At 37.0% G+C, this 143,294-nt stretch overlaps 1 protein-coding gene across 2 annotated transcripts; it reads left to right on the top strand.

Moving 5' to 3' along the window:
* Window positions 1-81,963: 81,963 nt before the first annotated feature.
* LOC585491 (T-box transcription factor TBX1) lies at window positions 81,964-129,735 on the top strand. Of its 2 annotated transcripts, none has more exons than XM_011664532.2 (9): window positions 81,964-82,819; window positions 96,334-96,712; window positions 117,540-117,621; window positions 118,362-118,553; window positions 119,287-119,442; window positions 123,577-123,644; window positions 124,396-124,455; window positions 126,238-126,368; window positions 127,199-129,735. In XM_011664532.2, the coding sequence occupies exons 1-9, from the start codon at window positions 82,585-82,587 to the stop codon at window positions 127,630-127,632; spliced, it is 1,737 nt and encodes a 578-aa protein (XP_011662834.1). In that variant the 5' UTR covers window positions 81,964-82,584; the 3' UTR covers window positions 127,633-129,735. The 2 variants fall into 2 exon arrangements, with proteins under 2 accessions (XP_011662834.1, XP_011662833.1); XM_011664531.2 differs by having other exon boundaries at window positions 127,196-129,735.
* The last annotated feature ends 13,559 nt before the right edge of the window (window positions 129,736-143,294 follow it).

Here is a 143,294-nt window from a genome sequence, read left to right as displayed (position 1 = left end):
ATTGATATTGATTTCGAATGTTGTGTTGTCATTAAAATAATTTGTGGTCGACATCTCATTGCATGATAACAGAATATATAGGAGTGATCTCCAAGTTCGCATACAATCATGTACGTTCTCTTACTTTGCAGTAATAGTGAACCCCTTTAACTTTCGTGTCAAACTAAAATTAACAAAAAGGAGAGAAGAAAAAGAAAAACTTTCGGCTTTGGCAGAGACCTTAAGTTGCCCTCTGTTATTTGATATCGCATATCATATTCTCCCTAGCCCTCGGGCGATGATTTCGTCACATTTCCGATGCAATTTCTCGCCTAAAACTCGCGGGATTTTTCAACTCCCCTACACCCCTCCTGTATCCGGTCTTACTCAACATTTCAGGTGCATGATTATTATCGGTATCTTCGGAAAGTATTCATGTTTTCATGAAATTTCATCTGTAATATATTAACTGACATTTCTAAAAATGAAATCAAATGGAAAAATAGTACCCGAAACATATAAAATGATAATTATTGTATATCAGCACAGCACATGATATGACACTTTACGTTCTATAATCACTTTTAACATTGGAATGATTGCAGATTCCTATTTGCTTTCTACAGTTAGGCTTGCTCGTAGTATTAAAACAAATGAAATCAATTTCATTTTCTTTCGGTCTTTCCTGCTGTTTTCCTTTCTTTTTTTTTTTTTTTTTTTATTTCTTTCTTACTTTTTCCCCTTTTACTATGTCGAATTGCAAGAATTTATTTTTATATACATTCGATTTTGGACGAAAATTTAATGAGGCTTACTGTTTTCTTGTTTAAATATGGATCGTCAACTATATATTATCACAAATGTTGGTATAGAAGCCTGTTTATGTCTAGCCGCGATTTGGTATCAGCTTTCACTGAGAAAGATCCACAGAATAAATCTCTTCTCCTCTTACCAATCCATAATTTATCACTTACCTCTGTTTTTGATTATGTATATCATACGACCATTATACGACATCCGACGTTCCTCAGCCGAGATCTCCGGCGTGAGCTCGCTTCGTCTTCCCGCACAATCGTCAAAGCAGCTCTAATTGAGCGAAGTTCCACCGCCGAAAGACGGCAGGAAATTTCAAACCTCCTCTTCTCTGCTCGTGCATTATATCATGTTTATGCTTTCATTGTCTGTCTTCCATGGGATGTTGGAACATCTCAAGCAAATGCAACAACGCTTTTTTGTAGATCCGTATGCATGTGATGATCGAATATGAACAAAAAGATAGTTGGAGGGTGAAAGATGAGAGCTGTGGTGAAGATTAATAAGAAGCTAAACTGGATTGGGCAACATTAAATTAGTTAGAGGTACAGAACAAAATGAAAATATAGATGGATAGACCGTAGTCAAAGACGGGTAATGCATCTATGAAATGAGTAGAGTGTAATATTATGTAGGCCTACATAAATCGGTTAATCTGGAAATATCAGGCTGAGTTTCTTTTTAAAATTTGATTTGATTTGATGTTTATTTATTTCATATACATCGACATATAAACATTTACAATCTTATAACTTTAGATAATGACATATACAGAAAATGGGTCATCTTGTCTTGTGTCTTCCGCCTGAATAGCAAAATACAGACAGATACAGATGAAGGATGGGAAAATAAATGTCTCCTAAAAAGGGAAATAATTAAGAACTTTAAAAAGGAGAGAAAGTACAAAAATTCATAAAAAAGAGAGAGGGTGAGAGAGAGAGAGAGAGAGAGAGAGAGAGAGAGAGAGAGAGAGAGAGGGAGATTGATTATATTAAATAAGAGGGTATATCAAGGATATAGACATTAACAAAATGCATGAGCCGTAGGTACATATTGAAGTCAGTGAAATACAGAGCCACAAATAAATAAATTAATAAATGAATGGATGGATAAATGAATAAACGAACGAACGAATGAATGAATGGTTGAATAAATGACTGAATAATTAATGAAAAATGGATTTTAATAATCATGATAACTGTCTGAATCACATCCTTTGATTCAATATGATTTCATTCCATTTGTACTTTTAAAGCATGAGAAGAATTATACCTTGACAAGATAACATGATAAGCTATGGAATTCAGCTGATTATTGTTTGCATAATCATATAGGCCATGTCTTAAGAATATGGTTTGACATGAAAGATTATAGACAGATAGATTAGCTGATTTGAATACTGGACGTAAACAAAATTACTCGCCTCCAGCAAAGTAGAAATTATAGGATATGTACTTAAAAGATGTAGAAGAAGAAAAAAAAAATCTTTTCAATTATTGGATTCTGAGATTCTGTATAAGAAATTTGGATTGGAGTATTCGCTTTGTTAGTCATGTTAGTATTCCTTTCCAACCGTCAGTCAATATATTAAATCACATAAATTCACAAAATGTATTCTAATATCTTTCCACTCCGTTTATCGGCAAATGATCTGCAGGACTTTTGTCCTCCCCTAGGACAACATTATCATTCCCGGCGCGATGACGAATCGGATGTTGAATTGTTCCACCTGTATGACGTCATCTAGAAATTAACCACAGAACATCTCCAACATGATCATGAACATGAAGATTAATTTGTCGCAGATGAGAGCGCCTTCTGTTCCTTTCTCTTCTCGTTTCCTCCCCATCAATCAAATTTATGTTTTGGAAGGATTTGTCTTTTGTGTGTCGCTTGTCTATTCCCGTCCCGCCAGTACTCCCCCATCTCCTCCTGATTTGTTACCATGTTTACCCCTCCCCTTGCTTGTTATTTCTTACCCCCCCCCCCTCTCTCTCTCTCTCTCTCTCTCTCTCTCTGTCCCATTCGTTCTCCCCCTCCTCCCCCTCTTTATAGCGTTCATTATTTTCTCGATACTGAAGACATTTTATGACTCATTAAAATATGGCAGAGCGATTCATAAAACTGCATGTGCAGGGGAAGGATAAAGACAATCGATGACGTCATTTCTAAAATCTCCGTATTTCTCTCACAATAATAATTGCTGATATGGTTATTATAAGAACAACGGAATTAGTGTATATTTTCCACTTCAGTTTAGATTTAAGACAAAATGATGTTCACCTTATATTCTTCAAGAATGATAACATTGTCTATACGTATAATGACCACAAAACTTGAAGTTGATATAGTTGTCAATACAGTTAATATGTTGGAATGGACTGGTAGATATATGCAGCTCCAATAAAGCAAAAAGTGGCATCTACAACATGACTGTACAAGTATAAGGCCTATACAAAAAATGTTGTATTGCCCATTGCGACCGGCGACCCCAAAATCTTAAAATCTTGAAACTACGGTCGGCTTTTTTTAAAACCGTTTTTTAGAAGAAAAAAATGTATTAAAGCATTCAAAACTGAAAAATATTAGCCCAAAGAGGGAATAAAAAAAAAAACTTAAAAAAAGAAAGAAAAGATTTCCGACGACCGACCCATGTTTTGGCACCTAAAGGGCAATACAACATCTTCTTTTTTTTTAGGCCTATTACCCCGGTCTTTCTCCCTGACGCATCTCCCTTCCCATCCCATGAAGACTTGCTTAGAGAAGCAAGCTGTCAGCTCCTCCTTCACCTCTTCCTCTCCTCCTCCTCCTCCGCCTCCATCGCCTCTATCCCCTCTCTCGACTCCTTTTCTGCTCTCACCTCGCATTTGCTTGAGTGGTGAGACCAGCTAGGCCCAGCGATCCTCACTAGATAACTCGCATCAGTTGCCGCCGTCTCCGTCCGGCTGGGGCTTGGCCATCCGGCCGTTAGGTGAGATGGAGGTGAAAGTGAGCACAGTTGCCAAGAGTTTGATAATAAAAAAAGTCCTGAATAATGTTTTTTTTTTTAAATATATAGAAAATAAAATATGAAATATCCCCGAGGGGGGGGGGGGGGGGGTTCTAGAAACAAACATAATATGAGCGTTGGGCAAAAGATAGCATCATTAGTTCAACATCATTATCATCAAAATTTCTATACAAAACAAATCATTCGATCTGCCTATATGTTAGGATGAAAATCATCCTCTATATATATTATTCATATCGAATTATGACTGTAATAATGAAAATCCTCACAATTATTGATCGGTGCTAATTCACAAACATTTAAATGTTTATTAATTAAAAGGGGAAATAAATAACATTGCTGATGACAATTCTGGGGAGAGGACAAAAAAGGTAATAGATAATGTTGATAGAAAATAAAACAGAAAAGAAAAAGGAAAAATAGAAAGGCATAAAGTAAAATACTCTTCATCTTTGGCTAGAAAGCTGAGCGTCGACGCGGTAAATAACAATCTATTATCCTGCTTATTCCGCTGCATGCTGCGATGGATCCTAAGCTCTTGTTTTGGGCCTAATGTCTGCCCAGATTCTTTGCTCCGATGGACAAAATCATTCCTACCCTGGAACGTGATGATCTAGAAAACATCAATTAGATTCTCACCTTGCAAAGCGCTATATTAAAGGCATTATCACATGTCATATTCATTTTCAAATTTTGATTTCATTTCGAGAAAACAATATATTTGTACTCTTTAGACACAAAATAAGTGTCATACATTCGCTGTAAAATAGTTAATAATTATTGATTGATTCAGTTGATTGAAAAGTTTTATTGACCAAAAAAATCTACATTATTTTTAGTGATTTCGGCAACAATAATTGTAACGTCCACCGTAGACTATGGATGGGGGATCCTCAGGCAAATACTTTATAGTGAATTCATTTTAGCTATTTCGTCTTTGATATTATTCAACATTTTGCTGTTGTTACTGTATCAAAATAAATTCACAATTCATTTAAATTTTCAGATAGGCGGAAGGAGGATTTGAAAAAGTAGAAGCCAATATAAAACAACAATAATCACTCAAGACAATACTTTATTAAGATGTAAACAATGTATTTTCATTGCAATTCATCATTGATCACTAGTCATTTAGACATGGTCATATTGTTTGAATTAAAAAACAGCAATTTTCTAATCTAATGTAGTCCTATAGTAAATACTTCTGAAAATAGATAACGCTAATTATTTGAACTGTCCAATGTACTATGCAAATGGACCACACAAATATTTTATCAAAGTCTTAAGTAGTTTGATTGCATCAATAATTCTGATAATATTCATATAATAATCTTCTTAGAAGAATGTGATAAACTTTATTTGACATCATCAACATTTCCACTGATTAAAAAAGCCATAATGACAATTGAAAGTTTAGGTTGGGGGCTCACACGACCTCCAACGCTTTCCCTTATGAAAAATTAATGCGATCAGGGTCCTAATTCGCCATAATTATGTCCTCTTTTTTTCCTCTTGCGTCCCATGTTCATAACTCTCCAGGGTCACCATGGTATTACAATTATGACGAAACGGATGTGAGCGCAGTAATTGGAACAAGCGAACTCTTCCGCACCACAGCTTTTATTGCGTATGGGACTACGAGGCGGATAATTGTCAGTTCATTAACGCAAGCGGTGATAACATCTGCCCAAGTTGAAGGGAAGTAATTGTTTTAAATAAATTAGTCGGAATTGTGACCGGGTTGTGTCTGGGTGAACAGCGGTCACGGGGTGACGAGGCGGTGATCCGACACCATTTTTTACCCCGGCCAAAATATTGCTCTGGGCTTTAATTTCATCTAAGGTATATCAGGGTTAGAAATTGGGTTTTGAATTAGGTTTAGAGTTAAAGTTTGGGTTAAGGTTAAGGTTAGTTTTTGTGATGGATCCAGGGTGGCATTGGGAATCCGGTAAACGTAAGGAAATTAACATAAATAAGTATCGTCGCAGGAGCAAGTCGTACAACGAGGCAGTCGTTTTGGACCTTAGCATGATGGGTGTCGACTGAGCGAGAGCGAGAACGAGAGCGAAGATGAGGACTCAAGGTCGTCGGAACGTCAACCCTGAAAATGTTGATTTGATTTCAAATTTGATTTGTGACAATTTGTTGTTGTTGGAATGAAGGGTTACTTCTGTTTACCACTATAAAATTGAAGTTGATATTTTTTTTTGCAATATTGAAATAGAATATGAATGGAATCGACGAGTTTTGTAATAATAAATTATGTCATTGTTGAGATGACGACAAATTATTATAAATGGATATTGTCAACTTTGTTGACGAAAAAATTCAATTGTCAATTTCAAGTTTTTGTTCTATCTACTGTGCAAACATGGTAAAATGAGAAAAACGAACAATGGTGTCGAATACACTTAACACAGCTGTCAAGTCCTTTTAAAGTGAAAGAAAATGTTTGTGCTATTGTTTAAATGGATTACGCTCCTGTATACTGGTGACGAAGATAATGGTTGTTGAGATCGATATGATAGGCCTAATAAGAAAAAGAAAATGTAAACATTTACTATTTAAAAAAAAAGAAGATCAGAAAAAGAAAAGAAGAGGAGAGAGTGTAGTTAGATTCGGGATGGTCAGCAACAATACCCGATTTTTTCTTCTTTTCGACTTCCCGATTTATTTTTTGTCGACGTCTCATAGAAAATAAAAAATATAATCAAGGCTTGAACTTAAAAAAAAAACACTGACACATACGTAATCACATATGAAACTACGAAGTAAACGAATTTCGATCCTTAATGAATGACAAGTTGTCTTTAGCGTTCACGTTTTTCAGAGATCAGCGTATTACAATGTAATATCAAATAGCAACGTTATCCTTATGGATCTAGAGATCCTAAAGATATTACTACTTCATCAACCCAATCTCCTAAACTTCATGATCGCTCTCAATATAAATCCAGACACCATTTTTCTCCAATCAAATCACGAAAACCTGATCGCAAAGTCCTCTCAATCCACAAAATGAAAACCAGAGCGATTCGAAATCCAGCCTCGAAACCCAATTTCGTCCACGACGACGCGCTTTATCGGGAGACCCTTGACGAGAAACGTCGGAGAATCACTGGGGCAGTGATCGGAGTGGCGGGGGCATACCACTCGCATCAAGCTTATCCCCGTATCACATCGGGCTAAGGGCTCTGCTTCTTGCCGACATTCCCCGGGATTATTTTATCCCTTGGGAAACCATCTCATTCAAATCATAACTCGGTTGATAATTCGCCGACAAGTATCCCTTTCTTATGTGAATCAAATATATATATTTTGTTGTTCAGTGGTTGATAGCGATGAAAATGACCACAATCGACGGTACTTATATATTTATTGTTGGGCCTCTCTGTATTTTGATACTTGGTTCTTTGGGGGATTATCAGGCATTGATTACAGGCGAATCTGGAGTTAATTTGACCGATGAAAAATGACGGAGAAATTATAATTTTTTTTCGTTTGCATATTTATTCTTTAAGAGATGTTATCGCAAGGAATAGTAAAACTTTATTGCGATAACAAGAATAAGATAGAAGAGCCGATTTGGATATTTCCTTTCACATCCTGATTTAACATTTTATGTTACGAAATTAAAAACAATCGATTCATTAAATTTTTGCGTCGATATTATTATGGAAGAAGAGACTCGTTCTGAATTCGGAAATAACTAAAAGTTCTGATTTGTAATTTCGATGTCAAGTTGTTTTATTCATAACACTCTTGAGGTTGTTCACATAGAATTTGAAGGAAAAAAAAATCATACAAAAAGCACAATGTCAAAACGAAAATATATATGCATCAAGAAGCTATAGTAGTTACTGTCACTTTAGTCTTTAAAATACACCAGATATTTGTTATACACAAAATTAACTTCACGAAATATGTATTTGATTCAACTAATAATGTAACACTGATTTATCATCAAGATATGTAATACATCGATATTTTATGAGTGATGTGGACAATATCTCCTGCAGGAAGAAATCACAATATTACAAACCCCCTGAACATAAAGGAGAATGTAATTACAACCATAACCAATTATATTTTGGTGCAAAATTGATAGGTAGTTTAAGATTGACAAGATTTATTGTTTTGGGTAGAGTTGTATTTGGGGGAAATGAAAACATTGAAAAAAGCAACGACAACACCAAACGTATTTCGTTAAATCACAGAAATAGACATTTGGTACTATTATATAAATTACAGCTATCTACAAATAGAATGAATCAACATGCATGCCAAAAAATTCAGGAGAAAATTAACGTATCACTTTATTTTTTAGATGTGCCTTACGATTTATATTTCAATGCTTATCTTCAAATCATGTCATGTTTACAAGCAATATGCACAAATACATAAAATACATTTAAAAACGAAGAAGTCTTTAGTTTCGGCCCCAATAGGTGTACATGAGAAATAAAAACTTCAATAAGCAGAAAGAAAAAAGAAACAACAAACTATAGTTTTATATCTCGTTATCCTACATACAGTTGGCATAACAAATTCTGCGCTGTGACCATGTCTATCATTAAACGTCAGACGCTATTGACTGCAGGTTTTCAAATTTGCAAATATGTTTTGAAATGGCAGTAAACACACATTTATTGTTTGTTTTCCTTCAGTCGTAATTTGTTGCATGAACGTCACTGCATGGTTCGCCCCAGAGGAGTGTTAGCACCAATGAATGCAAGGGGGAGGGAGATAGATGTAGCATGAGAAAGGAAAGAAATGAGGATGAGAGAAAGAGGGAGAGAGAGAGAGAGAGAGAGAGAGAGAGAGGGGGGGGGGGGGGGGGGCTGACGACCTGGTTTTACGCTTCATGGCAAATTAAAAATGTGAGGAAATTTCTCTCCCCCTTTCTTTCTTCTTTCTTGTTTGTTGGAAACTTTCACCTATATAGTTAATGAGTTTAGTCCGACAGCCCCTCCCCACTCAAAAAGGTCAGGTGACATCAATGTAAAAGAGGGATAGACAAACAGAGTATTGAGAAATGGAGTAAAATATAGAGAGAGAATGAAATTGAGAGAGAGAGAGAGAGAGAGAGAGAGAGAGAGAGGGGGGGGGGAGATGGTATAGAGATAAATAAGTGGGGATGAGGGCGGTTTGATCTGCCGTCTTGGGCCCTAGGTAGGACGCGCGCCTGTCATCCTAGTCTTAATTTGACGTCTGTCAGCACGTTCTCCACTTTCCTCGTCACAAATAACATTTGCGCCTATAACCTTCACACGGGCGCGACCCCCATTCATGGCCCAAGTTCGCTGCTCCAGTTTTGCCCCTTCTCCCCTTTCAGATCTGGGGCTTTAGTCCTTCTTGAACTTGAAAGCATGCCGCCCCTCTCCCTCTCGACGTCTAAGCGGCTGGAGAATTACAAGGGAAAGAACCAACGCGGCAGACCTGCAGGGGCCCTCAAACGAAATCGTGGCGCCGCGCTCGCTTCGCCTCAGCAACACACACACCTCCTAAGTTTATGTCTGGGACTACACGAATCGTTTGCAGCCTTCTGCACCCACTTGCGATCGTGCATAACCAAACTTGCGCATGGCATCTAAAAGAAAAATGCCTTTTAAAAGATGTTTAACTTTGTAAGCCTTTTGGATCCTACGTAAATAAACGTGGATGAGCCCCAAAATGAACGCAGGGAAGAGCGACGAGAAAAGATAGAATAATCAGTCTGGTGGCCGCTGGAAGGTGAGAGGGGAGGGGGCTGATCACGAAATACCTTGAGCCCGGCTCGGTCACGTTTCGGGGCGTTTCAACGACTATAGCACTGATGTGAAAAACATTCATCAGACAGAGTTATTTTCAGTTGAACAGATGATTAACAGACAATACTTTATATAATGGAAAGAAAATACTTTGGCAACTTAAATGCGCGAGTGTCCTGAAACTAAGTATGGAAAACTAATTTGGTTGAAGAAAAGTGAGGAACGGGTAAACATACGTATTTATGTTTCTCTTTTCTGAGGGTAAACAAATCTAAACTTTCTCATCATAAAGTGAAGGTCAGTTGACCAAAAAATACAAATGTTTGTCACTTTTCTCTGTACTTTCTACTATCACTTTGCAACAATACGTTTTTTCTGATCATACACAAATCAATCGCCTCTTGATTGGTAGCGTTCTCATACCGTCAGGTATCTCGTCAGGATGTAATCAGATATCCAGTATTTAAAGCAGATCGTAAAAGGGACAAATGCATATAAACGAGCAAAACAATGATAGAGAAATGGGGAATTGTAATCGTTGAAACACCCTTTTTTTCTTTCTTTTTTTTGTTTGTTGTTAAATTCATTCCCGTTACAAGAAGAAAGGTAGAAACAAAATGTCACGGATCAATAACCAATCTCGATCAAGGTAGAAACAGTGAAGCCAAGGAAAGAATGAAATAAAAGAGAGAATTAGATAAAATTATAAAGAATCGACCAAACGATATATGATACAATAAATGAAAAAAGGTCAAAGTAAACTTAAATTAAGGTTAACAGCTTTATCGTAGAGGCTGACCGACATCTACACATATTTGGACCCCTTTCCCTGCAAAAACAGGAGAACATCAACAACAACAACACAAAGTATAAACTAGAATATTGCAATCGTCGACCAGCCCTGATGCAACTTAATCCCTACTCCCGTTGCCATGGGAACGAGCTCATAATTGGTATTTCCTAGTTTCCGATGGCTGAGCGAAGAACTCGATGAAAGTTTTAATCCCTGTCTTCCCCTCAAAATACGATAGCCGCGGTCAGCTTGCCGACATCAGGTGAGCGAATCTCAAGGTCGTGATCCGAACTCGAGAACGAGATTGACGACGTGACAACTAACACGTTCCATCGTTAACTACACATCAAACCAAGCACCATGTTAGTCCACAGTGGTTTGATATTTGTGATTTATCCCCTAGGTCTACACACGGAGCAGTAGGTCCATCGTCATGTCGTTAGAAAACGCAATTACGAAGTCAAAATAATGTGTAAATAGGTTATAAATTGATCAATGAATGGCAATGATGTAGACCTAACATTTTCACGAAGAGACTTGTCTATGCATCACCGAATTCATTAATGATTTAAAAGTGAAGACAATAGTACATGTAAATTGATTATGTGGTTTTGATCAACTATTTTAAAAACGAAAATGTTTATTACAGGAATGATTCACTTTAAAGATAATCATGGTTTTATTATATTTTAATTCTCTTCGTCGGACACTAAACGTCCCGTCAAAGTGTCGAATTAAAGCTGGATGATTCAATCTAAGAAATGTCTATAGTCATGACATAACATAAAACCTGGATTACGATGAATCGTTATCGAACGAACACTAGTAACAATTTGCCGGACAGTACTTTACAAACAACTTATACAATACAATCATTACTTGGTGACCCATCGTTTGAACAGGGTTTACTTCCTCAAATATACGGTTTAGGGGCAGGGTTGCGACTGGGTTTAATGTTAGCTTTAAATTAAGATTTATGGTTAGGAGGTTAGAAAGGTAATTATTATGGTTGAAATTTGAAATTCAACTAAGGTATAGGATATTGACCGCGGAGCAATTGCCCTTAAGGTTTGCATCGTAGAGCCCATTACTTCGAAAATGCCATCAATAAAGAGGGAGGCAGACAGAAGAGGTTCTTTTATCATTAGCCGCCATCTTTCATCCGTAACACCACGCCTTTCTGCTAGGCCAGGTGTATGCTGCACGTGACAGATTCATTTTCACTCTATTTGGAAGCCATCTTGTTTGTCTTTACCATCCCAACTTTATTCCTCAATTCGATTTTCTCTCTTCCTTTTAAACTTCTTTATATTTGTTTCTCTTTCTTATTTTGTCTTTCTTGCATTACTCATGTTAATACGTTCCTTTCATTTAAATTGTTACTATACGAAGCATAAATCGTTAGTTTTTTTGCGCATAAAGACGTTACTCACAAGGTGATGAGAGTAACCTAAAATTCAAGACTTTTGTTAAAATACAATTTATCCTCCGAAAAAAGAACGAAGAAAAAACCCCAAACATAATCTTTTTAGGTATTACTGAAGTTAAACCTCAGAGTATCATGGTCGATATCAATAACCTTTCTTGTATCCATTGTCCTTTGTGTAAACATTCATTATCCGGTTGGAATCCCCCATGTCCATGGTCAGAGTAAAGCTGAGGACGAGATCCTATACTCCCCAATATAAACAACGAGATTGAAGTAATTCAAAACGCGCGAAGATGACACCCTGCCATGTCTGTCCAGTCCGGGATGGCCGCCGCCAAGTCGCCTACGAGACGCTACCATCACTCCGCACAAGAAGAACATAGGATCGCATCAAGAATTTCTCACCCTCCAAACAAGATGATAATAAAGAAGTTTTAAGTTCCAATCTATCTTGGCGCATTGTTTCTGTTTCAAGTATACTGATGCATTTTTTTTTTTGGGGGGGGGGGGGGTAAGGCGGGGGGGGGGGGAGGGGTGGAGCGAGATTTGGGTGGATAGAGGGAACATGCAATTATGACCCGGTCGGGCAGTTTAATATCTTCTATAGATTGTGTTTTTGTAAAGTTAAGTACTTTGATGAAGAAGGTAGAAAGGGAGGGGGCTTGAAGTCAAGTAAAGATTTGAGCACAATGCTGTAAATAAAAATGCACTTGAAGTCGTAATTACGTCATTTATTGCAATCATTTCAAATGCTATAGAATAGTAATATAATCCATATGATCTAAAAGCCTTTTTCGTGTCTTAGACTGCGAAACCTTTTTTTAGAATGAGGTATTTTCACTCTTAAAAATCAATCACAATATAATGTTCTTGACTAAACCACTGAAGTTGGTTTTGGTAAGGCCTATTATTGTGTGTTAATGGTTCTCTAAATGATAAAGGCCTTAGTAGACAGGTTTGACTGTTCGATCGTGTTGCCGCTATCATTCTGCGTCTCGTGAACTCCCACGTTTGCTCCAGCGACGATATTTCGTCAAAGTTTAGCGTTGGGATTAGGATTGCAATTAGGTTTTTGAGATAATAAGTTTATGTTTATGGTTAGGGTTACGGTATATAGTGTTTGGTCGAGGGCTGCAGTTACGAATTCCGTTTGTGTAGGAAATAACTGGGGAGCAATAGTAGCTGGAGCAAGACAAATGCCGTTCAGACGCGTCTCAGTGGGCTAGCTATAAAGCAAAGTCTGTTGGTGGGGGAGGGTGGGATGAATGGTGTTGATGATGAAGATTTTAACACGTGGGGGCACTGGCGATGAAATGTCGGCAAAGCCCCGCTGGGCCCGGCAGCCTGCACTTTAGAGACACGGCCCGTGGAAGAATTAGGGGGCAGCTATCCCCTTAATCTGGTGGCATTCAAAGACTTAAGCGAACAATGTCAAGGCGTTGGGATGCGGACAAACATGGCGGAGTCCGTGTCGACGGGTTGGGCTTTGAAAGCCGATGAAATGTCTGCATCGCGGCAGCGAACAGGAGCAAGGGCGTTGTTAAAAAGAAGGAACAGTGGCAAGGGGCTTAACACTCCCTTCATACTTTCTCTCTGCAAGTTGGGACTTTTCTAAAGCAAGCAATTTAAGACTTCTTTCCCTCATCCCTCCTCTGTCTTTGTTCATATCCTATTTAACGTTATTACTTGGGGGGGGGGGGGGGGGGCTTCCTTTAAATTTCTTCGTTGCATTGTCGGCAAATTCGAGGGATGGGGCGTGGGGCCACGTCAAGAGTAAAACAGTTTCTGAAAGCAGAATTTCTATTTATTTCTAGTCTTTTGGCAAATAAAGAAAAGTTTTGACCCTTTCCCTTACCTTACTTTTGGAAGGGATGATGTTTTGATTTTTATACCTATCTGGTCGACAACTTCCGATGCCATGCCCATCATTCGGAAGGTCTAGTTACACCCCTGAACAGGAGGGGGTAATGTAGAGTTCGTTTTCCCTTCCCTGAAAGCTTACTAGTGACTGGCTTTCGTCACCCTCGTGCCGACATGATGGTATTGCGATGAGGAAGCATCGCTCGCTCTCTCTCTCCCCGTGAGATCCGCCTTCATGGATTGGGTCCTCCTGCAAGCCGTGGCACTCGAGCGGAACGGCTGGCGGTAAAGAATCTTCACGGGGTTTGAATCTCGAGAACAGCGTCCACACTCAGTCTCACCCGCTAACATCCGAGGAGATAACTTCACGAAATATATCTTCCAGAAGCTGCACTTGTCTGATGATATCACCCCGAATTTTCTGAAAAGAGGAAACATATACTGCCTTATCCTGATAATAATGATTACTTTATCATGATTTATCCATATTTGGTAGCAAGTATACTTCGCCTGTATGGTTAATAAAAGTGATATCAAATAATGATTGGTCTAATAAAGAATTTTCTAATGAATGTACAAAGCGTTTAATATTGTTAATACACTGGCCTAAGTCGATCTTCCACAAAGCGCTCAAACATCTAAGGAACTTCTCCCTACCTAGTATCCTGTTAACTTAACTGGGTCTAGAGTGGCAAAGAAGCAACACATGTATTGTGCCAGTGGGCCTATCTCCTGCTGAAAGCAAGAGGGACGTTAGCTCGTTAAATTTAAAAGGAGGTAAAGTCCTTCTGCCTCTCAATAGACGATATGATGTTTTAATCACTATTTATTCATTTGTTAACTCTACGAATAGAAACGTTATCTTTCGTTCGTGGAGAAAACATTTTCGCGAACATTTAGAAAAATCCTAAGTGTTAACAGCGCTCTTTAGAATCCGGAGAGGCAGGAAAACCCAACAACTCATCAACTCCCTCTTGTTTGGTTTAGCAGACCTCTGGAACTCTTGTTCTTCACGCCCGTGCCCCGCCATGCCCAAGGCGAGACGAGGGCTCTCCTATAGCTAGAGAAGGGAGAGGATCGAGCTAGATTGCCGCCGGCTGATGAACGCTCGTTGAGTAACAAGAGGGCTGTACAGGAGACAGCTGGGCAGATTTTAGACAAACCTTACTCATCCGACCAAACACCAAGTGGAAATTATTTCTCCTCCAAACACACACAAGAGAGCAACCAAATATTGACAGTTTGGTTCCCCTTCTGAACTTGAAGAGCGAGAACCCCTCTCTACAGTAGTAGAAAATTACCTGATTTTTTTTAATTCCAACTCAAATTTTAACAAATGGGCAGGTCCAAACTATTTTTGTCACTTACGTTGTCATCTACATTTCAGTTTGTAGACCATCTGATGAATGTATATAAATTTACACACTCCACTGTATGATATCAGATTATGCTCCTAAAACCATACCTTTTTCACGTTAAAGGTAAAATGTCCCATTTGCAGGCCAACAGAATGAAAAGGTTAAATTCCAACGACATTTGAAAGATAATACTAATTTAGAACTTCCCTCAAAACAAAAGGGCTTGAAAATGTCTTTTTGTGGACAAATAACGATCGCTAGTTGTCGAATCGACTTCAGCGAGCGCACTCGTTTAATTAAATAGTCTGATTTTCAGACCATTGTACTGAATGGTCGTACGTTTTGTGCTGCGCAAAGATTCAATCAGTTTATTTTTAGCCATTACAAGAAGTAGGTTATTGATGTAGACAAATGCTGAAGTACCTAATATTTCCCCAAATATATACTATAGATATGGGCCCACATAACACATACATTATTCGATCCGAGTCAGCTACCTTGATTTGTCACTGATAATATAAGGTGAAGAAGCCCATTTAAAGAAAGGTTTAAGGAACTTCATGTACTTCTATTTCTTTTAAACTTTACAGCTAAGAATATTTACCAGGGTGATATATTAAGACTTTTTTCTTTGGCGATAAACTTACACGGGATATTAACGCCACCTTTGAATTCTTTGTGATTTATAAATTTATATATTATAGTTAAAGTTAATTTTGCTTAACATGTTATGACATATATGAAACATCAGTCCAAACTTAATATAATATCAAAACACAACAACAGATAAAACATGTAAATATAAAATTTCGTTAAAACAGATTGGATGAATACTAAATGATGCATAACATAACGCACTTGCGACCTGAAACTTTCCAATACCTTTTTCAAGCATATTTCATATGTTGTTTTACTAAGACTTATTTCAAATAAAAGACTTCGTCAAATACCAGGTTATGATGGGTCCTCTAAAGCCTAATTAATGACAGGACGTAATACAGGTATGATTCTTACACCATAATGATAATGATACAAATACAATATAAATATATGAGAATGTTAGATTTTATGTATGTGTGACACATATTCATAAAAAGGATTTATAGACCCCCCCCTCACATGCCCTCTTTCCTAGTCAGTTTTGCCCAATTATTTCTACGAAACCTTTGACCTTTCTTTCCTACCTTTTCTTCAAGGCGATTCGAACGTGACCGCTTCCATTTCTATAAATCCTTTTAAACTTTTAACTTCAAGGAACCCCCACTTTCCCATTTTGGGATTTGTTCTCACCAGAGCGATGTTCAATGACAATCTGCCCACTGCGACACTGCAATAAATATCCAAGTAAGTGGAGTTTGCACCTTGATTGAATGCATTGCGTGATAGTGTGCGCATTTCCTTGCAGGGATGGAGAGACTTGTCCGGATTGGCATTCGCATGGTACCGAGCTTTCTGGGGGATTTTGGGGTGTGACCACAAGACACGGTCCGAGGCGCCACGTTAATGCGTTTTAAAGAGGTCACCGAATCTGGTTACCATTATGAACTGGGAGCAAAAAAAAGAAAGAAAATCGTTTATGGTTTGGATTTAGCTAATTTTTGGACTGTCCTCTCTTCGTTTCCCCCATTTTTGCTGGTTAGATGCATGTTCCTTGTGCAATACGTTTACGGACAATATAAAACGCACTAAAGAAGAAGAAGAGAGGAAGCTCGAGCCACAGCGGAGAAAGAGAGGGGTAAGACCGTCGGACTGTCGATGATGGAGACAAAAATAAAAGTAACAAACATAAAAACAGAAACAACAAAATGAATGGCAAAGATACATTTCGTATATTTGATTACTTTTAGATAACCTATAATGAGAAATCATCTCCACATTTCTAACTCGTCATAAATCCAATTTCTCCAAATAATTACGCTTATTCTATCAATAAACCAATCAACGACCTATCCTTCTTACAAATGAAGAAACGGATAGAAAAAAAAGGAGTAACGATCTTAGAGAAGAAAAGGAACATATTATCAGTTGAATAGGTGGCCATCTGTCTGAATTCCCTCAGTCCCTCACATAATTTATCACGCCGGTTTGGTGTAGCTTCAGTTCGGCAGACCTTGACACGAGGTACACCCACCTCTCACCACCTCCCTCCCGCTTCAATTCACCGCCGACGATATTACCTTCGCTTGCCTTTCACGGTCAACTTTATCAGGTTCACTCACCCCAATCATGTAGCATTTCGCCATCGCAATTCCATGTAAATCAATTTCATCTTATCACGTCGAAGCTCCGATATACCTCTTTTAAGTTTTATCTCTTATGATTTTTCCACCCTCACCCTCCACCCGCTCACCAGAACTAATCTAGTCAGTGATTATTGCATTATGTTTCATCCAATAAGCCAAGTTTCAATTATGGATGACGATTTTATGACTCCATGCAAAGCTCTATTTAGAAGAGTCCAAATTGCCTAACGGGCTTCCATAGGAATGTTGGGGCAATTGATCTGTACGGTGTCATTTCGGACTTTTCTTATTTATGAATGTTATATCAGCCGGTGCATTTATTGGAGTAAACAACTAATATTCCTATACATGTATAGCTTGCAAGTTGGTGACGTACATTGTAACTTCTTAGACATAAAGCAATACAAATTGATAAACACAAAACGAAGCCATCAGGTTTTATCATATACGTCATATTGACGTAATGCATTGACGAGTTGATTTTAATGCCATCAACTCGCACAAGACTAGTACGAAATGACTCGGTGCTTGTTCAACGAATTACAACTTACATATATCTAGTTTATTCTGATATTAGGATTATTGTAAAACAGCAATCTGTTTCCACCCGTGGTGACGTCGTACATATGAAAATGTTATTTTATTAGGTTTGGTGAAATATGACAATAGTTGAAATGTACTCTCCGCTTACGCATTACTTAAACAAGGAACAGATAATAATAATAATAATAATAATAATAATAGCCTAATAGTCCACTCCAAATTTTATTAAACCGAAACGGAAATTCTTTTTGCCCAATTGATCGTGAGCCCGGCAGCCACTGAGCAGCGCCAGAACGTTGCTCTATCCCTTATTGTTGAACGCCAAACAAGGTCTATTGGTATGACGCGGCCGGGGTTCGAACCCACGACCTCCCGGTTGTGAGACGGACGCTCTACTGACTGAGCCAACACTCCGGTATAGTAATAGTAATAGTAATAATAATACAAATATAGACATTTATATAGCGCAGCTACTATATGAGTATCCTATTATTACATTCAAGGAATTTCTTCCTACCGGGTACCCGTTTACCTGGGTCGAGAAGGGCAAATTATGACAAACCCCATTGTTTTAGAATTCAGTCAAACAAAATCGTACAACCTCCACAACTTAAGCTGAAATGACTCGAACACTTGAAATAGGAATATATAGAAAGTGAATAGATAGAAGGATATATATATATATATAGAGAGAGAGAGAGAGAGAGAGAGAGAGAGAGGGAGAGAGAGAGAGAGAGAGAGAGACGCATCAAATTATTTATGCAGACCCTCAACATCACTCAGAATCATCTCAGCAATTATTAAAGTCGTTACTATTACTTGATTTCATATATTTTCGACACTGAGATCAGCTAGAAATATTCAAAGATCACACAATTTACATCGCAGTTCCATCATATCGTTCACCATAATCATCAAGATTTTAAAAATTTCCCTATCATAACCACATCACTGGAAAGTGCCGACACTGGCAACCAGAATCGTCACCACGGAACCAGACTCTCAAGCAGCTGGACATGTTCACGGAAAGGACCGATCGCCCCCTTCTCTTTCTCATTCGCATCATTGCCATCTTGACCATGTTTACAATCAATGTCCCTGTAGCCATCATCATTATCATCATCGTCGTCATTATCATCGTCTCCGTCACCACTTTTGCCACAATTACCATCACCATCGTCATCACCACCACCACTATCATCATTCCTTATTATCACCATCAACACCATCAGCAACGTCATGGTCCATATCATTATCATCACTATTGCCAACATCATCATCATCCCCTTCCTCGTCGTCTCCATTACCAATCAACATCGCAATCGCCATAACCTTTTTCATCATCATCATCATCATCATCGTCGTCGTCCTCGTCCTCGTCACCACCACCAGCATTAATATCCATCACCAGAGCCAACGTCATTAATAATTTATCGTCACTTTCGTCATCATCGTCACCACCCTTACTCTATCTTCGTCACCAATATACCGCGATCATCCCCATCGTTATAACTGACACAATAGCAACCATTTTCATCATCGTCATCATCATCGACACCAATATCTACATCACCACCATTGTGATTTTCGTCATCCCTATCAACATCAATTACACCATCACCCAGAGAGAGAGAGAGAGAGAGAGAGAGAGAGAGAGAGAGGGGGTGGGGCAGGTGATGAAGAGGGTGACGATGAGGGTGAGATGGAAAGAGAACTGATCAATGGAATATTAATAATAAAGAGAAGGAACAAATCAGTCGATACAAACTAAGAGAGGGAGAGAGATAAAGAAAGAAAGAAAGACAGAAAGAGAGAAAGAGAGAAAGAGAGAAAGAGAAAGAGAGAGAGAGAGAGAGGCTTGTGAAAAGAAAGAAAAAGGGAGAGTGGTGAAAGGAACTTGGATCCTGAAGAAGTGCAAGGGCTTTCGCTGTGTCTCGACGCGTGGAGTCGAGAGCGTGGAGTCGAGACGCGAAAGTGCAAATATCTGGGCAACTCATCAAAAAGTTGGAGGGACGGATGCGTATTATGGGTAACCTTGTTCACCTCCGTCTTCGTGAAAACGTGAGGAGAGTGTCTTTCTTCTTGCCCCCCTTCCCCCTGCCACGATCCTGTGATTGGCGTGATCTTTTACGCTTGATTGACATTTGCTGTTAACCATAATCACCCCGTCTGGACTTTGAAAAGCAGTAATAATCGAGAAATTGAATAACAATTTGTGCGTACGTGCTGGAAATTAAGACATCTGGTGGGAGGGGTAGGGGTAGGGGGTGGTAGGGGATGGGTAGGGGAAAGGGGAGGGAGGGGGTTCAATGATGACCAGGCCAGCTTGAATGGGAGCTAGAATTTGAATATAAAGCCTATGCTGGTCACCTTCATGAATCTCATTGTAGATCTCGTCTATGAATTCATATCCATAATATATAATTGTCGATGACAATACAGTTATGTCTGGATTGATTTTTGTTCTATTATGGGTCTCCTACAAGCTCTATTCCAAAGGTTTGTGGTTAGGTCCATGGTTTCATATACGAATTTTACCCCCTCTGCTAATTGTAATCTAGTGGGTGTCCTTGACATATTTCATAAAAATTATTTGAAAAAAAGGACATTACAAGAATTAAACACGGTAATGGATATCATCCTAGAGATATGAAACAGCACGATATTGCCGTTCGTTAAATTTGCACTCCTTTGGTAAACAAATAATACATTTAAACATAATCATCTAAAATGGGAAAATTTGTATTCATTTTAGGAACAGAGACAATATAATAATATAATATAATAATCCATCGTCATTATCATCACTATTATCATCCGGATTATCATAAACATCACATGTCATATGAGCTTTATCACGCTCTGCTTCACTTAGTTATCTAAAATACCCCCCCCCCCTCTCCCATCGCGCCCCTCGTGTTCACTCACCCATATACGTTGATCATTTCTGGTATATGATACCTATTATAGGGAGTGGATACGTGAATATGATAAGTGCATTGGCACTGCTCGCACCTTGAACGCGGGGAGTCTGGGGGTTAAACCTTGTCATCTCTACTTAACGTTCCCCCTCCTACTCATCATCATTATCACCATGACGACCTTGGGAGGCATTCATCATCATCCTCCCCATCACGGTATCCCGATTGACAGGTGACCACGCCCACGTCGTCAGACCAGTCACACATCGGGACGGCAGAGTGGGAGATGGGGAGGGATGATGGGTGCATAGGTTTCGAGATAATGTAGAACAGAGAGAAATATATGAGCATGAAGAAGAAATAAAAAAGGGGTAGGTGACAGGTAGAGTTGAATGGCAGACACATGAACAGAGAAGAAACAATAGAGTTGTAGAGAAATTGTGAGAAAATGAAATAGAGAGAGAGAGAGATGGTGGGGTGGAATAGAAAGGGATAGAGAATATATTAACGGAGGGTGCATTGTTTACAAATATGTATTATGTTATTTTTCTATGAATGATGGTAATAACTAAGTTCAGTATGTGATCATTATTATCAGAAAAATTTAGTGATTTCAGATCATTATTCTCCTTCTTTGCTTACTGTTTTGTGAGTAATTTATTTTGAAAAGAAGATTTGTAAATGTATGGTATTATGTACATTGATTTTTTATGTAAAGATTTATTTTGAATGAAATCTCTAATTTTTAAAAAAAAATGAGAGTATAGTGAACGAGTGAGTGAGTGTGTGTTTGTGTGTGAGTGGTTGTGAAAGACCGAAATATTACGAGAGAGATAAAGAGAGAGAGAGAGAGAGAGAGAGAAAGAGATATTGGGGAGGGGGAGCACTTTAATTAACATGATGTACATATAACTTTGTTTGATAATGACAATAGAACATCTTTTATATCTTATTTTCCTTAGAAATTTAGAAACCCTTTCATATTCCTATCTTGTCCAATACTCCGTATCCCTTTGTAGGTATCCTTCTGTCATTCTTTTATTTTCTTCTTCTTCTTCTTCTTCTTCTTTTTCTTCTTCTTCTTCTTCCTCTCTCTCTCTCTCTCTCTCTCTCTGTCTCTGTATCTTTCTCCTGTTTGACCCAACCTTTTCCCGCTTTTCTTGGTCTATTTTTTCATCTATCCCAGGGATGGATCCAGGGGGTAAGGGAGCGCACTCCCCCTTTTTCCTTCCGAAAAAAAGCTAAGAAATATTTACATAAAATGTTCAGTTTACGTATTCACGAATGTCTCAGAATTTACCATAGGGCATCTCAAGGTTAAACATTGTTGGGGCCCTTGAGCAGGCCCCGGGCCCACGCCGTAAAAGCTTCGCGCTTGCAATTTCGTACATTTCACGCCTCTTCCCCTTTTGAAAAATCCTGGATCCGCCCCTGTATCTATGGCCAATGTTACCACTCGCCTCGTCGCCAGCTCGTCGCATCAACGTCAGCTCATGCAGCTCAGGTAGACTCTTCTTGGGTTAGACTCTGAGAAATGCCTTTGAAGTGGCCGGCAACCTTTCGGCAAACAGAGAGCACCTATGTTACACGATAGGTAGGACTTTGATCCACCGAGTATCCCCTGGCATCCCTGCCTGGACTCAAAGCCTCGCAGGTAGAGACACGAACGATCAGTGTCTGGTGAGGACTAGAAGGGCATTGATTGACTTCATGATGCGCAGAGTTGACGACGTTATTGCTCTAAGAAGAAGTTGTACTACCGAAAGAATAAATAGAAAATCGGACATGGTGGAAAAGACCAATGAGCTTTGGTGTATCGTGATTCCAGCCATTGAGCGGATGCTGGTTTTAGGGGTCGGGGGGGGGGGGCGGCTTCAGGGATGGATGAAATGAGAGAGAACAACTCCATCAAATAAGGATAGGGCGTGAGTGACTGATGAGAGAGAAAAAGCTGGAAGAGCGGCCGGAGAAATGAAAAATTGAGAAGCGAAGAAATAAACCTGAGGGATAAGATATGAAGAAAAAAAACGAAAAGGAAAGCGAAGGAGAAGGAACAAAATAATAGTGAAGGGGGAGGGAGGGAGTGTGAGTGTATGAAGTAAAAGCATAGAACACAGTTGTTATAGATGTGGGTTTCTCATAATTTTTAGCCCATGCAGTACTGCCCCTGTACTACCAGCAGAATGACTGAAAATGACCGAAAACGTAAAGCGAAAAACGAAATCTTGCAAACTAGGAAAGTCTTCAAAGGAATAGCACATCTTCAAAATTCTATTCATTTGCCTTTTTTTATTATTCATGCACTTCCTGTGAACATTTTCATTTCAAACCAGTAAATTGATTTGCAATATCACCAATCAACTACTTTTCGCAATTACACAGCATTTATAATTGTAATCAAAGTATTGAAATAAAATTATGTTACCTTCGTTGAAGAACAAGCATTTGTTATAGGCCTATCATGATTAGAATTAGCAAAAGACACAGTTTTTTTCTTCATTTAGAAATTTGACCGCGTGAAACTTTGTAAACAAGCTCGCTCGAATCGAAAGGACAGAATTTTTCTGATATATTCATTATCCTAAAAATAGTTATTTTTCCCCAAAATGATAAATCGATTTGGTAAAGAATCAGACATCTGTCTCCAAGCGACAGATGTTCTTAAAGCTATTGTTTTAGCAGAGATCTTTATAAAAGTAATTTCTATTTCGTGTGACATTTCTAAACTCTGATGAAACCCTGCAAACAATTCAAACGGGGGCGTTGTGCACCAATCGAATCATACCATTTGGGGGAAGAGTGTCGTTTGACCGAACTGGGCTTGCGATGATGAGTTACGCTGAGTTTTTTTTGTCCCTATAATTGAAATCAGGGCAACTATCCCCCGGACTAATGCCCTCGGACAATTATCTTCGGATAACTCCCTTCAAACTTAAACATACACACAGGCAACAATATTGGGAGGAAATCAAACGAAGGATAGTTGTCCGGGGTTATTTGCCATAGGTATAGTTCTCCTAGAGGTTAGTTGTCGTAGTTGTCCAGGATAATTTTTTTCAATTTGATATTGATGCTTCCAATGCGGTTTCACACTCATGGTTCGTCAAGTCGTCGACTAAATAAGGTCAATTTAAATCCTCTTTTTCATACTTTGATGACGATCATTATTCTGAAACCACACAAAATGGAATATCTCGTCACAAAATGAAGAACATCGAATCAAATTGTTCATCGACAAGTGTAAATCAATTGAAATATATTAATCCTGACCGCATTCTTTCTATCACGTGTTTAATATCAACCATTCATAGATCGTTTAACTTTGTGTCTTTCCAATCGGAAACAGAACATCGAATTAATCCATAACACGTGTGCGTACAATGAACGTTCCGACCGCATGGCCGAATATCATAAGTCACGTGGTTTAATCGACCAATCACAGGCCGGTGTCTCTCAACAAGTCCAAGGTGTGAATCTAATAATCGGGTAAGTTGTGGTATCTCTTCGAATCATTAACTACAACTTGAAATGTAGTTGTGCATTCACAAGTCATGAAAACATGCGTCATTATTTTTTCATTTGCTCTGATATTATGAGGAGCGTCAAAAATGGCACTGTGAACTTTACTTGAACCATTCGTCAGCGTCACGATATACATAAATGAGCAACTTGCAAAATAATCCTTCTTTTTTTAAAAATTATACATGAATAACGGTCTCTTGAAGTGAGCATTATAAACACAAATTACAATCTTTGAATTAGATCCAAACTTTTTTTAATGTAGAAATCAAATATTCAAAGTTTTTAATTATTAGTACGATTTCTTGCACGTCTTTTTAAAAGGATGTTGTTGTTATATTGTTAGCATCTGCTTGAGTACCTTTGTGCACTTATATGTAAATGTGAAAATTTCAAACCTCGTCTTTATTATACTAGTAATTTATGCATTACGAATTTATCTGTAGTAAAGCCTCAGGTTATATTAATTAAATGTTACGATGCCGCTTGCTGATTATACTTCATGCTTAGGTCTGCATACTTATTATACTATCTGTAAAAATACGAAATAACAACGAAATAACTTAATGCTTATTAATAAAGACCTTTTCTTGCTAGACATTCCAATAATTTATTTGTCGAAATAAATGGTGGTGGTGAAAGTGCTTATGTGTGTGTGTGGGGGGGGGGGGGGGCGGGGAGGGGGCGTCCTCGGTGTCTGGTTGATAAATAGTATCACTCCTTGGGTGGTCATTCAATGTCTTGTGACAACATAATGTTCCATCATCAATGGGAAAATGATTCACCTCTCTCCAGTTTCCTTTGATTATCTTCACTATGTTCTCTTTAAATTTACGATAGTATCAATTCCAACAACAGCTGACTGGAACTACTCGATCTAAACATAATGTTTTAAAGAATTCTATAGCTTTGACACTCCGACAACTTCCCCGGACAAATAACCCGCGGACAGCTACACCTGGACAAATGTCACCCAAATAAGTCCATACAATCTGCTCCTGGATAATTACCCAATGACAACTATTCCTCGGACAACTATTCCCAGACAAGCAACACACGGACTGCATCACCCGGAAAAAATAAAAATCCAGGGACGTCATCCTGTTACACTTTTCTTTTAAGTATATAGTTCATAAAAAGATCATTATTAGGAAAACTTGTATCGCTGATTAATTAGCAAAAGATAAGAAAAAAACAAAACAAAAACGAAACAATAACAAAAAACAACAACAACCCATGCACATGTATTTGCGTTATGTTTATGTTGTGATGAAGCAGTAGTTTATTTTATTCCAATTATTGACCGGAATTTACAGAATGACATCTGGACAATGTTAATATTTTGTTTTCTTTCATTGCAAATTTTTAACGAAACAGAATACACTGTTTGTATATACTGAAAGCGTCGGCGTCAAGCGGACCTAATAAAATGCGGACAAATACATTGGGTTGGAATGATCTTTCACATTTGAAAGATAATTATGTGGAGCGAATTTCAAATCCGAGAAGAAAGATGACGATCCGCTTGGACTGAATACAATTCAAAGACATGATGTTCTTCGAAACAGGTTTTTAAGATATATTATGTGGAGGTGTCGTGGTATAGTGGTTCATTGACTCTCAATCTAAGGGTTTGAGTGTTCGAAGCCTAACGTGCTTTGGCAAGACATTAATCCACATTTGCCACTCTCTACCCGGGTGAAAATGGGTACCCGAGAGCGCTATATATTTGGCTGCCTGCTATATGACCGGGGTAAATAACGTTGGAGCGGCAGGATCGAGCGTCATGATGTGACGGATATGTGCGCTATAGAAGAAGCCACAATTTCTACTTATTTATTATTATTATTTATTATATAGATATCATTCTTCAACAAGGAACAAGGATGATGGTATTACGTTTCACTGTTTCATTTCATTTTTTTTTTGTCGTTTCAATTAAAATGAAAATGAAAATACATTTTAAAGGGTATACTTTATTTTAATTACACACCTATACACGTGACAAAAATACATATAAACAACCATAACTTTCTTGAATAGTTTATTCCTATAATGCATTCAGGTTCATCCGAGTTTGCTTAGCTATTTATTTTTTACACTGACCTGTTATTGTATTTCAATGTAAAATATCATATTTTTGAAGTCAGATTGCAGTTTGCATACATTTGCTGTTGCTAGATCGGGCTTGTCTGACTTAATGATGCCATCTACATTCTGCCTTTTGATACTATCTGTCTAATTCATATATGTCCCATGGCATGGGGCCGTTGGGCGAGACAATGAAATGGACATTGAGACACAAGTTCTCTATAACTTTCTGTCTTCATAGTAGGCGAAAAGTGGTACATTACGCATTTAAAGATGTAAAAAGAAGGTGTAGAACTACCTGCAGTAAAGCAGTAGTTTATAGATATAGGTAGTTATATATTAGGGGCAGTTTGGAGAAACGATTTAATGAGCAGCAGCAGTATCAACACTTATAATGTCTTCTATGAACTTAACTTGCCAATGTGAGTGATACGAATGTCTCCTTAAAACTCTATATTGGCAATATTAACTTGGTATGAACAGGGCTTGGGGATGTCAGGCCCCTGTGTGGTGTAAACATGTCGAACAAGCTCCTCTTTCACACCTTGTTCGATATGGTTCTTTCTTTACTTCGCCACCAGTCTCCCGTACCCTAAACCATCTTGTTAGCCATTCTTCACCGCCCCTCTAAATAAACTTCTCCGTCACCAAACCCAATTTAAGCCGCCAAATTTCAACACCTCGCTGCATAACCTACATGTATTTAAGACAATCGGGGATATGAGGGAGAGAGGAAGGGTGATGCGAGCGGGGTTGGATGAAAATATATTATTTTCGGAAATGTGAAAAATTTGGTATAGTTTACGTTCTGGTGGTGGTATTGATGTTGTGTAAAGTGCTAAGTTAATCTCAGTTATTCCATTCCCAGACACAGTGTCTCATCCGCGATCCCCACAAAGTGTAACACAGGGCAGGTTGATCGAGATTCTACAACCCTCCCCCCTTCACTCCCGACCAGATTGATTGTTTTCGGCGACAATTTGGGATTAGGACCCAACTTGAATTGGCCTTTAGATTAGGTTTAGGGTTATTTGTAATGTTAGGTAGGAGATCTCATTTTATAAGATGATGACGTGGATCCTAATCAAATGATTGGTTGAAAGCGTACACGTGAACAGGCATTTATTTTGCCAAACGCGTAATCGCGCTTAATTTGGATAATGTCCGGTCATTATCCAATGGTAATGACCGGTCATTATCAAAATCATGTTAGAAAACATCATTTTATAAAACAAATAATACACATCATTTTGTTCGGGCATTAATAAAAAAATTACCCACTCTTGGTACCTTCAAAACAGTCCAAACGCCCTCGGCTTTCGCCTCGGGCGTTTGAGACTGTTCCAAAGGTACCTCGTGTGAGTAATTCTTACTAATGCCCTCGCTGATGTGTATTATTTGTATACTATATTTCCCGAAAGGTAATAAAGAGCCATTTTTTAATCCATTACGATTGCCCCCTCTCTACCCCCACCCCAACACACTCACTATTTCTCCCGATACTGTCAAGACGCCAATGTGTTACGTAAAGCGCATTGAGGATGAATCAAGAAACTTAAGTTAGTGGTTCAGATTAGTGATTGTACATGATTATATGTGTTTCAAGACAAAAATCGAAAAAGCACACTTCTAGGGGTGGGAGGATAGAACAAGAATCATCTATTTATTTTAATTTTAGCGACTTGTAAAATGTCATTTGTTACATTTATTCGGATAAACAGTATTATGTGAACAACAGGAGATAACTGTTTTGTACTTTTTTTTTCTGCAAAATAAAATATATGTAACCTTAGCACAATGATTACAATTCAAAGTAGTGCTTCATTATCATACTTGGCACATTGGCATATCACAGATAAATGAATATACCATTCGAATTTCTTGATTAGTTATACCCAATTATTCAGCTGGAATTCCAAAAGAGGAGACAGACCTATCATTGTGTTATCTGGCTTTTATAACGGGTCATCGGAAACTAGGACAGTGAGTTAGGTTTTAACATTCTGCGTCTTTCGGTTTCAAACGACTACTCTTAATTTAACGCTATTGCCTGATGATCAAGAACACAATTATTTTTGCTGAAAATGAAACTTATAATGATTTCATTTAACAATTTATACGTAAAAGGAGATCAATACTTGTAATTTCTGCCAATTTATGTAAAAATTTTCGACTGAAAAGGAAAAAGTAAAACAATCATACATCTTGTTTGATTAATCTATGTTCTCTTGACGTTGCAAATGTTTTGAAAATATCTTGTATTACTGAAATTATTTAGTCCAAATCTATTTGAAATCAAGCACATCCCAAATACAGTCATAGTTTATATCATATAATGTCCCATTTATATGAACCTCTAACAATCTTTTTCCTTAACATGTATGTACGATGATGATGTACGCACAGATTTGTATATGAATGAAGAAAGGAATTGAAATCAAAACATTAAAAAATTACCCTGATTACTAATACAATCATGTACTATGAAGACTTCGCACACAGTTGACATTTTTTGAAATCACAAACTCACTTTTCCTCACGCTTCTATGAGAACGGTGTCTGTGACGAATAAATTGAAAAAGAAAATACCTGCCTCTGGTGAAGTCACATTTCATTATAATGAATTTGTGTTTGGTGTCAAGTTTGATTAACTCTCGTCAGGAGGATAATGAACCCAGTCATATCTCTACCAGCTCATACGAGTTCCAATTTGCTATCCAAATTATTCCTACTAATAATCTGCTGCCGCCAGCAGTCTACGTTTCTGATTTTTTTTTTACTTTTGTATTCTTTTAAATTCTTTCACTGAACCAAAACTCAGTTTACAAAGTTATGATTTAATTTGGTTATGTGAACGTTTTATTTATTTAGCTTTGGATATCAAGTTTCACGGCGATTTATTGGAGAACTGTGTGAGTGGGAATAATGCTGAAAATCCTGACATAATGTAGTTCGAAAAATTAGATTCCATGCAAACAACAGTAAATGTCTTTATAATATAAAGTTGGTGTTTCATGAGCTTTTAAACACCGTATACTTACCATGTTGACTAGTTTTTTTAACGATGAATTTTGTAAGAAAAAGGTTAATTAACAGACAATTACTGAAAATCAATCGAAACAAGAAAAACAATTATTAGTGACTCGCCACTGACATTCTATTTCGAGAATATTCGGAATTACTTGAGTTTATAAGAATTCAATTTTTCTTTGATTAAAGCAGTAATAACAGGTTTAAAGAACAAAATGGGAGAATCAAAATTGTCAGAATTTAGATTTTGATGAATCACCAAACAAAATAGGCTAAAAAATGTTTTGAAGACGTTTCTAAATCGTTGAAGTGGATTATAAGGTTTATCATTGTTTATAGGTAAATTTAATATATCCTTTAAATCAAAAGATTATATTTCTTGAAGAATATCCCTCTGTGACTTTTTAAATATATGTTGACTCTTGTAAAGATTTTTACGTTAAGAATAATCTACACCTCACATCAGATGTAACAAGACATTTTCAAGCGGCGTGGTGCATAAAATAATAATTTGTCCATTTCGTCGGCGGTTTGTGATTGAGCCCCTCATACATTAATTAATTGTTTCCCTTCTTACTTCTCACCCCTTTGCCCAAATTTCTAAGACACCCTTCTCTTTCCTTCCAGGCGATACAGTATCTTAGATCACCTCAAGATCCTGAAACAGAAGAAAATAGTGGAGGTAACATCAAAAGGCAAAAGGAGCTCTGCAGCGATGAGCTGTCCCCTGTTTTTCCGGCGCAGCGGGTCCTTGACCGTCGGGTAAGCGGAGAAGGTGGCGAAGGGCCGTGTTTCCTGCACCGATAGGTAAGCAGCTCCTTCAGCTCAGCTAGCCTGGGAAACGGGGAGATTGGCCGGGAACGGAAGAGATGAATTCGCTGTGACTCAACCTCTTTACTCAGGTATGTAATTCTTCTTTTTATTTTGGTCTTCTTCTTATTTTTCTTATTAATCATCTTCTTTTTCTTCAATCATTCATTAATTTTTTTTCTTCTTCTTCTTCTACGACTTCTTCTTCTTCTTCTTCTTCTTCTTCTTCTTCCTCTTCTTCCTTTTCTTCTTCTCTTCCGTTTTCTACTTCTTCTCCTTCTTCTTCTTCTTCTCCTTCTTCTTCTTCTTCTTCTTCTACGACTTCTTCTTCTTCTACTTCTTCTACGACTTCTACTGCTGCTGCTGCTGCCGGTTCTCCTTCATCGGCTTTATCTCCTCCCCCTTTTTCTTTCCCTCCTTCTCCTTGTACTACTGGGTCGACCAATGCAGCTTTTGTACCTGAATTAAAACAAGAACAAGAACGAGAACAAGAAACAGAACACGCACCACCCACACGCACACACCACAGTATCGCTCATGAAAGCCGACAATTAGCTAAGATAACAAACACACACATACATCCATGCACACGCACACGCACGCACATACACACACAACAACATCGACAACAACAACAACAAACATACAGAGAAACAACAACAACATCGACGACAACAATAAGCATACAAAGAAACAACAAAACAAAAAAACACATAGCAACACAAAAGTCTTAACAAACAACATCATTGATCAAAACGGGAATTCAGTAAAAAGAAGAGATAGGGAATTTGGATCATTACAAAATTTAGAAAGATTTTTGCACATATAATTTCACTCAGTTCCATAAAGAGAAGAAATTGTATGCTTTCTTTTATTACATAATTCAATCAAAGTTGATAGAACTGCTTTGTAACTGCTCAAACATAAAGAAATAATGACGAACAATTTCTCTGTGTTGGAATTTGGAATAAAACTGTAAATCTCCATTATTCTCTGATGAATTTTCAATATCATGCATTTAAATAGATAACAAATGAAAACAAAACAAAAATAATTATTAGATAGACAAAGAAAGCAGTAAAGTTCATAATCAAATACTGGTAACAGTGTATCAATATAGAAAAAATATAATAAAGTCATTGCAAATGATTTATATGTTGCTTTATCATGCACAAGACGAATAAGATACACATCTTTAGGGATAATGAATCAAATTAAAGGAAGCAGGTCACGTACGAATCATAGACAGTATTTTGTGTTTAGGCTGCGTTAAGACGTATAAAAAAATGTAGAGTATGCTCTTTACTTACTCTTCACTCGAATAAAATGAAATCGTACAATTTTACATTAATGACAGTTAACATAACTAGCACCGAGCCCAGACATGAATCTCAATGAATATGCACTTTTAGCCCGTCTCCTTTCATCTTATTCCTCTCATTTATTTCGTTGCCTAAAGAAACTGCTAATTTATCTTGGAGTATGAGTTATTTTTTCCCTCTCTAAGCTAACCACAAACTTGGGATGACTGTTCGACTTTGTTAGCGTGGTAGTGATGATAGAGATTTATGCTAGTACGTTGCAATACTTTTTTCTTAATGGCAATGGGTTTGATTTCAAACTTTCAAAGGAAAAAAATATTAAAATGAATATTACTACGCATCAGCAGGAGGAGTGATATTACTATGTCAGTGATTTTCTCTAGATTTACATTTCCCCTCACTTTGTGCGTTATGAGACACAACACAATATTTTACACAAGACATGTTATCTATCCCCATCCTGTTCATATAAAAGGAATTCAATTACAAATTTCGTCTTAATCTTATCAGAAGTTTATGACAACTTATGCTAAAAACAATATTGATAGTAACGTTTATTATTAAAGTTTACCTGTTTCGTTCATCGAAGTCAACACCAATTATTCATCATTAGAAAACCCTCATTTACATGCTTCATTAGTCTAGCTACAGGTTGTATATTATCTAAAAAAAACATGATACTATTTTGGATTAAACGAAAAACAATGAAAAACTTACTGAAAACACCCCGACTAGAAAATTCAACAAATGGATAGTCGTTCATTTGCGATTTATGAAGGGGAAATCTCACACTAAAATAATTTTTGAAAAACAAGATAGATAATTGACTTGAATTTTATAAAATTCATACAAACATTAAACAATTAAAAAAATCTTACGAGCTTTCCCATTTTAAGTTGAATGTGTAAATATATTTTGCTGAAGCCTAAATGTAGGGGGAGATATGGGTTCCCAAATCTTATGAAAACCCTACACCCCGTAAGATTTATAAAAAAAATTACCCCTAATTTTTTTCCCTGGCCCCGTCTTATACACAGTTGCGATAAATCGTAATTTGTTTGCAATTAATATCAATCGCAACTATGTACATACGAGATAGGAGACTGCAAACTTGCGATCTAATGAATGACTTGCGATTGATTCGGATCAATCGCAACTGTTTATAAGAAAGGGCCCTGATATTTACTTACCCCTTTACTTTACCTACCCCTTGAACAATACTTTGATTACTTACCCCCTCAACATTAATATTACCCCCTCAACATGAATATTACCCCCTTCACATTACCCCTGTCTACTCCCAAACATTGGTGCGTTCTACATTGATGTAATGTGACACCGTATCACTCGACACCGATGACATGACAATGTTGAAACACCAAGGTTTTCCCCCTCTCTCTGACCTCTACCGAAAGTTCAATGGACCGAAGAATCTTGGTTCAAGTTGAACTAATCTCATTAACTGTGACTTGTCCATGACAACATACATAGATTGAAAAGCCAGGTAAAGTTTCGCGATCTGTCTGATGTGTAACAGCGAGCAGGCGTGCCCTTTTTTTGTATTATTTCAGATGAGACAGGGTTGAAATATAGTTAAAGAAGGCTTGTGGTGGCATAGACTTATAAGCCATTGAATTAATCACCATTTACTTAATTAAAAAGTATGTGACTATATACATTGTTTTCTGCAAACATCATCTTTTATATATCTAAACGAAAATGAATAAAAATATTCCTCATATTGACAAGGATATTCTTAGAATCAAGAAATACTAAGCAGTTGAATGATTATACATGTCTATATATTAAACAACGTTTAACTAATAGCTATACTAAAACTATACAAATATTTATATTTTGAGGGCTTAGGGGCATTCTAGTTTAATTATATTTCACTTGAAGCCCCATGTGGGCGGGGGAATCGAGGCTGGATATTCTAAAGCCGTATTCATATACTTATTCTGCTTCAAAAATTACATCGATTGACATGATAGGAACCCTTTAAGTGAAGATAAATCGATTACTTTATATCACTATAGGCCTTACTTCCTCGAACAGAAAAGCTTATCGCAAACTGCAACACAGCATTCCAAATAAACGAGGTATGCTGCCCATTATGTTCTGGTCACTTAACTATTTTAAGTTTTTGGGAGCATTTATTATAATGTTATAATGTTATGGAAAATATTGCTTTCGTGAGCTCTAACAAGTTTTAGTGATTAAAACAATTCTTTAAATGCTACTCTGTGGCTATCAAGCATTTTGTATCCGTCCAATACATTACGTTTTATGTTTTAAATTCAGATCACGATGATGAGCTGAGCATAAGAATCCACCGAGCTTTCCTATTTATGAGTAGCACATCTACATGAATCCATAAAAAGGTTAAATTCGATACCTTTATTTGATAACTTTAACAATCGCGAAGAAGACATATCAACACAGTTTGGCGTTAAATTCGAGTTTTCATCAGCTCCGCTTGACAGCGATCGACGTGAGGGGGGGGGGGGGGGGGGGGGTGTGGGGTGCGAGGGAGAGAGAGAGGGATGATTTCTCGTTTGTTTATGTACACAGAATGTCGAAGAATCGAATTCTGTCCATATTGTACCGGCTCAGGGCGGGATGACGAGTGTAAACATGAAAATAGCCCTCCAGCTAGATTCCTCGCCTCCTTTCAGTTGCAGTATAGCGCATGGTGGCGTCAAGCAGACGACATCGGAAGACAGGGAGCAAAATTTCCCGCGAGTTTGAAATATGTTTCAGGCTCGACGGGTGTCAGATTTGTTGGCGCGAAACTCGAGCCTATGTTTGAGCTGGAAAAAGGAAAAACGAAATCGGGGAATGGTTAAATAGAATGAATGAACTAAAACAAACAGAGAAGGAGAATCCGTCATTGCGTAAGTCACTGTAGACTCACTGTCCCATGAAAACAAATTAGTCTATTAATGCTGGTATACTCTTGATTAAAATCGGGATGGAGAAGTTTACCTAAAATCGGACATTTTATCTGGGTCAAGTAATTTGGGTTTTTAGATGGCTAGAACTTAGAAGTATAAAAGCGAGAAGAAATAGCTTGTTTTCAATTGAAGATCATATGACCGTGGTGAAGAATAAGTTGACTGCTGGTAATGCCATTGCAACTTGTGAATTGTGAAAGAAACTGTCTAGAAGTTATTCTGAATGATTGATTATGAATCAGGAACATCCGTGTAGCAGAAGTCTGGGGATTATTATAAAGACAAGAAATCTTGCTGAAAATTAAAAAGAAACTGATGAAAACTCATGGGAATAGAAATGAATACATAGGTAAAAACAAACAAACATGTAGTATCAAAATATGGTCCGAAGTTTGTTTCTTCATGCTTACTTCGCTGTAGCCCTCCTATATCATTTTGATCTTATTAAATTATGCATTAGGCATATCCATTGTAAAGCGTCTAACTAAAATATCTTACCATTTCTATATAATTCCACGTAATGCATTGAACAAAAATTATCAAATAGGCCTATAAAAGTCCCATTAATGCAAATAAATAAGTATGTTTGAAAAGATGATAATGATAATATAGAGAGAAATAAATCATGTATCAAATTATTTGCATTGGAGGGCACTTCAAGAGCTATCATTTTCATAATACACGTACAGTGCCTATTGACCAAAATTTAACAAGCTTTTTAAAGAGGTGTAATACCACTTTAATTGTAAACATTTTCGTATGTCAAGTAAATGTTTGACAAAACGAAATGTTGAGTTTGAATAAGTTTACCTTGATGATTATGCAAATTAAAGTTTTTGTATGTAAAAGGATAGATTTTCAAAATTCATTTCGAAATGAATCTGATAAAACATACACACAATTTATACACCTTCATAGTTTGCATATTTGTGAGAAAGCAGCAACCACTTTGGTATACTTGTCTCAACGGCAAACAGATAATGCAGAAAAGTGGGGAATAATGGGACCATATGGTTTGGTAATTTCACGTTTTAAAAGGCTTTGGGAATCCTCCCTTTTCGGCAAATCTGAAGGAGATTGTCGCCCGAAGTGGTTGAGGGGTTTAGCGGGATTACATCGGCCCGAGAGTTCAAGGCGTAGGGCGATGGAGCGACTCGCCTCACGTACAAATCCACGCGGACTCAAGGACAAGCGGTCGCGGTAGAAAAAGTGTGCGCGGTTAGAGTGTGGGTGAACATGTGGGGTTCCTCCACAGAGCTCCCTAGATTGTCCGACGCATGCTCCTGTGATAATTGTTTTACTTGAAAAGTTATACCATAAATCGCAAAATTTCTAACTTCAACCCTGGGTCCAACTCTACACCTTAATTCAAACTAACCCTAAACCCACACCCAATCAGTGTGTGTGTTCTTAACTTCAACGAAAAATAAAACCCGAAGTAAATGTTGCCAGAGAAAGAAAATTGTGATCATCCATTTGAACCAATACCACTGCTGATTCATTGAAGAGTTTCCATTTTCTGTATTTTGTACAATGTGATAAAGATATGAATTGTTATCTATAATCAAATGGCTCATTAACATCAGACGGAAATTTTAATCAGATATATATGAAAAGGAAAAACGACCATTTGAAGATTTTTGAAATTTTGTGTAGCATGTCATTCTATGATAAATATTATAAAGTTCTAGCAAACGTCACCTCCCTTTTAACGTACCAAAAGGAAAATATATTTCATTTCCTTCGAGCTTTTCAATTGTCTTAAATTGTAGTGGATTGTCTTTGCACATTTTCACTCGGCTGGAATGGATAAACGTGGCTTTCTGTTATGATTTCCCAGAATTAATTGAAGTTAGTGGCGTAGGATATGGCGTTTAGTGCCCTCATTAGATTGAAATATCCTCCAATACCCTCCCCTATTCAGTGTTTTCCTCGTAATGTATTCACATTGTATCATTGATGCCCCCTTTTTAAAAAAGAAAGAAAAGAAAACCTCTAGATTTTTTGCTTCAGTAAATGAAATGTCACTGTGTTGATATCGGCAGATCGTGGTTGTAGTTTAAGTGCGATGATCATAAATGATTACTTGAACCTTAAATAAAACTGCAGAGCATTTTTTATTTTCCTTGTAAAAATAACAGTATTTACGCCAAATTTAGTTTTTCATGACATTCAGTACTTAATTTATAATGAAATCATTTTATTTTCAAACTATTCATCATTAACAATTCTTACATAATTGCTTGTTTTTCGGATTTTATTTAAAAGACGGCTGCGAAGAAAACTAATTCGAAATGAAATTCCATAACACCTCGACATTTTGTCAAGTCGGGTTTGATATATCATCGGCAAAATGTAATTTATACGGGGTTGCTTTATAGTTTCTACAGGAGAGTCCCTTTCAACGATTTCATAAAAATGTCACAAAGCCGGAGCATCTATTCCGTAAAAAGGCGGATCTCAGAAATGATTTGCGGTGTTCTTTTAACGGTTGGTTGCAAATGAGAGCCTCGGTTATTGTAGATCATCGCGAGGACTGGAATTTTCTACTTTCTGGCATGCTGATAGATATACGTTAAGGTTAGCCGGTATATATGAGCTATTTAGCCATGATTGTGACATTTCCGTGACGATTTATAGGTTTAGATTAAGATTTAGAGCTCAGTTCAACCTTAGGCCTACTTAAACGAACAAAAGTTGATTAATTTGTAATCCCATTATGTACGAGATACAATTCATGATAAACATGTTAAAAACATTTCAATCTCATCTAATATATTTTAAAGATCTCATTGCTATATAATTTCCATGAACTGTGCGCCTACATAGATTCCTGCGCTATATTTTACATTTTAGATATCGGTATTTAGTACCACAACAAGTTACCTGTGCTCCGTAACGAAAAAGGTTTGCGATCAATTGCAAACTCAAAACGACGATTCTGATTGGTTAACGGTCAGCCCTTTTAACACTATCACTATGAATATGACTGACAAAGAAAGCGGACAAAATATACAGTTCCTCAGGTAGATAAAGGGACATCCCTTCCCTGCTATTATGTACAAATGTGTAGAACAGGTGTCACATGCATATTCACCTTTTAACATAATAGCAGGGAAGGGATGTTCCTTTGTCTACCTGAGGAAGTTAGGAACTGTATATTTTGTCCGCTTTCTTTGTCAGTCATGTTCATAGTGTATGTGCATGCAACGATGATCTTGACTGGCCTTTGTAACTTTGCAATTGTTTGCAAACCTTTGTGTTTCGGGGCCCTGGAAAATCTATCACCCGGAGAGCTAACTCCTAACTAAGTACCCCCGAATAGTTCTCCGAATAGAATAATCGTAATATCTTTGGGGGTATTTGTCCAGCAGTGCCTGTCCTGGTGGGTAGTTGTCCAGGGTGTCCGGGTGGTGGGGGGGGGGGGGGGGGGGGGGGAGGGATAATAATGGTCTAGTCACCCATCCTGACCCAGCCTACTTTTTAATTTATATGTCGGAATTATATATGTATAAAAGAACCTTGGCTTCAGATCTTGTATTAACTGTATTCTTACAAATAAGATATAATAAATGCACCCAAGTCATGATTATAATCATGAAATAACTGCTTGAAGCTTTTCAACATCTTCAAACGGTGACATCCTCAATAGTTTTCCATACCATCTAGAGTGCATAATTCTACGGAATTTTTGTGTAAATTTATTTATTCAGCTGGTTTATTTTCATTCTAATTCTTGTCAATTTCATCTCGTTCTTAAAATTCTCATCCCATCACTGGAATCCTCTTTGTATACATCCCATCCAAACCGGCGCCAGACTCACCTGTCAACGGGCCTTCACTGATCTGTATATAGCTCGCCATGCACTAACCATGAAGGCACACCTTTCAATAGGAGACCACGGCAGAGACGTTCCGGGGCCCGGGACTAGACCCAGATGCTTCTCAGGACCAACTGACATCTCAACTAAAAATGTCCCCGGTCCTTCCGTGTTGAGGTGATAATGAGAATGAACTTTACGTATTTAGGAGGTTGTGATGAAGGCAGCTAGAGGAAACAAGGGGGAGCTTTGATGGTGAACTTGGGGAAAAAATAGGTCCAGACATCTTTTTGTGGATCGAGGAAGGTGTCTGTAATTGTCACCTTGGTGGATGTATTATTAGACTCTACTTTATTTGTTTCAGATTCATCTGTTTTTACAGGAAACGAAACTGAGAATGAGAATGCCCTTTTTGTTTAATGAGGAATTAGAAATTGAAAATTCACATGTATAGTTTTAGCATAGCATAGATCAGGGAGACGGGAGGGGTTCATCTCTCACGTTCTTACTGTTACAGGAGGGGAAGGAGTGTACATGTCCCCTGGTTTCTCCATTGTTTTAATTAAACACTTTACTTAAAATGTATATTAATTACGATCCTAACTATAATGGAATAACCATTTTTTATTTTCTTGTTGTCTATTCAAATACATGTGAAGTTTTTTTTCTTCTCTTTAACAATTTCCATTTATCATATTGACAAAACGATGATGTCAACATATGATGCAACTTTACATTTACTTCGATCATGGACCCTACTACTAGTAGGGTCCATGCTTCGATCATCTAAATATTTGCCAAGCAACAAAGATTTCAATGTTTTGGTTTTATAAGTAACCGAAAATATGCAACCGTACAATCGAGTATTAAAAGTGACTCGGTAACATTGTTGAAGGTTGATGACAAAACTGTAATTTTTGGATGAAATGTTACTTATTATATTCCTTCTATTGTACTTACCCTCTAGCAGGCACAACATTCTGAGAAGATTCTCAAACCAAAAAGCTATTCATGGTTTTCTTTGAAGGCGTCACTGTGCAACACCCTCTAACAATGATTAACAGTAAATTCTCCCAACCCTTTTTGAATTTTCCCAACCGTTTTTCCTTGAAAATAAGACATAAGACAGGCTTTTGAAAATCTTTCTACGCTTAAATGTCTGAAATGGTATATAAAGCCAATTCATTCAGTGACGATTTGCATTTACCTAAAATATAATTAAATTGCTATAGTATAGTTGGGAGAAGTAAGGAATCGATTAGCTTTTCCCAATTGTTATCATTTATAATCGTTCGTTACTTCGTTTTCACTCAAACTTCCAGATTATCTTTAATTGTACATATAGCATTTAAGTCATTACCTTAGCACCATTATCTCTTATCTGAACAATGTTACCAAGTCCCTTTAATTAAAACGTGTTTAGATAAGTACACCGTTAAGATATAGTTGAAATCCACTAATTTTAGGATTCGAATTAGCGATGACTGCGTTTGAAGTTGAATTAATTTTAAAATATGGTGGAATCCACTCTTCAAACGAGCTTATCCCTAATATTACTCCCCAAATTTCGATTTCCGCACCTATACATTTAGAGAGATCGAACTGGATTTATATTTTTATAAACAAATACATTTTGAATATACTTTAAATATATTTGTTTTTTACACGTATATCAATTTATGCTTTAATATACAGGATATTTCTGTAAAAGAAATATATATGTATGACATTATTCAGCCCTTATATTTTACTTTTACGTTGTATTAAAACCAATATCTACATGTCTATTCGAATATTTATTAAATCATAGGTGGACAAGCCTAAGGCTATTTCAAATAGTAAAGATATTTATTTTTATACCATCTTAATGTTACTCTTTGACGTATTTCAAAGATAGCTAAAGTGACAACTTTCCTCAGAATGAGCAGCAGCAGCAGCAACAACAACAAAAACAAAGCGCATAAGGCAGTCGCTAGAAGGGGGGGGGGGGGAAGATTTAATTTCTATCCTCTTCACGCTAATTCCAGACTTGTTGATTAGTTTAAAAATCTTTTTTTTTGCCGTGTTGGAAGGAAAGACCCGTTTAAAGGGCCTTGGAAACATTGTTCAGATGAGAGAAAATGGTGCTAATGTAGTGAGTTCATTGCTTACTGTACACTTAAAGATAATTTGAGAGTTTGAGTGAAAACAGACCAATGGGAAAAACTGATCTGGTCGATTACTGAATTCTCCGAATTATATTATTGTATTTTAATTAAATTTTAGGTGAATGTAAATCGTCACAAAGTAATGAATTGGGTCTATGTACTATTCCAAACATTTAAGTGCTGAAATATTTTTAAAAGCCTGTTTTATGACTTATTTTCATGGAAAATCGGTTGTGAGAATTTAGTGTTAAAGGGTGTCGCACAGTGACGCCTTCGAAGAAAACCATCAATATCTTTTTGGTTTTGAGAATTTTTTCAGTATTGTTTGCATATTAGAGGGTAAGTACAGTAGATAATAAGTCACATTTCATACAAAAAAAAAACGCATCTTTTTAACAACCTTCATCCTTCAATAGTGTTACCGGTTCACTTTAATAATCGTCTTTATGATTTGAAAATCTCAAAGAATTATTACCTATTACCTATTATCTTGATTATTGGAAAGCTTTGGCTTACCTATCGGCAATTACAGTCCCTAGTCTGATAAACTAAAGAATAATCTAATTACTCACAATATGTGTATCCTATTTGTAAACTGGCTAGTGCCTATGTTATCACAAACCTCAAACACAAAATTTCAAACTAAAATTTCAAAGCAGTTCCTTACGAGAACACTGTTTCAAATTGGATCCACTTTGAAGATGAAACAGAGTAAATGCAATTCTGCCCGCTATCGACGAGCGATGTGAAACTGAGACTGGATTTATTATATTGGGTCACGTGGTAACCAGGGGTCACCGACGGAAAAAGGGTTGACCCCTTGTAAATGTCCAATACTAAAGGAAGGAATTTCTGCACCAGGAAAGGTGTTTATTTGTCGTCTTGTTTGGTGATTTTAGAGAAGGCACAAGTACCTAGTTGTTTGAGAAGTAGTGGTATGTTAGGCTATGTGAAAAAACGACAAATTGTGGGCGTACATTTCCTAAAATGTCTGCATAAAAGTAATTGTTTTATAATAAATTTGTGCTCTTCTTCATACAATAAATTTAACTTTACCAGCTCTTCACTTGTACGCGGTTTAAATTGAAGAAAAGTTTCCCTTTGTAACAATACAGAGCAGCTAAAAAGGAATATCTGCCGTGTTCGTATCTTCAACGTATTTAAATCATTGTGTTATGGTGTAAACCTTGACCGATGACGTCATGAAATGACAATAATAACAAACAATTGTTGGACAGCATGAAAATGCGTTTAGCATGGTTTTAAGATATACTTGTTGGTTGGTTGGTTTGCTTAACCTGAATGCTAACAAAAACATGTGCTTGTAATTAAGCAACCATTACTGTTCACGATGGTTAATTCCGCCGGTGATTTACATACAAATATGATCAGTCATAACGTATGAGGTAAGTAAAAACTTATGAGGTAAGTAAAAACTATATACCACATTGTGATGAGGATAATAAATAGTCGCCAATTTTAATAATCATTAATTTTCAATTCCTCTAAAAAGAAAATGCTGCAAAGTCGACGACACATGTGTTAAATCTTAATTGTCAGCGTAATTTTAAAGTACACTTATAATGAATGTTATTTATTTTATGTTTTGCATATGTGTAAATAAATACATGTTGATGATTGAGGCCCATACTACGAATGTTTCTGCATCGTTCGTGCATTATTCAATGAATAATTAGTAACATAATATAAATGTCTGATTGACGTGATCAACTTTTAAAGACATGTGTTTTTGTATCCATTTAAATACATGTGTAGGAACATTTAAATCTATACTGAAATAAATACAACGTTTAAGAAATATAAATTTGTATGTAAAATGAAGACCGTAATAAATATGTTCCATGTAAAACTACAGGAGATAGATCATCGGCAACATCATAAGAATAAAAAGACATAAACTACATTTCGACTCGTTAAAGTGTTAAAAATGAAGACAATGTGAATGCATTTTTAAATTATTCAATGATTTATTGAAAAAGTTTCAACTATATGACAATAAGTTTTCCCAATAAGTGATATAACAGAAAGACATAACACATGTGAGATAGTGAGATCAACAAAGAGAAGAGAGAGAGAGAGAGAGAGATACATGTAGATAGAGGTGGGGGAGAGGGAGATATAGTTTAAGAGAAAGAGAGAGAGAAAAAAAAGATAGCGAAACTTTGTGGTAATTACAGTTTCTTCGAGAAGTAAAGATCAGAGCAAACAATTATTTGCTGTCGAACTTTAAAAAGAAAACAGCAAATAATTGAAGAAAGGAATGAAACAGGTCGATGACTCCTGAGTGTGAAGCGTGAAGGGCATTGGTCAGTGAGCTACACAGCTGCTTTGACTCGTTTTTATTGGCGTGAGAAAGGGCACTTTGATTGGCACTTAACCTTGCCTCGAAGATTCGTAAGAAAATAAGAGGCGACATTTCGTGCTTTCTGCAATGGCGTATATATAGAGCTATGTACCTTCACCATTGTTACCATAAAGTTCTATGGAGCATCAATATGGTGGCACAATGTATATACAGTAATACTATATCACAGCAGATACACATGGAAGCAAACGCAATTTTAGTCATGCGTGGGGGTGAGGCCCAAGTTCAATATCCCATTACACAACTGAAAATTAATGATATGAAATAAACTATACAATTGGGGAAGGATGACAAAGGCCTGCGTATTTGCAAATATATATTTATCTATATGTCTCATTACGCAAGACTAAAATGGGTTTCTAAGAGAAAAGGATTCTATAGGTCTGAATGTATAAAAAAGTTTTCATATAAACCTCTCTGTTTCATGCCGTCTTCAAGCCTAGTGAAACCTACGGATAGGAAATGTGAAAGAAGGCCAGGAAGACCTTACATGTCGGTTTCTTGGACCGTCGCTCTCATGAATTGTCATGATTTTTTTCAAAAGGCCCAAGTGATCGCTTATGTCAGTCTTAAAGGTTGTAGCCCATCCCCACCCCTAAAGGCCTACATTCAAACGACGCACTCATATAATAAAGCATCTGCTTGCGATTTCAATCAGTAGGGTTCGTAAACACTTTCATGACTATCATTCACATAACCATTCAAAAAATAAAGTGTCAAGAAAATCATTCATATGGACTATTTAAAACAGATACGACTCTGTTGAATTATATGAAAAACCTTGCCCCTCTCCATGGACTCCCCAACAACGCCCGGACGACTCAATTTTGATGAAGGTGTGGAACCTTGTAAGGCACATGGAACGAAGTGGTGACGCAAAAATGTTCCCCAAAAGACAATTATTGAAAATTGATGAATTGGACTTCACCTCTGGGTCACGACACCGACAATAGACTCACTTATTTCAATTTTATGAGGTTTCTTACTGATTTTTATAGTTGTTGGATTTTATTGATGTCTACATCAAAAGAATATTACGCGAAATCAAGAGGAGATATTGACATATTTATTGAGGAGTAACAAGTGATAATTCTACCAACATGCAGTGCTAATAAGAATTTAAGATGACGAGCATAATTTCAGGGTTATACGCAAACACGCGCATACACAATATCTTTACAAGATAAAACGCATAATAATATGAATTCAAGAATTATAGTTAGGCCTAAATTAAACAATGACATGACATAGAGACACACATAGTTTGATTTAAAGCTGATCATACAATTATAATATTCAATAGGTGTACATATCGCAACTGACCAAGTGATAACAACAGCATAAATACGTGTCATTGAAGAATAAATCTAATTGTTAAATCGTCAGACTGTCACCGATTTAAATCATGGGCCTACTACATGTTTAAATCATCTGCCCGGACAAACTACGTCTGGGTATACAGTTGTCCTAACTGATATACACTAATTAAAGAACGCCACTAAAATATCCTCCCAACAAAAATTACTTATTAATAAAGAGAACATTAATTTAGTAAAAGACAATTTACATTGCACATTCAATCGACGTAGATATATCGTCAACATTTGTCGTTATTCAATCAACGCTACACATCCCCGCCTATTCCATCCCACATACGCACACAAATACTGTCAACAAATCGGTGCGTCTTAAAAACGCCGTGTGACTGCTTCTCATTTCTTATTGACAGGCTATAAACTTTAGACAAAACATTTGTTTTCTTTACATATCTTATTTTGTACACACCAGATGATTGCTCTTGTCTATTCAGACATATTAACAATAATACATGTAATAATGAAATAATGAAATATATTTGTAAAGCTTATAAAATAGAAATGTCTTATTTACGCTTCGAAATAAAAATATTCATTCCAACGAATGAAAAACCTTTTCTCTGGAAATGTTTATTCTTCTGAATTCTGATATACATTTATTTACATAAATGACGATACTAGTAATAATCCCTATATTATCTTTTACCTAGCTGGGGTGGTATTCTGAAAACGATTTTAGCGTCTTAAGTATGTTAGCTAACATAATCGGTATTCCTAAAACCATGTTAATAGAGTTTTTGGCGGTTAGATGCAGCGTGCATACGCACAACCTTATGCAAAGCATCATGTTTCACAGACAACATGATAGTTAACATAATAAATAAACTGGTTAAGAGGTCTTTAAAGAATTGTATATCGGTCTATTTGTACGTAAAATGCATTAGATATTTGATGTAACCTAAACAAAGAGATATCCTACCCGAACATGGTTTTCAGAACACCGATTTTGGCGTATGTTAAGGGTATATAACTCTGGGACATAAAAGTTAACAAGAAGTTAACATAGTTTTCGGAATACCGCCCTGGACGTTTACCACTGACCAAAATAATTATGTAAATTATTATGTGCAAGAACAAAAAAAGAAAGAAAGATGTTTTGAGGAACAATTTCCGGTATTGCAAAAAGAGATGGATACCTTGAAACAAATATCATGCGGATTGGACAGGTGAAAATTAACTTGATATATTATAGTACCTTGCTTTTTCAGGAATAATTTAAAGCGCTCACCTTCATAGTTTATAAATCTTATTCATCTTACTTATCTTAACAAACATGTCCTTACGGATTTTGAAAGGACGAACTAAAGGCGAACTTGTACCCAGTGACATTCAAGCTCAGAAACGAAAAAAAAAAAATAAGCAGAAGTACAAACAAAAGCATAAATTATGTCCAAGTCTATATCTATCAATATCGATATTTCTCTGTGGTGTACGAGGTCTCTATGAAGCTGTGTTATAAAAGGCGCGGTCGATCTGGTCCTAAGGGACCCATTAGGGGAGCTTAGGGCACCCCCAACTTCCCCCGATGTACACCTGTCGAAAACCCGCCTTGATTTGTTGTGGCATCACCTCACGCCGACAGCGACAAACAAGATGGCGTACCTAGTATGAGAGAGGCGAAAATATGAAGAGTAAAAACAAAGGAAAACTTGCGCCAGAATTTAGGTTTGAATGGTATTCTATATAGAAATTAGAAGTTGAAAACCAAATTACTTATGAGTGTGTGCGTTTGTGTGTATAAAAGCACCGCACACCCACACAAATATAACCTCACACACCCACTTCGTTTATCAGGCTGACACATTGGGAACAGTAACTGAGTCCACCCAAAGTTTTTGTTTAAGGTGATTGTTCGTTTTTATTTTAAACAATATCATATTTTTTAATATCCACATACTTCTTCTGAGGAGAGATGGAGAGAAATAGAGGAGGTGGGAGGGAGTAAGCATATAACAGGGAAGCAACACACAAACCTGAACAGTATAATGAAATTGAAGATGAAAAGGGAAAAAATAGTATCATGACAAAAGATCGGATCTTTTCACAGACACTTGTTGGATGCTTAACAAATATCATCACCAGATTGTCATATCGAACGATCACTCAGAACCTTTTCTCTTTTGACAACCAGCAATTGGAGAACATCTTCTACTTTCTTGATGTAACTTTAATGGTCTTTTCTGTGTCTTATCACTTAGGAGGTGAAAACAGAGGTCCGCAACGTGACAAATTGGAGTTGGTTGGTCCACCCTGTAGCACTTTGCGTTGCTGACAGATATAGTGCACTTATGAGGTCTGTCAGGGTAGCTCAACATGGTGAAATGGAATCGGTCTTGTGCCGAAAAGGCACTAGAAGTGGACACCACTTTCCACACTGTAGGAAGTTTAGGCCCACTCCCTTAAGTTTCAACTTCAATTTATTTGTGTTTCCAACAAAACATTACAAATCAATTATAAACATTTACAACAAATGTAGAAGACTAGCAGTACATATTGGAAACAAAGGGGTCTACATAAAAAGCAATGGTTTCCAAAATTACTACTTCAAAACCTCACATTTATACCTCGTGATATTCATGAAGCAAAATTATATAATATATACTTTTATAATATGTATACATATATATAATGTAAACTGCATAAAGTTATAGTGATATCTTAACCTTTGCAAACATATCCTTATTAATGGAATAAAATATCTCAAAGAAAGAATGCACACTTAGACCACCGACAATTAAGTCAATCTTAAGCAATAGTATGAGATAAAGACTGCACATAAAGACAAACAAACCTTAACCGTAGCTAATAAATGGGAAAATATGAGAGAAACCGGGGAAAAAGGGCGTGAATATACTAAGACACAGGACTGCGAGAGGTAAAACAAAATGTAATTTGTTATATTTAATAGTTAAGTCAATTTTACGAAAATGTAAGTGGTAAACACAACAAATTATAGAAAATATCTTAATTTTAACCATCACTGACCTATCCTTCTTTTGAATGAGATAACAAGTCAACAAGTGTGAATTTGTAACAAAAACAATTGCAAGACAGGAGATGATGATATTAATAATAAAAACAATATTTGTTTCTTCCATATACAGTCATGTTCAAAATGTAATGCGCTTTACAACTATGTTGTTAACAGATGAGGCGAGTATTGAGATATTTTTTGTACAGGTATTGAGAAATTGCTGGTAGCAAATAAGAATAAGAAGATAGTGTTTCATATATACCTTCAGTAATCATAAGTAAGTGAATTGAAGTGAAAGCATGGGGTAAAGAAAGCAAGTGATAGAGATATCTCGACTGACCTATCGTCCTTATGAATGAGATAAAATGTCAGAAAGCCTAAATGTAACAAAAACAATCCGATGAAAGTGGAAAATTGTTCCCTGAGTGTTGTTGTCAAGATTTCTGCTTGAATTCCACCATTATCACTCTCAGAGGGATAAATGTCAAGTCTTGATAACGAGCCTAGTCGAGACAGAAGACATTTGGAAACTCTGGCGGATACATGGACAAATCTTGCCCTTCATGGGCCACCACCTCGTAGACTTAGAATGTGCCAATGGCGGTATAGAGATATAGATAAGCTATGAAAAGCACAATCATAAAGACTTACGAAGAATCAACTGAAGAGCAATTTTGATACGCTGTTGTATTGCCTGTAGAGATGATGATCAGATTCTGAAATAATGTAAATGTAATGTGTGTGTGTGTGTGTGTGTCAGGGGTGACGGAGTGTTGATCTTGACTGTAGGACTGTAAGATATTTAGAAAGATCAAAATTTGATTTAAGAAGATTGACTGTATCAATTATGCAAAACCTGGATGATGCCTTTATATCAGAACAATCAATATAAAAGATAGCAGCTCTGGACAGATATGTTAGACCAATAACTCCTTGGTTAGACAGGATGGACGGGTCCTGCATTTGATTGACCACCTATATAGAAGATCAATGGAGTAGAAACACAGTAAAAGATCCGGACTTAAAGAACTGTGAGATATTTAGAAAGATGGAGGTAGGATCATCATGATCATGGCTACGTCAACTCTTGGCCCGGTTTCATAAAACTAAATAATTTTGGAAGCTACTCTGTTCGTATCAATTCAACTGATTATAGGATTAACAAACAAAAACACAGTAGTCTTGCACATAATACAAAAGACAGTTGGAACTATGGTGATTAGACCAGGTTGACCCTTACTCGACAATTAAGAAGTCCTTGAGATGAAAATGAAGGTATAAGAGGTGGAGCCCTAAATGTAGAACCTTCAGAAATTCAGAAAGACGATGGATGGTATAATCATGTATGAGGCAAGTTCAGGCAACTATTAAAACAAGGTGGAATAAATATGGGGGCTCCAACGGCCTCTTATGCCTGTCATAACCCCAGTATGGCAGAGGCTACCTTACGTACTAAAATGTGCAACCTAATTGTCTTCTTGAGCCTGCTTACAATTTTGCAAAAGTTTACAAGGAATTAAGCGTAAAAACCATCTTCTTATTGCCTTGTCAGCTATGTCTTGGATAAAATTTGAGCTTAGTGCACACCTTCCTTTTTTAATTACGAATTTGGGCTCCCTAATTTGAACCCTCCCCTTCTAGTTTAAAGTTAACATGAAAACGTAAGAAACCCCGTCTTCTTATTTACTTGAGTAAATTTGTGCTCCGTGTACTTTTTAATATATATTTTTGAAAGTGTGCCCCCTCTTGTGAAGAATCCTGGATCCGCCTTATGAGGTCTTGCTTCTAACTTCACATATCATGACCATGATGCTGTCGTATTACTTTACAAACGATGGAAGTTAATGTTATCAAGAACTGTAGGGCTGCATAATATCACCAAAATGTCTAGTTATTTATAGAATGGAAACCTTTCCACTGCTCATTAATCACATCAAATAGATAAGCATTTTGCTAGTTTCTGTTTATAAATGGTTTCTTTCTTACATAGTTACAGTCGAGCTCGATGCTATTACAAGGCATGACACGTTTTCTTTTATTTTATCCTTCATCTTTTCTAAAGATATGGGCATCATTTCACGGTTATGCAACAAATTAATGGAAGGGAAAGAATTGAAAGGAAATAAATTTTCTTTTGATAACATTCAAGAAATATTTATTTCGCTATAAAAAGCATCGCAAAAATAATTCAAATAAATAGTAAGGAGATGACAATTCTATAATTTGTCACATCTCCTACGAAAGTACGTCGTCAAATGGAAGATAATCCCCACTAAACAACATTATCACCATGCATTTTCAATTTAAGGGTGACTTCATTTAAGGTCACGGAGATTCTAAACTCTCCACACTCCACCTCGTATTTCATCTTTTCCCTCTTCTTTGAACATTCACATCCATCACCATGCCAACGAGGGGGTGTGAAAATGCATCCCGAATTAAGAGTGGAATAAAATCGACCATAAAGCTGCCAATAAAAGGCATTTTATCTCCTGTTTTGTTTACAGGTCTCCCAAACATACATGCCTGTCAACATCATATAAGATTGTGTCTTTGTGTGTACGTCTTGTATCGTTTCTACTTTATAGTATATTATAGTATAGTCATGATAACGTAGACGAATATGTGTGCGAACTCGTTTTTAACGCAGGGACACGAAAGCAGTATCATCATATGGATTATGTACGTTGATGACTGTTCTTGAAATACACTTAAATGTACACGCATCTGAAATACATATCTCCGTGTGTATACATTATATACTACTTATGAGAATACAATGCAATTCCACGTATCTGAAAATACATCGCATCTATATCCCCATTATGTACACTGCTTTGTGGGATGTGGCGCCGCCGTTCATGTACACAGTAATGCTATATCATCGTATCCAGACTACACAAGCAAACAAATACATACATTTGGATGCATATTTTATTAATGTATACTCTTTGATTTATATATTTAATTGACTTAACATGAATAGATTCACTTGTTAGATGCCCTGCTTACCGAGCAGTTGCAAGCGTGGAATAAACACAATTCGCTGTAATTTTAATGTATTCTCGAAGGGCGAATCCGTGATACAGAGCTAGCATTTATCAATCCCAAAATCGCACGTCGAACAGAAGAAAGCATCTACGGGGGGACCTTTCTGATCTGCTCTAAAAGTAATAAGCTGGTGCTGACATAGTCACTTCGTCGCCTTTCAACGATCCTATTTGTCATGGCGGTTTGCAGCAAAAATCCAACTTTAGAAATAGAGAGGAGTCCACTCACGATACCGTTTCAGTTTCTTTCATCTTCCAATCGCTTACTAATCATGAATTCCATAAAATATCAACTCCGATGATCATAATCTAGAATCAATTCAATGTGATGATGTAAGCTAAAAGAGAAAAGGGAGACAGACAGAGACAGAAAACATAAAATACGTGCGTTTCAAAACAAGGTCTTGCAAAATTATTATAGATTCCGAGGGGCCTTTTGGGAATCAAACGGTTATTTTCAATGAAGTCTTGGTGAAAACAAGTCGGTTTATCTGATTAAATTCTAAACAGAAGCCGCTGTTAAAAATATGATAGGAGTGTTTACGTTTTAACAGCATATCCAGCTCCCTCCCTCAATCTTTTCAAATGTTATGGGTTTACAGAGGAATGCGTCAAAAACAGTTAAAACTGTGACATATTTTGTCGTCAATACCTAGGTCGATTTGACAAGAAGTACCAAAATGCTAGACGCTAAGACGCATCATTTTAGTAATAGAAAAAATGTATAGTGTTTAAAATGCTGCGTTTTACAAAACCATCTTTTCGTTAAAGTCGTATTAACATTCTCCTTTGCAAGGTCTTCTCAAAAGGCGGAATACCAAATGATAGACAGATCATAATGTGTGTTTATTGGCCAAACCAACCAACCACCAACATCACCAACGATCTCAGCCTGTAAAAAAGGGGCGCCATTTTGAACAAAGACACCTTCTTGACCTTTCAGTTTACTGTTAGGAATAAAAACCTAATGGACTTCGTAGTCAAATAATTGAACCATGCTCGTATATTTCATTATAGCTTGAACAAATGCTTCTAAATCAACGTGAAAATGGTGTTTTTTAAAACACTACGCAGAATTCAACTGTTGAAACAGATACGGGTGGTCTATGCAGGCACAGTTTGACAATAACCATTGTCATTGACAACCTCAAGATAATGTAATTTAATAGAGCAAATGTAATCACACTGAACAAAAGTTCACCCTAATATCACATTGATTTTGTTTCAAAGCAGAAGAAAAAGAAACAAAGTTGAAAAATTCGTTGAAGATTATCAATTCATGTCTTTTTATGTTTTTTGTTGTTATAACGCTAAGGAGATCAAAAGGCTACGCTTTTTGGAAACTCTATAATATCTCTTACAAGAAACTTAACGATAATTCAAGAAAGTTTTTCACTTTGTTCTCCATCAAAAAAAGTATAATGAATGGAGTAATAGTAAAAGTAAATAGCAGGGCCCGGCAGTAGCCTACACTATACTTTTACTATAACAACGGTTTCGAAGTTTTTCTCTCATTTTCGTGCAACTTTGAAAACAAAATACCCCTAGGTATGTTCACGTTAGAGAAAAACGGATGGATTAAGGACCATTTTCCATTACAGACCATCGGGAACTATTAACAAATCCATGGGTTTGGAGTAGTGCTTAACTGGCAGCAACAGCAGATCAAATATTGCCTAGGGTAGATTAGACGGTGCCGTTTTACGAAGAGAAAACATGAAAGGAAATTACGAGTAAATAGTCTTTTGTGTGATTTGTACAAGTTTGGTGACTTGTTGAGATGTAAGTATGGTCGCTATTAATACGGGGATAGAGAAAAAAAGTTTAAGTCGGAGAGGGGCACTACTTTTAAGAGAACAACTGTGATAGCAATTTGTATTTGTATTTGTCGATCTTAGCCCGCATTTTCGAGGCGTGCACGAAGTTTGAAGATGGTGGCGTGGCACATTTTGTCTCGGAAATGAACAAGTGGTTTTTCGAGAATAATGGGGGTAATAGCGATAAAACCTCATCTGCACCAACTCTACATACACACTCACTTTCATTCGATGCTCTCAGATCATGGAGTAAAGAGAATGGTATAACACAATTGATCTGTGGTCGAATAAATAACTCTCCTTTATATACCATTCAAAATAATTATGTTCACCCTTAAACCCTATCATAATCGTTTTCGAGAGAGGTTAAATGTGTGTGGGAGAAGACGGTGTAATTGCACTGTGTTGGAAAAGAGAGGGGGCAACAGAGATGGGGGGGGGGGGGGGAGAGATATATTCGTCTGTAGCATGGGTTGTAAAAGTACACGGGAGAAGTAGGAGGAGATTAGGGGCAAAATATTCGTCCCCTTCATATAGGGCAGCCGGATATTACCTCTCCACAGTTTTCATCATGGCACTTCATTTTAATGCTGTCAGAACGAGAACAGCGGGGCAGAAACGTGATCTCTGACTGAATAATATTACTCATGTATATACCCAGTCTGTCTCCCGTGATATATGCTCTCTGTGACATACGAACATATTCATAACAATATCACATTTCTTATAATAACACGTTACCAGGAAATACATGCCAAGCAAGCAGGTTGACATCGTAGAGCAGATGCCATCATGTACGCTCACTTACCCCTCGGTGCATGGTTTGTCACTAATATGCAACCGGAGGTGAACCTTATACCCCTTCCTCGTTATTACTTTGACGCAGGGCGCAATAAGGAAGAAGAAAATAACGCAAGAGCAAAAGTATCCATGTATTACCTGTAGGACATGATGCGCCATTTTTCGACGTAGCATTGCGTCAGCGACTGTCGACCGGAGTGGTCTCTGACACGGCATACGAGAGTGACATGTATAAAAAGTGATCTACAAAGTGACCAGTACAAACCATGCCCTTTAACTTTTGCCTCATGCAATTACTTAACAGGTTGGATCTATAAAACTGTATAGCGCAGGTAATAATGTCATTTAAATGGCACTTCAAATGCAACGGGTGTAACATGTCTATTATGATTGCTTTTGCGCTATATAAAGCAAATGACTTTGTCTCATACATTTAATCAAGGATAAACGAGGCGGCCTTTCAAAACAATCATCCCCAAAAGTATCAATATTGTTCTATGAAATAAGGTACGTGCTCGTTTTATAATCCAGACAGGCATAATTATTATTCATTAGTTATGTTAGCTTTAAAAATGCAAGCAAAGAACAATCTTATTTATATACATGTACAATGCTACATTTTGGGGGAGATCAAATTTGGCACCATCCTGTTACACTCTAAATATCTCAGGTTTTATAAAAAAAACAACACTTTATTCTATTGTCAAAACGACATTAACAACATATTTTTAAGTGGTGCATGGAAGGTGCGGGACAGCTGACCCGTGCCCCCTTTTAACCAAAAGCAGCATGTGTCTTTTATAAGTGTCCCCTTATATTATGGTGTTGTGATTCTTTCAAATTTCTACCCATAGGGATGAAAAGGCACCTAATAATGGTGATAACTGTTTTTGTTGTTGTCCCGTTTGTTAAATAAAAAGTCCAATGTACCCCTGTAACATCAAATTCGTCCATGTCTTTGAGAAGCTACCAATGGCCACACCCTGACAGGTCGGATACGTCAAGAAGACATCAATGTCACCCCGTTACTCTCCAATCTCTCACGAGTATGTTATTCCAGCGGAGTTTACCTCGCAGTTAATTTTATCACCATAGCACATGCAGGGTTTTCTGTCCCACGATCAAGGCCGAGATTTATACCTCCAGATATGAACGGGCGTCGTAATTTTTACTTGTTTGTCAACTTGCCTTTTACATATAACTCATGAATCATCATTCTTCGGACCCCTGGATGAGGACGATGATGGGGGATGGATGTTGCGTAGGGGTGGACGGAGTTCGTGGGTCGTACGGCGGGGATGTCGTCGTTTCGTCACTCGTTACCCTGTCATGATACTGTTCGCCATCTTTCACTTGATGCTAATCCGTTGGTAGATTCTGGTCCGTTGGTAGATTCTACGTATAGGGCGATGATGTCCTAAATGGAACCAAACAAAAAGAGGTTTGAAACGTCAAGGAATTCGAGTCTGTCAGTCCAGCAACATGTAGTCTTCATGGAAATTTATTGTCTTTTTGTCAAGGTCGTCAAGTTTCATTCTTCATGTTTACACCCAGTGCATTCTTTTATACAGGCAAAACCGGTACAAACTAACTCAGAGTTTAAAAAGGCAAGTTTCTTTCATATTGCAATTCAATGACACAATAACGCGAGGCTGCATTTGACTAAATCGTTGGACCAAAATGTTTGTGAAACATATACAATCAAAAGTAGTTGTTTGCAATCTGGTAAATAAGTTTTCTCACGAAGAGTTCGCACTGGCTCCGTAAACACCGCTTCCTATTAACGCTTTTAACGGATAAAAACATTTTATGAATTCATTTTAAAATGGTCGGGTCCTTTATCGAGGTGAATTAGGTTAACTCAATTCACTAAGGAAACAAAAGAAAAACTATTATATCTCAAAGTGTGAGGCTGGCGTATTTGTCTTTGGCGGCATGTGAAAGTGTTATTGCAACTGACTCGGGACTATTAAAACAGATGAATTTTCAACTACGAAAACACTTTCACTACAGCCGCGGTTTAAAACCAAAGTGAGAGTGTGAGCTTATGAGTATTCAATTGGTCTTTGATCGAGCACAACACCAAAAATACCCAGATACAAAAACACATTTCGATGATACATCACTACTGCATTTCCCAGTGGTCATTCAAGAGATTAGATATGAGAAAATAACTTGTTGTCTCTGTCTATGTTTGAACTCTCATCAACATGATTTTTCAATTCCTCAATGCATATATTTAGGGACAACAACACGTTTTCAAAGAACTAGAGCTCGTTAAGAGTAGCGGTTGCCCAATAATTCCGGCCCACTCACTGATGTGGGAGTATAGTCTACTATTATATTAAATAATAATAACAATTATAATAATACAAACGGTGCTTATAAAGCGCTTACCACCGAAGTCTCTAAAAAACGAGAGGAATACCCTTGTTTTCTTTAATATAGGTTTAGCTACGATAATACATTTGTTCAAAATGCAAAACTTTGAAGACAAAATGTCGCAAAAAGACACACAAAACCATTGCCGCCCATCTAAGGTCATATTGTATGGTAAAGTCATTGATCCTGCATTGAATCTATAGCAATGCTGCTCAATTCTTACTCCATGTCTTCTGTCGGTACACTTCACAAACATGGCATCTGGAAAAATTGCTTGTCCAGGCCCCTTAATGGAACCAGCATGTCAGGGAATTTTCAAACTATTGTTGCAATGTTATATCATTAAAGTCTAAGCGAGTGATAATATACTTCTTCCTTTTGGTTATATGTACAGGAATTTACAGCATGTGAGTGATTGAGACAGCGTATGGTAACTAGAAAGTCAACAACTATTTATTTTCAATAAATGGTGATAACATTGGTTCTTTATGAGAGCAGGATTTGTAAATGAGATAACATATCCGCATAACTCTTCGTATTTTCGCTGGCTAAAATGGCATGGTAACGGATCATGCAAATGAGATCCATTGGTGTCTGTTATCCGTTTCTGGACCATCAAGATAGAACAAATGGTATAAAAATGAAACAGATATTAGAGTAAAGACTGTTCAACAATATAGAAATCGATGTGACTTCCCTATGTAACACTTAAAACAAAGGTAAATATTAAAAAGACATGCGAGCGGATACTAATCATATTTTTCAATGAACGAAACTTATTGAAATCATGATATACGTCCCAGCAATAAGGGAATGTGCTCCCTTTGACAGGTATTTTCCCTAGGAGACGAAACGACACGGATACCTTGAGAAGGGACAAGTGTCTCCTTTGATACCTTTAACATTTCCATTCTCCTCGTCTCGTCTTGGTGAACTTCAAGAACATGTCATGTCATGGATTGCCTGTCAAAGGCGATCAGAGGAATAGAGATGGTACCAACAAGTGGGCGGGCATCCAACATATCTAGCGAAACATCATCAGAAGAAATACCGTTGCCATATGGAATGCACGAAGCTACTCAACATTAGGGACTTTTAGATTTGCACAACGACAACGTGGATTGCTACGATCGACGTCCTTTTAATGCACTGCCTTGAATGGACGTCACACGTATCAGTCCACGCAAATCTAAAAGTCCTTGTTATTATGTGGGGCTCGTCCCCAGCTTTCTTATCTGTACACTGGAAGGATGCATATTAGCGATCCTCATTTAGAAATTGGAAAATGCTTATACCAAAATATCGTTTGCCATCCTTTGAGATTGAAAGGAAAGAAAATATACGCCTGTGCCTACATTAAGAGCATCTTTTTGTAATTCCTCTATGCGTGATTTGCAAATGTCTGGACACTATAACATATGCCAACATTACCTACTTGTGAAAACGGAATTGACTATTTTTATAATGAGATACAACATTACTGTGGGGTTTTGAGTTATGAACCAGTCTGAAGTGAAAGTCCATTGTCGAGGTATACTATAGTTCTTTTCGTGCATTTTCTGATGCTAGAATTCTATAATTGCTTTAATCGAGTTTGTCTGGTAAATTTCACCTTGTAACCCACTCTTGCTTTGGTGGTCGGCAATTCTAAATGTGATGAAAGCACCCGAACAGCCCAGTTGATTTCACTGAATGAAAAACCTCATGGCGTCCCAACATCTGTAAGAACCGACCCTTGTCCTATCTCACGCCCCTCTCCTTCTCTAGCACTGTACCTACATCAAGTCTTAAAGATAAGTATATCACTTTATAAATCGACCTTTTATAAAATCAATTCGAGTTCACATTGACTTTATTTTCCTTTATTCTTTTTTCCGTCTTCTTTTCTTATACTATCTTATTGTTTCACAGTACTTATATGTGATGACATAATTATTACTGTCTTTGATTTTTTGGTATAAAGGAATTACTTGACTTACAACACGGTCGAAAGGATTTTTTCAAATGCTCAACATGAGGCGATTTAACAGCATTCTCCATCACCTATTTAAAGGGATCGTTTAACAATGTTAAATCTGAGATACACGGCCCTACGCGTTATCAGTGTCTGTGATATGGTGTAATATTGAAGCCCTAAAAAAATTGCGCTTCAAAATGATCAAGAAGTGCCTCAAAAAAGTAAAAACTTTTGAGTGACCGGTTTTACCATACTCGTTTTCCCCAATAGACTGAAGTGTTATGAAAACCGTCAGGCGAACGGTTTTCAAAATTTGTAATTCCATCATAAATATCTTGATAATCAGACAGGCGATCGGCTTGTAAAAGTCATGGGGTTCCTGACTGACCTAAAGGTTTATAATTATCATTGCATCATGAGCTAAATCCAGAATTTTGTTTCAGAATCTGAGACAAAGTTACCGGATCCCTTTAAATATGAGAACGTATCAATGTCGTATATAACGTAATCCAAACATGATTTCTATGGCATATACTATGAAGCACAGGTATATATATTTAAATGAAAACAAATAGTTTATTGAAGTATATATCGACCGTTGTAAAATGTTTACTCCTCCTGAACATGCATAAGTATCAAGATATGCGCCTCAAATCTATTTCAAATGAAAGAATGATTTCAAAGTATACTGGCTAAGATAATTGTAACCCAATTTAGGAAAACAAAAGAAATTTGTTTAAAATCATTAGAAGCGTTTCGAGGCATCGGCGTAGATTATGATTTTAAAAGTTAATTGTGCACGTTTTTGTGGACATAAATTGTTCTGATGTACTCTGACAATAATCCAATTGATGTATAAATGAATCTCCGGGATTCGGGTCGTAACAAAAGGCAGCAGTGGATTTCTTATCGCGATCATCTTGAGCAAGATTGATGGATGGATTAAAATGGTGAAATACCACAATCTACCCATTCCCAGTAGCCGACGAGTCTTCAGCTATTCCATAATGGAAAACTCCTCCATGATGGCCTCCTCGAAGTAGACCCCTCGAAGGAGAACCCTAGATGACAAGCTCGGGTTAGGGTCATGTGTGTTCCCTGGACTACGGGGGAACACCTTGACCCGAGAGGGTCCATAAAAAGAGAGAAGGTAAAGCTAGAAAGAGTGGTTTGTACACCCAGAGAAATATGGCACGTCTCTGGTACATCTATACATGTACCTCCTTTAAGCATTGGCTTTGTGGTGAATGCATGGAGTTACCGGACGATGAGGAACAAAGTTGAAGCCTGATGGGCAGGAATACATGAACAGACAGAAAGACCTATCAAAGCCAACTTGAAAGGAAGGGTGAGACCAGGGGCGTACGCAGGGGGGGGGGTGTTTTTGGGGGTTCAAACCCCCCCCTTTGGTATTTTAATGTATGTAAACCCCCCTAAAAAAAACCTAAAACCCCCCCTTTGGCTTTTTTTTTTTTTTTTTTTTTTTTTTTATTTAAAAAAAAAAAAAAAAAAAAAAAAAAAAAAATATACCCACGGCTAACCTAAATAAGGTGACCTTCCCTCCCCCCATACGTAAAAAAATGTCAAATTTTGAAATTTTGAGACCAAAAAAAAAAAAAAAAGTGTCCGCTTACCCCCCCCCCCCCCCCCCCCCCCCCCCCCCCCCCCCCCCCCCCACTGAGCGACTTTTCTGCCGGCTGAGTCGTTGCGATTTTTTTTGGCCTCCAAAAAAAAAAAAAAAAAGTGTCCGCTTACCCCCCCCCCCCCCCCCACTGAGCGACTTTTCTGCCGACTGAGTCGTTGCGATTTTTTTTTGGCCTCCAAAAAAAAAAAAAAAAGTGTCCGCTTACATTTTAGAACAAAATCCTTGAGAGACTATTGAACAAAATGAAGATTTGAGAAAACACTTAGCTATACTGGCAGTAAAAAGAACAGACTAATGAAATCATAAATGCGCTAATGATGATTGGGAGAATTTATAAATTGAAAATGATAAAGTCCGTATAAAAGATAACGGATCGTGTGTAAAAGGTAACGGATCGTACAGAAAGAATAACATGCGAAAGAAAGATGAACACGCATAAATTGAATTGTTTAACAGAAGCTCTTCTGGAGTTTTCACCGAAAAACAAACTTGGTACGAGAAACATAAGAATAGACAGGGTAAGGGGACAGGGAGAATGATATATATGTGGAAGCAAAACATTTGAAGGAGGAATATGAAGGATGGTTTCTCATAAATCATGCCCTCTGGTACTGCTGTCTAAATGCATATTCTTGGTATCGAGTTCTTTCGACCAGGTTGACCCGACAGATTTCGCGGGCCAGTTCGCGCAGCTCTTCATCCGTGAAATCCATAGTAGATAGCAGGCTAGTCTGGCCAACAGCTAGTCACCTGAGATGATTTCGAAAGTTGGGCAATGCATAACTTCAAGACACAGTCGCACATAACTTCGACCAAGAAACTATAATAATCTTCACATGATAAACAAATCAATGAACATTTAAAAGTGTTCCCCCAATTGTGTCTAGCTTTTCCCTCACTCACATGCACATCCAAATAACACACACGCCCTTACGCACACCCACACTCCGCCTTCACCCACACTCGGCTATCACCCACGCAAGATGCAAAGCAGATATGAAACCAACAATAAATACATCGTGACTCATTTTTAAGCAGAAATCCGCAACAAACCACAACAATTGCGATCTGTTAGCTCCCACTTTCCATTTGTTTTAGTTATAACCAAGCAGACACCAAGACTTTGGAGATGGAGCATAGCGGGCAGAATAAACAGCGGCGGACTTTTTCTCCTGCTTGTGGCTTGACTGACAACAGCAGTTGCGTCTTTTCTTAGCTCAGTGATGGGAAACCCAGATACATAAATATGACGGCTTTACTTCCAGCAGTTATCCCTCTTCTCCATTCATCATCTTTATCCGAGGGCAATGACCCCCATTATATTTTTTCACGAGGACTCTGACATCATAGCTGTATAATGTATGAATCAGTTTGTATAATCGAAGATAATGTTTTTGAAATAGGGTTTCTTTGGAAATGATTGATATTACAATAATCTAGTTCTTTTCCAAGTGTATCTACCAAGTGTCTTGTTATCAACATTAATGGCTGAAAGTTTAAAAAGCGAAAAATATGTTTGAAATATGTACACATCATAACTGAACGTATAGATTTATATTGACAGGATTATGGACGACGGCCGGATCGCCAAAGCAAACTTACCTTTGAACATGTTGAACAGAATTATGCCTTACAAAAACATAGCCAGACCCATTTTGAACGGTCAAAATTTTCAATTTTGCATTCGAATTTTAGGGACTTGTTGATAAAATGTATTTTCAACAAGTCCCTAAAATTCGAATGCAAAATTGAAAACTTGGAGAGTGGATGTGTGAACGCGATTGAACTGTTGGAGATGGAAACTGAGATTGTTTACTGTACAATGGCTGACGGCATTTGATCCACTTACCACGCTTACCATATTGACTTGCCTCTCCTTCCTTTCTCGCTTGCTTCTCAGGGTGTTGGTTGCCTACGTGAGCGCGGAGCAAGAACATCACACCCCTTCAGTTTTCATGCAAGCTTTGTCCAATGATGCCAAGACCACGAAGGTCCTCTAACTTGTTCATAACAAGTTGCTACTTCTCAATGCTTACAGCTAAAAAACCACCTAAATAACTTAACAAAGTTATGCAGTATACACTCTATATTATGGAAGTTCCACAAAAATTTGAAAACTTTGGAAACATGATTTTTTTTATGTTTCCAAATAAAGCTATAGCATGTATTTAACTACAATGTGAGCTGAATTTCATAATTTTAATAATACCTTCTCTGTTGTCACGTTGTGTACTCGGAACTTCGAAGAATTTACTTGTGTTGTACTCACATTAATAAGGAGATACTTTAATCCTCCCTGTTTTCAATACAGTATTTGAAGTGTACATCATGGCCACGTTAGTTTGTTTATACGCTATCTAAGAAATGTAGATGTTCAACCATCAATTTAACTTGTGTGAAAGGGCAACTTATATTGAAAAAACAAACAAATTTCTTCATATTTTCCCGATTTAAAAAAGTCGAAAAGCAATAAAAATCTATGTGCTCCGACCCTTTCATCCTTAAAGAGAAAGTTGAGTTCTGGGAAGAGATGAAAAATAATTTGTGAGCATTACTCATTCGTATTATGCAAGTGTGGAAGAACATCAGTTAAGACATGTTCCTTGAAAAGATTGGCTCTTCAAATGCCTTCATATTCTAAATATGCATGTAACATCGTAAAAATCGGGGGCCGGTTTTTTACGCCACGTGTTCGTGTAGTCCCATATACATCTTTCTGTGCAAGTGTTTGTAACTTTACCAAGACTTGGCCACATTTCTTATCATTTTGATGATTCCAGAACCTTGCAATACACACAAATTCGTATATGCTAGATGATCAACCTTTTCTGGTCGGTTCCACACCGTTTCTTTCACAATGCAATCGCATGACCAGAACTCAACTTCATCTTTAACTAAACGAAAGCCAATCAAATTTTATAATCCATAGGTTTGAATTTTTGGTAATATTTCTTCTTTTACCGTAATGCAAGACTTGGTGACTGAAACATGTACATTCCATTAGCTTCAAGTTCAAGTCATGAACAAAATTCGAGTTCTCAAACTAGACTTGAGACTCTTGACCAGATCAGACGTTGACTCTGAAATCGGCCTTGTTCTCTCTAAAACTCAAAGAAACCGCTCAATTTAGAGTCCAATAAGCATCCCAATAAGCAAATGGCCGTAGGGGATGGTTAGTTACAAGTACGGTTGTTGAGAATTTACCCTCGAGGTATCACCGTCATTTTGGAGGGTGAAATGTCGGACTTAATGAGGGGAATCAATTCATTGAGATTAAGGCTACGGGCCAACATGACGAATTATGTCGAAGAGTGAAAGTTATGCCGCTGCATGGCCTCAAAGTTTTCGCAATGCAGATCAAACCCTACGCACCCCATTTGAAACTGTCCCGTCATTTCTGGTATTTGGTCTCATTTTCCCCGAAAACTGCGAAATACCTGAGAAATATTTTAATCATGAGTCATGTAGTTTTAGGACGACCTTGGGGTTATTGATAGATGACCTCTGGTATAAAATGACCCATGACGGGATCTTTGCTTTTTATAGAATAACAATCAGCCAAACTGGATCAAAACAGACTTCTAAGATTTACTTTGAGGAAATTAACACATATGATACAATCTAATATCAATCCAATTACGCATATGTGAGATCAGAACAGTCCTAACGACCTGTCTAATGTAAATTTAACAATACATTTGAAAACCACACCAACTAACGAAAGATCAGAACAATTCAAAGTTTCATGAAATGCGCAATAACACATTTGACCTCTAACTAAGATAAGGAGGACTGTCCTTAATTGAAAGGCAAGCGCCGTGATTCCACCAACAAAGGCGCTTACTTCAAAATAGGAAATCTGAGTTTCTCTAAAATCCTGTAATTATGAAAGATTAAGTGTCAAGTTTTTATTGATCATAACGATAGAATCAACGAACGTATGTAATGGATGGTAGGATAATGATACCCTGTAGGATTTGTCAAGCGGAACAAATTATCAATATCATTAGTAGATGTAAACTTAGCGTACATGATTGTAACTGGCTAGATAAATTTAACGAGGATCTCTGTAAGCGAGTTGCTTTATAAGTCTGTAATTTCTACACTGATATGATTTGTTTAATAATCTTATTTTATTTATGGCTGATAGCCACACAAATCTTCTGATTTGTAAATACTTGTACCTTGCATTCCATGAATCATGTTTTAAACAACACATGCTGAATGTTCAACCCCTCCCCTTCCAACAAACGACCAACGACATTACTGTTTTTATTCATTTTCCTTTATTGAGCGGTACATTTTTGACCGAACAATTCAAAACACTTCATGAAGTTCATGCAGAATATTTTAGCGGATCCCTTTCCCTATGTAGGTAAATAACAGCTGTATTTTACATTTCCCTTTTCAATTTCTTATTCTTGAATGACTTCCAGACCTAAACATCGGAAGTAATCTACGCAACTGATCGCCTTTCTCTCGGGAACTTGATGGTCACAGGCATTCAACTCTCGCTTTTTTGTTCTCTCTCTCTCTCTCTCTCTCCTTATCACACCTCTTTTCACCTCTCTCTCTGTCTCTCTATCTCACTCTCCATGAAGCCATATTTAATTAATATAACATATTCACATGTTTTCCAGATTAGTACAGAGTAAAGGTAAACAGTCGTGTGTGGCAGTCGGAAAAAATCATTCGCCATTCAAAATTTGTGCCTTGAACGCTCACTTCGTCACCCTACAAAATGATGACGCAGGTCGTGACGCAGGGCGTCCTGGGTAATATGGGAAAAATATATCCATAATGCCACTTAATCTGCCTGCTTGTAAGAAAAGGCACAAAATAACATTACTAATTAAGTTAAAAGGAGATCAACAACACTACAATGTTAATACCCAAACTATTTTTTTCTTCCAAATGCACACATCTATGACATCTATGACATAAAAATGCATATAATAACCATCAAAATGGACATCTCTTTTAGGGATTGAATTTTACATGGAAACAGTTTTCATCCGCCTTCTCCCCGTGTCTTCGATAGTGATTGACATTCCATTTGGTAAACAAAATATGAAAATGCAAAAGTTGCTTAATCCTTTGTTTGGAGAAATACGAAACAAATATGTGTGAGGTGGGGTGTGTGTGTGTGGAAGGGTGTGACACGTGATCATCTTTTACTTAGCGAGTGCTCTACTATCCAATATTAAAATACAAAATAATAAAGAAAATTGCTTTGTAAAAAAGAATTACCTTCAAATAAATGCCCAAATAAAATTAATTGCTATAATAATCGAAGGTTTTCAGCTGTGATCTCCACATTTTCTCTAATGTGGTGATGGAGCTTGGTGAGGTCAGGGGATTATTTCTTTCTCTGAAATCGCATTTCGTTTTGACGTCGATTTCAAGGTGCATGAAGCAACCAATAAATTACAATCTTCTGTAAACTTGCTCTTCAGACCAGCCACACTCGATCGCAGAAATTCCGCCCCAGAGTTTGAGGTTGCCGAATGTAAATCAAATAGAGCTAATGGACGCAAAATGCTCCCTACTTAATAAATTAATTCCAAACAGTTAGTCCAGGTTCGTTCAGAGAGCGGTCTTTATCCGCCCCTCCCATAATTCATACTGGTATAACTTACACTGAAAGGCTTAATCTATAAAGACTTTGCATTTTGTATCATTTTGGGTAGGTAAATGGCGCAATATTATTGGAACTAAACGGGAACATAATATGAAGAAAATAAAAGGAGTAGAATCGTCAAAGTTTAATATACGATATTTTAGGTACTCTTCAAAGAATAACAAGAGACAAAGTGGATGTCAAAGTATTTAAGTAGGCTACTAGGGTATACCAACTTGCATCAAAGCTCATAAAAGAAGAGCACAATCTGAACATAAGAAAAAGTGCGATATCCTTTGTGCATTTTTTAATAATACGTATTTTAGTTAACTGATAGGGAGTAGCGTTCCAGTTTAAAATACCAAGTACTGAGACTTGATTCTTTTATTAATCCCTAAACTTGTCAGTAATGCACGATTTCTTTTTGGAGGAGCTAATATGCCTTTAACTGCATCCTTTCTTATCGTACTATTATCACACTAATAGACCAACATCAAAATATCAGGCCAAAACATTTATACGAGAACTATCAAACAAACCCGTCGGTGAATTAGAGGAAGTTTACACTGAGCAACGAGTTTTAGTGCATTTGACAGGCGACATTTTGTTCCCCTGATGGGTATCATACACAGGACTGTGTCATTCTCAAGTGGGTGATTGGCTTCTTGGACGCATGCTTAGAAGATAAGCTTGGAATTCCTCGGATGCTTCACAAAGAGGGTACTAACTATGTCTGATTATACTCACGTTGGCCCAGTAATCGAACAAATTGCGCCTTTAGTGGGCCATCGCTATATATAACACCAGTTTCTTCGTCCGGTGTCGTCCGTAGATAAATGCGTTTCCAGTACCAACACAAATTCAAACGAATGGGACAAGGTTGTTGGTGATTTACGTGATGCGTTTGTGTCGGCTCCATATCGTCTGCGAGGAGAAGTTTCGACAACATGGCCGATGTCATTTTATGGTGGCTGCAAAGGGATTCGGGTCGCGAAAAAAGCGAGGTTGCGGGATGAATCAAAAGACTGATGTCTTCAATATGCGCTTTATATTATAAGAAACGCTACCATTTATCTTCGATATATACATGCCAAAATAAAAAAAATGGCGTCTGGTAGATTGTAAATTAACTTGACTATGACTGAGACGCATTAATCATGCAGCAAATCGATTTTGTTTTCATGACATGTTCATTGACATCACTGAAATGAAAATTGACATGGGATGTAACGACTGTACTCCAGGAAAAGAGCTCGCGCAAAATGTGCGGTGAATTCGTGACTTCAACACATCTTGCAAAACAATTAACACATTCAAATGAAGTGTCCCATTATGTTTTCTCGCAATAGTTCTTTGCACGGAATTATATTCCATATGCCAATCACTGGGTGGCTCCATCTTCAATGATTACCCAACCAAACCCCACTACTTTGCACATTGCAATTTTGGTCTAGCAAACGCATTTCCCTCTTCAAGCAAAGGTCGTACACAAATACTACAAACTATGTTGATCTCAGAGCAAAAAAGAAAATTATCTCCCTTATCGTTTCTAGAAAGTTACATCAGAATTTTACAAGAAAGGAACGGCTTATTAGTGACCGAATCTTTCATTCAAGTGAAGAGACGAATATCGACAATAATACCATAACACCAATAATAAGCACATTAAAACTTATTTATCTAAATTGAAGTTCAAACTACTTTCAATTGCAATTACATCTACTTCCTTTAGAGTTCACAAACTGTTTTACAAACTACTAATCTATCTGTTTAAAGCTCTTAAAAAGCATTCTCCATAACAATGAGAGAAACAATGTTTTGAACAAGAATATCCTTACCGTTTCCAACTTACAAACATATAAACCAGCTAAAATGTACAGGCCCCTGTATAAACAGAGCAAAACAGAGAGGAAATAAAAGGAATTATAAGTGTAACTAAGGCTAGACAATAGGTAACTACAATTGTTTTGCTTTCTTCAGGCAATTGCAGAATATCTAAACCTCCCTGACTTTCAAACATACCCTTGTCGTTTTTTAAACAGTTTTTGCAAACAGTTTGTAATCATCTGGTCACATAATTTAAATTGATATAAAAATACCATATTTCGATCACCATTTCTCCCCAGTGCTACCGAATTCAGATATATGAAGATGGAGGTTGAACGGGGTCGAATGTCAAGTAGCCTTTCTGGTCTACCGCTGCAGACTCATAAGGTTCTAGAGTCTCAGATCTTACAGTTACACCAACTTTGTCAATTAAAGATAAACTTTAGTACTGGTAATGCGATTGCATTGTGAAAGAAAAGGTGTGGAAAGGATCAGAAACAGTTGATCATGTAGCATGTAAGTATTGGGGTGCACTGCAAGGTACTGGAGTCATCAAAATCACAATAAATTTGACCGAGTCTTGGTAAAGTAACGAGCACAGCTATATATGGGACAACACACATGGTGTCGGGGCTAGTACTACCTTGATTTCCTTGTCTTTCTATGCTCATTACTCAGCCAGTATACATTTTCTTCCAAAATTATTTGGCACATGTCATTTATTTGTAATCTTGAACATTCAGTGTAAGTTTCGTTTGATTCTGTAAGAATTAATTTTTTTTTTACCAGAACTGGAGTTTATCTTTAACATGTACAACAATCATTGGTAAGCTCCTTGGTTTCACTTCATTGTATTATCAATATTTTGACATTAATCGAAATAAGAATAAAGATTGATTAAAGAAAGACAAAATAGCATATCAGAATACAAATATGAACTTATTCGTTCATATGGGAGGGTTTAAAACCACCTGTCACAGAGTTCAGGAATCGAAGCCTACATATTATAAATTAGATTCATAACAAATAAGTTCTCGTATTTCTTGATGTTCACAAAAAGATACGAACAAAAATAGATTTAAAGTTCAGTATGGCTTAGTATATAACATACGGACTTCTTGAATATGTGTTGATATTTGATAAGCGTTCGTTTAAATTCAAGTTTTCGTTTCCACAATATGCTTGTGTTGTTCGGGAAATCTAATCAAACATATTTAGTAATATACGATAAAGGTAAAAACAACTTAACCAAATAGATATCACAGAGCGTTTTTAGTAGACTACCCATAATAAACAATAACATAATTTTGAGAGTGAAAACGTGTGCGTGGGAGCGCATTCACGTTGGCCTTTGAGGTCAAAGGTCATAGCAAGTCTCATGTATAGAAACCTGAGCGTTGAGCGGAGGTAGTGTTTACGGGGATGAGTTCAAAACCTAGTTGTTTTTACAACACATTTTGCCAGCAATTTCGAATATCTACATCTTCATATCTGAATTTATATTAAAGTCTGATATCAAATGAATGATTTGAGACCATAAATGGTCGAATTCGTGACTTATTTTCGGAGATTTCGTTAAAACGGTAAGGGCATGGTTGGACAAGGGTAAACGATAATCAGTGGGACTATGTCACGAAGTATTAGCCGCCACTATAACATGGACCATGATTTTTTTTTTGTCCAACACGAATGGTTGTATTTACATGAATGTTGTTTATGTTCCGTGACGATAACGACTTTGAGGGAATCATTAGAAAATACAATGTTTACATGTGAGTTACAAAGTTTCTGAATTCGTTCAATTCAGATTATGTGACCAAGCAAAATGTGATCCACCAAAAATTATAGGCCCATTCAACTAAAACAAATCGAACGAATAAAAAGTAAAGAGTTATTAGCTCTAACACAGAACAATCAAATGTTAATATTCACATGGAAAACAAGTAGCCTCTATAAAATATAACAACCCATCCCTCGGAAGAAAAACAAAGTATTGATGTTCATGAATCTACAACACCCAGAAATGCAATATTAGTTTCGCATGTTTTTGATTGAGGGATGGCATCAACGCTATTCACACAATAGATGACGTAGCATTGTCCTGAATGCTCATCATTTATTCATACGAAAGAATATTATAACGCGATTGGTCACCATTTCTTCAAGAGAAGAAGCAAGAATTAAAACAAATTCAAAGACAATATTTTGTAATTAATATAGGCCTAAACTGTATTTTGATCATACCTATTTAGGATATATTCACTTGTTGGTAAAATTATACATTTCTTGTATCACATTTTATAGGTAAGCATGATTATATCACAAAAAATTGTACACAACTTCTAAATTAAACGTGTCAGATTTCAAACCGCCATCAGAAATGTGGAATCATAAGTTAAAACGAGCTACAATTACATTACATTAATATTACAAGCAGTACACAATATAGCTGAAATCTGTTGGTTGACAATAAAAAGCAATAGTATGCACTTTTCGAAAACCTAAGTTCAGAAATAGAACTAGTCCAGTTCAAAGTACTCTGATATTCTCCTCTCCATTATTACTTCTTGTACACCATAATCAATTATCATTTCGTCACTCCCAGATGCGACTGCAAGCAGGACGTGATATAATCATTAAATCGTACTTTTCAGGAGGGAAAATGCATTTATTTTGGAAGGAAGAAATCTCAGATGGAGATTGGAGGAATATTGACAGCTATGACAGTTGTCACTCAAACTGGTTGCTTTTGTTTGCGGAGTGGATGATGAGTTCAACATCCAGACCAAATGAGGGTAAGCGAGTATAATGACAATATCACACGTCCAACCAACATCACAGTCAACAACGGGTGGACGTCTCGAGGAGAGTGGGTCAGAGGAGGAAGATGGAGAGAGAGAGAGAGAGAGAGAGAGAGAGAGAGAAGTATGTAGAGAGGGAGATAGAGAAAGAGGGGGGGGGGTGGTGACGAGCTCGTGTGAAAAACAAAGGGAAAAGGGAAAATCAAGAAAGAAAGAGAAAGTGTTTACTATATTGGAGAGATTAGAGAGAGTATACATTATGGATTAGGAAGGGTAAGGAGGATAACAAAGAGGGTCAAAAACAGGATGGTGAAAAAGAGTGAAGGGGAGATAAAGAGATAGAGAAACTGAGAGAGAGAGAGAGAAAGAGATAGAGAGTGAGAGAGAAAGAAAAAGAAAACAGAGAGAGAGAGAGAGAGAGATAGAGAGAGGGAGAGAGATAGAGAGATAGAGAGAGAAAGAGAGAGAGAGAGAGAGAGAGAGAGAGAGGGGGGGGGGGTAGAGAGAGATGGGGGAGGGGGGGGGGGGAGGTGATGAAGAGGGTGACGGTGACGGTGAGATGGAAAGAGAGCTGACCAATGGAATATTTGGAGTTTTGGTAAATGGCGGGGGGGGGGGGGTGAAAAGGATGTGAAAATAAAAAAAAAAGAGCATGCGTCGAAATAGAAAGTAGGGAAGGATAGAATGCAGAGACAAATGGAATCAGACATGTAGGCACTCCCCAAAAAAGCATAAAAATATAAATTTATCATTTATCAATGAAGGACGAACAAAAATGAAAATACAGAACAAAAGAAGCAGAATTATTTACGGCAACATCACGTCGAGTGTTTATAACATAATACAGATGGGACTCATTCTAAAATCAGTCAATTGCAAAGTCATCAGTTTCTTTTGGAGGACGCACTGGAACGATCATTAAAAATGACAAAACCATGGACGATTTCGTTCCATTATATTTATCGAAAGCCATCATCCCCACGTTCGTCAGTCACGTTTGATGGCAGACACGGGCAAGATAGGTATATGGTGGCGGGGTATCCAAATATGTGTGCACAATGATGGGCCAGACGAAAATTATTAGATCACGTAAAATATGGAGAGCCAGATAGAGCGATTGAAACGAGGAGAGAATGAGAGAAAGAGTGACGTGGAGTAATAGAAAGAAGAAGAAAGAGAGAGAGAGAGAGAGAGAGAGAGAGAGAGAGAGAGAGAGAGCGAGGAAGAGGGGAGAGAGATATACTCAGACAATGTGAGATAGTGGGAGAGAAAAGAAAGAAAGAAAGCAGGAGAACGGGAGAGGTCAGGAATAAACAGTTGTATCAGGGAGATAGGGGAGGGGGGGGGGGGAGAATTAGAGAAAAGTTAAGACAAAGGGGGTAGTTATGATGGAGAAATATTCCCCATTCCCCTCAAATGCAAATAAATGTCTAAAAACACAATAAAATATGAAAAATTGAGAAATTTGTTTTATAAGGAAACTATAAGGCATTAAATATATCCTAACCCTTTCAACATTCTACGGAAAATTGATCAAATAAAAGATAAGGTTGAACAGCTGCTGGTGTTGAAACATGCAATGACATTTTTCTCTCCATCATACTGGAATTTTATCACCTCCATTTTGAATAATGCTTAAATTTTTCATCAGTGATTGTTTCTCGGGTCGTATAAAGTGAAATTCGAGAAGGACACTTACATCGTTTCGGCTTTTATAGAGGTCAAGCAACCAACGGCAAGGGTCATGCCATGCAGAGCCCTCATCCATTACTGTACCCATGCTGTACCCCTCCGAACTAAACTCTAGGCTTCATCCAGAGAGTATATAATTTTGTAAACTAAATTTGTTTCATTTCACCGATATTTGAATAAAATATGAATAAAATGATACAATGATAACACAATTGATAAAATAAATTCTTTTCAAGAATGGAGTCAATAAACGTAACATTAGGTATTTCAGATGAGGAGTTTTCATTATAGCAAAGGTCGGCTGGTTATTCAACGAAAAATATCGCGAACGATATCTCTTACAAGCACAAACTTTTGTGACAACCAATGTTTTGATTGAATTATTTAACATTTTTGCCATTAGTTGAACAAAAAAAAATCAACAACCAATAACCTGGCGCTGCTCAACGAATGCTCTTGCATATGGTTCAAAACTTACATGTGCAATACACACGTGCTGACATAAAGGCTATACACGGGTCACGCTAATACATGTAGTTATGAGCCTACAATTTCTAAGTTCAAGTATCCGGATAGGCCTAAATCGGACAATGATGCTACGTTTTCAGATTATTATTTGATTGATATAATAACGCGGGGATTTTTTTCTATTCACATTTTCTTAGAACTGACGATGCAACACCAAAGTAACTAGTGATAATAGTTTGACAGAAATATGAAAATTCGTTCAGAAAAGAGAACGATGAATAATGCATGATGAAGAACAAGCAAATAAAAGTTTCAATTTTTATAGTAATTTATTAGTTCAAGGTTAAGCCTAGTACAAACTTGTCCTTTTTATATTGACAAATGAAGGCGCACATTTTTTTCTTCATTTCCGTTATCAAACGAATTAAACCAATAGACCTTTTAATTTCATGTTTTTCCTTTTCCATTTTTGTATGATGTCGATTGAACAAACACGCCGGTCTATTAATCTGATTTCGATTAAAAAGACACATTTCAAAAACTTATTTGTATTTATTTAACTGGTAGGCCTAATTGCTAATGTATGTCCACTCAATTGCATTCAGACAGGCCCAACAAATTTAATAGAAACATCACCCACTTCATTGATTTTTGAATGAGATCGAGAGGGCATAAACAGACAGACGACTTCAGTGCTAAAGTTGAACAATCTCTGAAGATATATCACAACATATTCAAAACAAATTACGAAATTCATCACTTTTTAAACGACCTTTAATTGTATTCCCATCCAAGTTTATATTTATAGGTTGTTTTTTCACCCACAGGTATACATTGTTGCTATGTCAGGTAACCTCAGAGTCACAGACAAATGTGTCATTAGTCAGTTAACGTGGAACTACAGAGGGGCAAGCATGAACTTTCAACAATACAATCGTGAACTGTAGCATCATCATCATGAGCGTGTCTTCACAGTTGTCTGCTTCGAGTTTACTGTCTAACATGTGTTTCTCATTTCAGGGGGTATACATCTGCACATTCACTCCTCCGAGTCCACCCCACTCTCCTCCCCTCCCACGCCAAACAATCGAGTCATCCAAAACAAGAGTGAGCGAGAAAAAACAAAGAAATGGTGGATATTTTCATAACCGTGATTCAGCTTATGAATTTGAACGGATGTGTCCCTCTCCAATCCTTACATATCCGAAACAAAAAAGAGCTGGAGTTTTTCAAAATGAGAAACTGGGTAGTCTTGGCAAATTGCTGTCCACTTTATGAGAAAAAAACTAGGACAAAATAAAGAGAAAAGGAAAAGAAAAGGGTGTTATTCTTCTTAGGGAAAGAAATTGTGAAATAGCCTGTTTTCATGGCTAGCAAATTTATGGTATTCTAGAAAACATGTTCATTTGAGGTCTGTAAATAATCGTTTTCGTAATTATGATAGCAAAATTTCAGGTACTATAATGACGGAAATAAGGACAATGATAACATATTAACCCCATTTGATCGTCACAATTAAACTAAATAGATTAATCCATTCCATACATACATCAAAAAACCGTGTATGGCCAGTCCCTATGTTCATAAACATAAAATATTAACTAGTACAGACATGCAGATATGTGATGACTACATTTCAACCACACGACCGTCTCCGAAAACAGACTATCCTCAAAGTCAAACTCCTATATTTTTTTTACCCTCCCAATTTGTAGCAACATAACAAGAAAATATATTTGAGTGCACGTTGTTCCAATCTGCGGGGGTCTCCCTGACTCAGCGCTGCCCCGGCCGTTACCCCGTGGGAGGAAACCAGCTCTTGTAAGCCGGTGCGGAATAGCGGAATAGGTGCTTGTACAGAGGAAGTATAATAAATGCTGGGGGATTTGGCTCATTTTTTTTAGGAAGAGGTCTAGCAATTGTATGATTAATGATATTCTATTTTGTTTTTCCTTGCTCCCTCGCAGGTTCAAGGGAAGGAAATGTCGTTATTATCGTTGTGTGAACCGTTATCAAATGTTGATAAAAATACAAAATGATAAAAATGCTTCAAATTCAATGCTCAAGATAAATCCTTGACACTGCCTGGAATAATTAATTTCATATCGTGGGCATATTATTGACTATCATAACAAATGCCTATTCAGTTAGGAAACATCAAAGTCTATACAATCTTAAAAGGATGTATGCTCAAAAATAAAATACTCATTATCTAAAAATCTGAACTCATGTTTTCAATGATTAAACGATAGCCAAATAATGATTAGTTTACATAACAACAACACTTTACCATGTGCAACTGTGCATTTTATGTATAATTTATATTGGATGTTGTTGATCTATTGATGATAAGTAAAATAAATGAATCTTAAATCTCAAATATTCCACCTTGCATGATCTATCCTGTCCATTCCACATTCCACTCTTTCCCCCAAATGTGTAGTTTTTTTTAATGTGAAGGTATGAAACAAAATAATAATGAAAAAGGACACAAATCACAAAAGCTAAATTCTGATAGATACCAGAAACATTCCAAGAGCATAACTGTACCAGGGATTGACTCTACCAACTCACCAAATACAAACCAAAAAACAAACCTACAAATACTTTCGATTATGAACTTACAGCAATCATTCATGGATGGATGACGTCATACAGTTCAAGTTCGGGTTAGTTTCAAGGGGTCTATGACTTCCATATCCTCTCTAGGAAATTGACCTGTGTTGGGATTATCTTCTATTGTTGAGGGCTGGAATTCTTTTTCTTTTTCTTTTACCGTGGATTATAACCCCTTTTTCTTTTTCTTGTGAGTGATATTTATAGGACTACATTGTGATATAAGTATGACCAATACACTTTACCTAGTTCGTCTATATACAGGCAAATTGGAAATAGATTCATATAAATTGGTTCGAAATTCATGTGTAAGAGATCGCCGAATTGGTATATTATTATTTACATCTTATTCCTGGATACCAATTGTTTATTCATTATATCGAAATTCAAATATACTTTGATTGACATCAGTAAGAAAATAATATTTTGCAATAATTTACATAGTTATTTTTATTATTATTTACTTATTTATTCTACATGGGCAGTACACCCAAATGAGAATTTTAAAAGCATTTCTCCCAATTCTATTATTAAATACGAAAAAATGTTTGTCTTTTAGACGAATGATTATAATGACGCGACTAAATACATAAATATATTATGTACAGTATAATTCATGTAGGAATACTGTCCTTTCTTTATGATGTCCACGATTTCCGATTCAAGGAGCAATGCCATAAACTGCTTTTTCTAGAAGGGAAATGAGCCCTTTACAATCATTTTCATGAATATGTTAAGATATGACATAGGATTATAATGCTTGGTATTAAAACAAATTCAAAATAGATATGTAAAATAAGACAAGGTATGTTGCAACGAATTTGACAAAATGAACAGGGAAATGTCGGTATTTATGGTTTCAAAAATAAGTGAAAGGTGATCAAAAAAGGAGTACATAATAGTCCCAGTGATTGCGTAGTGTTTCGGATGAATATTAATTACATATTTCCATAAATTAATTCATGTCTGCTTAAGAAAACTAAGGCTTCAGGCCGATAACGAAATCATCGACACCCCAACGACTCAGTAAACATTTAAGAACTGTCCATGAAGACATTAACAGCCTCTATCAAATCACGTGTTCAAATTCTCCCTATCCAATTATCCCCGATTAGATAATGAGCATGTAACCCCAACAAATTATACCAAAATCAAAACCCAATGACAATTCGCATAGCAATGTACGCTGTAAGTATACGGACACAGCCTCTCGCCCGCCCGCCCCATCTCCGTGCAGTACTCCCATAATGTACGTTGCCCTTGGTCGGTGAATGCATGGGAGTGAGGTCGTATATAAACATCAGAGGTCACATTCCTTCTGATCTCTGGTGTCGTATTACGTCTTGGTCGTAACCTCTTGCAGTCTTCATACGACTAAACTGGTAGGCAAGGTTATGGAGAAGAAGAAGGAGTCTAGAATAGGGGCCATAAAAAAAGTTATTTTCGTTGTGTTGTTTCCTAACGTGCACCTTGCACAGCCCACAACCAGAGCCATCATCCACATGCGTAGCGCATTTTAACAAAATTTGTTTCAAGTTATTTTTTGAAGCGATATTCATTAGAATATTTCTTGGTTTGTTCTCCAAAAAATTGTTTCACAAATATTTCTATAACAAATATTCGTTCATCATGAACGAATTTTGGGCCACACTCTATGGCTTATCTATAAGAAAATATAAACATACCTTGTGTGTACACATATTAAGAAGGGGGAAATAAAGAAAAGTTACACTGTACATGGTTTTTCAAGACAAACTTGTTTAATTACAATTGGAAGCTAATTAACCTACAGTTTGATGATGATAATGAGGTAATAACGATAACAATGATGATCAATCAATATATGAATTGTAATCATATACACTCTTTAAAAAAGAAAAATCATTTACATTTCTAGGTTAGTCTCTGCAGATAGGCGCATGAAATATTCTTCAATGGGCTTCTATTTTCTAATAAACATTCCAAAACTAAATTGGTATCGGTACAAATTATGACAATTTTTCAATGGGGACTTCAATTTACGCTATTACACGAAATATTTCATCAGCTCTCGTTGGTGCAACATAGGGCTAATATCTTTTTGTTACTTGTATAGAATGGAAGATTTCATTCATTTCGATGACAATTTACATAATGTCTACACCCAAAACCAAAGCGGAGAGTATTTTTAAATGGTAACATGAGTCTACAAGAAAGCACTTATATAACGCCACATTAGTAATTCTACATGTACACGTGACCGGACCCGTGGTTTCTATTCAAGGAATGTATTCCTCATTAACCTTTTTTGTTACTAATGTTAGGAAAAGTATAGAAACTCGAATAATTCGAGCCCAGGTGAACTATTTACCAAACCTTATTACTTATAAATAATTATGAAGCAGGCTCATTGTCCTTCAAACGTAACTGTATTTAATATTGGAAAATTGATATCTAACTCCAAACAGAATTTGGCAAGGGATTCGAAGTTTCGAACCTCGTACCTTGTGATCCACAGTCCGGTGACCTATCCACATGATCTCAGCGACTCAACATACGTATTGATAGATTATCATTTCAAAAGACACACGATTTTGTAATGTATTGGCAAGTTTGGAGAAAATCTTACCATCCTACCTAGCCACCCCCCCCCCTTTTTTAACAAGTGGGGACATCTCCAACACCGGAGGAAGCCCTAAACATTTCTTTTATGTTGATTTATTATGTTTTCACGCCGAGAACTGCCGCTCTGAACATGGGGGGTAGTAACACAGAGAATGCCGCTCATATCGCCCCTGGCTACATGTATCACACCGTCTTCATTCACAATAACAGCATCTCACTTTACCAACTGTTTAATAGCTGGTGTAATTAGCACATTTTAAAGGCAGCTTCCTATGGTTTTCCCATTTCTTTTACTTTTAAACAGCATATTACTTTTTAATAGTTTATTCTTCCTTTTTAATTGTAACGGCAATTATTTTGCACATACAATTTGTTACATAATTTCTCCTTAAAAGTAAATAAAAAACAAAATGCTCCTACGTCTTTCATTGCAAGGTGATTAATGTTTGACCGTGTTTCTTTTTCTATCCTTTTCTTCTCTTCGATTCTTCACCCACTTGCATATGGATGAATGTCTCCCCTAACATTTAAATATTCATTCAAGAATATTACATATTTCTTTCCTCATAATTTCTTTTCTGACGTCTTTGCCTTTTCCTGCAATTTCCTTTTTTAACTTACCTATTTTCTGACCTATATTTGTCCACTTTTGTCTTGTTTGAACTATCCCTTTTATGTATCGTTGTTCTCTTTCCTACCCCCTTTCAAATCTATTCAAGTTTTACCCATTATTCTGATCGTTTAATTCCTTTAAGCAAATGCATCAATCCTGCCTTTTCACCCTGTTCTTTCTCCTCTTTCTCATTTTCTTCCTTTTCTCATGCCCAAAGTTCCCCCTCTCTATTTCTCCTTTTCCTCTCTCATGTTTTCACATCTTCCCTATCCTTTCTTTCAACCTCTCTCTCTTTTCTCTCTGGTGTGTGGTTACATTATTTCCCATTATGATGATAGGAACCACAGCACACCCCTGCACTACCGGGAGCAGGTCCCGAGACTCCCCATGACCAAAGCCAGACCAAACATCGTCGGGTCTCAATGTTTGCAGTGATAATTTCCAAGTACTTCAGAGACACAAGTTGGGTTCTTTTACTCCTTCCGATCTAGTAATTGTAGCAGTGACTAATGGGTTACATTAAATGGAATATTTCCATTGCAACATAAAGAATTCTAACGGGAAAGTTCCCTTTTGAGTATTTCGGCACAACATGACATCATGACAACAACCACGTATAACCCTAGGGGTACGTTCGTGAATCGTGATACCTTTACTTTGCAGGAATCTTGTTAACAATCTTGAAAGACTGATCGTTTAGTGAACTATGTACCCAAACAAATAAATGACAACAAATAGAAGAAAGCTCTGGAAGGACAAACCTACATTGATTCTTCATTTACCATGCTTACATGATAAGTGTCCAGCCAAAAGGTACTTGTAGAGGCTACAAGCTGACATAATTTTGGTCTGTTATTATCAACATCAAATATTAAATTGATAGATATTATATCGAACAAATGAAGATAAATAAATTCCAATGATTTATTGTTTCTTTTGCATCTCAAGAATCTAATAAAGTAATATAATCTCTCAAAATATATGTAAACATTATAAAGCTATTGTTTTCTTTTGAGTGATCAATGTATGACTCCACATAGGATTGCAACCATTAAGCCATTCCAGTAACAAAGCAAGATTAAAGAATGGTATGAACTCAATATTATACTTAATCATTAGTAGATCATTGTACACTCTCTGAGCATGGGTATCTTATTGCAGTCTCTACCATGCAACACAATAATACAAATATAATATATAAGTGAACACAGTCTACTGCAAGCCAGTATAGACAGAGAAAGAGCGTACAAGCTCAACGTAGTAACGATCAGCATGATCAGCAACATGCAGAATACTCGTCGCCGAAAATGGCAAATGTTTCCGTAAAGAACATGACAAATTCACTACGGAGTATATACAGATCGAAGCAATATGCTTTTTTAAATGTTTACAGTTCGTAACTTCAACAGGTTTCAGGCAAACTTACCAGTTTTTCCAACGGTGAGTGCCAAAGCTCCGAGCTAGATCGCAGTGTCCTGCTGTGCAGAAACAACAATGTAATATTCAAAATGGCGGCGCCCATGATTCATGAAAGTAAAAAGAAGTGATAATATTCGACGCCGTTTGACAACAAAGAAAGATGAGATCATGGGGGCACATTTAAAAAGGGGACAAGACAAATTGCATGTCTTTTCCCCCTAGAGAGCCCTCCCACCATGCCCACTAGTTCACTTATTAGTAGTAGAAATATCGATGGCGGCTAGACATTTGAAACGAAAAAACGGAGTAAGACTACATTTGCAGTCAGATCAGTTAGGAGACTCGACCCCGAGCACACGGTGAAGGGTCAAAATTTACATATCGCTACTAAATACTGAGTAGTGCTTGGATTCGATCTTTTACTGTAGCTGTACCTGGAATGGCCAGGATTATATCTTTCATTAATATGCCATCAGAAGCTTATCGAATCTCCCTGTAAATATTATTATTGCTAAAACACTCGTTCAAGTTTTGGGCGCGTCAAATTTCAAACAACACGTTTTACTTTGCCTTTAAAAAGCAAATGTGAAATTAGAATTGAAAGAGCATGATTGAGAATTTCGTATGTTTACTTACCAACAAATATGCGTCTAATTATGACAGCATCGCAGAGTTGACAGCCAAATCGTACATTTTAAATGAAATTACAGAAGGCTTCACAGAATTCATAGATGGTAGGTGTAGCTCTTTAACCGCCATCTTTATTACAGTTCGGAAATACACAAGTGCCCACAAACATGGGGGCAGTTTGCGCTATAATGTGAACCCAAGTGTTATTTCAAACGCCGAGAAAGAATGCCATTCCGAGATCGCCTTACACTTTGGGAAACATTAGACCATAAATTAGACAAGATAGAAATTGAGCAGCGGTGACACTTTTCTCTCCTTGAGGGCAAAAGCCCAATTAAGCCAGACGTTAAGACCCTCGTGGAACATTTTAATGTGTTTGGCAGATATTTTCAACTCGACGGGGAAAGTTTGCTAACTGTAGCGGTCTTCGAGTTTTTATTGCTCACCGACTATTATAATTTCTATCATTTCGGCATGTTGTTTTCAAGTGTTGACTTGCTCCATTTTTATCTTTGAATAAAGTTAGCTATATTTTGTATGTCTCCGTAGTACAATAATGTGGAAGGACGACGCCATTATTATTACAATTAGTAGTATCTGGGCTATCATCCTTTTTCATCATCATCATCATCATCATCATCATCTTCACATCATTGTCATCAATTTCTTCCTCCTTCTGTTCGCTGTCGTTATTATCATCATTGTCATCATCATATTGCTATCATCACCACCAGCGGCATCATACGTCTTATTATCGGCAGCATCATCGTCGTCATCGCATCCCCATCCATGGCCACGTTGATCCGGGTAACGAAGTAATTTGAACAATGATGTTTATCTTCTAAACATTTCATCCTATGTCATACCTAGGAAGTGTCAGATTAATTTCTAAGCTCCTTGGTCATACCAGTTCCTAAGTCGAATCCCCTTCAAATTGTGATACTTTACACTTATTAACCCAACATTGTACTGGTTGTATAGCCTGACCATTGACGTATACAAGTATTGTCGACGTAACTATCATCGAAATTAAACGGGGAAGGTATTCAAGTTTGATTTTACGAGGAGTATCTGGATATTCGCTTGATCTGGAATGTCTTAAGTCATCAACTTTCAATCGCTGGAAGAAAAGTCTAAACCCTCCTCAATGGCTCACTGTCTGTCATGATTTTTCTTGAGGAGCTATGACATCCTCGATACTGGAATTGTATTCAATAATAACATTAGCAAATGATTATGATCACATTCAGTCAATGTTGCTTCATGTCGTCCATTTCGTTTGCATTACATGTCACAAAAAGACAGCATAGAGTATAATTTATTTTATGTATTGCAGGTCTGTATTCGTATCATATAAATAAAGGCATGATTCGTAATGTTCTTCTTTAGTAATGTGTAACAAGTATTCAATCGAAGTTCGTGAACATGCCTTTGAGGAAAAATCAAACGAACAAGAAACCAAAAAAAAAAAAGCAAAAGCGGATGGAACAGATGAAAAGAAAAAAGATGATGAAGAAGAGAAAAAGAGCGGAAGAGGAGAAGGAGGAGGAGGGAATAAGACAAATTAGGTTAAAAAAGAAAAGGGAAAAGAAAGAAAGAAAGAAAAAATTAGGAAGAACAAAGACTTTAGCCCGAAATATATCAACAATAACAAAACATGATTTTATAATTTCATGAAGATATTTGTGGATATCATATTATGGTGTTTATTGTTTAGGCATACAAGGAGACAACTTAAAAGAAAGTAATGAAGAAAGAGAGAAAATATAAAAAGAAAGAGGGAAGGAGAGAGAGAGAGAGAGAGAGAGAGAGAGAGGGAGAGAGAGAGATTAGGGTTTGTTGAACTTGGACCGTTTGTCTTCCCCCAAATAGCTGGGGTCGCCCTCCTTGATGAGAAAGCCAGAAGACGGAGATGAGTTGAACAGCAGTAGACCAACCAAACACCCAGACGTAAATCGTGAGGGAAAATGGGGGAGGGGTGGCGCGGGAGAGCTAGGTCGGAAGGGGTTGGGTAGTAATGATTGTGAGACACAGATGTACTACGCCGTACTACACACACACACACACACACACACACGCGCGCACACACACACACACACACCAGTCCGTTCGAAGTAGTACTGGTTGAAAGAAAGAGAGGTGAGAGAGAGAGAGAAATATAGAGAGAGGCAGAGAGAGAGAGCATAACTATATAAATAATAAATAGTAGAGAAGGGGGGGGGGGGGTTTAGGACCAAAACACTCGTTTGATAAATTTAAAAGGCAAATATTCTGTTCTCATGCGCCAAATACTCGATAAAGTCTTGAGTTTCATGATTAAGACTGCATTTAAACATTTGTGTTTCCCTTTCCACATTGTATATAAGGACTTAATTGTATATGGTACTTTTGTTTTAATCAGCCATACTTTTGTTTTCATCTTGATAGATTCAATAAGCATTCGCCACTGTTTTATGATTTGTTTTAAACTTTTGTTATTCGTTCGCCTTTGGTCCGTTTGAAATAAAATACTTTTTTTTTTACTGCCCATTGCCGAATTTGAGATTCAAATGTGATTTTGTTAATGAGGATAATTTCACGGAGGGGGGGGGGGGGGGGTGACAGGTGAAGCCCGTGTATCCCTCTAATCTTGCCCACTCGGAGCCACTCGTGCATTCATCTGCATAATTAGTCAAATGATTTGGTTGTCGACGACCAATGATTTACGAGCATCGTTGCATAATTTACCGACGTCGCCAGTGTCTGGTGTCGTAGCGCTCCCCCAAACAACCAATCAGCGATGGCGACAGTTCCGACATACCTGTAGCAAGCACTAGTCGCTGACTTCAACCATGGACCTGCTACGAACCCTGAGATAGAGGCGGGGATACAGCGGTAAATAACACAAACTTTGGGTCCCATTTGTGGATGAAGTTAGCAACTGACATCGGTACTGCTGACGATGATGGTAGGTGAGAGAGAGAGGGGGAGCTAAGGAAAAGTTGAAGGGACCTTTCATTGCAACACTTGTGCGATAATCTCAAAACAACGCCGAAGATAGAGAGATCGTGCCCGAGACTCGGGGCTAGATGTTACTGCACATCACTTCATTCAAAGCTCTCATGACAGTGGGACTAAACTCTTTTCACTCTCTGAGTCTGACAACTATTCTTGAAATCTATGTGAGATCATTTACCCCCGTATAGCAGGACTAGTGTAAGACCTATTCAGTTTCTCATCCGAGATTCAGCTAGCAATTTCCACGAGTTTCTCGGCATCAAACGTGATCCTATAGCCTGTTGAGTCGTCATTTACGGATTTTAGCGCGCGAACGATATCTGTGCGATCTTCTAATTCACCCTGCGGCTTTCTTATCGTGTGCTTATTAATTGGTGATTACACACACGGGACGTATACTACACCATCAACAACGGACCTAGGAGGTTGGTTATAAAGTGTCTCGAATCGGGTAAATTTGATCTCGAATTTATCCGATCTCACCTTAAAAGTCGGCTTTTTCTTGGGCTGGCTATGGATATTACGAGTCAATCGGCGGACCCGCTTTCTCCAAGGGCAAACGCATTCAGCATCGCATCCCTTATCTCACCCAGCGACAGGGAGGGTGACGAGGACGAGCTGACCGCCGGGACTGGCGGCGTGGTATGTCAGGACAGTTCCGTCGCGTCTCTGCAGGCCTTGCATGAGGCACAGAACGGGAACGGTGATTGGGGATTAAGATACAACAACGACTATCACAACATGGAAGGTAAAATTTGATAATTATTAGAACGATTTGTACGCGCTCATGTTATTTTTTACCCAGTAATTATAGTTTAATATACACCCCATTTCATAAAAAAATCTTTTAAACATACAAATCGTGAGCTGTTTAAGGTATAGGCTAATAAAGGTATGAATTGTGAGTCGACCACGACATTTAAAAAGTTTTGAAATAAAGCAGAATGGTTAACGTTGTACTTCTATGAGATCATCCGAATAACAACGTGTCATTTCTGTTGAAATATAAAGAGGAAACATTCTTGCTTTGCCTAATTTCTAACTTGAGTTTGAGTTTCGTCATGCTATGTTTTTAGCAAGACAAAAAGTAAATACTCTGCGAAAGTGTAAATATTTGGTATATCATTTCTTTACTACCACCTTGACACAACACGTGCAACATTTAAATTGGAGATATTCTAAATTGGAGCGGAGTAAACAAAATCAAAACGTCGCAATCCATTGTAATGTTATATCAGGCCAACATGACCTACGGTTGACTTCAGGGAATATTCTTCTCCAGCTATTCATGAACCATTCCACCTAGAAATATATATCCATCTCTTGGGTCTCTCCAAATTTCGTGCAGACACTGCACTCCGGGCCTTTCACCAACCCTCCCCCTCCCCTTTCTCCCATAAATATGTCGATGCCAGCACGAAACACATTTGTTTATACATCGCCGTGCGTGAGTCCCCATTCGGCAGCTACATCATGCTTTTGAGTTTTTATCTCCCTACCCTAGCACTGCACAGCATCTCAAACATGCTTACATGAGCTTCGGAAATATATCAAAGCGTTAAAGAGGGAGAATCAAAGGAATAAAGAGGAGAGAAATGACAAAAAGATAATGTTTGTTAGACGATTATTGTGATTTATATTGTATAAAGTAGAGTCATGATGAGTAGCTTGTCTGTCGTGATGGTCATTATACTTGATGATAGAAAACTCAGGAAATCTATCAAAACACGTCTGTCTGCCTCTATTGTTACAATACATTTTCGATCTTCTGTCATTTTGTTTCGGTTGAACTTGTAGCCCTCGATAAAACGTTGGCAAGCCTTTTTCGCCAGGTAAAACGTTAAACTTCGTGGAAAGAAGCTCCTAAATTCTTGTATTTGTATACTAGCTAAAATACTAGCCTACTTGAATAAAAATGTACAACCAATATTGAAGTGAGTCTTATGCGCAAAACGTTAATCCTACAGTCATATACCAAAATGGAAGATTGTGGATTTTTGCACTAAATGAGAGTTAAATCCCTTGCACGTGAAATATTTTGAGCGACTTTAAAATTTAAATTTTAAAGATGGATATTTGGAGAAAACGAAATGCGAAATAATAATTCAAAATGATAGGCCTAAACTCCACTTGTATTGCGAAATATATTAAGCTTACACAGTTTGTTACTTTCACACTGATATTATTTTGTTTGATTGTTGAATATTATCCTACTAGACTTTTAACCACATAGATCGAGTCTGTACCACAGTACCAGTAAGAAATATATATGCGAATTTTTCGTCAGTACTCATGAAGAATAACTATCATGATGGTAGTATTACCCAGAGCAGTATAATTAAAGACAAATGTAGTAAACCCCTCATTCATTTTGCCTCCAACTAAAACAAAATGCTTTTGAATTCTACCAGTTCTTCGTCGCACTGATTTTTGTTCAACTGAGAAAGGCAAAAATAAAATAGATAGAAATAAATTAAATAAAATAGCAATCATAAAGAGGAATTGTAAATCATTGGCAGGTCGATGATAAAATGCCTCATATTTGCAAGAATATCCGGTAAAACTACAGAAAGGGAAAATAAATATGATTATTGTTCAGTTCACGTACAAAAAGCATTCAATCGTATCTTTATAAAGTGAAAAGGTAGCCTGTAGTTAACTGTTACAATGAAAGGCATTACTATTGCATTTTGAAAACTTGTTGTAAAACTGGTCCTGATTATAACCTAACGTTGCATTCTTATTCTTGTAAACAAATGATACTCTCTGTAATTTATTAATAGTTAAAATTCTTTGAGCGAGCAAGTAAAACTAGGGGCATTTTCATGTACGGCGTCATACATTACCTGTGTAACACCCCATCTACGAATGAAATCCCAACCCGAACTCTCCGTTGGTCTGTCGTGGTGATCCCCTAGCTAGCCGAGGTAAGCAGGTAAAACTACCTCATTCTCAACCTTGATCATGCGGGCTATACAAACACGCCAGATGCATTTCCATTTTTTGAGGATTTGCAGGTCAGATGAAGCAAAGACCCCCCCCCCCGCTCTCCCTCCCCCTCTCTCTCTCTCTCTCTCTCTCTGGCTCTCGCTATCTCTCTCTTCCTATGTGATCGTTCTGATATCTGTTATCCCTTTATAGTTTCTTTTAACATTATCTGATGTCGTCAATGAAAAACTATTATTCCCTTTTGTTTTACTATCATAGCTTCTAAGGCTTTATGTTATGTCTCCCTCGGCCTCTATTTTGCTCATGCATTCTTTTTGAAACAGTATGTGAGGACATTTATTCTTCCATTTGCAAGAAAAAAATACATAATAAAGTAACAGACCATTGTGAATATGAACCTTTTCTGTCTGTCTCTTGTCTCTTCGTTTCTCTCTTGGTCATTACCTGCGCCCCTCTTTACCTACCCTCTATCTGTATTCTTCTCACATTCTCTATCTTTCACCTTCTACTATTCTCTTTCTCAGTTCTCACTCTTTCTCTTTCCGTCCTCATTATCCCTTTCTTTATTTCTCACCCCCTCTCTTCCTCTTCTTTCTCCCCTCATCTCTCCCTCCACCCACTCTCTCTCTCTCTTTCTCTCTCCCTCTCCCCCTCTCTCTCTCCTTCTCTCTCTCTCCCCCTCTCTCTCTTTCTCTCTGCCTCTTCCTTCCTCTGTTTTGCTCCTCTTTCTCTTTCCGTCCTCATCCCTTTCTTTATTTCTCACCCCTCTCTTCCTCTTCTTTCTCCCCTCATCTCTCCCTCCACCCCCTCTCTCTCTCTCTCTCTCTCTCTCTCTCTTTCTCTCTCCCTCTCCCCCTCTCTCTCTCTCCTTCTCTCTCTCTCCCTCTCTCTCCCCTCCCCCTCTCTCTCTCTGCCTCTTCCTTCCTCTGTTTTGCTCCTCCCATCATTTCTCAAAAGTCCCAAAGTTTTCCCCCTCAGAAGCCCGGATATCTAAACATATGGAGCATGTGGGGCGAGGAATGACGTGTGTATTGTCGTATTATCAGGACACCAGATTTACAAAAAACAAAACAATTCAGAGGTGAGGAGTTTTAGTCACCAATCGTTCACACGTTACATGACCTTGTATTCGTTGGACCTCTACTTTACCTTTGCAACGTCTCAACTTATCCGGCCAATAGTATTTTGGAGAAAGATGTAACCCATCATGTTGTGTTTGTCAAACATTGGTGACATAAGATGTTTCATGAGTTGTACATTATATAAACTAAAGAGAATGAAACCAGCCACATACTCAAGGAGGCTATTATAGGTACAACATACTTATATTTTACAGGCTATGAAAAAACCTTCATGTTGTGCTTGTCAAACATTGGTGACATAAGATGTTACTGAGTTGTACATTATATAAACTGAAGAGAATGAAACCAGTCACATATTCAAGGAGGATACATTTATAGGTACAACATATATTTTATACAGACCTATAACAAAACTGTGACATTTAACATAGACCTATACCTGACAAAAGCTCTAGTGTGAGATAGCTTGGGTCTGTTTATACGCTAGATAAATCATTAACACATTTGATAATCAAAAAGAAATGAATTCTTCGCACCAAGTACGCAATCATTTTCCTATCAATTCATATTTATAAACATTTCATTGTTTCTATACTATTGTAAATATCTTCCATTTTGCATATTTTCAGAAAAATGGTATTGGCGTACTTCTTAACTTGGCTTTTGAGAATATTATGTTGGCGTTTTATCATCAAGCCCATGTCTAATCAAACTGTCTATTAAATTAATTAACTATTATACCGATGGAGTTAAGTACAGAAGAGAGAAAATTTGCCACTTAGGCTTCATAAAGTGGAATTATCATTACATGATTTGTAACTATTGCTAAAAAAAATATTGAATAATTTCTACAATAAATTTTGTGTAATTTGCTACTTCATGGAAAAAAAATCATGAAATACGAAATCTTATTCATCTCGCGAAGGATTGAGTCAAAGAATATGAACGAAGCTTGAAAACTTGGTACTGTTATTTATTAACACTCTTTTAAATTATGTGGTAGAACATGTGATTCCTTCTTTGTCAATCACAGTCTATTTAATTCACGCAAAATATTTGATTTTAGAAGTAGACATTTCGGACGTAGAAGAAAACGGTTATTTTACATTGTCGCCACCTGGTTGGACTAAAATATTTCAATTTAAAAAAAGTTTGGAATGATGTGATAAATGCTGAATTGACCACACATTGTGTAGACCAGTTCTTCTGAATAATAAATAATTTGATTTCAGATGAATAGTAAGGGCATGATTTTTTTTCTTCAAAAGACTCGAGAATTTGATTGCAAAAAAAAAAGGAGATGATGTAGATTTGCAACTCTGGTTTAATTTTGTCTCATATTTACAGGGATTCGGAGGAATGGTAAATACACCTAATACACAGAATCATGCAAATAGTACTTCGGGAAAAATTATGACAATTTTATGATATTTCTAGCTAGTTTTCAGTACCTGAAGTACCATTTTACATTCTTGTGCATACTCTCGTATCGCGGCGAATAAAACTATATGCAATACCTCCCCATTTCTACCCTTCATCAATCTGTCTAATAAGTGGAATTCATCAACTGAATTTTGTTACCAGAAAATGTCTTAATTTAGGAAATATTGGAGCAATTTATTAAGGCAGAATTATGACAGCATTTGTTGGTATTCTGTTTGTACGTTGAGTGAAGCTCTCAGTAGGTGTAACGTCCCGATTGCAGCTGTCATATCTTTGACGTATCAATGCTAGATGGAATTAAGAAGTAATCAGAAAATGAGGATATTTTGTGAAGGTTCCAGAGTCAACGACCTATTAATAAGTAGGCGGTAGCCTTTCAAACGATAAAGAGATTGAAAAGAGAGAAGAGAGAGAAGAGAGAGAAAAGAGAGAGAGAGAGAGAGAGAGAGAAAGGGAGATCATAATATTTAATGAGGCGATCTTTTTTTCTCTCCCTCCAAATTTGAAATGCATAAATCCCTGGCAGAGATTACCGATGTTGTGTGGGGAGATTTTGTAGGGTTAGTCATTGGAATGAGTGGGTGATTCCTTCAGTTGTATCAGCAGAGAAGTAGAGAAAAATGGATGAAGTACTCAAATAATTATGCCGGGACGTGTAGGTTTTCTCACGATTTGATATTGATCATTCAAATCGAAACATGTGACAGGAATAACAATATTCATGCATTGGAGCATTTCAAATTACCAGTAAGAAAGTTATATTTTGTCCATTTATTTGTTTTGATACATCTTGATGATTTAAATGACGAAAACAATTGATCGAATGCGACTTAGCATAAATGTTTAAAATCAAACGTGAAATATATAGCTTTCACCTGAACTGCACAGTACATAAATCCGAAAAAAGCATAAATTTCCCGACATTGTACAGCATGTTGGAGATTCTTTACATATTTTGTCATGAAACATACAGCTTTTTTCTTTAGCACTACATGATGTATGGTGTCCTACATACAATTGTACATGTGCGATGAAATGACGGTTTCGTAGTTTGAAATCATGCATTTTAGTATGACTATTTTCATAACCTGGACAGTTTCCCCTTTTATAGCCTAAGATCACGATTTAAAGTGTCATAATCTTCATTTGATTTGAAAAGGTTATGTCCGTTCCCAATGTCTGTTTTTGAGGATGTACTCACTAATTTCATATTTCAAAAATTATGCATTTGAATCAAGTCCAGATTATGTACTAACGGAATATGTCATTGTATTATTTACACTTCTCAAAAGTATAATCAATTTGTTAAAACGTTTCGCACTTTTAAAAAGATGAGACAGGTAGATTTTCTGAACGCCTTTGCGATTGTTTTATGCACGCAATCGTGTATTAAAAGCCCATTGCACATTATACTATCTTCCCGCGATCCGATTTTTGAAGAAATTGCAATTATATTAGATATAGAAATCAAAACACACATCATCTTCCTCAAGTTGGTTTTACATTATGAAAATGATACTTAAATCTGGTATTTTGGTGCATTTAAGCTTTCTAGCCAGACTAAAAGCCGAATCGGCTTCAAGTCGGAGGGAATCGCACTACTGGTATGACGTCACTACGATTCTTAGCCGATTGAGCTATTCCTCCCTCCTCAAAGGAAGCATGAAATCCTTTGATTTTCTCATTTTATTAATCATGACTATTCAAATCATCGATCATTAACAATTTGGAAGTTTGATTTTTCATAACAAATGCTATTGCAAATTCTTCCCAGATCGGATCGTAGTCAGATCGTATAGTATGCGATTTCTATTTGAGGGATGGTTGTACTTGTGTCACGCTCTGTCAAAACTGTCTGTAACTAGACGATAAATCAGCAACTTAAACAGCTTACCTATCTTCACAATTTGATAACGTGCATCTACGTTCTCTAAGCGAAAAGACGGAATTATTTACATTTTAATTTCATATATCACATAATTATGATATTTTCATTTGTATTTTCATCATAATATTCATTTTAATTGTTCATAATTTCTTTTTATTAGCGAATGTGCGTGGAGAATTTGTTGTGGTGATACACGAAGATATGCTGTTATAAGGGCAGTTTTTTAAATACATTTTAGGACCCAAGCTATTTCATTAGCTTCAAACATTTTTCATTGCAGGCCATGGATTCGAGGAACCCATTATCGACAGCACAACACAGATCATGAAAATGGCAACGTGAATGACTTTGAAATACTTGAAAGCAATAGTTTTGAGTCACTACTGGAATAAGTTTTTCAAAGAAAAAGAAAACAAATAAGTGAAATAGATGATTACAATTTTTAAAAATCTTATTATCTCTATATAGTTTTGAATGAGTTCAATGTGCCGTCATTACATTTCTAAATGTGTGTTTTGTTTGAACGAAAATGAAACAAACTACTGAAACTAAACAAATGCCTCCTTTCGGGGAGGTGGGGGGGGGGGGGTATGCTTTATACTTTGAGACTAAGATCGGGGTTATCTGAAACAGGAGAGCCTATGAAGTCGTAGAGATCTCCCGAATCTCTCTTGATGTGATTCATTTAACAACTAATTGGCGGGTTTCCGCATGAGAAACAAATCTGTAGCGATCATGTGCGATCAATATTGCTCTGATGTCGTCTGCTTCTAATGAACTTTTGCCCTAGCCTTGATTCAGCCGTCTAGAAAAAGCTTTTGGCAGCATTTTCTGTCTTTAAAAAAAAAGGACACAGTATTGTACTAGACATTTATGATACTACTGTAGAAAATTAAAGTGAAGTTAAAGAAATAATAATAATTGATGTTTTACGCCTTGTATACACATTACTAGATTTGTTAATTTATCAGGTATTTTTATGCTAGGAATTTTAACAATGACAATATAATAATGTAAGCCTTAAGTTGCATATTTGATCAGTTTTGATGATATGAATATTATGAACCTAATTCAATTCAATTCAAAGAATATTCACCCAACAACGTTTTCTTTGGCATCTGTTATCTATGCCACACACTAACATGCGATGATATTGTGTGAATCCAGTCCAGGGGATGGAGAAGGGGGGGGGGGGGGGGAGGCAGAATGTAAGAGCGAAGCGACTGGGCGATGAGGGTCTCTCTCTCTCTCCCTTCCTTCATTATGCCAAGCAGACATAAATTAATAGTGCACACAAAGTGAATGTTCGGACATAGTAGAGGGAATGACACACAGAGATATAAAATATATTGCCTGTTGTCGAGACTAATCAGAGGAAAGCGCGCGAAAGGACACAGTGGTAAACTGGAGTGGGGAGGGTGGAAGGGGCGGAGTGTATTAAAAGGGGGAAGGACCGTACAATCCTGCCCGAATTATGAAAAGCTTGTCACAGGAAGAACGGACAATGATATCAAAATGGCCATGGAAGTATCCCCTTACCCTTCATTTCCGAGAAATTGAACTGTAACGTCCAAATACAAAAGTTCAGTATTTATTATTAGCAGTGTGCCAATATTTCTGATGTAACACTAATTTTTCAAGAAAAGATGTGTCGGTCGTTGAACTTTCCTGAGATTGTGATGATAATTTTTTCTTTTATAACGTGCCAAATTTGTATTTTTTGTTGTTGACGTGTTTTAACCCGATCAATCTGATATAGGCTAAACCAAAACGTTACAGGATTCTCTATTCTATTAATGGCTTCTACTTGTTAAAATCGATATGAACTGCAAATGTACTGCTTAAATTTAAAAGGATATATGGTTTTTCGATTTGTTATCCTGCAGCAGTCTACTTTTCACCCAAAAATAGAATTTATGTTTCGTCAGAATGCTTGAAGGTAATTATATTCGACCTTCGATGATCTTGTAAAAGAACTGGACACATCTCAAAGCGGCAAGGAAATTTTCGTTTTCTTAAATATTGAATAATCCCGTTATATAGCAAAAACAAACTCGCCTGAACTTCTTGTCCGCGCCGACCGACTCTCCAATCAAATCAGAAATGTCTAAAGCTAAACCAATCGGAAGTTCAATCTCAATCTAACCTGCCATGTACAATCAACTCGAACACGCATCATCCCTCGCGCGCGCGTCAAGAAAATGATTACGTGCCACAGCCAATGGAGGAAGAAGCGCGGGAGACATAAATTCACACTTCCCGCCTTTAATCTGAGGGTTCAGACAGTGTTGAATCGTCTGCGTCCTAATGGAAGCTGAAATTATTAAAGTTTATCCTATATGTGTTCATTTTGTATGTGCAATGTAACAAAAAGATGTCAGATTTTCTTTAGATGATACGACAGGGATTTGATAGTCTTTTTGTTACCTAAAGCACAATTTGAAACAATTATTATTTACAGAAAAAAGCACAATCAGCAATCAGTAATTTTGCTTTGACATATAACGAGGTGATAAAGAAAATATGCGATTCGTAGTTTGTAAAAAAATATTCATATTCTAGTTTCATTTTAGTTGCAAAGGTTTCTTAACTATAGAAAACAAAAACGTTTAATGATCCAAACCTAATAACATAGTTATGTCGTATTTTCACATATAGATACATGTAGGAAGGGATTTTGTAATTTATTTTTCATCGTCATCGAATCTACTTGGGATAATGAGAGTAAACTGAAAAAAACATTTTAATTTTGGCATACATATCATTATTGTATTATTCTTATCAACTATTTCAAAGTGCATGTGCACCGTAGTTCTAAAACCTTTAACTCGGGTTTGGGGTAAACATTCTAAGCTAGGATTTGTGAAGCTAGTTGCTTTACAGGTGAAACAAAATCTTACACGGGACTGAGCTTATCTTGAATTTAGCGGGACTTCCACATACAAACGAGGTGTTCCGTTGACTACACCGTGAAGAGGTTTCTTATGATAGCTGTTTGATGATAGTTCTGCGGGAGCAAACACAATTCCTTTCTTTTACTTTTTCATCGAATTTTATCTTATTTTATCGTATTAAGTTCGTTCGGAGAGGGCTTGATGATCTAAAAAATATATGTCAAGTATGACATTTATAATCGAGGTGTATTTCTTGAAATTGAAGTCTATTAAAAGTTGCTCATTTTAAATCATGTATTATGTAATAATTTAGGTAATTGATCTGTATTTTGCAGTGTGTATTTCTTTCCGGGCATGAACATTATCTTGAATGTATTTTTATCGGAATGACTATATTATCATATGCCTTTTATGATAAATCTGTATCAATTATTTTGAAAAATAAAAAATAAAATGTGCAAAATATCAATACTGTCCAATTTTCAACAACTTATTCAAAGTTCGAGTATTACAGTCTGCATTTCTATTCATGTTATTGATATTAGATTTATGAAGATATGTGCCATCATAACAGAGTTTTTTGATATTTTCTTGTCTGTTTGGAAAGCAAGATTCCATGCTAGGGATAAGAATTACAATGATTTCAACATGCTTTGGCTTCTAAAGTGTTGGCATCAGGTCTTGCTTGGCACATACTAAATGTCTAAACTCGTGAATAATGTGGTCATCTTTCATCGCTATTCTTGTTGTTTTCAATGAAGATCTGGCCAGCTGGACTAGTTATCCATGTTAGACTCGATTGGAAAGGAAACTCAGGAAAGACGCAATTATTTAATCAATCGCATGTAGAAATGTTTGTCGAAATAAAGAGGTGCTTTCGTACTCAACGGAGAGATGCGGTATTAATGAGCTATCTACTAGCTTCTGACATGTTAGATGAGTGCCAATTATTGGCTGTTGTTGGGTGAGAAGTAAATGAGGTATGGATGTGGTGATAATGATTATCGAAAAGTCATGGAAAGAGAAGGTTTACAATATAAAATCGTAATTTGAAGAGAAAACATATTAATAGTGATGATGTTTATGTCGAGAAGAATTTGAACGTTATTCTTTCAAAAGGCATTCGCTTGTTATAGTTTCTTGAAGTTATTCATGTGAATGCATTTCTAATGTCACAGATGTATGGGATTTTTAAAAGCACCTTAGGTTATGTTACGAGACAAATGATGTAGAAGACATATTTGATACTTTCCTAAATATGATTTTATTAAAAATAATCATAGCGGGAAGTAATTAGAAATAGTTAGAAGTAATGTTGAACCCCAACCAATCTTACACATATATTAACAGTTAAATCAACCTTTTCTCTATAGATATTTTGTCTGATTCGTGCTGTATGATGGTTATCTTGATCAGGAATACTCAAGCCGAAGATGTGGTCGTAACGTATGAGACAAAATAGCTTGTAAAAAAGGGAACATTATGACCACATAGCCACAGTGTTTTTGTCAATGAAAAATCTAAATTCGTAAAATGACGTCGTCACACGTTTTAAGAGAATGTTTCCCTTTGGGTCATGAATACAAACGAGCTACCATTGGTGTTGTTTCCATTATCCACACCAAAGCAATGTGATGACGATTATAACATTTTCGATTTTTTGAAGGTCCTAAGGGATGACTGTAAACCGAGAGAAAACACAACATAACACAAGCTAACAATACTATAAAGTGACCAACAACATGAATAAAAACTATTACAAGTAATGAGACTTACTAGAAACAAGCATGAAAAAAAAAAATCACCAAAGTTCGAATTGCTTGTACGTAATAAAGCGAAACAAGCATGAAAAAAAAAATCACCAAAGTTCGAATTGCTTGTACGTAATAAAGCGAAAATTAATGCTGCTTCGTTTATACTTCTGAAATAACATTTTTTTTGGGTGTGTGTAGAGAAAGGGTCCAGTTCAAAGCCGGCGTAACACGGATGGTGACTTTTTTTGAAGGTCCATTTTTTTACGGGGGTGGGGGCGGAGGGATGGGAGTACTGAAATCTATTGCCCCCAAATAACGCATCCTCATTGGTTCCAAGACGTTGAAAGTGAGATCATTCATTTTTGGGGGAGACACTTTGCTTTGCTGGGGTCTAATGGAAACGTTACATGAGCGTGAAGTGATTGTGATAGCAGCTAATGCCTTTCGATTATTCTCGATTTCTTAATCACTCCGTGTCGCATCCTCTGAGCCGCCTGTGTAAATTATCGGCTTGGCCTGCACGGTGAGCAGTGCTCTAACGTATCCAAGTGGGATGCTCAAATCTCCATCGACAAATGAGTCTCGGTGGACATAGCCGATTGGCGGCAATGATCACGAGAAGATGCAACTTTTAAAGGAACAAATCAGCCTTTTTCTTTTCCTTTTATTTCCTTTTAGTTTATGCCCATGTATGTTTGTAATATTCCACGCATTACTGCGACCTGAACATTTTCAACCGAAATAAATAGATGTGGATGGGGGTGAAAGTAATTAAAAAAAGTCAAACCTTCAAACCATATGGCATATTTATGTGTATATTTCACAAACCGTTGGTACATATTTGAATGAATTTATCGTACATAGACTGAATGAAAATTCTAAGGAGAGTCTTGTTGATACGGTTGTATTGAAAATGCTCTGAATTTTATTATTCATTTGTTTCATAACGCCGATATTTTCTCTCTGTGAAATACAATCAGTTCAAGGAATTTCATGATTATCAAGTTATTATCATTTCATACGCGATTATTGAAAAACAAACAAACTAGGGACATACATTAAAATGTCTCGAAGAATTAAATTCTCTTCGAGGCCCCTACAGACCCTCACTTTTAGGGCCTACTAATTATATGACTGAAGACGAGGTGTTTTGGCATAATATAGACGAATAATAGTCAGCTTGATCTTCTTTTCAACAGTCGCAAAATGTACTAAGTGTGAGGTAGAAAATTTAAAGGATTTATAAATGGAGATAAGTTGGTCCCGAAGTATGGTAAAACGGTCGACGCCCCCATCATGTGGATAAAAAAAGCTTCAATCCTTTTTACGGTTTTAACTTTATAGAAAACGGGTACAGAATTATTAAAACAAATATAAAGATTAAGAAAGAGCAAAATGTTTTTTTCTAATAAATGAAATAACAAGAAGAATGGTCCAGACGTGTCTTATGAACCTGTCATTACTATACTAAGGGCGAAGGTGACACCGCCGATTCAGATTATCTGCCAGGCAATTATCATTTTTTCTTCAATTTTACAAGTAAAAAAAATAAATTTAAAAAATCGTGCTTGTATTTTAGGGGGCAAACTCTTTTGAAATTCGGCCCAAATGACACTCCTTCCCCACCACAACACTCACCCATAATTTATTGATCATGGCTTTTATACCGTCGCCTTTGAATAGTATGAAAATGAAATGAATTGAGTATATAGTGTTTTTTTTAATGGAAGATCTTGGCCGGAAATCTTGAGAATGGAAGGAAGCAGGTATTACCTAGATTTTTGATCGGATGAAAAGATTTCCGGATAAGATAATAAATATATATTCTTTCTTATCCGAACGTTAACTTGGTTACCTATTAATCTTTTTTTCTCGATTCTATGCAAAGACTCTTCATTCATTTGTTCATAAATGGGTCCTATTTTTTTATTTTTTTATTATTAAACTTTGAAAGATAGATATCATTAAAGGTAATTGACTATTAAAGACAAATGAAATCATGTTCATCTACCTTTTGTAGTTATATTCATTAAAAGTTTCACAGCATTTATATGGCGCCATTTTCCGTTTTAAAAAACATTCAAAGGCACAGGCTGCTCTGATAAAGGCATAAAATACAAACCTTTTATCTAATACACATCTCTAACTCTGCGAACAGAAGCAGTTATTTCACAAGCTGACACCTCTATTCCAAAATTGGTATCAATATTCCATGTATGTCTAATTGATTATAATTTCCCCCTCTTTTTCAGGAACAAACGATTCAAGAACGAACGGTGACTATGGCGACACGAACCACCTCGGCGCGGGAAACCTCAACAGACAGTCAGATGTTACAAGCCCCAACCCCAAGCGGAAGAACTCGGTCAGCGACCGTTCGCATACAGGCGAGTCGTCCCCTATGACCTACGGCAGCGATGGCAGTCCGAGTAGCGGGAGTGGAATCGGGGGAGACGGCCGACGGGAGAGTTCGGGGGAGCAGGAAATGCAGGCGCTGAAGAAGAGAAGGGAGGCGGATGAGAAGCCGATGAGTGCTAAAGTTGCTGGGGTCGAAGTGAGGTTGGAGATGAAAGCACTATGGGACGAGTTTCACTCCCTGGGCACAGAAATGATTGTCACAAAAGCCGGCAGGTGAGACGATGATAATGTTTGTCTATTCATTTATTATGGCATCATTGCAAAACATCCTTGTTGTCAAATAGATCTATAATTTTTGTCTCATACCAATAAACCGAAATAAGATAAGTACAGGAATACAGTTCTGAAAACAAACGATGTTTCTGGACATCACATGAAACATAATGCCATTAGTTATTTGTTCTTGAACCGGTTTATGAGTTACAAACAAAATATATTAAGGAAAGCCAGATTTTGAATACATATCGAATTCTAAATTTATAAGACAGTACACACACACACACCTAGACTATATTGTAGCCTAATGACAGAGAGAGAGAGAGAGAGAGAGAGAAAAGAAAAACAATACCGATCAAATTTATCGATTTCGAGGGATCAGACAGGGGCTGTCCTATGCGATGAAGGCTCCCATTTTTAGTAACCAAGTGAATTGAATTACACACGAGATTGAATTGTATTGTATGAAATCAGAATTGGCTTGTAGTTTTTACCATGGTTCAGGTAAAATAGAATAGTTTATTGAGACCGGTGGTATGTTAGGATCCTCATTCAAATATTTCGATAGCAGTACATGATAAAAGAACACAAATTATTTACAAGGGGAAGATGATCAATACGGGCTTTTCTGCTCTGAAACATCTAGAATTATGAATTGATTGATTGATTGAAAATGTTTTATTATAATTGCACTTCGCAGCCGAATTAGATGGCTGAAATATGTACAATTTACATTGGCAATAAAACATACAAATATGGTTTGATATTCTCACAATATATATGAAATCAAAAATATGTATACTCTAGATTTGATGATTATAACGCTCGGTCGATAACGCGATGACGTTGGCGGTGCTACTTAAAAGCAATTTTTCACATTTTCAAGAAGTTGAATTGTTAAGCTTTTGATAATAAGGTAGTCAGAGTACCTTTTTATATTACCTTAATCGTTAAATACATTGCTTTTGATATTGTTTTTGCTAAAATCAAAAAGAAAAACAGCGCTGTTCCGAGGGTGTGATTCATTCACAATATAATTATGCTTCAAGATGGAGACATTATATAACATCAGATTAGAAAAGGGAAAGGGAGATAGAAAGAGAGAGAGAGAGAGAGAGAGAGAGTCTGAAGAACAGGGAGAAAATAAGAACTAGTAAGTTATCTGAAGATGGGCATCATTTGCTGCATTGCCATATAAAAACAAAGTTATAACCATGAAAGAGACAAACCTTTAACTCTGTGACGTATAATTGTTTTAATATTCAGAATGACGTACTATAGAAGAGGAATATTGGAGCTATTGCATTATTAATGTGATTGATTGATGCAAAATACAATCCTTCACTCCATTACTGAATTTTATATTACTAAATTGAAATACACGTTCGGTGGAGAGGGATGCCTTCTACAGTCTGCGTCCAGTGTAGCAATGGTTTAACAGTGATGTTGATCCATAGAAGTTTCACACTTTCACGTCGGATGAAACACAATTCTGATACATAATTACGAAGATAAACTACTGGAACTAAATGAAAAAAACGTGGGATGTACCATAAGTGAAGGATATCTGATGTACAATGTTTGTTCCATGACGTGATGACTAACAGTGGCGATGCCTTTCAAAAGAATTGTTGCACGATATCTTGGCTAGCGTTTGGTATAGGGTATTTAGGTATTGACATTCTTCTTGCATAATTGCTTCAACCGATGTTACCATTACCATAAGTCCTCAACATATCTACATTACGCATGGTTTTGCATTTGCTTTCATAATACAATGCCAAAACGGCATTGTTTTGTGAGGGTGTTCCTTCACTGCACAACCATGATGGAACGAATACATGTAGAGTTCCATGATATAATACACGTTCGAAGAAGAGAGGGCCGGGGGATGCCTTCTTGCACAGCAGCATCCAATGTGTTTGTTCCAATCCTCAGAATTCCGAGCGCGTCTTGACCGAGTTCTTACGGTCTCTCAGGAGGCATTATCACCCGCTTGAAGAAGTGTTTTGATCCAAACACATGGCCAGAATAAGTCCCCCTACATGTTGTCCACATCTTGCTGTAGATTGGTGTCCCCGATATTGTTACATACGTACTACGGAAGAAAATGTATTTAATATTACGAGGGTCAATATTTTACTTTAGCCTGTGATTGTGATTGTGGCATTCCCTGAAATTGGAATGAATATATTGCTCCGTATGTAGTTCGCTTATACTGTTTTCACACTGGCAAAATTTTGCTTAACCCCGTACTATAGGTGGGGTTAAGGGGGGGGGTCTTAGCCCCACCTATAGTACGGGGTTAAGCCTATTCCACTTTCTGTTCAGACTGGTTTTTACCAAAGTGGGCTAAAGTTGGCTAACCCCACCTATAGTACGGGGTTAACTAACCCTGCAAAATAGCAGGGCTAACTCCGCAATTGTGGTGCTAACTCCTGCTAACCCGCAATTGCGGTGCTAAGCAAATGAATGAGAACAGAAACGAAAAATAGTCCGGTACTACGCAATGGAGCGTATCGCAGCTGGCCAGATGCGAAGTATGTCCTATCATAACATACACGATATCCGGGGTTAACGAAATGCAGTGAGAACAGCGGGAATTTTCTTATTCCGGAATAGGCGCTAGTACGGGACTAAAAACAGCGAGTGTGAAAAGCCAAAAAAATAGTCCGGGGTTAAGGATAGTACGGGGCTAAGCAAAGTACGGGGTTAAGCAAAACCAGTGTGAAAAGAGTATTAGCTTTTATACTTGTATTACGCAGATATATTCCTTTCACAAATTACAAGGATTACTTGAGAAAAAAATTACCCAATGAATTGTTATAATCTTCCATGATAATGGGTAGAAGACGTAGGCCTGTACGTATGAATGGTTCATCATTTATCTCCTTTACTTGGTAAAACACAGAACCACACTCATATCATCATATTATTTTTTGTTGTGTTGGTGGGGGGGGGGGGGGGGGGGGGGGGGGGGGGGGGGTAAGGGTAAGACTATCAAGAATCTGAATAGTTCCCCCAAAGTAGGTAATATTTTGTCAGTGTGGGATTATCCATACCTACACTGGTAGGTATGATGGTAATGTTACATCAAGCATGTAAAGCAAGAAATGTCCCCACATGTCTGGCGTAACGGAATACCGAATAATCATTCCTTTTAAGTAAGCCGACAAGTGGAGGTATTCCGCTCGCGACCTGATATTTTTAAGTACGATGGAAAAAGCCTGATTCTCACCATATCGTATGAATGTTTAACATTTTATTCTTTATTTTATAACGATAAAAACGACTTTATGGCCCGAATTCACAAAGGAGGTTTGTCGACAAACCTTGGTTTTTGTACGTCATATGACGCGTTTTACGCGTTTTTTTACAAACCTGGTTGGTAAAGAACAAAAGGAGGTTTGGCGAAACAAAAGGAGGTTTGAGCTCAAACCTTGGTCTGAGCTCAAACCTTGCTTTGTGAATTCGGGCCTATATGTTCGATGAGACGGTACGATACGACACACCATCGGGGAAGGGTGACGAGTTTGGATCGAAAAAAAATTATTATAATTATGAAAGTTGTAGTGGGTATTTATGAAAGTTGTAGTGGGTATTTATGATTGCTACTGCACGTGATGGATCATTTTACCCCAATATACATGTAAGTTTACCAATTAAATTATGATCCCCACAATTTATCATGGTCAAATGCAATAACCCTTTAACTGAACTTCGTCGGACTCTCTCTTTTATGAACTCGAGACAATCGACCTTCTCTGACATGGTTTCTATCCGGTGCGAATCTATGCCACAGACACACCGCACATTCTCCTCAAAAGCTCTCATAATATTTTTCCTCTTAGTCCCATGCGCTCAGATTTCACGCGGGCAATTTTCCCTTCTGTTCCGCTTTGCTTTGGCCCCATATATTGAATATCAGCGCCGCTGTCTTCTCGATACTCGCAAGGATGCAATGAAAGTGTAACTAGAGGCATTTCCATTTCGTCCCATAAACTAGTCTTCAATGGGGAAGTTAACCCGGTATGTCTGTTCTGATTTATTGTTATAATCAGCCCTACTGGACTCTAAATCAGTGACCAATTCAGTCCCATTCCAGATAGGTGTCTTTGCCGGGTTGGATGACGATCACGAGACTAAAGAAAAAAGCCCGGCCAAAATGGACTCTCATTTTTGCAATTATATGTATGTGTACCTGCCTACCTGGACTATCACTATTTTTGTTTAAAAAAATATTAGAAAATTTAAGACCATGCCTTCATTCAAAATATATGTATAAATTTCCTTGTATTGGGCAGGTACCAACAGGTAATGGAGGTGAGGCAATCACAGTTCAGTGTTCTAATGTCTTCCCCCAGCTTTTACTTGTAGCAACTGACAGAGATTTTTGTCCCATGTTTGCTGTCCAAAACTTTGGAACAAAGGGGAGATAGATTATTATGGTATGGAACCCAACCTCCCCATTAAACAACAAAATAATGAGAACAATATTTTAAAAATGTAATTCTCAAGCATATCTAAGATTTAATGAGAATAACAAATGCATGCCAAGAAGTGACCTCTCTTTATTATGAAGACAGTTGAGGTACGACTAGAATAAAGACAGGATGTGGTCAAGTGGATACTTTTGAGAAGCGATTTGAGGAGCATACGGTCTCTGTCCATCCATTATACTCTCACTTCATTCTACCTACACTCACTAAATCTAAGTCTCAATAAAATATAAAAATCATAGCGAGAGGATGTATTTTCCCTGAAGCAAGTGAAGGTAAAGGCTGGATGTGGAGACTATGGAAAGCTATTTGAGGAGCTAGCATACGGTCCTTGCCCATCACACCATATTTACTTTGCCATCAGTCCGTGGATTACGGAGATGTGGGGAAGAAAATGCTCCTCTACCTTCTCGGTTTCGTCGTCGTAGGAAGGTACATGGTGGAGAGAGGTTTCATTGGGGGAGGGTGGGGGCGGGGGCAGGGAGGGTAGAGCTACATTTAAAACAAGGGGACTATGCCACAGTTAGGGGTGGGACGTATCTCTAAAGTTTGTTGAAATTTGGTTGAATTTTTCAAAGTGTTCCATCTTTCTATTCTCTGATGATATATTGTAGGGAACCGAAATGTCCTATTAAAGATCCCCCGGAATCTTGTAAGGACAGAAAAAACGTTATGAGGGTAATCGATGATTGTCCTATTCCTCATCGTTTACTTGTATCTCCAAGCACAATCATTGTGCTAAGTTGCTTACCATGCTAACTGGATCTTGTTCGGAATTTCCATCGTATTTACCTCCATACCTCAATGTCCTGGTCAAATGGAAGCATTAAGTCTCGAAATACGTGTAGATCATATTATATTGAATAATTATGAGATTAATTTGCTTAAGGAAATTTGTTGTAAGTGTGGTTCTGGCTAATAATCTCCTGCAGCGCATGAGTTCACAGTGCGTCCCTTGCTTTGACACGTTTGGAGTCGAGACGTTAGGCAGAGGTCATCATCCTAATGGTTCTGTTCAGGGCGTTTGCCTTATTCCGTCCACAACCTACCATCTCCTCTCACCCCTATCCATCCCAACAACTGGCTCCACCCCCTATCAATTCATCTTCAAGAACCCCATCTCAATCGCTTCCCCTCTCTGGAACGAATGAGGGGATTAGGAAACGTGCTAGAAATATCCTTTTGATTCTCTTCCGATTGTAGCCTCAGTGGATTCTGGTGGCAACCCGAGATGAGGACCCGACTGAAAGACAACCCATGTAGGATTAGCTACCGGCCGGGTGGCAATGCCAATCGCAATTAGGCTGTCCTAAGGTCCTGATCATCATCTCCCATCTTCTTTCTTTCTCAAAGGAAACGAGTGGGATGGAGGAATCCCGAAAGGAGACGTACACATCGTTTAGTTTCCACGTTCCACGTCCGTTGATGAGTTCCCTTTGAAAATGTTGTTGGGGGAAATCGGTAAAATGCAAAGACAGCTCGACGAAGAACGCAATTTCAACACACTAACATGTAAATCTCGAAATTCGCTAATATAAGGCTAAACCACTTTATCCTTAAGATTGCTGATCATTTTTTATAACATAACTATATTTAATTATTTAAACATATTTGTGGCTTACACCCAGTAATACGATCGATTGATCGATCTGTATTGAAAAACAAGTCAGAACAAATCTTAGAAACAGCGGGACTTGAACCTGCATCTGCTTGCCGGGCAGCGACTCTACCAGCAGGCCATTACTGGTCCATGGCACCGTCACGATGAACTAGAAACAAATACCCAAGCTCTCCTGATTTATTAAAAAAACATAACTATATTGTTTATAACCCCCTGCATTGGTGTATGAAAATGAGCCATGAGGGATTAGGTTCCAGCAAGGTTCAGTTCAAAGTCATATTTACTATTTTATAGTCTTTTTAATACAAACTTTACAAAACATTCAAATATTAATTTTAATAATGTTACAGTAACCTTTACATATTGTATAGAGTACTATAAGTACAGTGAATGGGCGTAGCACCTATGAAGCAGGGGACTTGTGTTGGAAACGCCCGAGTGGCAAAGCTTTGCAAATAAGGAGGCATCTTATCGTTATGGACTACATGCATTAAACTTACAATGCCAACACCTACTAGGATACTCGGTTTTCTTGTTGTAGCTATAAAGTGCCATCACAGCCTCGTTCTGACTGAAAATATACCATTCCAGTATGTCTTTGGTGTACACGTTACCTGTCTACGAAATACCTTCATACAGAAAGGTCTTGGAGATATGCCGAGTTAATCAGTTTAATCATGATCTCTATCAGCTCAGATTACAAGCATATCATCTTCAATGATCTTCAGAAACTGTCTGACGTCTTGTCTCCTGCCTGTAAGGTGATATTCATGTCTTGGTTAAAGCTCTAGTTTTCGTGGGAAGCTCGTTTTAAAGATACCTTAGAAAAATCCTGCACAGACGTGCTTGTCTTAAACGTCTGCGTTGCTATCAGCTTCGGAGTATGTTATCATGATTTTCTTTTTGGCTTGTTTTTTCATTCTTACGATCCACCATCTTTACACAACTATGATGAAGGACAATATGAGTGTAAAAATGGTGAGTCTAAGAAGGAAAAACAAACCTAAGAGGAGATGTTTTCTCCCTTGATTTCCCTTTATGTCTTTAAGATCTTTTCAATATTCTTTTGAAAGTCCTATGATTCGTTCTCTTGTCTCTCTCTATAATTTTCCTACCAGTACCAGGTATGTCCTGTTAGCATTACTTTTTCCTTTTTGCATTTCTCTTACTTCATAGTTCATGAGGTTGTTTTGTTCTTCAAACCTTTAATTGGTTGCTTCATGATGTCTTACCCTCTTTTGTTTCTCTCCCTCGTTCATTAAGAACTAAAGCACATAATCTTTCACATATAATGTTACATTCCAGGTAATTTTCATCGAATTAGCATTGCTATGCGGTGACTAGTTCCGTTGAGTTGCCAGAATGTTACATGATATGTCTGGTAATGTATGACTAGCATAGTCCGTACCACATGTGAAGATGGTGTTCTTACCTGGGTAGAGCCATTACGGATATCTCAGGCATTTTGAAGGTATTGCGTGAACATTTCCTAGCTTCAAAAGATTCCACGCACATGCTGTCAATAGTATTCGTAAGCATGACGGATATAAGCAGACATTGTTTCATAAGAGAGTCACAGAGTAAAAAGTTTAGGAGTCATATTCATTGAAATATGATAATATTAACAAAGATTACTTATTAGAAACCAATATATGAAATATGATTTAAGTCTCATTCAAGTACCGTACTACAGGTCCACAACGCGCATAATCTATTTACCTAGATGTATTAGTTTACCTGAAGTGTATAAACAGTTTTTGTTGCTAGCACGGCATAGCACCTTTGAATGAAAATGTGTACTTTTGCTACTTTCCCCATGGATTAATACATAGTTTGAACTGATAATACTAATATTTATCTTGCTATATTTGCCACTTTAGTGTTTTGAAGAAGTTCATAATTTCATCAATCAAGTATCCTTGTTATAACTATGATTATATTCAAATATAAAGTTGGACTCACGTTGATTTTTCTTTTAAAATACACTGCATGTACCTGGGACGACGTCATTCGCAGTTTGTTTTGCAGTTCGTGAAAACTTACCAGACGACGCTATGGCACTGTAGTCGTCAACATGCATGGTTCTGTGTGGGACGTAAAGGCCTTGACATTCAACAAGTATTAAGTTTCTAAATCTTATCAGTACCAGCCCACACCGATCCTTTCATATGGGGCTGCAATGTGTCGCGATGGCCCCTTGTCTTCCCGTGTGCGTTATTTGTGTGTGGGTGTGTTTGTGTATTTCTGGGAGGATTGCGCGTTGGAGAGCAATGCGTGTTATTGCGTTGCATCGATCGTGCATATCTGCTCTTGGACAAGATATGGGCTAAAATAACTTTGTGAAACATCAGAAATGAATACTAAAAATAAGTTTGAGTACTGGTCATGTCAATACATTGAACAAGAAACAGTTTGGAAGCAATCGGGAAAGGTCGATTATGTTGTACAGAGCCTAGGCTTTACTTCCAAGTTTTGGAATTATCAAAATAGAAGTAAAATGCAGTCTTGCTGAAAATCACATGTGCTGCATACAGGAACGAGTAAAGTGGACTGAACACACACTGTGGTATGAAATTTGTGTCCAAACTTGTAAACTATAATTTTCATGCATATCGTCACGTGTATCAAGTATGACGGTATTGGAAGAGCAAACCTATCCAGGAGATATTTCTCGTATCATATTCATCCCAATGAAATGACAAATAATGAGAAATCTCATATCTTATTCTTCGTCTCAACATTCGAACATCACATCAGTGAACAAAATAGTTAAAGATCCATGGCTGCAGTCATAATAGCTACGTGCATATCAGTGCGTTGACGATTATATTTTGACTAAGAAAGAATAGGAAAAAATTATTCATAAGCGCGTTCATTCAAAGATTCGGCTCATTTAGTTAGAGCAACCATCGGGACATGAATCTGGTGACAAGGATGTCATGTAGAGTTTGTTTTTCTTTGTTTAGTCATCCCTCGTAAGTCACGACTTTCTCAACCGAACCACAACCCAATCCTTCCAAGAGCTCTGTCGTCAAACCCATTCTTTATCTTTATCTTTCTTTCTCTTCCCCTCTCTCTCCTCTTCCCTCTTCCTCTTTGAATAAATAGGGAATGCAAAACATCTCGATTTTAACTCATGAATAGTATGAATTTCGTAGTTGTTAATTTGCGCTTTTGTTTGATATTAAAACTACTGAGATATGAGAAGAGGTAAAGATGTTTTTCATGAGGACATTTTTTAATATGGATGACATCTTTAAATGATTATTCATTTTAAAGCTTTTGGGCGCGGCCTGCACCCAATAGCTGAACTGTAACCGTGGACCTACGACTTTTCGTTTCAAATTTAGCACAATGATCGGCATTTAAAAGGGAATTCCGTACATTATGATATGTACGGTTTGGGAAAAATCTTCAATATCTTTCCATTCCATAATTCTATTCGCCCACGCGTCGGGGAGTATTTGATCCGAAAAAGATTTGAGAAAATTGGAAATTCAAGAGACTCACACTGTGTTGTGAGTTCTTATACATGTGCAGTTTAATAGTGAGCTGTTGTGTGGTGCACAGCAGTACTATAACTCTTAAGTTGTCATCATATATAGAGCGATTGCCCAGAACTGTGAAGGGTGAAACATTTCCCATTATTTCTTTTATTTTGTCCTCAAGAGGACAGCCTTGGGAGATAGTTATGATGACTTGTTTTGTTAATTAAAAAAATACTTGGCGTTTATCTTTTCACTGTGTAACAGATATTATAATTAAAGATACTAAACTAAAGTATATTTGCACAAGAATATATTCGCCTAGTTTGTGAATGAATTCCTATTGTAAAGAAGTGGGTTACGGTACCAAGAAACGTAATAATGAAACAGTAGTTCATGTAGGCCTATATTATTAACTTTTCCCTCACGAATGTAAAGTGGGTATCAGATATCTCTTTCACTTAAGTTAAATGTTGACACTTTTATGACACTGCCATGTATGAAGACAAAAAGTAAGCACGTATGATGCCAAAATGTCGTCATAAATATATCGATTGTCATGAGCCCTGATTAGTATGAGGAGTGACATGAAAAGAATTTGATTATCTCACTTATGTAACTGTAAACCAACTGTGATCCAAAAGAATTACTTACAGAGAAACATATGTTTTCAATCGTTAAATATTTCACCCTCTGAAATATATATAATATATGAAGATATCTTTAGAAAAGGGGGCAACTGCATTGCTTTACACAGGGAGGTTGAGTTGTAATCTAGCTACTAATAGGCATGAGGGGTGGGGGACCAATCTGAAATGAATTTCTTTCTTGACAAGCAAAGAGAGAAAAAAAAAAACTTCATATTTTCAGGGTGTCAGTGCAGTCTTAATTAATCGATAGGGGTAGAAATTGTGGCGTTTTAATCATCTATTTTGTTACTTGTTGTGTACTTAATATTATGTCGATTTCTATTGGGCTGGGGTGACACGGTCCCCCTTGCTCCCCTCCGCATTGTGTTACTTTACGCTATAAGCTTTCAAGATGAGCACAGAACTCTTTGGCAGTTGGAACATGCTTCATCGCCTTGACCTTGATAATGTTATCTCTTTTTATTCTGAGATGGTAACACGATAGCACTGGCCTACTTTCCAAGATGGAATGTGGGTCTTACGTGCTTTCTTGCTTCGTTTGATTCTCCGCTCGTCCGCCAAGTGATTCTCTAAACTGAAAAATGAAATGGAGAAGAGATCAATCGAAGACAATAGAATCGAGATATACATGTATAAAGCTTGTCAAACCAAGTAATCCTCCCAAAATACATTCGTGTATTCAATTTCTTACCTATGATCCTATTCTTATGAAATGTTTAATTGCAGGTAAAAGAATGAAATCCTCGTTACTCATTTGGCTTATAATTATATCAACATTACCTTTAATATGGGAGGGGAGCTCACAAAATACGTTTCTCTCGTTTTTCTGCTTCTAATGAAATAATCTTAATAAAAGGGTTGATTTCACCTTTAAAGATGAAGTTGAGTTCTGGTCATGCGATTGCATTGTAAAAGAATAGGTGCGGAATCAACCAGAAAAGGTTGATCATCTAGCATATAAGAATTTGTGTGTATTGCAAGGTTCTGGAATCATCAAAATCATAGGAAATTTGACCCAGACTTGGTAAAGTTACAAACACTGTACACAGAAAGATGTATATAGGACTACACAAACACGTGTAGTAAAAATCCTACCCTGGATTTTTACGATGTTACATGACATATTTAGAATATGAAGGCATTTGAGGAGCCATGCATTTCAAGGAACATGTCTTATCTGATGTTCTTCCACACTTGCATAATAAGAATGATAACGCTCACAAATAATTGTTCACCTCTTCCCAGAACTCAACCATCCCTTTAAGAAGATCAGAGGTTGAGATCAGCATCATGTATAGAGCGGTGAAAAGTCGCTTCCTTCTCGTACGGACTTTGGTGTATCAGTTTTTAGTCCCTGCCATGTGTTTTTGTGCACTGCAAAACAAAGAAGACCCGAAACGGAAAACTAATTACGTAAATTAAATCAAACAGGAGCGTGATAGAAGGCCCGAGTTGAAACCACTTTCCCTCAATAGATCCGCCGGATTCCATCCGTTCACTCAGGTTATGCGTGTTTCAATTTTTGATGTTTTCATTGTCTTTTGTCGGTACCATAGGACGTTGGGGTATATTTATTTACTCATACCTTGCGAAGAATTCGGTTATTAACCGTAAATTGAAACGGGGGTTTTCTCCATGTTGATTTAGCACCAACCTGTAGAATAAATTTCGGAAATTCATTTGGTATGAGGCTTTGTGGAGTGACATTTATCCCCGTGACGATGTGGTGATCGGTGTACTTTAGACTTGAGAGGTTTTCTAAGAATTGAAATCGGTGACGTTAGGGAGAGGAGGAGGAGAAGAGGAGGAAAAGGAGGAGGAAAGAAGGGGGTAATTGAGAAAATGAAATATATATTAAGAAGAAGTTTTAGTAGTGGTAGTAGTAATAGCAGCAACAGTAGTAGCAACAGCAGCAGAAGAAGAATAAGAAGAAGAGGAAAAGGAGAAATGATAAAGATAATGACTGCGTCGATGGTGATGAATACATGATGAAGAAGACATTCAAGAAAGTTATTACAAAATTAATATTAAGAAGAATACGAGATTTCGTTTGAAAGATACATGCAGTAAAACATGAAAAAGTGAATTGCCCATCTTTTACGCATGTGAAATGTCCGAACATGTACCTCCATCAGCACAGGGTTCAAAGATCTGCAAGACTACCGTGTAATGCTAATTGCTTAGAGATAACCCAGTCAAGGTCAAGTTGTTCTTTCGTATTGAAAGAACAGACGACATGCCACTTCTAATTGCTTCGTTCACATGTAAGTACAATATCCTCCTACAGCTTGGGTTCGTGATCTGCACTTTTTTTTGGATAGGTTTTCAAATGTACATTACAATTCTAGAATTCTTATAGTTTACATCGAGAGGTGGATGACTTACATACTATTTTGGAAATCTTCTAACTGGTCAAGTAATATGGAATTTTTTTAGGGGAACTTTTTTTGAAATTTCAGATGCGCGTGTTGAATGTGAAGGCAATCGGATCAAATCATATAAAAGTAAATCATTGACCAGGTATGAAATCTAAGACTTCAGAATGTTTTTACGGTGATTAAAAAAAACACGATTCTCTCAGAGAAGTTTAACATTTTATTTCATTTCATCGAAAAGTATATTTGAGCAAATGTCCTTTTAAGTAATACAACAAAACTAACAGTATCCCAGCAGAAGGTATTTTCATTATTGTTGTTATTAATCATTTATTCATTTATTTATAATTGATATGTAGGTTTATTTATACAATATACATCCATTTATTAGAGTTGTGCTGTACATATAGCCGTTACCGTCCTGTTTTCGCAACAGCAATAACAAAAACAACGACATGTTTGCGAAAATGTATTTATGAATTTGATGGACATTTGTGAACTGATGCGTGGTTTGAATTCTACCGCCACACATTTGATTACGAGTGAGAGAACATCTGGTTATCTAGTCTATACCAAGAGGTTCGGTATGATCGCTGAGCCTTAAAGAGAAGCTCATTGTTTCATGGAATTGAATACAATATTCCATAACTTGTATTTTATAATAATAATAATAATAGTGTAAACCCATAGAGCGCACACACCGTCCAGGGACGCTCATGGCGCTAGCTCAGCAACAGTTCTCTTTGGTACAAGTAAAGTAAATAATTTTGCAATATTTTTTGCAATGTAGGATTTTATCGTGTGTATTATCTTCCTTTTTAGGCCCATAACTCATTTATTTATTTCAAGATATCTGTGCAGCTTTGACCCAATTGTTTTCTTTTAAACATTAGTTATTAGGCAGATTGCTGATCTTAAAATAAGTGCATGCACTTACACTTTGTTGGTACCGTAAAGCTTGAATCTCGAGTCCTGAATCTTCCCTTTATCTTGTAAGCAATTATTTTCAATTTTGTAATTAATACATGCATGTTCTGCCTTTAAAGTAGGTGTAGGTTCGTAAATCATGGGGAGATAGAGATTAATCTCAATGTCTTTTGATATCTAAACTCATGCCAAGGCTACCAGCAGCCTATATTGTAATGCAATGTCTGACCATAGACGTAATAGAAATAATTTAGGCGGGATGTGACGAGTGAGACATTGATTGAAAATCCGATCGTCTGCTTAGAGTACACGCCTCAGCTGTTTGTCCACAGGTCCCGATTTATCTCAATTAAAACATCATCAATCGATGCCGAACGACCCAATGTATTGCTCTCGATTCCTCACCGGAGATAACGAAAATTATTTTGATCTTTCTCTTTAAAGAGAAAGTTGAGTTCCAGGAAGAGGTGAAAAATAATTTGTGAGCGTTATCATTGTATTATGCAAGTGTGGAAGAACATCAGATAAAACATGTGCCCTGAAAAGTATGGCTCTTCAAATTCCTTAATATTTTAAATATGGCATGTAACATCATATAAATCAATATGGATCTTTATGCCACATGTTTGTGTAGCCCCATATACATCTTTATGTGTACAGTGCTTGTAATTTTACCAAGGCTGGGCCAAATTTCTTATCATTTTGATGACTCCAGAACCTTGTAGTACACACCAAATACTTATATGCTAGATGATCAACCTTTTCTGATCGATTCCACAACATTTCTGTCACAATGTAATCGCATCACCAGAACTCAACTTCATCTTTAAATCGGAAAGAGGAATCAAACTTCAACAATAATGTTCCTAGTGATCTGTTTGGGAAAATAATGTAGAAGTAAAAGTGTATGAGTGAAAAGGACAGAAAACAGTAATTGATATAGAAAACACATTGGAAAGCATAATTGCCGTTCGTTACGATCCCTTTATTTTAATGTGAGGCCCAACTTTATGAAGAAAAAACAACATGAAAAGCAGAATGAGTTCGGAAGGAGATTCGGAGGAAGTAGATTTCGTTTATCATCTGATTATTGTCAGTTGTATTATTGTATATAATTTAAAAAGAGGCTTCATTGGCTTAAACACTATAACATCAACAAAAACACTAATTTCCAACTCAATGAATTTTAAACACCTTTGCATGGTTATCTGAGCCCATTGATTGAACTCAACATTCACGTTTATTTAGACAAAGTATGTGAAGAAATAATATTTACATCAAATGGAGTAAACCCCAAATTATGATTCGATATTTGCTAGAGAAAAAGCCCGAGATAAAGTAAAGCTTGCAACGTAGGCCTTCACAGTTGATTTATCATTACGTCAGACTTATAAATGTAAATGGTAGCTGAAGTATTATTTATGTCAAAGAGAGTTGTCCAAGCGCTTGGGTCATATGATAGGCTATTACCTCCCATACGGATTAATAAAGACAGTTATATTAATGACCGATGACACTTTAATTGGTACGTCAGCAAACACACAACAGGTGAACATCCGGGTACTACATGTCTGACTAGACCTCGTTAACATTCATTCATCGGGGTGAGGAAGACTGGACAAGCGTTTTCACTGATATATCTCTTCTTGCAGGATATTACAGGATGACTAAAAAACTGTGGTGTAACCCTGGAATTACTATGGTGTAACACGGATAAAAACCGTCAAGCTAAATTCTTTCACTGGTCACTTAGCTTCGAGCAAGGTGCACATAGAGTTTGCAGGATGAAGGTCACGTATTAAAGTAGGGGCGTTTAGACGGTGGCTGATCCATAATTTCGGGGGGGGGGGGTAGGGTTGCCCCCCTCCAAATGGTATTCTAAAATCTAAGGTACCTGAGGTGGTCGAGATAAGCCGCAATAATTATTGTGAGGGGGAGGGAGGGGGCTTGGGGAGGGGTACATCTTTTTTAATTTCTGTAGGCCTACTCCATGCCATATTGTATAGAATCGGGTGCTCATATGTCTTACATGACGTCCAAGGATCCGCTCCTGGTATGTTTTCTTTCAGACGGGAAAGTCATAAATAAAGTCCTTTTTGAACCTCAGATTTTTCGTTTTGTTCATGAAAGTTTAATTCCTTCACTTTCTATAATCTCTCTTAATACATGTCTGATCACAAAGTGGTCTATTTCTTCCACAAAGAAAATATCATGATACACGGGATTGTTGAATAAAAAAGAATTTGCACGACTTCTGGCCTCTTTGCTCATTAGCATATAGGCTTGCAGACTCACTTGACGAATCAAACATAAACTCTCAAATGGGGTCATTAAACACCTGAAATATTCTCCCTGCCTGCCCCCGTAATTCTTGCGCGGTAATTGTAAAGAACCATAAAAGTTTCATCACGAGGAAATGGCGCACATGCTCGATGCCATCAAGATATTGTCACAATGTTATGTAATCAATCGGAAAGATTCGTCTCGAAATGGCAAATTAGCCGACAATTGAAGCAGGAGGACGCGGTTGAGATGGCGAGTGATTGCCAATGGATCTTCTACATTTGTGGGTTTTTTTGCCAATGAGGTAGCAAAAAGTGAAATATGAATAATATTACATCATTACACATGTACCACGAAATGTATTATTTAGGATTACATAAGAAACGGAGGTGACTTGCATACTTTCTTCCTTTTCGCCGTGAATGTAATTTTTTTAAATTTAGTCTTCTATTGTAACTACTTTTTGAATTAGTTTGATGACATTACAAATATTTTTTAATTTATCACTTTGATTATTATTTTTTAGTTAAGACGATCTTTTCTTTTAAACTAGGCTATGCAGGATTCATTGAACATGCCCCCAAATAACTAAGGAAAATTGTACTTGTACTTTTGGGAATTAAACTCTGGGTGTAGTTTGACCAAACAATTTTCTTACAACGAAAATATGAATTAACTTTTTTTGTTACTCTCTTCCAGATACTGTGAAGTAATAATAATTTAAATGGACTCATTGTTTTTGTTTTTTTCGAGCGACAGGAAATCTTTTAAGAGCTTGGGGGGACATAGTACACAGAATAAACACTACATAAACTGTGTAAATTGCTGTTGTTAGTGATAAAGATATTATTGAGTAATATCAAGTAAAAGACTAACAGCAAAATAAAAATCGAAGCATTGCTCTAAATGTATGGCCTAGAGCTTTACATTCACTCGAGAATGATAGCATTTTCCTTTGACGTCCTTAAGAACGTAAAGTCGTCTTAATCGGAAAGATTGATTAATTTGCTTGTAATTAAATTAAGTCATTATGTGATAATATGCTACACTAATCGGGGGTGAGCAGACGGTATTTGTCAACGCGCTAATTTAAGAGACGGGAAACGGTTAAGTGTCAGAAATCCGTTTTGTGGTCATTCTAATGCTGCTTGAAATACAGACTAACATCAGGCAAACTCTATATATTGTGTATACCCGAGTCATTCAATTTCAGACAAAAATATTCGTATAGTATCTTTTGCTTTTTTGTTTTAACGACATTGTTTAGGAGCCCACTTGGAATAAACTATCAGTTTTCATGTTTTTTTTCTTTCATCCTAATAGACCTCCAATACATATTCCATTTTTTAAAATTTATTTATTTATTTATTTATTTATTTTTTATTTATTTATTTATTTATTTATTTATTTATTTATTTATTTATTTATTTATTTATTTATTTTTTTGGGGGGGGGGGGGGGGGGGGTCGTAATTGATGAATAAAAAAGAATAAAATAAAATGAGTTGTAATGCCTCACGTTTGTTTTGCTTTTCGTTTAACAATATATCTTGGTACTGCGCTATACGGGTGTTATTTCCTTTTCTGCCACAGATGAAGATGCAACCAATTCAGCAGAATTACGTTTGTGCTCTTTTTTTCTGTTCATCGTTTTAATGTCCCCCTTTAGTCTATTCTTTTTAGAGAAATTGAAATGAATTTACAGAAACTATTGCGCACGAAAGAGAATTGATGAGGGATTATTATGGTGAAAAGGGAATTGAAAAGAAGGTTAAGAGGAGATACAGTTGTATAAGAGAAATAAACAGAGTCAGAGAAAACGAGAACAATAACACAACTTCATCTACCAACCAACCATTTCGTGAAAGTACATGAACCTCTGCATAATATTGGAATAGAAGATTGTTGTGTCACTCGTTGGTAGAGTACCCGTAGTTTTTGATCCCGATGACAGGCTGGTATTATCTCCCTGTCTGCCCCATGAATGCTCTCAAATACTCCACAAAACGTCATCATCTATCTATTGGGCGGTCGCTAGCACTTCACAATAATAGAAAGCTTATGCTTACCCTTGATAGCTGGTGATCATTTTCAAGGCGTGCGCCCTTCACAATCATCTCGTATTTGTTGCAATATTTTATTTTTCATCATTCTATCATCTATATTTCGGGGGGTGCGGTGAATGAAAATAGTGATTCATGAACGCTACTATTGAATTAGAAAAAGAGGAATCTTGGTTTCGACATTATACGATATTATCAAAAATAGTCAGAAAAACATTACGTTGTATGTCTTCTTACCTCATAGTACATCATTACGCATATTTGACGCTTAACTTAAATCATTTAATGTAAATTACCTATCCATACTTAGTTACAAAAACAAGCAAACCAATCACCCAACAAGCAAAGATGCAATAAAATAATAACATCATATCATGAGTTATACCGTCCGTAGACGTTGCTATATTCCATTTATTATGTAACACACATTCCACACGCAGAATTGTGTATGTATCTGCTTGTAACTGTAAGCCTACGTCTTCATGAAAATTGTATGCTGTTTCAGTTATTCATATATCCTTTTTATTAGAAAACAATTATTGATTGATATTAGTTTGTGTTTGTTCAGTGTTTGGAATGAAATTGTTGTTCGCTATTTAATGAAAGCGAGAGAGGAAGATGTTTAAATATGGTGCTTCTATTTATAGTTGCGTTTTTGTGTAACACCATATAAATATTAAACAAATTAATACAAATCAAAAACATTAAACAAACAACAACAAAAATAAACAAACAAAACACACAAATATGTACATGAATGCTTTCAGTATGTTGTTTCATGTACTGGTCATCCGATATTTGAAGACTAACACAAACAAAAACTTCGAGAAAGAAAAATAAAACGTTTGAAGCTACAATGAAGTATTAGTCATCCGAAACGGAAATCGTTCCATTATGAACACGTTGTAGATGAGTTTCAGGGGAAAAAAGAATAAAGAAAAACAAAGACAAGTTGCTCACTGGCTTATGCATGTCACCGCGTTCTGCCCTGCGGCTACGGAACCCGAGGTCATGACTAGCCTCGGGCATACCCGGGAGCTTCGGCAGCCGGGCAGGGATGTTGCCCGATGACATACCGATTGCGTCAATTCATTACAAGAACATTCTCTCGATTCTTTATGAGTCATAAGTCGTTGTGATTGGGGTTTTCTCAAAAGACAATGAAGTTTGTAACTGTATCACAATGGAAATAAGTATTTCGTGTTTTATTGTTGAAATATTGAGCATGTGTGTCATCCTACGTTTGTGCTATAGAGGAATGAACGATTATCACTGTCTAAAGCATCTACAATGTATCAAAAGGCATATCTGTAAAACCCAAACTGTTTTTAAAATCCCGAAACAGAATTGCGAATGGTAGGAATTAACTCTCCCTATCAACCTAGCGCGAAATCGGTAAAGATTATCGCTGTGATAAATTTCATGAATAACGATAAGACTCATGAATCCCCCCCCCCGGCAAAATCATAGGACCAAATTTGGTGTAATGTAAAGGGTGTGACTCTGCCCAACAAACGTATATATTATTTTAAACATAAATTGTCAACAAAATGTTTTGTTTGTTGGTAAAACGATTAAGACTGTCGAAGGGAGAGAGATATATAGGTGTATTGCTACGCATATCTCTCCACCATGTCCCCATCAAGAAAGTTAAGGGGAATGCCATTTCACTTCAGCCTTCTACGTCATCAATAACACAAGAAATGGAATACGGTCACGCCAAAACGAATACATCATCTAGCCGAAGAGAAAGTATACAAGAACTCCCCCAGATCCAATTCTGTCCAGCGTAGTCAACTACGTTCTTTCAAACGCTCAAACTGTCAGTTGATGATGCGGGGTTACATCCAAATTTGACGTTGACAAATTTGTTGTCAACTTTTGGCGCAAGTGTTTTCGCGCGCAATGCAGTGATCAGACGACAGTTTCAATTCCGATATGAAAATGTGGAGCGTTTTGCACGCAGCATATTGCCAGGGATGCATCGCATAGACTTCGCAATTGGTCTTTGGCTTGGGGTTTGAGCAAGAGAAAACCTGGCCATGAATTATGAAATAAATATACGATTTGACGCAAGAATGTGATCCTAACAAACAACCAATTATAAGAAACAAAACTGAAATCGAATGTGCTTGCTTGTCAGTCGCAAATCCTGAAAAGTGTACATAGTTCAAGCCGTATAACTTTCCCGTTGACACTTTATTTAAAGTTGACAAGATGAAAGATGCTGGGTTTTGGCGTCGACAAGATGTTGATAGGTTGGGCTAAGTAAAATTTTAACCTTTGAAGTGACAATAGAATAACAAACCTCCACAATTTGTTGACGTTTGTTATTTATGATTGAGCTGTGAGTTACAACCCAACTTTGTTCATGAAGATGAAAGAATGATGCTATATAGTCTACTAAGTGGAGAATATACCATCCAAAATCTTTATTCTCTTGAAGAAAGCACAAAGTAGACATAAGTTAAAGACTCCGGTAATAGCATTCTATAGCCAATCGACTTATTGATTTATTTCAATACATAATTTTAGAATTGATCAAGAAGTCAACGACAAGATTTATGGGATTCTATCTCCATCAAAACGATTAACTTTACCCGTGTTAACTGCATTCAATTTAATATAGGCTAATAAAATGCAACATAACTAATTTTAATAAAGTAAATACTAGTATATATGAGTTTAATAGATTAGTATTTAGGAAAATAAGGAGCGTTATCGATAAAGTAAGTGATGATTTGTTTCAAAGGTGAATTAAAAAAAACTCTTATACAACGCATTAAACAAGTCAATCGACAGTTATTGATTTCAATGATTACTAATTCCGAGAATTCTACTATTAAATTCTATAAATACTTCTCGATTAATCTCCGAATCACCATGGATTTAATTTTTCATTTTTTAATCTTCTATTTTCAGACGGATGTTTCCTACCTTTCAAGTGAAGATCTCTGGGATGGACCCTATGGCCGAATACATCCTTATGATGGACTTTGTTCCGGTAGGTTCATGGTCTTCGAATTTATCTTGCCTGTTATGAATGAACGGGGCAATGGCGGATTCCATCTCTTATCTACAGTATAATCCAACTGCATGTCCCTAATGAGGGAATTCATGTAAACCAACAGTTCGCTACATATAGGAAAACTCTAAAATGATTATCGGTTGTACATGTTTTATTCCTTTTGATAATCTTTCAATAATAATTATAAACATATAGAATGTACATATAGAAAGTGGGATCGTAAGAATTGTGATGTAAAATATTGTGAGCGGTTACTTATTCATACACGAAAATAGACATAAGGTACTCAATTTCGAGTGAGTGAACCCTATTTCAATCTTCTACCCGCTTTCTCTTTCTCTCTCTCTCCCATCTCTCTCTCTCCCTCTCTTCTATCCCTCTTCTTACAATTTTATTCGTTTCTTCCTCCGTCTCTCCGGATTTTTTCTTTCTTTGCCTTCTCTTTTTACTCTCTCTCTCTCATTCTCTTCATGTCACTCCTCCATCTGTATTTCTTTCTCTCTTTCTCCTTTTCTTCTACTATTTTGACTATCTGTCTATCAACCAATCTCCCTATCTATATCTCTATCTTTATTTCTACTATTTGACTGTCTGTCTACCCGCTCTCTCTCTCTCTCTCTTTCTTTCCCATCTCTATCTCTCTCTCTCTCTTTCTCTCTCTCTCTCTCTCTTTCTCTCTCTCTCTTTCTCTCTCTTTCTCTCTCTCACCTATACAGGTTGACGACAAGAGATACCGTTATGCTTTCCACAGCTCAAGTTGGCTAGTAGCTGGTAAAGCCGACCCGGAGATGCCGGGTAGGATACACGTTCACCCGGACTCCCCAGCCCGTGGTGCGATGTGGATGAAGCAAATTGTATCGTTTGACAAACTCAAGCTGACGAATAATCTTCTCGATGATAATGGGCATGTAAGTTGCTATCATTATTATTTCTTTACTGCAACCAAAACCTTTTGAGATTTTATTTCAAATACAAATACAAACAGATAGATAACAATGGGAGAAATAGATATGTGATTAACAATGTGCCACAATCAAATTATTACATATTACAATGAAAGAACGAATTAATTCATTTCCCGACGAAACTACTAATTAGAAAAAGAGATCCAATTCACATTCTATTTATTCAATTTTCTAATATAATTATTAAAAGCAACCCCAAAACCCAATCAATTTATAATATCAAGTAAATGAAGCAGCACATAACAATTATTATCATAATGATATCTCCCTGATAAAATATTTTGATTGACATAACACACTGATTGAATTCACTTTTCAATATTGATATGTTTCATACTTTCAAAGTTGATCAATATGGATTTCAGTTGTATTTGTTGTATTTGTATTTGTATCCATGATCGATATTCACATCTGGGATGGAGTTCGCTCTGCAAAATGAATATTAAATTATATTTTAAACCAACCGGGCGAAGGAGTGATAGCATTTAAAAATTGTTTTGGTCATTCATAATTTTCTGGACCTCGCACTATAACAGTTGCATCCAGCTGTGAAAGTGATTATGGATCTACCATTTTGAAAGACTGCGTCTCCACGGCTTTTTCTAACTTTGGTTAAACACTTCAGGTATTAGAGTGTGAAAAGTTTGATGTTTTCTTTTTTTGTTTGTGACTTTAGATTATCTTAAATTCAATGCATCGCTATCAACCTCGGTTCCACGTTGTTCATGTAAGCGGACGAAAGGACTTTGAGAACGCACCGGAAAGAGATTTCAAATGTTTCATCTTTCCAGAGACACAATTCACTGCAGTCACAGCATATCAGAACCACAGAGTAAGTTAATACCTGGGGTATTTTTGTTTGTTTGTTTGTTTTGTGTGCGTTTGTTTGTTACATGTTTCATCTTTACAGAGACACAATTCACTGCAGTCACAGCATATCAGAACCACAGAGTAAGTTAATTATACCTGAGTTATTTTTGTTTGTGTGTTTGTTCAAAGTTGTTTTGTGTGCGTTTGTTTGTTACATGTTTCATCTTTTCAGAGACACACTTCATCGCAGTTACTGCATAATTATCAGAACCACAGAACAAGTTCATCATATTTTATGTATGTTTTGGTTTTAATGAGCTAATACGAAGCATGACCATATTAAACCATACCTGTTAAATTTGCAACAGCCAATAGACATATTGGAATTTATCGAAAGGAATCGGTGAAGAAGAAGGGCACTGGTGTAAAATGTTCTGTTATTTATTTCTATCTGCATATTTTAAACCACATATGGCTGTAGTGCCTCTAAAAAGTGGTGTTGTTGCGTAATTTTTTGTATTTGGAAAAGAGCAAAATGCAACTTTAAACCATGTGCAATATTTACATCTATGTTTTTTAAAGCAAGTTTGTATCAATTCCTTGTCACACTATCACAGGTGTATTCTTGAGCGCATATAATTCTCAGCTATTAGAATGGGGACTGAGTTTTAGCTTTCAAGTGTATCACTCATATAATTTAAAACGAATTTATCTTGTCCTCAAACAGTTTGCATGTAGGTCTATACATTTGGTATTCACTACTCATACTTGTATGCATGCAAGCATGTTTATAGATGGAATGAGTCGTAGTAGGGGTATATATGCATTAATGTAAAGGGCAATTCAACCTTTGTATAGTTCATTTGAATGGAAGCTGGAAAATCATAGAAACAGATTGGCGAAAGTTTGAAATAAATCGAAAAAATAATAATACAGTTATGAATGTTGAAATATAAGATCACTACAGCTTAGCGAATATCAAATTGGCAAGTTTGTCAGTGGTTTGTTACGTAGTGAGTAGTGATGAATAACTCTTTCGTTTGTCAAGTACACAAATATCGCTAATATATGTTTTTCTCCTTGGGGCACTAGTTAAGATATATTATGGATAATTTATTATTACAGATTCTCCAAAAAGAAAAGACAATCCCGAGTCCAAATATTTGAAGAAGAATGATAAAAAGTCATTATGTGTGTCCTGAACATGTCGGGGGTTGTCCGCCACTACATCACAGATTACCGATTCAGCCAATTTGAAGAGCTAATACCTATAGTGATTACAACTTTTAAAAATTCATCACTTTCTATATTTTGTCCGATTTAATTCAAACTATCACCTGCAGTCTACTTCTCTGATTTTCTGCTTTCTTCTAAGAGTAGTTTGCTATCAAGGTTGGATTGCTCTTTAACATTCAGCGGTGTGTTGTTCGTTTGAACTTGCATCTGCAACTCGGCTTTGACCTATAACCTCGAGAGTGCAAAGGGAATATACAGCTAGGATCACAAAAGCAAATACTGGGCAAGAATCAGAACTATAAGAAAAAAGCCACAGCCTAAAGCTATCGCTGGCTATATGCGACCATATTGGTTTATTACATTCTGATAGTAAGGAGATAGCTATGTGAGATATTTCGACGAAAACAGTTGAAGAGGTCTTAAATTTACACTGAGTCTTGGGCATGGATGTGTGTTATTATTCTGATCCCATCCGGGTGTTATAAACTCTTCTACCCAACATGAAGGAATAATTTTAGATGTGCGTATTGCTCATGTAACAAATGAAACACCAACAACATATTATTGGTCACAAATCTAATACGGGGTAAGTTTTAGTATAGTATCGAAAGGAAGGAGTCGAAAGGTTATCACATTATTGTGTACATCATTCATGTTAGTCTTTACCAGAATAACAATTATGAAATTGTGCCTATGATTACAATGACCGCTTACCTGTACTTGTGAATACTTTTTTGTTTCTGTTTCGTTGTTGTGTTTTTTCAAACAATATTAAAGTGTAGTATATAAAAGATGAAGGCGGTTACAATAGCATCTTAAGTCGCCCATGAAATTGCTTACTTATGTCGCCAAATTTTAAAATCAGAAAGGGATCTTTGCCCTATCACATGGGAGTTTGCAAACTGGTACCAAGTTAGTCCACCCGGCTCCCTTTATTCTGTTCTCAGTCACCGATGAAATTCAAACACTATTCTTCCTTAATCCTACCCTGAATTAGACCTGTCTGATCTTTATCTACAGTGAAGGAAAGGGTTTTGGTAAGAAGAGCTCGATCCCCCTTCATGACTCCCCCTATCAAATCACAAAACAACCTCTTCGTCTTCCCACCACGGGGAATAAAATGATCTCAAACGGTCCAATTTTCCGCCGACCCAACCCCGGCTTGGGCCAACCAGTGGCGTATCCAGAACTTTGCGTTAGCAAAGGAAAAATGTCTGAGCTTACGGTGGTATATTTATTTAGTTCAGCAATTGAACAAGTTTTCGAGGGCCCCGATTTGCTTTAGGGGGAAGATATTACTCTATATATATATATATATTTAAAAAAAAAAAGGGGAATTAAACATTGGCATTCATGAATTGAAGCTTTAAAACCGAACACAAAAGGCGGTTTAGATTGGTTGGATGTCAAGTCGGGATTGATGTTTTGAGTGATGATAGTCGAAAATATATCAGGAGCAGTGCCATCGATGAGGAGAGCTAGGGCAACCCGGTTTGAGTGGCCACAATAGGGGGATAACTGCTTTGTTGGCAGGGCCTAAAATAAAAGAATATACGCTATGTTGTGACACTGGAAACAAGTTAGGCAAACTCTGTGTGTAGTTGGCTCTGATCAGGATTCAGGAGGGGTACATCGCACACCTTGCCCTTCCTTCTGATATGCTGACGGGGCCAGCCCCCTTTGTTTCTTCCAAGTGCCATCAGTCAACACAACCAGCCTATTGGTTTAAATATCAGATAATGTTCTGCTGTTTCCCATGCGTCCGGGAGATGAGATAGATATTGTATCACATTTCGCGCCAAAAATTACACACGGCGCCTGTCTCTCTGTCTCTCCCATAGACCTAGTCCTAAACCAATGCCTCTGGCTCTAAGATGAGTCTCTATATCTGTTATGATTTTGTTCCTTGGGGTCCGGGGAGATCTTATTAACCTAAAAAATGAAACCGCAATCTGTTGTTCCCAAGTAAAATGTGTTATCTTCCACTTTAAAGTGATAATGTACTTCAAAATGGTGACGCAGTTTTCATAACGCTGCGGTTTTGGATAGTGAAATTAGAGGTGTAATTGAATGATGATAAATTACAGGTGTAAAATAGGCTTATATCACAAAACCATAAAAACCAAATTCATTGACATTCTAAATATTTGCAAGGTAATGTCAAATTATAACTTACAATCCAGCAAACAATGAATACTGGTTCTGATGTATTCGGAAGCCTATGTCGCAACAAGCAAGCCAAATAATGCTATAATTTCACTACTAACTGACTCTTAATAGGTAATAATATGTGTTGGAGGGGACAATCACCCCAGCCCCCTTATCGCCACCCTTGAGTACAAGACAAGTATATTATGCAAAGCCTGAAACTTACCGCGTGCATGAGCTCCATCACGGCTGCGTCGTGACTGGGTAATTCAGGGTCACGTGACAAACAGGATCTGTTACGTCTGAATAACGATGCTAATCGTTTTAATTGCCACATCACGATTAATTAGTTTGTCTTGTAATGCAAATTCGCCCCGCGGGCACTGACCTTCGACGAGGGGCAGGGGGGGGGGGGTGGATTTTGTAATGTTAGGACCATTTAAAGAGTAAGGACAAAAAAATTATGATTCGAAATTCAAATGCTCATGCTGGCACCCCTTCCCCTCTCTCACTCCTTCTATATCTCTATTTTTTCTCTGCCTTTCTTTCTCCCAGTATATTTCCCCCTCTATCGTCTCCTTTTACATTAAACTGAGTCTGCATACATAACTTGTGTGCGCGTGAGCGTGTGTGTGAGCGTCCCCTAATACCGTCAATATTAGGAATTAATTACGACGACAAAAGGATATCAAAGATGTATTTCAATAGCCTGTCAAAATTTCCTTGAAATATGCCCTGTGTAATTATGGTGTTATTTTTCTCTTCATCACAGATAACACAGCTGAAGATTGCCAGCAATCCCTTTGCGAAAGGCTTCAGAGAGTGCGATCCTGATGATTGGTGAGTTCTAGATCTAGGGCCCGTTTCATAAAACTTGATATCAATAACAAGTTACAAGCTACTGTTATAAGCTACTGAAATCATGGCATGTGATTGGCTGAGAGCAAATTTTTCATAGAAATTTAGCATTTGTTATAGATAAAAGGTCACTGATGGACATCACTTTGAACTCTATTACATGCACCTTACCTATACAAAATGGAGGTGGGCTCGTATGATACTCTCCCTATTATATGTGAAGTATTGCAATTTCTGGACGCAAGAGTCTCTATTATTTCTTCATGACTATAACAGTTTCATAAGAACACACACAGATATATCACATCGCTCTTTGTATCTTGATCATAATTATCATGGAGATTTACATTAGACCTTTTTTCTCTCTTCTACGTTTGTTTAAAGCAGATTTATTACAATTCCATAATCATAATGATTACAAATACAAATTACTACATGTTTTAGAGGTTTTTCATATAATTTTATGATATCTGACCTCACATTTCACACATTAGAATTATTGAAAACATTAAGTAGAAACATAACAATTTATACTTGGTTACAGATTACGTTTCTGGAAAATTATTTTTCCAATGACTTCTTTTTATTGAGCGCCATGTTTCCTACCCCATGCAACCTTATACGTTAAATCCGAACATTTATATTTTACCTGTGCTTTTATAATTTTCAGAATTGTTTTTGTATTAGTTCCTTTATTATCAACTGGCTGTTGTTTTGGTTTGATTATTTGCAGTTATGGCCCGTGCCGAGATCTGGGGGTGGCTACCTCCAACTACAAGAACAGTTGCCCCCGGTAAATTATTTCCTATTATTTTTTTTTCATCCATTATGATTTTTACCTGATTTATACCACCGAATAATACAACCTGTTTCACAAGTCACATATTGCTTTGCGTTTATGATACATCTATCCTTCGAAATTCATAAATGACACTTTTAAAGTCAGCCTACTGTACATTACTTAATATATTCGCATTTGATGTATTTTTAGTTCAATAATTTTCTAAAGTAGTTATTGCAATGACTCAATTTCTCTTCAAATTGAATAGAATATATTTGTATATCTATTTCTTCCAGCGTTATTAGTTTCATGCTTGCCTGTTGTGTTAATATTAGTTTATTTTACATCACGCTCATTTTTCTGCATGTTTGGTAGTTGAAGATGTGATTAAACGTCTAGAGACCCTTTCAACATTTTGAGCTTTAGATCATAGCAAAAAGATCCATATTCATTGTTCATAATTAATCAGTAATTCGGTTTTCCTCACAGTTTATTCGCTTATTTGTAAATCGAAATTCGCTTATAAGAGAATACTAACTCGCAACGAAACATGAAACATGAAACATGAATTCGCCATTTCTTTAACTTTCCCCAAGCCACCATACTAAGAGACTGGTAACAGATCATGTTTCACGTATGACACCCACGGGATGGCACTGTGATGTTGGTATAAGTAATTAGCACCTCTCTGTTGCACCATCCAGTAGTGACACGTGATTCATCATAGTGTCAGTGTTGCACTCGCTGGTGTGAAATCATACATCAACTTTCATGGATTCGGCATCACTTTTTTTTTAACGAATAAAGATATATCTCATTGATTTTCCAGATATATTTAGAGGTGAAAGAGTTTGGGAAAACCCCTTTTAATTGTGCCATTCGATTATAGCAGACAGATTTACAAAAACATCGGGGATTGATAAAAGTAAGGGAAAAAAAAGGAAAGAAAGATTAATTTTAGATTTATTTTCAGAATTGGATCTGTCCATAGATTCCCCGATAGTAAGAAAATGTCAGTCATTAATTGAATTTAAGTGAAATTTGCTTCCTCTGTGTATTAAAAGGTAACATAGTTTCTTCTGTTGAATACACAGTCGTAATAAAAAATAGTTGTTCATTACAACATATTTTTTATCTTTACTATTTTGTAAGCTTCTTTGTTTAATGTTTTCTTATCATATTTCTTTTATCTTCTTCTCTTATGTAATTTTTTTAAAAATCGTTCTATCATTTTCTCTTTCTATCTTAAGTTTTCTCATGTTATTCTTTGTTTATCTATCTGTCATTTTCTCTTAATGTCTTTTGTTATTCTTTTAAATTGTAATCTCTTTCTCCCTTTCATTACTTTTCCTCCAAAACACACTCCCTTGAAGATCGCCTCCTGGCTCAGTTTGATATCACACTGCACGTTAGTTGGGGGCGATCTAGGAAGCGAACCGGTCCAGAAGACCACATCGCGAAGTGGTCTTATGGGCAAAGTGGTCTTCTGGATCGGTTGTGCTTTCACACTCACAGTGAGACCAATCAAACGTAGATCGGTCCAGGAAGTGAGTGAGAAAGTGGTCTAAAACGCAACCCCAAATCAACCCAAGCATCCAATCAATCAGATCGTAAATTTAGAATTTGTATTTGTTTTTTGAACCACATTTGAAATGACAATCCTTTAAGCAAGAAGCCCCTGAATTTTTAACTGAAACCATCTTTTGAAGCCTGGTACATGAATAATTGGACGGTTCCACCACTGTCTACTAGTATCATTAATATGAATGTTGCCTTTTGTTTCTTTTCTTGCAGCATCATCGAGATCCTGCCTCATGGCAACGGTCCACGAGCCCGTAACCACCACCGTCCCAGCTCGCTACAAATCGTGGGTATCACAAGAAGTCGCCCAGTACAACAAAGAGCGCAACATCCGAACGACATAAGTAAGTTTTCTTCTCCTCGATCGCTTTTTTCCGTTTTTCTTTTCCTAGTTTCCCCGTTTTCCAAGTGTCACTTCAGTTCCATCTTTGTCACACACACACACACACACAAAAAAAAAAATGTTAATCATGTTTCATGTATCTTTTCTTTTTCACTTTATGCTAAGGATAGACTAAGTAGGCGCTGTCTTATGAATACGAATACGTATTTGCTTTGATTTGATTTTTCCCCCACAAATTTGATTCGTTCCGATTTACTAGGAGATTATTTATGTAATTCAAAATGATCAAACTGCATTTTTTAAACCTATTACTAGTAAAGAAATTATAGATATTGTAGACAAACTTAAGCCTAATTCTAGTACAAGTTATAATGAAATAGATATTAAAGTAGTAAAACCGATTATACATAAGATAAGTGCACATCTCTTTGAAAACTTAATATAGTACTCGTGTAATAGGCTTGACAAAATAACCGTTTTGAGTCTTTAACAATTTAATGTAGTTTTATTGGTATGGATTTAGTTGTTGCCAATATTATTGATTACATAATCTAACATCGCTACTTCTGTTAGTTTGCTTGATTTCATTTATCGGATACATGAAAAAAAATTGCATCAAATAAAGAAAATGTATCTCACTCGAGTATATCTGTCATTCATGCTGTGTTCTGGTCTCTCAAACTGATTGTGTTTTGCCATAATACAATAAATTTTATGTGTTTGTTATTTAAGAATAAATTGCAAGTTCAAGTCCAGTTCAAGTTCATAAGTGATATCTAGTGATTTATGATACTGAACTCTGTTTCATCCTCTTTTGTAACTGTCTAGCAGACCCAGAGAAACAGCAACAAATCACACCGTCCGTGGGTAATGCCAACACCCCACCCATCGCTTCCACCGACAACGTCGCCCCATCCCTGGCCAACACCGGGGCCCTCATCAACCCCAACACGACCGGTTTTCCCGACCTCGCAGCGCCTCCGTGCACGATGACCAACGGCACGATCACGGGCGATAGCACCTACTCCAGCTACCCGACCACGGACAGTCAGTACAACTACGGTAGTTGTTATTTCCGCCCCAACACGAGACCGACACCGTACGCGCGCGATATGACAACGTACATGAGGGACTCTCGTTACTGCGCGAACGGCTTGACGTCGTACATGGGTCGAACGAACGGCCAGTTCCCTTACGATCCGTCCACGATGACCATGATGGGCGGCATCGACCCTAGGAGAAATTACACACAGCCTATGATGTAGCGACGCCATCTTGAAAAAACGTCGCATGTTGAACTGTATCCGTGGTCGCCATTTTGAGCGTCATGAGGGCCGCCATTTTGGTTCCCGTGTTTCAATGTCAGAAGCCAACATTTGAAGCCGCCAAAGCCAACGAAGCGGCTTCGTTGCATGTAGACCCTGAAATCAAACCTTGGACGCCATTTTGGAAAGGTGCTATTTTGAAAGGGTGGCACTGTAGATGCTTGTCCAAATGGAGAACTGTACGGGCACTGTCTTCGTAGAGTTTATGATTTCGGAGATCTAAGAAAAGGAAGCTGTTGTCAAGTTTTCATGTATATATCGCTTGCAGAGGGAATTGTTTTTTTTATAGTGCTTTCATTGTGTACAGTTCCTGTTGGACCAGACCACCTGACTGTTTCTTATTTTGATATGATGACGTATGTACAGAAGATGACGTCATATCAAATTGCTAGTACTGATTACGTGACGCCAAAATGCCATCCAGAGTTCATGTTTTCCCTCTTTTGGGACGAGACATAAAATGTCGCCGCAAGTGAAACGAAAAACAGTAATGACTATACGTGGGAATAACTTGATTGGACAACATGAGTTATTTTTGGTGAAACTGCTAAGATGTAAAGAATTTTATACCAAGTATTGTGAAGAATTACGTTCTTGGCGAAGTGATTTCTGTAAATATAGAGTTTAATAATGATAATAGGGAGGATGAAACAGAACGGCTCGGCGGACCATGGAGATGGGAATGAGATGAAACGATGATGACAGATAATGGATGGAAAATGAGTGGCGATATTAACGACTTATGGCCGGGAGTTGGGGAGAGGTGCAAGATTTACGGACTGAATCAATGCTCATGAATGGCTCCATCTGGAAACAATTATTTAGCACGAATGAAGACAATCAGAAAGAAAGTTAGATTGGTAAATACTAATTAGTCAAAAGAGGATAAAAAAGGAAAAGAACAGGAAAAATGCCAAGTGTATTTCCTTAATTGTTGTGATAAAAAAGCGTATTGCTCTGTAACGTGGAATAGGGATGGTTATGACATCAGTAATTGAATATTCATTATTGTGTATGCCCTTTATAAAAGACAAATCTATGCATTGTTATGATTATCACATTGCCCCAGAAGACATCGTGTTAGTACAAGCCTCCTCCTGTTTTGATGATGTATTTCATGTGTGGTTAAATTTGTGAGCGTAATTGATTTTCTCAAAAGTGTCATTTTCCTTTGTAGTCCTTGGTTTCTTTGCGAGTTTTTCGTTTTTAGATTTGGATCTCACTGTCAAATTGGTATTAATTTCTTATTTAAAAGACCGTAACTGTATTCAACTTCGTGCTTCGCATCGATTTAAGAGCAATTATAGAACACAGTGATTTTTTTAATTAAAAAACAAAATCATCTGATGATCAACTCGAAGGTTAATCACTACTTTCATGTTTCAGCCATTCAAAAGATTATTAAGAACAATTAAAAGCGAGTGCATGAATAGAAAACTGATTACATGATTATGAATACAAACAAGTGTGAACATTTATGGCCATCGCTGCCTCAGGTATATCATAGAAGGATAAAAGTTATACTAATTATTACAGTCTATCGCAGTAATAATCGATATTCTACAACAATAATGTACTGCTATAACAGTGTCCACCGACGCAGTTGCAATCGCATGAGAAATGCAAGAGGTGCGATAAAAGGTGTAGTGCAACTGAAAAAAAATGTTTAGGAAAATTGAAAGAGGTAATGAATAAAAAAGGATTTCGTACAAATTATGAGATCATTAGTAAGATATCTTCAGTCGCCAAAAGTTGAATTGTTATGTTGATATGTGATGACGACGATTATTCACAGCATTAAATGGCGCCATTATTATTGCGGAGCTTTTAAAGGCGAAGGCATATTAATGTTTAATTTTTATATCGTAAAGTTTTCTTTAATATTCCCAATTTATGTGTTCTCTTACATTTACCACCTTTGTCAGCATTTCAATAGGAATACATGTTCATGTTTTGTTTCCATCGAATTGTGGAGTTGATAATGACCGCATGGTCACCATCTACAAAATCTAGAAAGTCAATGTGGGCTGTTCAAATATGGTCACATTTAAAAAAATGTTTTAACGGATTATTTTAGTTAAAAATATCTTACATGCATTTTAATAAGCAAGTAATCTCCTGTATTTGGTTACCTTGATATCACTCAATGTTGGAAAATAGATAAAAACATCCTCAAACATCTTAAACCGTCGACAAATCAATTTTCTGGATCTTATTTCTGCTCTTTACTTAACGCCAACTTCATCGGTTCTAAAATGTAACAAATTTACCATTCTAATATATAAAACAAAGGTTGACTATCCTTACATTGAATTTCAATAACATTGCAAAAACAGATTTGAGATCGTCCAAGTTTATGTCGATCTTATAGCAATGAGCATTCACAAATTAATGACCTTAGAGGGCATTGCGAAGAAGAAACGCGAGATTGTAAAGGTATAGATAGAAAGTGGAGAGAGAAAGGAAAAGAAGAAGATGTCCAATTAAAGAGAGGGAGAGACATACAGACAGAGAGCGAATTGATCAATTTGAATGTAAGATACTATTAGAATGGATATACAAACCGTTACGGTTATAGGATGTGGACGAAGGACATGGATTTATGAAGGAGAAATATGATATGATCTTAATATTTGCTACTTATGGATCTTAAAAGATCTCTAATAAAATCCATTTAGAAAATAACATTGAACGTGTTTATGTGACTTTTTTTTTTACATTAAATTGATGTACATGTACTTTGGTGTGTTTGAAATGTGTGTGTATTCATTTCGATATGACGATGAGCATTACGGGTGTCTGAGTGATTTAATTTTCTTATAATGAGCTAAAAATCAACGGGCCTACTGATGAAACTAAAGTTTGAATTCGAGAAATCAGATAAAAAGGGGGAATAGAATGTAAACAATTATGACATTCTAAGTGATAGCTCAGTGAACATTAAGGTACAGTATAAAGTAGACACGCTCATGCAGCTAAACATTAATTTTGATCCGACACATACTCCGGAGACAATTGCTTCCGGATTTTTGTTCGTCCATGATTAAAGGGGAAGTCCGTCTTGCGAGGTTCCCTCCCATTCGTTCTGTACCCCAAAATATTAGAAATTTCCATTTATTCCCTGAAGATAAATTTTAATCATACGTGTACCTTAAATTTGAGTTTATTATCATTACAACCCCAGTATCAAAAAAAATTCCGTCATCAACAACTAGGAAAATGATAACCCATAGCTCAGAGCAAATGGGAGGGAACTTCGCAAGATAATATCAGGACGGAGGTCTTTATTGTAATTAAGAAAAAAAGAGTGCCAAATTGCATGCTGGAGTTCTCCCTTTATGAGAAATGAAAGCTCGAATATATTGTATGTGTGCCCAAACCGCCCCGAAAAAAATAACATTTTTGTGAGTGGTTGATATTATCTATAGTAGATGTAGAATCACTGCATCATGTTACCACTGGTTTAGCGTGAAAATTAATAATCCGCTACTACGTTGATTTACCCCTTCGACAGAACGTATTAAGGTGTAAGGTCCTACGCTCAATTACCTATACTATTATGCACAAACAGAAAGATGCCCACTTAAAGATTCAACAACAAGACGAAAGGATTTTTTTACATAAATGTATTTGATGAAACTTTTACTATTCACATAAAATAATCGAAGTTAAGAATTTCAGACGTCGTCTCGTTTGGATTGTTTTAACGCATTACTTTTGAGAGGGAGAGCGAAAGAGAGAGAGAGAGAGAGAGAGAGAGAGAGAGATAAAGAGCGAGAGAGAGAGAGAGAGAGAGGGGGAGGGGGGGGGGAACGTTGGTTTAACTTTATTTATAAAAAAAAAAGGTAATAACAAACACCTTACAAACTTCAAAACTTAATGATTACACCACAGAGAGACATGAAATATCTAGTTCTCAGAATTCTAAAAGTGCAAATACATTTTTACACCATCAACAATGGGGGAAGCAGTCCCACTCCTATGATAGGCGAAACAAATGCAGAATATACATGATATATGTGAATCAGATTGGAGAAGTGGGGTCATTAATTTTGTTCGACTTTCACAACCATTAGGTGAGGTGATGTATCATGGACATAGGATCTTAGTCATGCTACGTCGCCCAATATGAGATGCTTCATCGGGTTCCGCCGGCCAGCGTGGGATGGGCCCAGATGGTGAAGCGCGTAAGAAAACGGGAAACTGGAAATAGAAACTGTCAATTTCTTCATGGATCTGTGTTTTTTGGTAGATCGCTTAACAGCATTCTTCATGTTTCCCCTGTGCTATATTATGAGCCTCTTAAATGTACACTTTTACTTTTGTTTTACCAATGCACGCTTTGGGTGAATTTATTTATATATTTTATATTTTTTAATTTTTTTAAAAATTTATCATTATTATTATTATTATTATTTATTATTATTATTATTATTTTATTACTTATTTATTTATTTATTTTATTTTATTATTATTATTATTATTATTATTATTATTATTATTATTATTATTATTTATTTATTTATTTTTTTTTTTTTTTTTTTGGGGGGGCCTTAAAATTATTATTATTATATTTTGTTTTATAATTATTTAATTACCCCCCCCCCCAACAACAAAACAACTAAAAATGGTAAATAGGAGTAAAGGAGGAAAATGTCCCGATAAGATGGCACAAACCCTTCCTAGCTCATTTCCTGTTCGTTTACCTCACTTTCTCGCATTTCATTCACTCATCTAAACTCCCCGCCCCCACAATATTATTGACTAGACCACGGCCTCGCTGAAAAACAGCTTTTCCTGAATGCGGGCACAATTATTGTATTTGTTTTTAACCGTGAATAAATAAAATATACCATACCATACCATACCATACCAACGATATGCCATTGGGCAGATATAACTTATGAGTAGATTCATGCAATATCATACACAATATCTATTTCAGAAGATTTATATAATATTGCAATAAAGAAAGCGTATGCAATCATTCATTTTCATCTATAGTTCATATCATACACCTGCGTAGCCACTTTGATAAAAAATACTTCCAACAAATTACATGTTAATATTTGAATATGTGATTATTATAGCTATCTTATGCAATACTATTTTTAAATCATGAATTGAATTCTGTTTTGTTATACCTCATAATGTGTAAAGATAAACACACTGTTTACGCTTAATGCTACCCAAACTCTGTCATCTTATTGATAAGAGTCTGACAAGAAAAATTCTGTCTTAAAATGGATATTTTATTCATTAGAAAGCATAGACATTAACAATATTATATAATACACCTTTAATAAGCCACGTATTAAACATGTCATTATTGCTGAGTTATTACGAGGAGCGGCATTCCCTCTTCCCAGCATTCCTTGCGATAGGACAAAACTCTTTTGATGAATCAACTTCATGAACTGGACTGACTGCTTTACTCGATGTATCGCATCCTTGTGCAAACCACAAACTTCTTTAAATCGTCACAGATCATTAGCAATGGTAACGATGATCATATTTATTGGTTTGTAATTGGAAAGGATTGTTGGCTAATCAGACGCAATACATCAAAATCGACGAGACGTACGATGGGTCTGCGTTTGTCGTTGGTGGACGTATGGTCACGTGTGAAGGGGAATAAACTAGGATACTGTTGCTGTTATTGTTTGTGTTATTTGGGACAGCAGTGTAGCTCTGTGGATATAATCATGGTAATTGTGATTGAGTGCTGTGTCGGTTTTTAGTTTATTATGGCGTTATCAAAGTCAACTATTAACGTCTAATAGTGTTTATACAAATATTTTAAAAAGGTTAAAAAGGGGAATTTTATATTGATGGTGTCAACATAACGGTTTGGGATTCCTGTAAAGTTCCTCTTCTAATTGTTATGATAGATGTAGGCCTATTATTACTATACGGTTATTTAAACTGTGCTCATGGTGTTGCAAATATATATATATATATATTATCATTCTTTATTTAATGTTAACATTTCCCTTTAGTAGTCAATTTAAAAATCACTTTTTTCTTGTGTTAACATTCCATGATTTAATTTTCACATTCTGGAAAAAATAATAAGCAGAAAGTAAAAAAAGAAAGGAGAGAGGGGAAACAACGTAAAAAGAATTCACACCCTTTCTTCATTCCAGGGCGTTTTTTTAGGCATTTCATGCACCGAGTCCGCCCCCATTAGTGTCCCTTTATAAAGGGACACTAGCCCCCATGATTCCAGTGCGCCCTCAGTGGTTAAACTCACGATGCACCACTGTCTGCTAACTTTGTTTTCGGTCATGAAGATCTAATCGAATCAAAATAGAGCACGACAAATAGATTCCAGTTTACAAATATTTGTGTCTACCCAAATTTCGAAGCGCGACTTCATTTTACTTTTCGTCCACGGTATTTAATACTTAGTTCATTGCCAGAGCGTCTGCTGCACACGTGAATGAACATGGTGATCACGGTGATGGTCACAGATCAATCTTTATAATTCCCTGGTATCAATGATTGACACGATTAGATGGTGAGTGAAGAATTTTGGGAGAAAATAGCGAAGAAACAAGTATTGCAGCGTTCTATTGCGGAAAAGGAATGACACTCATTAAAAAATGTAAATAGTCGAACGACCAATCAACGTTACAAGATCAGGGGGATGTTTCACAAGTTCCTAAGTCGAACTTAACTCTAAGTTGGACTTAAAATTTATAGAGAGCCATTTGTAGCCTTAAAATTAAATATTTCCAAAAGCAGAAATTGAAGTATTTTACAATTTTCATAAATTCCACATCAAGAACATGAAATCTCCTTGATAATAGAAAATATGAATGATTTGAATCAACATTTCATGCCTTGTGAAATAACTTTTACAAATATTTTCAATGATGCTAATGGCTTTCCATAATTGTTAAGTCCAACTTAGATATAAGTTCAACTAAGGAACTTTGAGAAACACCTCCCTGGGGCTATAGATGGTCGTATGATGTTTACCTAGAACACGTAGTCGATGAAACGCCTTCCTCGTCTGTCTGTCTGTCTTTCTTTCTTTCTTCCTTTCTCCCCTTTCCCTCTTCCTTTATCTCCCCGTTTCCCTGCCCGACCTCACTTTAAAGGTAAAGACCAGTATTGGAAACGCCCCAATTTCAAAAAATGAAATGGAAGCTCTCATTACCAATCATGTGAAAGAATATGTTTTGACTAATACATGATGATAAAAAATTTGCTGGGAAACCGTCTACTAATTCATATATTTGGTAAATTTGTTTCTGTCATGGTCTGTGAGAGATATAGGGTAGTCCCATATACATCTTTCTGTGTATAGTGCTTGTAACTTCACGAAGAAAGGGCCAAATTTCTTATCATTTTGATGATTCCAGAACCTTGCAGATGCTAGATGCTAGATGATCAACCTTTTCTGATCGATTCCACAACGTTTCTTTCACAATGCTATCGCATGACCATAACTGGTCTTTACCTTTAATATAAGATCAAAGTATCAATTATTGTGGCCCCTAGCCTATATATTGTTCCATTACCCCCCCCCCCCCCCAACAAAATACACAACAAAACACACGGTTATTCAAACGAGAACAACATGCGCCCGAAATGAATGAATGGGATCACAAGAATTAGTAACCATGTAATTACAGGTGATCTTGTCGTAATTGGACCATATACGACAGAGAGGGCATGTATCAAGTGCAAAGCACCGTAGACAGCTGGTATTTGGACAACCACAACATCGGTACGGGTTGACAAAGGTGAGAAGTGGCGGCACCATAACCATGATTGTGAGAGGGGTGTAGAAATAAGAGTTTTTTGTTTTGGGAGGCAAAGCTTCCAAAATGTTGTTAAGAAATGTGCAGTTACCAAAGGACTTGGGGTCTTGGGAGGGGGGGGGGGGGGGGCTAGGGGTGTAGCGTGAGTCCGTCCATAGAAGGGGCACTGGGACGATGTGGGGGGGGGGGGGGGGTGGGGGCACTGGTCTTAACCGAAAAATGAAATGTGAATCTACAAGGTCACTTGTTTATTAGGAAGAGGATGCGTGGAGGGGTTCAGGTGTCTTTTTTTTTGTGTCTTTTCCACCTTCTCCTTTTTTTCTCACTTCTTATTTTTCATTTATTTTCATCATCCGGTTGGGGGAGGGGGGGGGGGGGGGTGCGGTGCCTCCTGTATCTACGTAACCGGCTACAATGAACATAATTACAAAGAAAGACCATTTTCGAATCAACATCACGGGGCATGACGCCCCGGGCCCCTTCTCCCTTTTTATTTTCAGGACCACGTTGATATACTTCCAGAAAAGCAAAACGAAGTGGGACAAGAAACAGAACAACCGAAAGAGAGAAAAAGAAATGAATTGTGAGAAATTATTCTTACCAGACCTAACAGTATCGTCCCGGGACCGCGGCGGGTAGCTAGCCATTCGACAGTGATGGATAATATCGGGTAAATTGATATTTTCAGTTTTTTTCTTCTTCTTCCTAATAACGATCTGTGTTTCTACCTGCTCTTCAGCGCCTAAACGGAGCCCCCAGTATGACAGGGTGCTATGTGATGCCGCCCTCCCCCGGGACCAGCGGCCTGGGAGTACCATGACAATCACCATCCATCCATCTCTTGGTCCCACATATACATTTCCCCGTTTTTTTATCCTCAAAACGTCCCCTTGATGAATTTCGAACTCGGGGAATTCTGACCTAAATTGATGGAGAAGGTGAAATACAAGGCAGACAAGAGGGACCAGTATTCGGGCAATATTCGATACATTTCTGAGGGTAATTGTAGCGAAAGAGATGGAGATTTAATGATTTTCTCTCTGGCGTGCGTGCTTATGATCACTGTGATCAAAGCGATGAATTTAATACACCGACTGGCTTGGTCTTGAGCTACATCGACAGTGATAAATGACCCAAGACCATTCAATACCCTCTCATATGGTTGTCCTTCATCTAACTTCTAACGGTGACATTCTCAACTCTTTATCCTCCAATGTACCTTCAATATAGCTCTACTTCATCTCAATATAAAGTTTCTCTTTTTATCCCTCTTGTTGATTTGATTAACAATTTTGATAAAGATTATTGCTTATGCTTAATTATTTAGTAGTGTTTTCCAAGTTTACACAGGCATGTAACACTTTTTCTGCCATGTGACCAGTATCATAGTCAACTGGAATTGAGGGTGGGGACGGGGGGGGGGGGGGGTGGATCTGAGTTGGATGAGCAGTTTGTTGTTTGTTGCTGCGGCAGGCAGCCAGCGAAAACGCATTCGTTTAATACAATTATAGAACTTTGTTCTGATTGATGTATCATAATTTATGAATGGGCAGAAAATGTAGTTTTTGGAAATGTGATTTTCTCCTTGAAATTCGAGTGCCGTTCGCCAAATGACTTTTTGGTACCCCGTTCTTCAAATTGTTTTTAATCACTCATGCGAGAAATATGCATCATATGAGTTGCATCAAATGAAAGAGCAGGATCTAAGCTTTACAAATATGTGTCATTTATTAATTATAATTGTGATAAGATTGTGATAACACATCGATAATTCTCGGGTTCGTTTTTTCTGGGACGCACTGTAGTGCCAAGGGACAGAGAGAAAAGGAGTAAGAGACAGAGAGAGAGAGAGAGAGAGAGAGAGAGAATACGCTAGAAAGAGAATAAGCAAGAGAATGAATAGAAAGATGTTGCGCTATAATTATAATTGATCTAATTAAAAAAAAAATGGATTGAGAGAGAGATATAGATAGATAAAGAGAGAGGGGGTATCATTTATATATAATAGAGAGAGAGAGAGAGAGAGAGAGAGAGAGAGAGAGAGAGACACGGGGGGGGGGGAGAGAAAGAAGAAAGCAAAGGAGATATTAGAGAGATGCCTGTATACTTGATTGATGATACTTCTCCTTTCTATGCTGTAACCTTTCACGCCGCTCTGGTCACTCGGGAAATTTCCCTGATTTGATACCGTTGCCAAGTCTTCTTTCGAGATCGAGATGAGAAGAGAAGAGGCAGTAATTGAGAAATTATTGTCTGTGGAGATTGGGATGCGTCAACATTATATCGCCCTGATGAATTGGTTCACTTCGTCATGTTCCATATAATCCGAGACAATTGCTTGGTTCTTGATTTAGCATAGAATAAGAGTTGTGAGCACATGCTTTATAAGATCTGAATTTGCTATTTCCTTAGTTTTATTTCTTGAAGAAAAGAAAAAAGTACAACTTTTAAGGACGCGCGCAGACAACTGTTGTGCTCACAACTGTGAGCACACGATCGGACTATGAGGTCGAATTCACTTTAAGGAAACGCACAAAGGGTGGGTAGAAATCGTAAGGATATGAGTAGATTTCTCTCTTTAACTTTGTTTATTACACACCTATGACATGAATGGGGGAAGAAGACAAATCCATAATAGGAATTTGAAATGATAAATATCTCTCTTTCTCTCTCACTCTCCTCTCTACCCCCTCCCCTCCCCATCCATCTATCTCCTCTCCCTTCTCTCCCCGCCTTCCACTCCCTTCTCCTTCTCTCCACTTCTCACCGTTTACGACGGGTCGCTCTCCGTCTATGAAGGCAGAGAGCTAACTCCATGGTCTGTACAGGCAGACAGGGAGGTGAGCTGTATAGAAGGCTGGCTGGAAGACTCGCTGATGACTTTCCCACCTGTTCAGATGACGACATACTGGATTAACGCCTCCGGTCCACACATCGGCACCTTCGAATCCATCTTAAAGGCGATCTTTAAACTTCTGGTTTTTATAACAAAATTTTAAAAAAAGTGAAAAAAAAATGAATAATTTGTTGGATTTCTCATTGATATTATACCAATGTCATATTATTTGAGATATCATTTAAAATTGATTTCTCTCGAATTGCCCCCAAACGCCTGATATGGATCTTAATTGCTAAAGAAAATTTGGACCAAAATATGCGTAGTCCGATATATCCATAGGCCTAGTTGTGTCCAGTGCTTTTTGATGTGTGTAGTTTTCTTTATTTCTTCCTATCTTTCCTCCTTTCAACCTGCATTTTCTTCTCTTTTTTTTTTCGTTCTATCTTTCTTTCTTTTTCTCTCTTCTCTTTTTTTCCCTTTCTTACTTCCTTCCTTCCTTTTTTTCTTGGTAAGAACAACCTTTAATAATCTTGTTTCACCATTTCCAACACCTTCTATATATTTTCCATCTCAATGCACTAGACTATTTTCGTAATTTAACCAAATCTAATGCATACGTCTTTGTAAAGTGTCTCGATACGTATTATCAAATTCAACTTTACGAATAATTATATTCTTATAGTCGAAACATTATGGCTTGCCCTACCTAACAAAACGCAATATACGCATTTTGCATTCTGACTATTGAAATACAAGAATTTATTACAGGTGAATGAAATATTTGTATTGAGGCACTTCACAAAGACGTATTTATGAAATGTTAGTAACATTACATGACTAATAATCAAATTTGCCTCAATCAATCCAAAATGAAAAATTATTTTTGAATTTTCCCATTATTTAGTTCTCATGTGAAAGAATATCACAGTAGCCATGCAACATAAAAATACTACCTCTCACAATATCTGTTTTGCCCTCATGTATCAACCAAGTATGAAATGGATGATTAGTGACGACCAATTTGTGATGCCATATAATAACAGTCCCATATAGAACTCATGATGTGCAGTGTATTTCATAATCTGTTATTTTCAGCGAGATTTTAATTATCCCCAAACCTCACCACACTAGATTATTCTTGTTTCATCGTCTCAATCGCACTTGCACAGATCACAGTCTCCTTTTAAAAGGTAATGTTGAGTTCTGGTGGAGGGGAAAACGCGTAGAAGACACTTTTTTAAAATTTGTAATATTGTGTTATAAATAGTTTATTAATTTAAAATCTGAACGACAGCTCCGACAGCTTATCGAATACATACAAATTCCTCAAAAAATACAAAAGAAAAGAAATTAAAAAGAAAAAAATAATGTGCATTTTCGATTGAACTTGAAATTTGATGAAAGTATTTTCCACATTGGCGGAGAGAACTGGGAAAGGGACGACTTCCAAATTATCCTTTCATTATAATTTTTCCCAAGAAGCCGTATATCCCCCCACCCCTTCCCCCCGAAAAAAGAAAGAAATAATGATTGAAAACATAATACAGTTATAAAGCCTCATAATGACGACAAGTTTTACAACGGGCGAAACCACTAGACAATGGCAAAGAGAACAAGATGGTGGTTCAATATTGCACCGTAAAAGTTAAAAATAGGCTTTTAAGTAGCCTAACAAGTAAATTACAATAAAAGTGCAGGCTCGGGTTTACTTGTACTTTCTTTCTCTCTCTCTCTCTCTCTCTCTCTCTCTCTCTCTCTCTCTCTCTCTCTCTCTCTCTCTCTCTCTCAATCGCTTTGTTTTTGAGAGATGAAGGCGAACATGGTAATCAGCTGGGACGACGTAATCGCCAAAGTGTCGTCCCAATGCAAACAAGAATTTAGGGGCGTCTTTGAACCCAAGTCACCGACTCCGCTATCGAAAGGCGCGAAAAAAATGAGGCGCACTTTTCACTTTCCAAGCAGACGACAGACGAGAGAATGGACCCCCGATTACTTTGAGAGAGAGAGAGAGAGAGAGAGAGAGAGAGAGAGAGAGAGAGAGAGAGAGGGAGGGAATTTATGTCTAGAGTTAACAGGCCTACAGTAACAGGCATTGGCGTATAGTTATGTACATTGGTGTCGGGGGGGGGGGGGGGTTGGGGTGTACAAATAATGATGATCCATGTATCTACGCAAGAAAATAAAAAAATTCTTGACCCAAATTTTATTGGACCAAGGGGGAGGGGGAGGCCGATACATGTCTTTCTATCCTTTCAATTCTTAGTTGGTATTATTTCTATTTTTATATAAAATTTTTTTTTTTAAAGATTAGTAACAGCGACTTCACTTGATTTGTATTTAGCGGTATTGGCAAGCGAGCAAAATATGTATTGGCCATTTTTTCATTAGAATTACTGTTTTAAGACAGATAGGTTATTTAATTATTGCATGCATACTTTCTTAATTTGTATGTTGTAAGATATTGCAGATTGGTCTCAATCCAGAACATAACTTCAGCTGTCTAGTAATTCTCTTTCAGGGTTTAGCTCATAGTAATACAAATCCATAAATCAAGTTTGCCCGTTCCTTCATTTTTGAAGTTTGGCTTCATAATCAATACCAAATATTTTTTTTGCGGCTGAGCGGAACTTCTTTTGAGAAAATGTGTAATCTATGATTTTTTTAAACCATATTATGGATTCTTCAATTTTATAGGCTACTACATTTTTTGTTTTACTTGGTCAGAAATTTGTCGGTGGTCTAGGAAAAACCTGCCTATTTTAAAATACGCTTGCGGTTAGAGGCAGACTAGACAGCTTGAATATTACTTATATTTACTGTTTTTAAAAGGGAGACTGAGGAAATGGAAGGTGATTGCACAGCAGACTTGCAAAGAAGAAAAAAAGAAAAGAAATACATACTGATAGAACGGTTTTGTACTGTCAATTTCGCCATCTGCGCTAGTTTGGCCAGGAGGGATTAGACCTCCCTGCTTGGTCACTGGCAGGTGGTTATCTCACCAAATCAGCTCTCAATTAACATAAGAAAAAGGGGACCATGGGGAATCAACGGGTACCGCTTAGGTAGTGTTGGCTATACATAGAGGGCGCAAGTAGAAGTAGTGCAATCCACTTTTCGATTGTGTAATCTAAGAAAAGGGGAAGAAACATGTCAACAAAGCAAAATAATGAAGAATTGGTTTACTGCCGAGGTCCAAGTCCCTTTCCCCTCCAGTTATATTAGGCACCAATCAAATGAACGTCTTTCGGTCCTTATTCAACATTATGTCTTGTATCCATTTTCGCGATATTTCTTTGAATTAATCTGAGCTTATCGTTCCTATCTTATTAATCTGATTATGTTCTTAGTTTGTAACTTTAATTTGTAATATTTCATTTTATTTCTACTGTCACTTATTACTACCCTTTGTTAGCTTCCACTATTTGTTTTCTTTATATTTCTAGTATTTGTAAGCTTTTTGAATCCTCATTTTTAGAAACAAGCCGGGACCTTTTAAACAGAAAGGCTACACAATGTATACAACCAAAAGTTAAAGTTCTATGACGTCATACAATGATACTCAAGATTAAAGCTTCATTCCAAGATCTCGACTCAGTCGGCGAGCCATGGCAATAACAACACTTGCATTCGACGCCACAGAGCGAAAGTGCACCAGTACTTTTCGGCTTCCAGAAAATAATTGAATTCCGTTTTCTTCATTTCGCACTTCGAACTCCAATTTCTTGAAGTGACATCTAGCCGGGTAGCAGAATGGGAAATGCTACGTATGTTTGGATAACACCGATTGCAAAGTCATTGTGGAATCTGTCTCTTTCTCTCCTTTCGCCAATTATAGTAACACTGCTTGCAACAAATGTTTTCCGAACGTTACGTATACCTCTATACCGAAAAATCAGTCTTTTTATTGGGGAATATGTTCCGCTGAGACTACGTCACCCTCAAAAGCGAAAAGATGTTAAAAAAAAACTTACAGAAGAGGTAGCCTTATTCAATCGGCTACTTAAAGTGTACTTGCCAAAATTATTGAGTGTAAAACTTAAAAAACTTTTTATGAGATTTCTAAATAATCTTGTATATATTACAACGTAGGGCCTACTAACATCGAACTACACCGGAATTCAAAATAAAACATGTGTCATTCTAATTTTGGAAAGACTTCAGAGAGATTAGGCAAGAAACAACGGAGACAGTTATTCATAACATGATCCGAAAGACTTTTGAAACATCAAGGGAATTACCTTTTGAACTGCGCCAACACTACAATAATATATATTACGTAATCAATAGGGAATTGAAATTGCTCATTTTTTCGAAAGTCTTTGTAATCTTCTTTTACACCAATTTAGAAGGATGAAACAGGACCCCAACCAGAAAAAAGTGAGGAAAAAAGGAAACAAATATGAATGGATGTTGGGAGATCCCCCCCCCCCCGACCACCACCCTCACACACTCACTCCAAAAGTAAGAAATTCTTTTGCAATATTTGACATGCGTGGAGGGGAGGAGCAATGAAGGAGTATAATCAAAATTTAAAAAAAAATCAGAAAAAACACTCAATAACTCAGAGCCTAATTGTACAATTTTTGAAGCAATCAACTAAGGGAACCACGCGGACATGGGTTTTATAGTGACCAGTGTCCAAGCTCTCTCCTTATCTCTCTCTCTCTCAACCAACGTCTCATCTCTCATTCCACATTTTTCCCCGCAAGAAAAAGATCAAATCCACACTATGTCTCATTCAGTTTGAAACCTCTACACGAGGTGGCGCTATTCCACTTGTACACTTGGTATAGCAGTGTTATTTCCTTTCCACCAGCCTCTCGATCTCACTCTTTCTCAATTCTCTACCAACCAACCTCTTATCTAACGTTACCCCACTTTTACAGTAAAAAAAAGAACAAAAATCGAATCCACGATATATATCGTTAAGCTTGAAACCTCTCCACGAGATGACATTATTCCACTTGTACACTTGGTATTGGAGTGTTATA

This window comes from Strongylocentrotus purpuratus, unplaced genomic scaffold (assembly GCF_000002235.5).
Source record: "Strongylocentrotus purpuratus isolate Spur 01 unplaced genomic scaffold, Spur_5.0 spur5_scaffold_2, whole genome shotgun sequence".
Taxonomy (NCBI): domain Eukaryota; kingdom Metazoa; phylum Echinodermata; class Echinoidea; order Camarodonta; family Strongylocentrotidae; genus Strongylocentrotus; species Strongylocentrotus purpuratus.
The sequence above is the reverse complement of the archived record's forward strand: the minus strand, read 5'-3'. Positions and strand labels throughout refer to the sequence as shown.

Bases quoted from the DNA above. Each gene is read 5' to 3' on its own strand.
- LOC585491 (XM_011664531.2), top strand. From the start codon at position 82,585: ATGGATATTACGAGTCAATCGGCGGACCCGCTTTCTCCAAGGGCAAAC. The intron at 119,443-123,576 runs GTAAGTTAATAC...TCTTCATCACAG, and splicing joins CAGCATATCAGAACCACAGA to ATAACACAGCTGAAGATTGC. The intron at 123,645-124,395 runs GTGAGTTCTAGA...GATTATTTGCAG, and splicing joins GAGTGCGATCCTGATGATTG to TTATGGCCCGTGCCGAGATC.